Source organism: Lithobates pipiens, unplaced genomic scaffold (genome assembly GCF_037356315.1).
Source record: "Lithobates pipiens isolate NorthernLeopardFrog02 unplaced genomic scaffold, aLitPip1_a1.2 Scaffold_16, whole genome shotgun sequence".
In the NCBI taxonomy this organism is placed as follows: Eukaryota; Metazoa; Chordata; class Amphibia; order Anura; family Ranidae; genus Lithobates; species Lithobates pipiens.
Genome location: NW_027507748.1, coordinates 10,994,866 through 11,105,901, shown reverse-complemented (window position 1 = coordinate 11,105,901; position 111,036 = coordinate 10,994,866). Strand labels below are relative to the sequence as shown.

Here is a 111,036-nt window from a genome sequence, read left to right as displayed (position 1 = left end):
GGACTGTGGCTCCTCCATGCTTTTGTCCAGACCCCCGGCCGCCACCTGTCCTTCTCAAGACCCCGAATCTTATCAACCTCACCCAGAATGTCGTACACCACCACCTCGACAGGAAGGACATTTTTCTGAATGGAAACCTGACACCGTGCATTCCATGTGAAGAAACGGACCACTAAGCTAACTAGAAAAAGTGTCTCAAAATCTAAATCCAGATGTGTCTCAAAGGCCCCGTACGACCACTCCGCATAACTCAAGTGAGAAAGGAAAGGGATACCCAGAGCCCCACCCACCAGCTTGTAGACTTCTATATTGAAGGGACACTGAAGCAAGAAGTGGTCTATTGTCTCCTCCACCCCACCACATTCTACTCTTGGACAACCATGGTTCTCTGCAGAGCGATGCTTCAGGTTGTCCTTTACATAGAGTCTGCCATGGAACGAGCTCCAGGCCAAATCCAGAAACTTTAAAGGGATTCTCTCTAGATTTAGCAAACGCAGACCCTCCCTCATATCAAGGCCTGGGCAATCCCCCAAGGCCAGTGGCTCACTAAAGGCAGATTCAACAACCCTCCACTCCAGGTCCTTCCTAGAAAGAGACTTAATTTCCTCCGCCGTCACTCGCCACTGCCAAAGCCTTTTCAAGCATTGGGCAACATAAGCTGGGAGCTCACCATGTCGGTCCCTCAGGCTTTTCACTGGCCCTCCATTCTCCCAGCTTCACAGAAAAGGCCTAAACCAGGACTGAAAAATACCAACACACCCAGGCGGTTCCTCTGCCAGCATGTTAGCAAAATTATGTTTCAAAAATATCAGAGAAAAAAAACCCACCAGGTTGACCATACCTAGGCCACCCTTCCGCTTGGGAAAGTAGGTTACAGACCTCTTAACGAGATTCAGTTTGTTCCCCCATAACAGTTGGAAGAAACAGCTGTAGATTCTCGCAGTCTGTTTTCCAAATTCGCAAGGCCATAATCGTCGAGACCATATTTTGATGCCTAAAACTTTAAATTTTCTGTCGGGGCTCTGGGAAGACGTAGCCATCGCCTTCCTCTCCCATCCAAAAAACTTCACTTTTATCCTGATTGATCTTTGAGCCAGATGCCTCCTCTGTCCCAGAGATGTAAACAGACACGTCACCAGCATAGGCCACGACCCTCAGTGAAGGCTCACCAGGAATGCCCAAAGGCACTCCAAACAACGGTCTGCTCTCTAACCCCCAGATGAAGGGATCGTTTGTGAACACGTATAGCAGAGGACTCAAAGTACACCCCTGGCATACCCCTGAGCCAACCTCAAAGGGCTGTCCGATCCAACCATTCACAAGCATGAAGCTTTCAGCCCGTCTGTACAAGGACTTCAACCAATCAATAAAGTCCTCCTCCAGGCCATACTTGCCAAGAAGCAGCCATGGGTACTCATGATTGTCCCGATCAAAAGGTTAAGCCTGATCCATTGCCAGCAAGTACTTTCTCCAGCCTGCAGCCCTGCACCGCTCCAAGGCCTCCCGGACAGCTAACACCACTGAAAGTAGATTGCCTGCTACAGACGATAAACGCCAGAAAATTATTTTTGCCAGTATCTTCCTATCAACATTGAGAAGGCTAATGGGCCACCAATTCTCATTTCTCAAAGAATCGTTACAGTTTGACAGAAGAATCACTGCAGATTGTCGCATTGGAGGGAGAGAGCGAACCCTCTCTCAGACAGCCATTAAAAACCTCCACCAAATATGGGGCTAGAGTAGCCTTTAAGTGCTTATAAAACTGGGCAGTCAATCCATCTGGCCCAGGCGACTTCTTAATGGCAAGCATATCAATAGTCTTAACCACCTCATCTGCTGTGATTTCCTCTGTCAAACTCGCAAGAGAACTGCCATTTCCCAGTCCTGGAATAGAATCCAGAAAACTTGATATGCCTGCTGGATCAAAGTCCCTCCTGCCCAGGAGGTCAGCATAATATGACCTGGCGGTTTTCAGGATCCTCGACTTGGACTTCGTCAAGGAACCTGTACTGTCAACCAGGCCTACATCTGACTTAACTGCTCTACCTTGTTTGCAATTCTGGTAAGGGTCGGGTGAGTGATATTTCCCATAATCCCTTTCCAGAACTAAAGAGGCATGCCTCTCATATTGACACTCCCTGAGAAAGAGTTTAACCTTAGAGATAATCCCTGGATCTCCATTATTCGGCACAAGCCTATCAATTGGAAAAACCCAATGATCCTTCATTTTGTGAGCTTCCACCACTCTGACTTACTGCTGCAAAAGTCCATGATTAATACCTGTGCCTGAAAAAAAATCCTCAAAGGACTGACTCACTTTCACATCATCCAGAAGTGCCGAATCTAGCTTCAAGGTACCCTTCCCCCTAGGTCATGGGTGCTCAACCTGTGGCCCTCCAGCTGTTGCAAAACTACAAGTCCCACGAGGCACTGCAAGGCTGAACAGTTACAAGCATGGCTCCCAAAGGCAAAGGCATGATGGGACGTGTAGTTCTCCAACAGCTGGAGGGCCACAGGTTGAGCACCCATGCCCTAGGTGGTGAATCGAGGCTATTCAGAATCAGAGTCACAGACAGAATACAGTCATTGGAAAACTCCACCACCTGACACACTGGTGCTGAAAAGGCAGAGTTCCCCTTTCAAAAAATATATATATATTCTATTCTGACTATTACCCCACTGAAAAGTGAATCCCATGTTGTCTGGCAGCAATGAATGTGCACATCAACCAGACCTGCCTCTCTAGCTATTTTGTTCAAGAAAAAGCCGCCACAGTCCAGCCTGGCTCCGGTACCTTTCCTGTCGTTAGTCCTAGTGACGGTATTGAAATCACCACTGAAGACAACTTTCTGGGCTGTAACAAGAAAAGGCTTGATCTTCATGAACAGCCATTTCCTGTCCCACTTTGTGTGGGGCCCATAGATGTTGATCAGGTGCAGGTCCTGCCACCCCCATGGAGAAATCCAAGATCATGCATCTCCCTATTTCTATCTCAATAATCCGCTGACAGGTTTCCATGCAGGAAAAAAGTACTGCAACTCCAGTGTAAGGCTTGAGAGACCAGAAAGAGGGGCCGTGCCTCCAGTCCTTCTTCTCCAGATGAATATCAGCCAAGCTACCGGGTCTCTTGCAAAAAGAATATATCAGCATCAAACCTGCTAAGCAAAAATAAGGCCATATTACGAGCACTTACTGATTTTATGCTGGCGACATTAATGGTGGGAACTGCCATCAGGATGATTGAGGTATACGTTTCTAAGTCTGCTTACCCCCCTCCCTACCCGGAGACCCTACATGCTTCAATGTCCATTGTGATTCCTCCTCCATAGAAATCACTGACTCATCACCAGAAGAACTTCCACCCTTCACCTCAGAAAACACTTCAAAAGCATTTGCTACCTCCATCCTCCTAGGTCCAGGAGCTTTGACATCCTTCCTCCTTCTCCACCTCTTACCTTTTTCCTTTTAGCCTCCAACCATTCTCTATCCTCATTAACCATACCCTTGGCAGAACCCCCCAGCCCCCAGAACATCCTCAGCCAAAGCCCCCCCATTAACCCCTCCCCCCACCTCAATCACCCCAACTTCCACATCTTTCCCCCCCGATTTCCACATCAATCACCTTGCATTCTGCACCAGACACTCTCATTCACTTCCCCTTTCCACCTCCCCCCACCATCATCCAATCCATCACTCACTCCACCCCTTGGTGTCTGCTGACCTACAGCCACACTACTGGTACACTGAAGGGGAGGTATTGGTACAACCATACATTCTAGTCCAGCACCCTCCACTGCCTTCACTACACTAGGAGAAACAATAGGCTCAGACAAAGACTTGACAACCACACTTTCTGACACTGACTGGGGAACCACAGACTGGGGGGGGGAGGAGGGTTGTGACATCACAAACGGCCTTACAGACACAGATTCTGACGGGACAGAGACACTAGGATCCCCTGGTACAACTTCTGCCAACCCAGACTCTTCTCTATCCAAATGGAAGAATTCCTCCAGTAGCTCTGGCTTATTGTGCAAAGCCTCAGGACACCGGCTATAAGGGTGACCAACCTTATCACATAGGTTACATTTAATGATGTTACAGTCCCTTGCCAGATGCCCCAGTTCCGGACACAAAAAACACTTCTGTTCTGGACAGTCAGAGGAGAAATGTGCCTTGACTCCACATTTATGGCACACCTTAGGTTGACCAGGGTAAAAGACGGTAATCCTATCTCTACCAATAAAGGCAGAGGAGGGCGAATGCTTGCCCACATTTCCACATACTCTCAACCTCATTGACACTGACCACCCACCCGTCCAGATTCCTCTATCATCCACAATCTTTTTTAGGGGACACAACAAACCTCCTCAACCAGACCCATAAATCCTCAGGGGTATAGACTCATTCCTTGTCAGGATAGACACATTTTTAATCAATGGTTGTCGTGAGACAACTTTAGGGACAAGCCCCTTCCAGTGCGGCTGGCTCCTATATACATGCTCATACCGCTCCCAAAACAGATCCAATGATTCTGGACGCACAAATGACAAATCATATTCAAAGGAACCAGCTGGACTGATAAGAGCATAAATATCCTCCGCCTTAACTCCCATGGTTAGGAACTTATCCACAACCACCCACCTGATAGGTGGAATATCTCCTCCTTCCCACCTGAGCTGTACCACGTTCCTGCATTTAATGGAAGGTGCGTTAGGTGAAAGTCCCACAACTGGCTCCCTTCCACCAGCAGCATGACTTTGTCCGGACACAGCCTTAGCATACCTCCTCCCCGGGACAGATGACACAGAATTATGGGGTTTAGACACATTTAGTGGCTGCTTAGGAACCCCTGAAATCAGGTTTGGTAAATTACACACCGCCTGATCCTTCCTCCTCCCCTTCAGGATAGCAGTCCCACTCACCATAGTCCCAGAAGTACCACAATAACTAGCACTCCCGAAATCAGGTAAAGTCGTCCGTTCAGAAAAAACACCGGCTGCTTTATAATCCATACGGCCCTCCTTATCTGCAGTGTTAGTGTCCATATGGGATTCCTGTTCCTTGTCCTCAAAGCCAACAGGAACATTTTTGTCTGGATTCCCATCATCTCCTCCGGCATTCCCTGCCGATTGCATGGATCCATTGATAGATGCAGTGTCTTTCTCTGTAGCAGTAATCACAGGAATGGCATCCATACACTGTGAGATATTCTCAGCAAGCACTCCTTTACCATGATCCTCACCTGATGAGTCGGTGCCACTCAAGGGAAATCCGCCATTTTCCTCAACCTCCTCCTGGGATGACCCAGGCTGCTGGCAAGGGAGGGGGGCCGATACTGACTCAGACACAACAGATCCTGAGACAGGGGTAGTACTGGGGCCACCATTTGAAGCCAATTCCTTACCCCCCATCCACACTGTCGTCGTTGCTCTGGCATCCACGCTCTGGCTGAAACTCGCAGAGGCACTCACCTTCATCTGTTGGAATCTCTCCTCATTCTCATATTTTTCTCTAAACACACCACTGCTTTCCTTCAGAGAAGCAACTAGCTTCTCCTGCTTCTTCAATGCCTCCTCCAGAGACTTAAGCTTGGAGTCTTCCCTCCTACTGCTTCCAGACTTACTGTGCAGAAATGTATTTTTTCCTGAAATCCGCTTTCAGGACAGAAAGTTTCTGTACCTCCTTTAAAATACGGCAAAGTCTGTTCACCACTTTATCCTGGAATGCTGATAAGGAATCCCCTTGCATGGGGTCAGGCCCAGGATCCAATGCAGCATGAGCACATGGTGTAGGCCTCAGTGCCTCTGGGGAGCCTCCACCTTCGTCTTCCCCAACATGATTCATGCTTGCCTGGGAAAATCCTGCAGGACAGGCCCCAGGCTTACTGCTTCTTTCAGCTGAGATCCCAGCCAGCATCACCCTGCAAAACAGCACCACTTGGGGGAGAAGCTCCTCCGGTGCTGAGACTGATGTGACTGGCTCAGTGTTGTCTGTACAGCACTGCAATATATGTCAGAGCTATATAAATGTATAATAATAAAAGGGCAGAATCTCCTAAAAGAGCTCCCTGGAGGTGGGGACTGTATCTGAGCGTGGATTGGGCTTCAATGTGACTGGTTGGTTATTATTAGACAATGACGGAAATGATTGTTTCTTACCTGTGACTGACAGATATGTCCCATTCCCACGGTATGGATGCAGGTGGTTGTCCCGCACTGTGCAGGTGTAAAGTCCGGAGTCATTAGGGGTGACAGAGGAGATAGTGAGAGAGTTGGGGGTGACCGTCATTCGGGATGAGTTGTCCAGATATCCCCAGGATCCATGTAAATTCCAGGAATGGTTCAGAGTCACCCCCACTTTTACATTCTTCACAACACAGGACATCCGGGCCGTGTCACCGGCAGACAGGTTGAGAAATGGAGGATCCTGGATCACCGTCATAGTCCTGACACCTGGGGGAAACAAAGCACATTCACCACCCACTTATTATATATATATATACACAGTATAGTTATTAATTAACTAAACTCAGCATCTGAGATTTATATAAAAAAATATTAAAAAAAATATATATAAAGCAACGATCCCACCTATGCACCACAGAAGAATATATATATAATGTATAGTGCAAACAAGATTAAGTGATATGGGATTTTATTTTATTAGTAATTATTAGCCTTTATTTTGCCATATATTTATTATTATTTTATTTTTTAACTACTGAGGAGGTTGCTCATTACATGATCAATTGTATAGCCATTTTATTAAAGACCATTCGGGGGGGGGGGGGGGCTTTACATTTTACAAGATTTAAATACTATTGCTATTTATGTGAACATGTTTACTCTGAGACATAGTCATGGACTATGGGTTTTAGGATCATCCTTCTTCTGTCACTTCTGTGACTCGGGAGCACGGATGGTGAGCATAATACTTGGATTCCTGCCCCGGTGTCAAGGTCGTAACATATGCTTAAATGGTTAATCATTTGGATATGGGATTCTATAAAATAGAGGTTGCTGTGCCATACAGCCAATCCCGGTACGAAGTTGTGATGACGAAACGCATCAGGACGTGGCTGTACAGCAACCCGGAAGTAACATGTCACAGACATAGAGGTTTTTATTATCACGGGCAGACCAACTTGGTATTAGCACCACATCCCTTTAATTTGTTCGATGAAAAAAGGGGGGGTTGGGATTTTTAAGGTGCAGAATAAATTGAGGTTTTTATCAACTATAATGTATAAAAGATTTTTTATTTTAAAGAGCAAAATAAAAAATTGGTGAAACATAACAATTAGCAAGTACAGTTTGACAAGATTTTATGGAAACAGCACTAAAGTGTAAATTTCCCAACATGTTTCTGTCATGGGAGAGATGCCTAAGGCCGCGTACACACGGGCGGACTGTCTGATGGACTTGGTCCGCTGAAAAGTGTTTCAGCGGACAATCCGCTCATGTGTGGGCTTCAGCGGACTTTTTCAGCGGACAGTCTGGCGGACTAAGTCTTTCGGAATTTCCGTAATATTGTCCGTCCAACTTTGGTTTCAGCGGACAGTCCGCTCGTGTGTAGGCAAGTTGGACGGACTAAGTATGGCGCATGCTCAGAAAGGATTTACACGGCCGAAGGTTGCATTGCAGTGTATTGGACGTCGAATTTCTAGTCCCGTCGTACGTGCTGTACACGTCATCGCGCAAGCTTTCAGCGGACTGTCTGTTCATCGTGTGTGGTCAAGTCCTTTCATTCAAAAGTAGGACGGACTGTCTGTCGGATTGTCGGACGGACTTAGTTGGTCAGACAGTCCGCCCGTGTGTACGCGGCCTAACACAGGCATCCAGCACACATTAAACATTAAAGGAATCAGGCTCAAAGGTAAGTGAATATATATATATATATATATATATATATATATATATATATATATATATATAATATATATATATATATATATATATATATATATATATATATATTATATATATATATATTGATTAAAGATAAAAACACACGTGCAAACCAAACACAGCAAACATGAACAAGCAAGAATGTAAATAATACACAGCAACCCCAAAACCCTAATCTAACTAACTATATATATATATATATATATATATATATATATATATATTGTACAGGACGCCAAGGTTGGGTCCTGGACGGGTACTATATATCACCTATATTTGGGATGTGGTCCCTTTAAGGGAATCATGGTAGGCTCAGGGGGTCACCCAAAATGGGTGACAGATTCCGGGTGCAGTTTGCGGGAGTGGACTGATTCGCAGTCCTCTCTGTATTTTTAGAGAGGTAGTTGGGACCCGGAATTTGGGAGGCTCTAAAGTGTCATTTGGGTGGGAAAGAGCCTCCCTCCCTGACCACAGGGGGTTAACAGCCTCCAGGAAGACACACAGCCCATAAAGACAGGAAGTAGTCAGAGAGGTGTGGTGAGAAGGAGAAGGAGTTGAACACCTGTCTGAGGAGCTGTCTGGCTGTGCTGTTATATTGTTTGCTGTTTTGGAGGCTGCATAAAGGTCTCTACAAGGACTCTTTTTGGTGAAGACCTTTTCTACAGAACTGTAGGTGTTTTTCCTTTTTTGTATTATTTTTGTGCTGAAGACAAGCGGACTTTGATTTATAGTTTTACATGCTGAAGAAAAGCTTTATTTTTGATTTATTGATAAATAAATATATTTTTGGTTTCACCTGACAACGGTTTAAGCACTTAATCCCGCAGAGCTAGTATCCCCAAACTTCACAACTGGTGTTTTGGATGCTGGCAAAAGTGCATTTGCAGCCGCAAAAACCGTTTAAAAAACTGACATTTAAAAGAGACTGTGTACAAATTGCATGTCTTGGGTGAAGCCAGCCCAGACGCTGCAAGCAGCAGGCAAAGACATGGAGGAGGTCATCAGGGCTTTGGCACAAGCCACTGTGGCCCAGCAGCAAGCTACCGCGACACAGCAGCAAGCTACCGTGACACAGCAGCAAGCTTTAGCAGACGCAAACCGTCGCCATGAGGAAGCGATGGCTCAGCAACAGGAAAGCACACGGCTGCTAGCCGCCCAGTTTACCGCTCAGCAGGAGTCCACTCAAGCACAGGTGACTGCCTTGCAGGAGACAGTACAGCGGCTGGCTCAGGGACGTGAACAAGTGGCTGTTGCCACTGGCAACCAGGTGTCTGTGAGGGCCAGCCATTTTTTACAAAAATTAACGCCCAGCGATGACGTAGAGGCCTTTCTCACCACCTTTGAGAGGATAGCAGAGAGAGAGGGGTGGCCCCGTGACCAATGGGCCGGTATTATCTCCCCTTTCCTCACTGGTGACCCGCAAAAGGCCTATTTTGACCTCCCAGCAGAACATATCAGCGACTATGAACGTCTGAAGGCAGAGATCCTGGCCCGCCTAGGAGTGACCACAGCTGTCCGGGCTCAGAGGGTGCATCGCTGGCGGTACAAGCCTGACCGACCACCCAGGTCGCAAATGCATGAACTGGTTCAGCTAGTTAAAAAATGGCTGCAGCCAGAAAAACTGTCAGGCCCACAGATGGTGGAACGAATAGTAATGGACTGGTACCTGCGGTCCCTGCCAGATGACCTACAGCGCTGGGTAAGCCATGGAGACCCCGCAACCGCTGACCAGCTGGTGGAGTTGGTGGAAAGGTACACCGTGGTGGAGGACCTGCTTGGGCCTGCCAGGCGCAGGGAACCCACACCAAGGGCAACCAGACCAGCCATAGCGCCTAGGAGAGAAGCCCTGCCAGACGCTGGGATCCGCAGAACCGCATCATCTGCTACAGAACCTCGAAGGGTGGGTCCTGTCCCAAGAACAGGAGACCTACAGTGTTGGCGATGTCGGTCCTGGGGACATACCCGGGCGCAATGCCCACTTCAGGAGGAGCCTATGGACTGCGGAATTGGTCGGAGAAGCTCCTTCTACGTGCAAAGAGTCTGCACCACTCACCTGGATCCAATCACAGAACAGTTCGAGTGTGAAGTGTGGGTGAACCACCTTCCTGCCAGGGCGCTACTGGACTCTGGTAGCATGGTAACTTTGGTACATGCCAGGGTTATTGGGAGACTTGGCCCTGTAAGGAAAACCCTACGGGTAGTGTGCATCCATGGGGACACCAAGGAATACCCCATGGTTTCAGTGACTGTGTCATATGGCCATATCTCAGTCAGAGGTCGGGGTAGTGAGAAGTCTAATACATGACATTATAGTGGGGCGGGACTGTCCACTGTTTTTCGAACTGTGGAGCCAGGTACAGATGGGGCTGCCAGGACAGCCAGGAGAGTCTGAGGAACATGGGCCTGAGACCCCCACAACCCACCCCACTGATACAGAGATACCCATTGTTGATAAAAATACCGTAGAGAATGTTAAGTTAAAGGATGTGTCTGTTTCAGGTTGCAAAACCGAGTTAAACACTGAGGGGGGGGAAGTCTTCCCGTTACAGGTTATGCTGGGGGAGGATGACGAGGACCTCTCCCCATTACAGTCCCCGGCTGAGGAAAGTGAAGGGGAAACATCCTCAAGGCCAGTACACCCAGATCTAGATGTACCCAGGGGTGCGTTTGGCACCGCCCAGCTGCGGGATCCCACCTTGGTCAATGCCCGAGAACAGGTTTCGGTTGTGGATGGGGTCTCACAAATGCCAGGAGCAGACCAAAGGTTTCCTCATTTTGCCTTAAAGGGGGACTTGCTTTATCGAGTGGCTGAAAGCCGTGGGGAAACTATAGAGCAGTTGCTGGTTCCCCAACCGTATAGGCGGATGCTACTCGATCTAGCCCACAACGACGCACTGGGAGGACACTTGGGGGCAGAGAAAACAGAGGCCAGGATAACTGACCGGTTTTACTGGCCAGGGGTGAAAGTTGAGGTTAAAAGATATTGTGCATCTTGTCCCATTTGCCAGTTAACTGCCCCAGTGTCCCACTATAGAAGCCCTCTGGTACCCTTGCCAATTATTGAGGTTCCATTCGAGCGGATCGCTATGGATCTCGTGGGACCCCTGGTAAAATCGGCAAGAGGGCACCAGTATATATTAGTCATCCTAGACTATGCAACCAGGTACCCAGAAGCAGTTCCTTTGAGGAAAACTTCCTCTAAAGCCATTTCCCGAGAACTATTTCAGATGTTTTCGCGAACCGGTTTTCCTAAAGAGATATTAACGGACCAGGGCACCCCTTTTATGTCAAAGGTGATGGCGGACCTGTGCAAACTGTTCCAAATTAAGCAGTTGCGGACGTCCGTCTATCACCCGCAGACTGATGGCCTAGTGGAGAGGTTTAATAAAACTTTGAAGACCATGCTCAAAAGAGTCGTCCAGAAGGACGGGAAGGATTGGGATATGTTACTCCCTGCCCTTTTGTTTGCCATCCGGGAGGTTCCACAAGCATCTACGGGCTTCTCCCCATTTGAGCTAGTGTATGGGCGACGGCCTCGGGGGTTGCTGGATCTGGTAAAGGAAACGTGGGAAAGTGAGTCCTCACCACACAAAACCATAGTAGAGCATATCTCTCAAATGCGAGAGAGGGTGGCTAAGGTGATGCCACTGGTGAGGGAGCACATGCAGAGGGCTCAGGAAGCCCAAAGAAGGGTGTACAACCGGTCTGCAAAAGTCAGACAGTTTCAAGTAGGAGACCGGGTGGCTGTCCTTATACCCACAGTGGAGAGCAAGTTCTTGGCCAAGTGGCAAGGTCCATTTGAGATAGTGGAAAAAGTGGGGGAGGTAAACTATAAGGTACACCAGCCAGGGAAAAGGAAACCATACCAGATCTACCACGTGAATTTGTTGAAACCCTGGAGAGACAGAGACCAGGTATCCGCGGTGGTAGCGGTACAGTCAGGAGACCATGCAGGGATCGACCTGGTGCAGGTGGCTGCTACCTTAACTAGACCTCAAACCCAGCAAGCAAAGGAATTTCTTCAAAGAAATAGGGACATGTTTTCAGGGTTGCCAGGACTCACCAATATCATCGAGCACGACATTGTAACCGACCCCAAGGTAAAAGTGCGGTTAAAGCCTTACCGTATCCCAGAAGCTCATAGAGTGGCAGTGTCTGAAGAGGTGAAAAGAATGCTCGAGCTTAATGTCATTGAGGAATCGCAGAGCGAGTGGTCGAGTCCAATCGTGTTGGTACCCAAACCCAACGGCACTCTTCACTTCTGTAATGATTTTAGAAAACTGAATGAAATCTCCAAGTTTGACGCTTATCCCATGCCATGGGTAGATGAGCTTATTGAGAGGTTGGGGCCTGCCAGGTATATTACCACGCTGGACCTCACGAAAGGGTACTGGCAGATTCCCCTGACCAAGGAAGCTAGGGAGAAAACGGCCTTCTCTACCCCAGAAGGTCACTTCCAGTACAAACGAATGCCGTTTGGGTTACACTCTGCCCCCGCTACGTTCCAAAGGGCCATGGACAAAACTTTGCGTCCACATCATCGGTACGCTTCGGTGTATTTGGATGACATCGTCATCTTCAGCCCTGATTGGGAGTCACATCTTCCCCGAGTTCAGGCAGTCGTAGACTCCCTGAGAAGAGCAGGATTCACCATAAACCCAGAAAAATGTGCAGTTGGGGTGGAGGAAGCCAAGTACCTTGGGTACATTGTGGGTAGAGGGTTGGTAAAGCCCCAAATGAGCAAGGTGAAAGCCATACAGGACTGGCCCCGTCCCCTAACAAAGAAGCAGGTCAGAGCGTTTTTGGGCCTAGTTGGCTACTACCGGAGGTTTATACCCAACTTTGCCACCATTGCTGCTCCCTTGACTGACCTGACCAAAGGCGGAAAGTCAGTGATGATAAAATGGAATAATGATGCCGAAAAAGCTTTTCAGAAGCTTAAGACGGCATTGTGCCAGGATCCAGTGCTTGTTGCTCCAGACTTTAATAAGGATTTTGTAGTACAGACAGACGCTTCAAATGAGGGGTTAGGAGCAGTCCTGTCGCAGGTAATCAACGGGGAAGAGCACCCCGTTGTTTTCCTGAGTAGAAAGCTGACGGCAGCGGAGAAAAACTACGCGGTGGTAGAGCGGGAGTGTCTGGCCATTAAGTGGGCCTTGGACTCCTTGCGGTACTTCCTCCTGGGCAGAAGGTTTCGCTTGGTATCTGACCACGCTCCACTGACCTGGATGAGGCAAAATAAACACACAAATGCTAGAGTAACGAGGTGGTTTCTGTCTCTCCAGGAGTTCAATTTTGTGGTGGAGCACAGACCTGGGAAACTACACCAGAATGCTGATGCCCTCTCCCGGGTCCACTGTATGGTGTCAAATGGTGCCTCCAACACCTCCGCGTTGAGGCAGAGGGGGGGGATATGTACAGGACGCCAAGGTTGGGTCCTGGACGGGTACTATATATCACCTATATTTGGGATGTGGTCCCTTTAAGGGAATCATGGTAGGCTCAGGGGGTCACCCAAAATGGGTGACAGATTCCGGGTGCAGTTTGCGGGAGTGGACTGATTCGCAGTCCTCTCTGTATTTTTAGAGAGGTAGTTGGGACCCGGAATTTGGGAGGCTCTAAAGTGTCATTTGGGTGGGAAAGAGCCTCCCTCCCTGACCACAGGGGGTTAACAGCCTCCAGGAAGACACACAGCCCATAAAGACAGGAAGTGGTCAGAGAGGTGTGGTGAGAAGGAGAAGGAGTTGAACACCTGTCTGAGGAGCTGTCTGGCTGTGCTGTTATATTGGCTGTTTGCTGTTTTGGAGGCTGCATAAAGGTCTCTACAAGGACTCTTTTTGGTGAAGACCTTTTCTACAGAACTGTAGGTGTTTTTCCTTTTTTGTATTATTTTTGTGCTGAAGACAAGCGGACTTTGATTTATAGTTTTACATGCTGAAGAAAAGCTTTATTTTTGATTTATTGATAAATAAATATATTTTTGGTTTCACCTGACAACGGTTTAAGCACTTAATCCCACGGAGCTAGTATCCCCAAACTTCACAATATATATATATATATATATATATATATATATATATATATATATATATATATATATATATACACAAGGAAAGGGAACACATATATAACAACAAGGCAGGGATGAGAGACAACGGGAACAGGAGGCCAGATGGAGAAAGCAGAAGCATGGGGGAGCCAAGGCAGGAATCAGGGGACGAGTCTCAGGAACCAGGTACAGGAAACAGAGTCCAGGACAGGGCAGGAAGCGGATCAGGAACGGGCTTCAGGCAATGGATAAGATCAGGCAGGGACAAGTCTTTCAGTGAGGAATTCTAAAGGGCGGGCTTATATACTCCCAGCAGTTCCACATCAGGTGCAGCTTGATCACTAGAATGTGCCATGTCCCATCTGCTGGGAGACACCCGCTGGTGGCCACCAGAACTGCACCCTTTGATGCCAAAAGAAACAGTGACACCAGCAGGCGATCCAAGCAATAACAGTGTTCCTGACAGTTTTGCCCATATGTCGGGCTTCTTCAGGGGATGCTGTCCAATTAGAGGTACAAGCCTTCTATATCTCTTAAATTTTAATTAAAACACTGCCTGAATTCACAGGTGTCTATCTGCGTCATGGGAACCATGTGCTACAGGCAGCCATAGAGGGCATTCAAGGACCAGAAAAACAGGTCCTGTAGTGGACTCAGTACCGAGGGATGAATGCTGTCTAAAGCCACCAATGCTTATTTCTAAGGGTTCCAGCAGGATGTCACAGACAACCCGGAAGTGACTTATCACGGAAAAAAACAGATGCGATCGTTCAGGTGAGACCCGGCTTTACTGGGCTTTGTGTCCATTGGAATCGGTTGATGATGGAGATGCATTTTTTTGCAAAAAATACCTTTTTAACTTTGCAAAATGAGGAATGTTTGATGAGTTTAAATAAAGCATATGCTAGTTTTACTTTCCCCTTCTATTGCCATGTGTGAGCTCACAATCTGAGTTTTGCTACATATAAGTCGGAGGCCGCCGCTGATGTAATAATTAACCTTCTAGTTGTAAAGCACATTTGCCGAACATGAGAATGTGAGGCCAATCCATCTGGTGAGTGTAAACCTAATGGGGAGGTCGTGGCACACTGGCACATGGTGCGGTGTGAAGAACGTCTAATGCCGCGTACACCCGACCCGACCGGACTTTGCGGCAGAAAAGGTCAGACAGAATCATTTCATCGGATATTCCGATCGTGTGTGGGGGCTTCAGCTGACTTTTTTTTTTTTTCATAAATTCTGACGGGCCTAGAAATAGAACATGTTTTAAATCTTTCCAAAGGAATCAATTCCTATCGGGAAAACCGTTCGTCTGTATGCTATTCCGACAGACCAAAAACAACGCTATTGGCTACTGGCTATTGAACTTTGTTTTTCTACTCCCCTTGTACGTCATCGCGTTCTAAACGAACTGACTTTGGTGTGATCGTGTGTAGGCAAGTCAGTTTCAGCGCAACTCCATCTGAAAGACCGCGGGGGTTTATTCTGATGGAAAAACCGGTTGTGTACGCGGCATAAGACTGAAGCGATGGCTAGGGGTAAGAGTTAATGAACTAGGAGTTGAGCACTGCTAGTCTAATGCCGCATACACACGAGCGAATTGTCCGGCGTACTTAGTCCGGCAAACAATCCGGCGGATAGTCCAGCGGACTTTCTACCGAACGGACTTGGCCACACACGGACACACAGAAAGTCCGGCGATTGCTAGCGCGATGACGTACAGCACGTACGACGGGACTAGAAAAAGGAAGTTCAATAGCCTGTAGCCAATAGCTTCCTTTTTCGTACTTGCTTCTGAGCATGCGTCATTCTTAGTCCGCCGGACTAGCACACTGACGAACGTATTGTCCGCTGAAACCCAAGTCCCAAGATTGGACTGCAAAACTACTTTCTTAGTCCGCCGGGCTTTACGCTGGAAAAGTCAGCTGAAGCCCACACCCGATCGAATTGTCCGGTGAAATGCGTTTCATCGGACTAAGTACGCTGGACAATTCGCTCGCGTGTATGCGGCATTAGCCTTTGTACACGCGGTCGGACATTCCGACAACAAAATCCGTCTGATTTTTTTCTGACGGATTTTGTCCGAAACTGGTGTTTCATACACACGGTAGGACAAAGTTGTCGGAAAATCCGATCGTTCAGAACGTGATGACGTTTGTTCGTTGCAACGGGACTACGTTGCGGCTAGCAGCCAATAGCTTTGGTCTCGTAATTTGATCTGAGCACGCGTGGCATCAGAATTCTCTACAAACGATCGGACTTTGTCCAATCGGACCATGTTGTCTGAAAATTTTATATCCAGCTCTCAAACTTTGTTGGTCCGACATTCCGACGGAAACAGTCCGATGGAGCCCACACACGGTCGGATTATCCGACAACACAGTCCGATCAGACATTTTCCATTGGAATTTCCTACCGTGTGTACAAGGGCTAACACACATCCACCAAACTAATTCTTGGAATATTTATTCACACACACACACACTACTGTAGTATATTACACCTGAACTTGGGTTATGAAAATCTTTACCCTTGCAGTGGGTCAAGGTCACTTTTAGCCCTTGTACACACGGTCGGAGAATCCGTCGGAATGTGTCCTACCGGACCGTGTTGTCGGATAATCCGACTGTGTGTGGTATGCATCGGACTGATTCCGTCGGAATATCCGTCGGACCAAATTTTCCAACATGTTGAAAATATTTTCCCACCAACTGGTCCGATCGGACATACTCCGATCATGTGTAGAGAATTCCGATCGGACAAATTCTGCTCAGATCAAATTCCTACATCAAAGCTATTGGCTACTAGCCTGAATGTAGTCCCATCGTAACGAAATTACGTCATCACGCTCTGAAAGATCGGATTTTTCGACAACTTTGTCCGACCGTGTGTATGCAACAGTTTCGGACGAGATCCGACGGACAACATCCGACGGATTTGGTTGTCGGAATCTCCGACCGTGTGTACAGGGGCTTACAAGTTTTTATCCTGTTGCCTCCACAGGGCGCTCACATTACAAGCTTCAAACACACACGGCAATGTGTTTCCACACTAAAACTAAGGCCGCGTACACACGGGCGGACTGTATGGCCTACTTAGTCCGTCATACAATTCGACGGACAGTCCGTCATACTTTCGAATGAACGGACTTGACCACACACGGATGCACAAACAGTCCGTCGAAAGCTTGCGCGATGACGTGTACAGCACGTACGACGGGACTAGAAATAGGAAGTCCAATACACAGCAATGCAACCTTCCGCCGTGTAAATCCTTTCTGAGCATGCGCCATTCTTAGTCCGTCGAACTAGCCTACTGACGAGCGGACTGTCCGCTGAAACCAAAGTATGTCGGACAGAATTACGGAAATTCCGAAATACTTAGTACGCCAGACTGCACGCTGAAAAAGTCAGCTGAAACCCACACACGAGCGGACTGTCCGCTGAAATGTGTTTCGGCGGACTAAGTAGGCCATACAGTCCGCCCGTGTGTACGCGGCCCAAGCTGGACCAATTCCAGCCAACAAATTTCCATTTGCTAAAAGCTCTCATGTTACACAACAAAAAAACTAAAATATCGTATTTTCTCGTAGATTTGTTCCAAAACACATAAAGGCTAATTTAAGCTAAAAAAAAACAAAAAACAAAAAAAAAAAAACCCACACACCAAACCACGGACCATAGTTATATAAAGTATCAGCACTCATTATCAAAGACAAAAGAGGTCCTTAGATTATGGTGGATTATGGAGGGGACATTCAGGGGGTTCTCCAACCATACAGGGGTTCTCCAACCACAGCCAACGTACCTGTAATTAGACCCAAGAGCAGCACCATTGAGATCATTGTTAAAAGTGGAACCAGCGCCCTTCTCAGATGTCACCCAATAACTGGACTCCACCCTCCGAGCAGACCAAATGTTGCGTCATGGTATTTTGGTGAAGGGTTGACCTGTAGTGTGAAAATAAACAGCTTGAAGATGGAAAATATGAATTTTAGCTGCAGACCACATTAGTACTTCAATGAAAAAAGTTTTCTGGAAAAAAATGTTTCAGAGAAAGACAAAAGGCCTGACTGACTGTAAGCCCTTGTACACACGGTCGGAGATTCCGACAACCAAATCCGTCGGATCTTGTCCGAAACTGTTGCATACACACGGTTGGACAAAGTTGTCGGAAAATCCGATCTTTCAGAACGTGATGACGTAATTTCGTTACGACGGGACTACGTTCACGCTAGTAGCCAATAGCTTTGATGTAGGAATTTGATCTGAGCATGCGTGGCACTTTCTCTACACATGATCGGAGTATGTCCGATCGGAGCATTTCGTTGGAAAATATTTCCAGCAAGTTGAAAAATTTGGTCCGATTGATATTCCGACGGAAACAGTCTGATGCAGACCACACACAGTCGGAATATCCGACAAAACGGTCCGATCAGACACATTCTGTCGGAATCTTCGACTGTGTGTACAAGGGCTAAGCCCTTGTACACACGGTCGGAGAATCCGTCGGAATGTGTCCTATCGGACCGTGTCATCAGATAATCCGACTGTGTGTGGTATGCATCGGACTGATTCCGTCGAAATATCCGTCGGACCCAATTTTCCAACATGTTGGAAATATTTCCCGACCAACTGGGCCGGTCGGACATACTCCGATCATGTGTAGAGAATTTTGATCGGACCAAGTGCCACGCATGCTCAGATCAAATTCCTACATCAAAGCTATTGGCTACTAGCGTGAATGTAGTCCCATCGTAACGAAATTACGTCATCACGTTCTGAACGATCGGATTTTCCGACAACTTTGTCCGACCGTGTGTATGCAACAGTTTCGGACAAGATCCGACGGACAAAATCCGACGGGCAAAATCCGACGGATTTGGTTGTGGAAATGTCCGACCGTGTGTACAGGGGCTAAGAAGTACTGGACGTAAAAGTGAACGTGTTTGAAAGAGTTCCTGGTTTTAACTGTAATGGTCCGGACCTGTACAGAAAATGAACCATTTACTATTCATTACCCTCTACCTTCTGCCCATTGATCTACTGTATTAGCTGCCTCCAAAGGCCATAATGACTTTGCAGGATGGAAAGTCATCTATACGTCTAAATGTAGCCCCTCCCACTGCCAAAATAATTTTAATACCTCCAGATCTGGTCACCTCCAGGAAGGTCCTCATATTGAAACCAAACAGCACTGGCCTCAGGTCATATGGAATATCAAAAGCAAACCAGCCTCGCCTTCTTTTTGACCATTAGTGGTAAAGGTGGAAGGCATCCGCCAACCTGAAAGTAGCGCTGTGCCTCTTCTTCATGCTAATGTGGAAGAAAAGAAAGTAGAGGAGCACCTGGTATCCAATAAAGGTAAGTATGTTTGTATTTTATTTGAAGTTTCATCAGTAAAAAGAGGCCAACACTTTTCGGGGGACTAAGGACTACCCCTTCATCAGGGCTGTTAGTGGAAGTGGTTATGGAATAATCCTGTTGGGTGTCTTTGGCACATGAATCGGACTGTTAGATGTTCACAACTGAAGCTTCAAATAAAATACAAATATATTTACCTTTATTTGATACCCAGGCGTTCCTCTTTCTTTTCTTCCACATTATACATCGACTTTTAGGCCACACAGTGAGGTAGCAGCCCAAGCCCAAACTTTTCCTTAAACTGGACAATACTATTCCCTGATGAAGTCACATGACAGTGACGAACACGCGTCGGAAAAAGAGAGAGAGAGAGAGAGACACCGGAAGTGACGTCCGAGCCTGCCGTTCGTCGTTTGTTTACACTTGATGCCTGTTTTAATCATACTAAATGTGAGTAACCTGATAATTTTATTAAATAAAAATTGCAATACCGAACTTACTACACTATCCAGTACAATCTTTTATACTTTGTGAGGTACACCTGCCCTAAGACATTGGGTATAAAGGAGTGAGGAAACCCCTATTGTGGCCAATATATGTTGCTACATGCTGTAACCTTACAGCTGTAAGGTAAGGGGACATCTATCCATTTATCCCACGGAAGCAGGGGCGTAACTATAGGGGGTGCAGCAGTCGCGACCGCAACTGGGCCCTGTGCTGCAGGGGGCCCATGCAGCCCCCTCTACATATGGCCGGCAGCAGCATAGGCAGCTAGGGGTACCAGTGCACCATGCACACGGGTGGCTGGAGGTGGAGGGTGACTAGCAGAGCTCCATGCTCGACTATTGCACTGGCTGCTCTTTAGTTGTGCATTCCTCGCATGACCTGTGTCCTCAGCCGGCTCCTCAGAGTACCCCTCTCCTGCTCCATGCATTGCCGCTCAGTCCGATGTCTGTTCTCCCCAGCCAGAGTACCGCCCCCCCCCCCCCCCCCCACGAGTCTGGCCCACACTGCACTGCATACTTCTCCCGGGTAAACAAACTTTAAGAACACAGATGCAGTGCAGCCCTATGGGAGCTCCCTGGAGGACACTGCAGGCTTGTCTGCCAGCCCCCCTCCTCCCCCATCATACACAGATGATGAAAGGTCTTTCTGGAAGATATGCTGATCGCCCGTCCAACACACTGGATGGAGCCCAGGCCAACATGGATGAGTGCGCGGCCTGCAGCTTGGTCATGGTGAGTGAGAGGACCCCATCCCCCACACACCATTACATGCCCCCTCCATCTCCCCCTGGGGACAGGGACCCCTTCTCACCTGGGGGCAGTAACTTAATCTGCCCTGGAGAAAAGGACCTCATCTCTTCTGGGGCCGGGGACCCCATCCTGCCTAGGGACAGTCCCCCAATGGGGCACCTAAAAATAAATAATAATAAAAAAAAACGACTGATGCCAGTGGTGGAACTACAGGGCTCACAAAGGTCATACCTGTGACCACGCCCTGGAGTTCCACCGCCGGACTCGGAGGGAAGGGCCCTGGCCGGGGTTCAGGGGGGCCCTTCATGGTTTCTTGCATCGGGGCCCTGAAGGTTCTAGTTATGCCACTGCACGGAGGGAAAAGAAGGAGTGTGGTACTGAATTGCCTGCATGATTTGCGCAGCACACTACGTTGGAATGCCTTTTGCCTGAATGCTGCGTCAGCAACATTTGCACTCATTTCACTATTTAGACTGTTTTATTTTTTGATTCATTGTTCGGATTAATTGGCACTAAGCACTTTATTTTAACGGATCTGGTTTTGAGTTTCAATAATTTCTTTTGATTATTCATTTATTATATACATATATGGTGTGTGCACTAGTCACTTTACTGGTTCATGTTTTTTTTTTTTTTTTGCACCACTAAGATTTAGCACTTGGCACTTTATTTCATAGTGGTGCTATATTTCTAGCACAGTTGCGCTTTGATTTATATATGTTATGACATATTGTTATTATCTGACCACCTATCCTTTGCTACCATTGTAATTAAGATCAGCACGGTTCATATAGTGGACTATTATCAGATATAATTCATGTTCTAGCACTTTATTTTATATTTATTTGCTTTGCCTTCACCCCCCTCCCCTTCCCTTCTACTTCCTTTATCCCTATACGGCACTATCATACATATACATTTTTATCTACACTGGCTCTATGCCCTCACACCACCTACCAGAGTGTTTGAGGGGTAGAAGGAGCCTTTCTTGAGCTATCCCTCCTCATTTGGAGCCCTAACCCTGTACTAAGCACTGTCTCTCACAAGCGGGGTGCTCTCCCTACCATGAGAAGCGTGTGAAAATGATGTGGGGTTCCTTATTTAGAAGGTTCCCTCACCCAAGATGGCAGTCAAAGTCTCTTAAAGCGGAGGTCCACCCTAAAGTGGACCTTCCGCTCATCGGAACCCTCCCCCCCTCCGGCGCCACAATTGGCACCTTTCAGGGGGGAGGGGGGGTGCAGGTACCTGTACAGTACAGGTATCTGCACCCACTTCCGGGATAGCTCTCTGCGGAAAGGGGCGTAGATTACGCCCCTTTCCGCAAGTGCCCGCCCCTTTCCGCAAGTGCCCCGCTGCCTGCTGGGAAACACACAGATCCCAGAGGCAGCGGGGACCGTCCTTATTGCGCAGCGCAACTCGCGCATGCGCAGTAGGGAACCGGGAAATTAAGCCGAAAGGCTCCATTTCCTGATTCCCATACTCAAGATGGCGGCGGCAGCACCCGAGAGACGATCGAGAGATCGGCTTCGGGTGCCGACATCGCGGGCACGCTGGACAGGTAAGTGTCACTATTTTAAAAGTCAGCAGCTGCAGTATTTGTAGCTGCTGGCTTTAAAAAAAAAAAAAAACGCGGGGTCCTGGCGGACTCCCGCTTTAAGCCCTTGTACACACGGTCGGAGAATCCGGCGGAATGTGTCCTTTTGGACCGTGTTGTCAGATATTCCGACTGTGTGTGGTCTGCATCGGATTGATTCCGTCGGAATATCCGTCTGACCAAATTTTCCAACATGTTGTAAATATTTTCCGACCAACTGGTCCGGTCGGACATACTCCGATCATGTGTAGAGAATTCCGATCGGACAAAGTGCCACGCATGTTCAGATCAAATTCCTACATCAAAGCTATTGGCTACTAGCCTGAACGTAGTCCCGTCGTAACGAAATAACGTCATCACGTTCTGAAAGATCGGACTTTCCGACAACTTTGTCCGACCGTGTGTGTATGCAACAGTTTTGGGACAAGATCCGACGGATAAAATCCGATGGATTTGGTTGTCGAAATGTCCGACCCGTGTGTACAAGGGCTAAGAGTTTGGTGTCCAACCAGATTACTTTCCTCTGTTAGTGCACTACATAGTCATATTTACCAGCCCCTTCCTTATCTGAATGAACACAGTGAGTGATCAGTACTGGCTCTTAGCACATGCTACTACAGTGATTTACAATATGTCCAGCAGCCCCTCAGGCAGTATATAATGTTTGGGGGTTCTATGTAATTTTCTAGCCAAACAAATGATGATTTTTACATGTAGGCGAGTAATGTCAGAATTGGCATGGTAAAAGGGGTGATTATGGTATTCATCTATTGCGCTCCATGTTTGAAAAGGAATTTGTCTGGTTACTCGAAATGTTGGATTTATTTTATGGTGGTTTATGCACTTTAACTTATTTGTGCTTATCTGCTTTGCACTTTAAAGTGATACGTAACACATACTGTTTAATTTACATTGTTACTTCTATCTCTGTATGTAGATGATGGCGCTGTAATTATTTTAATTAAAAAATAAATCCCTTTTTCCTAATGGATATCCAGCTGTCACATGACCCGGCTCTCTCCCAGTCTGTCTGCAGGGAAACATAGGCAGGAGGAGCTTCTAGTCCTCTGCTGCTGGTAGCATGTTCAAACCCCCCTCCCCCCCCCCAAAAAAATGGCCTTTAGAATACAGAGTGTAGCACCCTCTACCAGAAGGTAGGTGCTAGTTAGGGTTGTTTTACTAGGTTTGTTAACCACTTCAGCTCCGGACCAATAAACACCTTAAGGACCAGAGGTCTTTTTGCAATTTCGCACTGCGCTGCTTTAACTGGTAATTGCGCGGTCATGCAATATTGCATCCAAACGAAATTTGCGTCCTTTTCTTCCCACAAATAGAGCTTTCTTTTGATGGTATTTGATTGCCTCTGCGATTTTTTTTTTTTTGCGATATAAATGGAAAAAGAGCGAAAATTTTGAAAAAAAAAGATATTTTCTTCTTTTTGTTATAAGAAAAATCGAATAAACTAAATTTTAGTCATACATTGAGGGCAAAATTTATTCAGCCACATGTCTTTAGTAAAAAAAATGTCAATAAGCGTATATTTTTTGGTTTGCGCAAAAGTTATAGCATCTACAAACTAGAGTACATTTTCTGGAATTTACACAGCTTTTAATTTATGACTGCCGATCTCATTTCTTGAGGTGCTAAAATGGCAGGGCAGTACAAATCCCCCCCAAATGACCTCATTTTGGAAAGTAGACACCCCAAGGAAATTGCTGATGGGTATGTTGAGCCCATTGAATATTTATTTTTTTTGTCCTAAGGGATTGAATAATGACAAAAAAAAAAAAAAGTTGTCACTAAATGATATATTGCTCACACATGCCATGGTTATATGTGGAATTGCACCCCAAAATATATTCCGCTACTTCTCCCGAGTATGGGGATACCACATGTGTGGGACTTTTTGGGAGTCTAGTCGCGCACGGCACCCCGAAAACCAATCACCACCTTCAGGATTTCTAAGGGTGCAAATTTTTGATTTAACTCCTCACTACCTATCACAGTTTCGAAGGCCATAAAATGCCAAAATAGCACAAAACCCCCCCAAATGACCCCATTTTGGAAAGTAGACACCCCAAGCTATTTACTGAGAGGCATGTTGAGTCCATGGAATATTTTATATTTTGCCAAAAGTTGCGGGAATATTACAAACTTTTTTTTTTTTTGCACAAAGTTGTCACTAAATGATATATTGCTCACACATGCTATGGGCAGAAGTCAAATTACACCCCAAAATAAATTCTGCTGCTTCTCCCGAGTACGGGGACTTTTTTGGAGCCTAGCCACGTACGGGACCCCGAAAACCAAGCACTGCCTTCCGGATTTGAATATAAAATGCTATAAAAAACAAACTAACCAGAGTCACCCGTAACACTTATACGGTGATCAGTGGTGAAAGGGTTAACTAGGGGCAATCAGGGGGTTCAAATTTTTATTAGGTAGTATATGGGGGTCCCTGGCGCTATATAAAAACCTGACGGGGAACCTAAATAACTAACTGGCTAACCAGCGTCACCAGTGACACTTATACTGTGATCGCTGGTGAAAGGGGGTGAAAGGGTTAACTAGCAGCAATCAGGGGGTTAAAACCATTATTGGGTAGTATATCGGGGTACCTAGCGCTATAAAAACCTGGCGGTGAACCTAAAAAAATAACTAGCTACCTAGCGACACTGATGCAGCGTTCAGAAAAATTATCGCTTAGTGACACTGGCAAAAGGGGGTGAAAGGGTTAACTAGCGGAAATCAGGGGGTTAAAACCATTATTGGGTAGTATATCGGGGTACCTAGCGCTATAAAAACCTGGCGGTGAACCTAAAAAAATAACTAGCTACCTAGCGACTGTAGCGACACTAATGCAGCGATCAGAAAAACGATCGCTTAGTGACACTGGCAAAAGGGGGTGAAAGGGTTAACTAGCGGCAATCAGGGGGTTAAAACCATTATTGAGTAGTATATCGGGGTACCTAGCGCTATAAAAACCTGGCGGTGAACCTAAAAAAATAACTAGCTACCTAGCGACTGTAGCGACACTAATGCAGCGATCAGAAAAACGATCGCTTAGTGACACTGGCAAAAGGGGGTGAAAGGGTTAACTAGCGGCAATCAGGGGGTTAAAACCATTATTGGGTAGTATATCGGGGTACCTAGCGATATAAAAACCTGGCGGTGAACCTAAAAAAATAACTAGCTACCTAGCGACACTAGCGACACATGCAGCGATCAGAAAAATGATCGCTTAGTGACACTGGCAAAAGGGGGTGAAAGGGTTAACTCTAGGGGCAATCAGGGGGTTAAATCTTTATTGGGGGGTGATAGGGGGCTACCCTGGACCTAACACTAACTGTCCTGACAGTTTTTACTGTCACAACTGACACTGAATGCATTGATCAGTAAAGAAATGATCAATGCAATCAGTGACACTGTGACTGGGGGGGGAGGGGGGGCGGGGGGGGGGATCGGGGGGGGGTTTGTGTGCCTGTGTGTACCTACATGTCAGTGTAGTGTTGGTGCACACTTACTATTAGTCTTCTCCTCGTAGTCCGGTCAAAAAGACCGCCCCGAGGAGAATGACATCACTTCCTCCTTCCTGTGTAAACAATACACAGGGGAGGAAGCTTCTCATTGGCCAGGAGCGATCCAGAGGGGGTGGCCGAAAACCAACGGCCATCCCCTCCTCACGGAGCGCTCCTGGACCGAATCGGACTGCCGTAAACAGCGGGAGGGGGTCCGATCGGACCCCCCACCCGCTGGAAGGCAATCACGTAGATGTACGTGATTGTGCCTGCCTGTGCCATTGTGCTGACGTACAATGGCAATACGGCGGTCCTGAAGTGGTTAAAGTGGTGTTGCCACCAAAAAAAAAAAAAATAGCTGAAAATTCATAAAAAAAATAAAAAAAAAACCTAATTGGAAAAAAAAAAATGTTTTACTCACCTAATACCTGTTGCTAGGGGGTTCCTCGTAGTCTTCCTTTTTCAATGCCCGGGCTGGTGACATCACTTCTCCTCGCGCCGCACAGTCATCTGGGACTTGTCACGTGTCCCAGATGACTGTGCGGCGTATCACGGCGCCGCTCGTGCATGCGCAGTGGGTGCCCAGCTGTGAAGGCACAGCCGGGTGCCCACAGTAAGTGCGTAGCGGGGAACGAGGGGAGGGGCTTCGTTCCCCCGCATCGCTGGACCCTGGGACAGGTAAGTGTCCGATTATTAAAAGTCAACAGCTGCAGTATTTGTAGCTGCTGACTTTTACATTTTTTTTTTTTAGGGGGCACCGCACTTTAACCTCCCTGGCGGTATGATTCAGTCTGGAATAAGGTGCTGAAAGCGGTACAATTATTTTGCATGGAAATTTGGCTTTTATTTTGTAGTCCTGTAATTAGGAATAACGCTCTGAAATCTCTTCAAACCAGAGTCTAGCGGACATCCCGGGTATGATAAAGTTTATAATATAATAAAGAATAATAAAAATTATTCAATAATGTAATCAAATCCAAAAAAAACTGAAAAGGAGACATGTTTTGGTTGCTATGGACAATCTCCAAATTCCAGGCAGTAAAAAAATAGGATTTTTATATACAGCTTACCTGTAAAATCCTTTTCTTGAGAGTACATCATGGGACACAGGAGCTTCATTACATAGTGGGTTATATAGGCACCTCTGGTGATTGGACACTGGTTGACCCAATTAAAGAGAATTCCTCCCCTATATAACCCCTCCCATTAGGGAGGCACCTCAGTTTTGTAGCAAAGCAATAAGAAACCACGTAAAACCCAAGAGGGGCGGGAGCCCTGTGTCCCGTGATGTACTCTCAAGAAAAGGATTTTACAGGTAAGCTGTATATAAAAATCCTATTTTCTTGATCATACATCACGGGACACAGGAGCTTCATTACATAGTGGGATGTCCCATAGCAATGCTCAGGTTGAGGGGAGGGAGACACAGATCATAATTGAAGACCGCCAGGGACCTGAGGACCTAAACTGCAGCCTGCAGAACACTACGCCCAAAGGCGATATCCTCTTGCCCTCTGACATCCACCTGATAGAATCTGGTGAATGTGTGGACTGATGACCAAGTCGCAGCCTTACAGATCTGAGCCAGGGAGGCCTGGTGATGCACTGCCCAAGAAGCACTTACAGCCCTAGTAGAGTGCGCCTTCACCTGAAAAGGAGGAATCTTCCCCTTTAAATCATAGGCCTGAGAAATAACCTGTCTGATCCACCTCGAGAGAGTGGACTTTGACGCTGCCTGACCCCTTTTAGGGCCCTCCGGCAGAATAAATAGACAGTCAGTTTTCCTTATCTGAGCAGTTGCCTGAAGATAAAGACTGATTGCTCTAACCACATCTAAAGTGTGTAAGGACTCTTCCTCTATGGACTGAGGGTTTGGAAAAAAGGATGGTAGGATTACATCCTGATTCAGGTGAAAACCTGAAACTACCTTAGGTAGGAAGGACCTGTTGGGACGCATGACCACTCGGTCCTTATGGATAATTAAATAGGGCTCTTTACAGGAAAGAGCTGCCAATTCTGATACCCTTCTAGCCGTGGATATGGCTACTAGGAACACCAGCTTCTTTGTCAGGAGAGTTAAGGAAGCCAGATGCAGAGGTTCAAATGGTTGGGCTTCTAAGGCCGAGAGAACCAAATTCAGATCCCATGGGCATACCGGAGGTTTGACTGGCGGTCTCATCCGCATAGCCCCCTGGATAAAAGCCCGTACTAGGGAATGTGATGCAAGCGATCTTTGAAAAAAGACCGATAGGGCCGAAATCTGCACCTTGATGGTGCTTATGGCCAAATTCATTTCAAGGCCTGATTGGAGAAAGGCCAAGATTCTGCTAATGACATACCTTCTGGGATGCCATCTCCTGGGTTCACACCAGGAAACATATGCCCTCCAGATCTTGTAATAGATACGCCTGGAGGCCGGTTTTCTGGCATTGACCAGAGTGGAGAGGACTGGCCCCGAAAGACCACGGCCTCTCAAAATGTGGGTCTCAGCAGCCAGACCGTCAAATTCAGACTGCGTAAAGCAGGGTGGTAGATTGGACCCTGTGAGAGCAGATCTGGCCGGAGAGGGAGGGTCCATGACCTGCCCACTGCCAACTTCATGATTTCTGCGAACCATGGTCGCCTGGGCCAAGCCGAGGCCACTAGAAGGACCGGCTTCGTCTCCCTCTTGACCCTTCCCAAGAACCTCGATAACAGCGGGTTCGGGGGGAAGGCATAGATCAGATTGTACTGATCCCAGGGAACTGTCAGAGCATCTGACCCCTGAGCAAGTGCATCTCTTGTCCTTGACACAAAGTTGTCCAGTTTCCTGTTGAATCTGGACGCAAACAAATCCACGTCTGGAGTGCCCCACCTGTGACATATGTCTTGAAACACCTCGGGGTGCAGAGCCCATTCTCCTGGGCACAACTGCTGGCAGCTGAGATAATCTGCCTGCCAATTCTCCACTCCTGGGATGAAGACTGCAGAGAGGCACGGAACATGCTCTTCTGCCCAGACAAGTATGCGATTCACCTCCTTTTGGGCCACCAGACTTCTGGTACCGCCCTGGTGATTGATGTAAGCCACCGCGGTGGCATTGTCGGACTGAATCCGAACTGGGAAACCTCGCAGTCTGTGAGACCACTCTCTGAGTGCCATGTAAATTGCCCGAATCTCCAAGATGTTTATGGGCAGCAGACTTTCTGTCGCAGACCATTTTCCCTGCGAGCATGTTTCCTGCAACACGGCTCCCCAGCCTGTCAGGCTGGCATCCGTGGTGACAATCTTCCATAAGAGGGGAAGAAAGGTTTTGCCTTTCAGCAAATTTTTGGTCTGTAACCACCAGACAAGACTTTTGCGTGCCCGAGGGGATAAACGCATAGGAAGATCCAGGGATTGGGGCTTCCTGTTCCAAATCGCAAGGATGCATCTTTGCAGGGGCCTTGAGTGGAACTGGGCAAATGGAACGGCCTCGAAAGAGGCGACCATCTTTCCCAACAGTCTCATGCACAACCGAATGGCGGAAGATCTTCTGCCCAGAATCAGGTGCACTAGATCTCCAATGGCCAAGGCCTTTGGTTTTGGAAGGAACACCCTGCCTTGAGTGGTGTCGATAATCAGACCCAGATAATCCAACCTGGTGGTCGGTTGTAAAGACGACTTTTCTAGGTTTATAATCCAACCTAGGCGGCCCAGATGTTCTAGCGTTTTGGTGACGCTGCGACTTAGGCACGCTGCAGTTCTCTCTACGAGAAGCAAGTCGTCTAGGTAAGCCATGACGGCTATGCCCTGAACTCTTAAGATTGCTAAGAGAGGGTCTAGAATCTTCGTGAAGACTCGAGGGGCCGTAGCTAGGCCGAACGGCAGGGCCACAAATTGAAAATGGCGCTGCTCTACCGCAAACCTCAGAAACTTCTGGTGTGCGGGAAATATTGGCACATGGAGATATGCGTCTTTGATATCTATTGATGCCATGAATTCTCCTCCCTGCAGGGAGGAGACCACAGTGCGTATTGACTGCATCCGGAAGGTCTGGATGTGTAGAAACTGGTTTAAGTCTCTCAGATCCAAGATAGGTCTGACACTTCCGTTTGGTTTTGGAACGGTGAAGAGATTCGAATAGAAACCTGAACCCTGATCTTTCGGGCTCACCTCTACTATCACACCTTGGGATAGTAATTGATCTAAGGCCAGAAATAGCGGTTTCTGCTTTATCGGATCCCTGGGGATCCTTGACCTTAGAAAACGAGAAGGTGGAATCTCCTGAAACTCTAGCTTGTAGCCCAGAGATACTGAAGAGATCACCCATTTGTCCTGAATCTCTTCCCGCCAGGCGCCTGCAAACTGCAGGAGCCTTCCCCCCACTCGGCCGAGCGGGGGCGCCCCTTCACAAGGATGTCTTGGAGGTCTGCTTGGCAGGCTTCCGCCCCCAAGTCCTTTTCTGTCCCTGGGCTCGGCCCTGAGGCTTTCCAGCCGAGGAGGGCTGCGAAGGCCGTCGCCACTGTTTAGAGCTTGACGCTTCAGGAGAGAGAGTACGCCTGAAAGAAGGACGTTTACTCTTCTTGACTGGAAGGAGTGTAGATTTACCTCCCGAAATATTTTGGACGAATTTATCTAATTCTTCTCCAAACAACCGTTCCCCTTTAAATGGGAACCCAGCCAAATGCTTCTTGCATGACATCTCAGCAGCCCAATTCTTTAGCCATAGAGCCCTACGCATGTGTACCAGCATGAGGGACAAACGTGATGCTTGTTGGACAGAATCCAAAATCGCATCAATTATGAAACATAAGATGTGAGGCATCTCTGCATATTTCTCTACTTCCTCATTAGGAAGGAGTTCAAACATCTGTTTAACCTGTTCCTTAAGGAACTGACACAACCCCACGGCTGCGACTGTAGGTTGCACCACAGCGCCGGCCATGGAAAAGGAGGCTTTTAACAAGGTTTCCAGCTTTTTGTCAGCTGGATCCTTAAATACCTGCGCATTATTCAAAGGACAAGTTAGGTTTTTATTCACACAAGAGATAGCCGCATCCACAGATGGGGCCCCCCACTTCTTGGTGAAACTTTCCTCCACGGGATAATACATAGAAAACCTCTTGGGAGGAGTAAACAGTTTATCGGGATGTCCCCAGTCCTTATACATCAAGTCAGCCATTAAAGGATGAATTGGGAAGGAACAAGCAGTCTGTGGGGCTTTCCTGACTCCCAGGGAAGAGACAGAGGATGTAGCGACTTCAGCAGCTGGCATTCTGAACGTGGTACGCACCAATTCAGTGTAATACTGCACCTGCTTTCTGAGTGCCTGGGAGGAGGGGACTGACTCCTCATCCTCTGACTGATCCGACTGCTCATGATCCCTTTCCAAAGATAGGGATCTCTCCTCATTTTCAGAGCAACTGTCTGAGAGAGGAATCTCAGCAGAGGGAGGGGATCTACCCCTTTTCTTGCTATCTTTTAGGGAAGCAGAAATAAAATTCATTATCCTCCCTTCAAAACTCTCCAATGAAGCCCTAAGGGAGTCCTCCGTAACATAGACCGGGGCTGCGACATTAGGAGAGGCTGCAAAGCCTGAAAGGGGCACTGACTCGTCTTGAGATGCAGGCTCCACTCTTGCAGAGGGGGATGGTAATCTGCATGCACCTTTAGAACCCCTAGACCTAGGCGGTGACCTGCCAGTGCTTTTGTTACCTGCCCCTGAAACCCTCTTACGAGGAGACATAGTACTGAGCTACAAAGCAGAGTTACTAGTGTAAAATGCAATCACTTTGTTGTGCTTAAAGTCTCACAATAAATCAATATAAGCTTAACTGCACAATATGATGCTGAGTAGGTGTCTTAAGGTTCGCCTGGATCCAATCCCACGGATGCTTACAGCCCACAGCTCCTGTGTCTCACCTTACAGTCCCCTGACGCTCTGGGCTTTTAAAAACGGCCGTTTTGGCGCCTGCATAGCAGCCTGGAGCACTTGATTGTGCACAGCTGGCAACCACACCCCCCCCTCTCCCTATTAGGCCGGGAGCGCGCCCGGCGCGCGTGCACGCGCCCGCGCGCGTGCACGAGGACCGCGGGATCCGGAGGGGGGAAGGGGAACCCAAAAGGAGTGACCTGGGACCCCCTGATCTGCGTGGGACCCCTTTTTTATTTGTATTGTGGCAGGGACTGCAAGGAAACGTGATAGCTGGGAGGACCAGGCATTTCACTGAGCGTGTTTGTTTTAAAGGCATGTAAGTATGCATCAGGCTTGCTCTTACTCCCTCAAGTGGTGGAAACCAGGTAAGACATACAACTACTCAAAATGAAGAAATCCATTCATATATTAAATATATAGGATGACTTCCCATACCTGTTCCCCGCCGCAGGAATTGCTGATTTCAGACCAATTCCAGCCTTCACCCATCACGGCGGGTATTGTTAGCCAACCTTCAGGCGTATCTGGGAATCTTACGAAAAGATTCTCCTACCTGGGCCTTGTAGAAAACTCTGCCAGAACTTACGGGCGCCCTGAGTAAACAGTACCCCAAGTCTGGTTGTCCCAGAGTCCAGTCTTCCAATGGAGAGGACTTACAGGCAAAACCTCGTGTCTTCGGCAGACGAGGCCCGGGTACCATACCATCTTGGGAGTCAATTATCGGCCCGAGGTATGGATCCGGTTTGTTGTAGCCCTTCGGCCCTCGCCGGGACCCGCATAGAGCTAAGTTTTACGTGACCATCGACCAGACACTGGCGAAAAAACTGAGGTGCCTCCCTAATGGGAGGGGTTATATAGGGGAGGAATTCTCTTTAATTGGGTCAACCAGTGTCCAATCACCAGAGGTGCCTATATAACCCACTATGTAATGAAGCTCCTGTGTCCCGTGATGTATGATCAAGAAACAGTATTTATAATATAAAAGTGCATGCAGGGCATTGCACAGACCACTAGGGACAAAGGGGTGTGTATTTTTTAATACAGCACTGTAATCTGTAAGATTACAGTGCTGTGTGTGTTTTGTGTGTTTTTACTTTTTTGAATTTGCCGCCGTTCTCCGCTCCCGTGCGCCGTAACGTCGCAGGGAGCGGAGCTCGGCGGCATTCGGCACTGTGAATCGAGCGGAGGACAGCTCGATCACACAGCGCGGAGGACATCGCTGGATCCAGGGGACAAGGTGAGTAACTCTCCCTGTGTCCTCCCCTGCATCGAGCGGTGCGATCCCGAGTCTGGCTCGGGGTTACCGCTCCTGTAATGAAAATCCCAACCCGAGCCAGACTCGGGATTACCGCTAGGAAGGTTAAGCACAGGCAAATTTAGGCAGGCTTATGCTGCATGCTAGGCCTGTCTGTTTTGATTCTGGGGCTGGGAGTGTTTAGAGTAGCAGTGGACGTTACCACCTGGGTTCCAGTCTGAGGCGCCTCCCCCCTGTTTCCAGGGAGAACGTTCTGGAAGAGGAGGTTGGGCCTAGAGCTGGAGTGGCAGGCAGCACATGTGGGAGCGCTGACCAATCCCTCACTGGCATTGGCAGGGGGCGGGCCTCCTATATGTGCTGAGGTCACATGCTGCTGGGGCATATTAGTCGACTGGGTGAAGTGAGGAATGGAGTACTAGACCGATGCAGGAGGCCATACCCATCTGGGGGGGGAGGGTTGGGATCGCAGGAGGGGGCCCAGGGAGAACTGTGAGGGAACATTGCCTTCACACGATCGCTGGCAATGTCTCTGTCACCACACGGTCGGTGGTAGGGAGCTCCTGGAGTAGAAGGGGCAGGAGAAGCTGTCGGAATGCATGGTTTGGGAAAGTTCCTCCTCAAGGACTCAGGGCTGGAAGGTTGGAAGGACGGTGAGTGTTACCACAGTGGATGGCTGGAGGTGCCGGGGAGTCTGTGAAGAGAACTCTGCTAGTACACGGTCACTAGTGGAGTCTTCATCAATACACACGGTGGCTGGTGAAGAACCTTGGATCAGAGAAGAGACTGTGGGGTCAAATCAGTGTGGCTGGGGAACACATGATTTGCAAGATGGACTGGCTGGGAGCAGTAGTCCATGTCCTAGATGTAGCGTATTACATTTTGGACAAAGTGTCATTCATGTGTAAATTTAGTTTTTGCCTCAGAACAGTAAAGGGGTTCTGAGGGTCAATTACGTAGGTTGAACTTTGACATCAGTTTGGCTGGGCTGTGTTGGAAGTTCTGCCTAGTCACGTGTACAGTGAGGTGCACAGGACAAGCCAGAACCAGGCCTGGTTGGACGTTTTGGGTATCAGCCTTCTCAGAACCAATCAGTGGGAGTGCCGGGGCCCGCTGAGGAGTCTGGGAAGGGGTACTTAAGATGTTGAGGTCACGTGTTTGGGAGAGGAGTTTGTGAGGCCCGTGTGGTCTGGTCTTGGTTTCCAGGACCGGGGTAGCCCCGTGAGGGGTCCCAGTCACAAGGTGTCCGACGCTCCGCAACATGCTTCTGTCAGTTACCCCCAATAAACCCATCTGGTCTGAGGTAGGGATCCGTCTGTTCCCGAGTCTCGGAACCGGCTGGTCTGAGGTGCAGTAACTGAGGGAGGATTCAAGGCGTCCGGGTGTGCTCTCGGCTTGGAGGGGCACCACAGCTCGTCGAAGTGACCAGGGGAGGACTCTTCGGAGGAGGGCCGGCAAGCTGGCATCCTGAGAAGTGCCTGGTTACTGAGTTGGGAAGGACACTGGCAAATCCACACTTTTTCCAGTACTATCAAGGAGACAGAGAACGTTCCAGGTACTGAGGAAAAAGGTTCCTGTTCACTTTCAGTTATAATTTGTACACGTTCAGAGGATTTTACAAGTTCTGAATCAACGTGCTGACTGCCATGATTTCTGGCTAGAGATCTGTTCAGCCTTGAAGTGCCCAGCTGCGAGTGGCTACTCTCTGGGTGGTATAAGAGACTTTGTCATGTCTGCAGTTCAAGGTGCCTGAGTTCTTCACCCCTGCCTTCTGCTCGTATCCAAGACTGTGTTATTGGATGTTACCCTTGCAAAATAAAACCTTTCAAAAAGGACTTTATTGGTGCCAGCGTCCAAGTTGTTGGGTATCAACCCCTGGGAACCCCTAGACATGGAAGAACAAGCCAAGCGGAGGTAACCGGTAAGCCCAATAAGTCAAGGCCGCCCCACAAAGGGTTATGGCCGCTACATAGAAAATAGACTTTAACCTACTAGGCCTCCGCAAAGAGGTCCTGCAGGCCTCAGGCCTAGTAGCAGCGAGCCACCAGAGCCAGTAGAGGGGCTTATTCAGAGTGAGTTCTTCATTCCCATTAGAAGAGGATGTGTTATACCCTAATGTAACTACAAGTTGTGTAGGAGGAAACCAAGTGTGCAAGGAGAAGCAAGTTTGGGCAGGTGGTGAAGAGACCATTACTTTTACACGATCAAAAGTGATGTTTCTGTCCCTCACACGGTGACGGATGGAGAACTCTTATGCCGCGTACACACGACCGGACTTTCCTTCAGAATAAACTCCGAGGGTCTTTTTCAGATGGAGTTCCAACCAAACGGACTTGCCTACACACGATCAGGCATGTACTGGCCATCGGGACTACCGGGAGTTTCCCGGTGGGCCGATGGCTCAGTGGGCCACTCTGATGTAAGGGGGCTGGTGATGGGACACTCTGATGTAAGGGGGCTGGTGATGGGACACTCTGATGTAAGGGGGCTGGTGATGGGACACTCTGATGTAAGGGGCTGGTGATGGGACACTCTGATGTAAGGGGTGCTGATGGGACACTCTGATGTAAGGGAGCTGGTGATGGGACACTCTGATGTAAGGGGGCGCTGATGAGACACTCTGATGTAAGGGGTGCTGATGGGACACTCTGATGTAAGGGAGCTGGTAATGGGACACTCTGATGTAAGGGGTGCTGATGGGACACTCTGATGTAAGGGGGCTGGTGATGGGACACTCTGATGTAAGGGGCTGGTGATGGGACACTCTGATGTAAGGGGGCTGGTGATGGGACACTCTGATGTAAGGGGGCTGGTGATGGGACACTCTGATGTAAGGGGGCTGGTGATGGGACACTCTGATGTAAGGGGCTGGTGATGGGACACTCTGATGTAAGGGGTGCTGATGGGACACTCTGATGTAAGGGGGCTGGTGATGGGACACTCTGATGTAAGGGGCTGGTGATGGGACACTCTGATGTAAGGGGCTGGTGATGGGACACTCTGATGTAAGGGGCTGGTGATGGGACACTCTGATGTAAGGGGGCTGCTGATGGGACACTCTGATGTAAGGGGGTGCTGATGGGACACTCAAAATGTAAGTGGGCCGGTCTGGATGAAGTCCAGGGCCAAATTTCTGTCCCAGTCCAGCCCTGCACACGATCACACCAAAGTCCGTTCATTTCGAACGTGATGACGTACGATGGGACTAGAAAAGGAAGTTCAATAGCCAGTAGCCAATAGCTGCCCTTGCGTCGTTTTCAGTCCGTCGGACCAACACACAGACGAACGGTTTTCCCGATAGGAATTGATTCCATCAGAAAGATTTAAAACATGTTCTATTTCTAGGTCCGTCTGAATTTTTTAAGAAAAAAGTCAGCCAAAGCCCACACACGATCGGAATATCCGATAAAATGATTCCGTCTGACCTTTTCTGCCGGAAAGTCCGGTCAGGTGTACACGGCATTAGTAACAGCAGTCTGCATGGAGTTGCAGGGAGCAATAGTCTGCATAGGAGATGCAGAGGGAGTAACAGTCTGCAGGGAGCCGCATGAGAAGATTTCTACTTAGTCAAGTGTTCGCATTCAATCTTCAGGCTCTAAACAATTCAGAGTATATTGAATATTGTAAATATGATGCCAATGATTTATCCTATGGGAATCCCACATCCCGATCCCTATCCAAGTTGTACCCCCCCCAATATAACAACAAAAACAAAGCTCGCATACAACTGTTGATTGTCTCTGGAAAGGATGCATGACGTCTGGCAGTGGGGTGATTTGGCAGATTTTTTGTCAGTAGTGCTAACACCATGCCTACAAGAGTAAAAATAAATAATAATTATTATCAATAAACTGTTTTAACTTGTCATGCAAATATACAGCATATTTGAAATAAAATCTTTATTATTTTTTGGCAATAGCATGGTGTGGATGGATTTCTGTTAGTCGCAAGTTGTGTCACACCCCTCCAGCCTGTGTCTTAGAATAAAAGGGAAGTGAAGCCTCCATTAATCTACATGTAATGCTCCACCCACCTTTTGTGTTTAGCTGGTTAGTGGGCATGGAGGGGGAGGGAGGGAATGGGCTGTCATTTACCCCACATGTGTGTCTCTATAGTCACATGAGGTACAAAGCAAGAGAGAGCGCACACCAGCCCTAGTGCATTAACGTTTATTAAATCTAATAAGCCCTAGTGGATTCAATACTTTTTAGATGCACCTCAGTGGAACTGGATAGGTGGGGACAGCGCCGTTCTTGATTTGGATATATAATTCTATAGTCACATGAGCTGCTTAGATGTGATAGGGAGGAAATTCTCAGCATAGAAACTCACTGAAAACTGAGCATGTGCAGAGCTGCCAACACGGCTCTGCAAAATCCCTAGCTGAATTGGGGACATGGACAGGAGGGGGAGATAGAGAGCAGCAGGATCAACCAGGTTTTTGGCAGAATACAGAAAAGGAATCTCAAAGTGACTGATTGAGTATGAACAGCATGGAATACACCAATTATTGATCGGTTTTTTTTTTATGATGTGGGTTTAAACCACTTTCAGACCGGACCAATTTGCTGGTCAAAGACCAGACCACTTTTTGCGATTCGGGCACTGCATCGCCTTTAACTGACAATTGCGCGGTCGTGCGACGTGGCTCCCAAACAAAATTGACGTCCTTTTTTTCCCACAAATAGAGCTTTCTTTTGGTGGTATTTGATCACCTCTGCGGTTTTTATTTTTTGCGCTATAAACAAAAATAGAGCGACAATTTTGAAAAAAACGCATTATTTTTTACTTTTTGTTATAATAGATTTCCCCCAAAAATATATAAAAAAACATTTTTTTCCCTCAGTTTAGGCCGATACGTATTCTTCTACATATTTTTGGTAAAAAAAAAAATCGCAATAAGCGATTATTGATTGGTTTGCGCAAAAGTTATAGCGTTTACAAAATAGGGATAGTTTTATAGCATTTTATTAATAATTTTTTATTATTATTTTTTTTTACTAGTAATGGTGGCGATCAGCGATTTTTATTGTGACTGCGACATTGTGGCGGACACATCGGACATTTTTGACACATTTTTGGGACCATTGTCATTTATACAGCAATCAGTGCTATATAAATGCAGTGATTCCTGTGTAAATGACACTGGCAGTGAAGGGGTTAACCAGTGGGTGGCAGTGTAGGGGTTAAGTGTTCCTAGGGGTGTGTTACTAACTGTGGGGGGGTTGGGCTTTCATTTAGTGAACACTGATCTCTGCTCCAATCACATGGAGCAGAGATCAGCGTCACTGGTTGCTAGGCTGAATGGAGAAATGCTGTTTACAACGGCATTTCTTCATTTGGGACGATCGTGGGTATGCCCGCGGCGATCGAGTCCACGGCACCCCGCGACCAGACTCACGGGGGTCCCGACCAGCACGGGAGCGCACCGCCGGCGGCGCGCTCCCGATGGCAGGGCGGCAAATTTAAAGGGACGTACATGTACGCCCATTTGCCTGCCCGTGCCATTCTGTCGACGTACATCGTCGTGCGCTGGTCGGCAAGTGGTTAATAAATCGTAAGTACAGAGTACCTCTGTGAGGATAACTTTTGCTTAATTGAGACATAGGTAGCTAGGTATTGGTTGGCCATTTGTCTCTTTGGAAAACAAAGTTTTGCAGGATGTACACTTCGATCGTCTCTGAAACCACCAGAAGATAGCTTTGTCCATGTCGGAGGAGCGCAATTGCCAATGAGAAAGAAAGGGAAGAGTGGTCTAGTAGAATTTCGGCATATCTGCAGTTCCACTTTAGTTCGTTAAGCGGCTTGAGAAACTTTAGAAAACGTAAAAAAGTCCCTCTTCTGCTGGACATTCGTCATTTACGGCTCAGTCAATGACGGAATGAGGAAATTCTGTGGCTTGCACAGGATGTTCTATAAATAATGCCACAACTCTGCTTAACATCTTCACTGAGAACTTAAATATAACCGATGTGGGTTTCCTAAAAATGACTGATTTATGGAGTGACCAGACCATTCAAATGTGGTCCTTTTGTGCTTGTACGCCTAAACGCTAAGCTTCTAGCTGGAAATCCATCATAACCAGAGAGGAAGACTTAGGTGGCCTTTGCCCAAGGGCACATCATTGGCTTCACTGAAGCAATTCCCAGTTATTGATTGGCTGGTAGGGACAGTGAATAGATAGTGAAGTGGGGAGCTCAGGGTAGAAGCGATATTAAAGTAGACCTGTTCATCTTCCCAATGGATTGGATTGAGAATACTCCATGGAAGAAGACGCAAACACAAGTGTTTTTTGGAGGCGTAGGAGTCATTTATTGATACTTTGCCAACTTTAACCAAGCAAAAGATCATATAAAAGCTTTGCTTTGACTTCCTGGTAAATTCCTGGAGATTTCTATGATCCTCGGTCCACCTTGAACATCTTTTTTTTGAACTGATTTATGGTGTGACATGGCCAATAAAATCAGTTCTATGTGCTTGTACACATAAACAACAAGCTTATAACTGGAAATCCATCAAAACCAGCCAGGTCTTGGCTGGCAATTGCCCAGGGGCACATCACTGGCTTCACCAACGCTCTTCCCAGTCACTGATTGGCTGGTAGGTGTCAAGGCTGGCTTTGCTCTTCCTCCTCTGGGCTGGCTGCTCAGCTGTCAGCTAATTGCCAGCTCTCTTCTCTTTCCACAGTTACCAGCTGTTCCCGATGATGCTCGTCTGCCCTGCCTATTTAAAGCCTTCCTGCTCCCTTTTTCATTTGCCTTCGCGTTGGTCACATCACAGGGAACCATCTCCTGCTGTTTGTTTCAAGACTGGCTTGTTGACATCCCACCTGGCTTCTTATCCTGCTTGCGGTTGCTCTCCTTTGATCCCTGACTTCCGGCCTTGGCAGACTACCCGATCTGGCTACAGGACTCTGGCTATGCTTGACTACACTTTTTTCTATTTACCTTTTTATTTTTATTAATAAACAAGTGTGATTTGATTATACTTCTGTCTCAGTCTGTTTCATGGACAGACATGGAAAGACATGCAGGTAGGTTAATTGGCCTCTGTCCAAAATTGGCCCTAGTATATGCATGGGGACCTTGGATTGAGGGCTCCTTGAGGGTAGGGACCGATGTGAGTGTGCAATGTACAGTGATAGGGACAATTGTAGACACTCACTCAGGTTGAACTGGATGGACTGGTGTCTTTTTTCAACCTAACTAACTATGAAACTATGGTTTCTGACAGTAGGAACAGTGACTGGATAGTGAAGTGGGGAAACCAGGGTAGAAGCAAAGTTGTGTAAAGTAGACCTGTTCGTCTTCCAAATTGATTGGGCTAATACGGCGTATACACGATCGGAATTTTGGTTGGAAAAAGCACTGATGGTTTTCCCGACGGATTTGGGGATTTCGCTCAAGCTGTCTTACATACACGCGGTCACACCAAATTCCGACCACCAAGAACGCAGTGACTTACAACACGTACGACGGGACTAGAAAGAGGAAGTTCAATAGCCAGTAGCCAATATCTTGCGCCTCGTAGTTGAATCTGAGCATGCGCGAGTTTTTGCACATCGTAATTGCATGCACACGATCGGAATATCTGAATCTTGCTCTCAATCTTTTCCTGGTGGAAATTCGGCCAGAAAAATTCCGATGGACCCTACACACGGTTGCATTTTCCGACGAAAAAGCTCTCATCGGTCTTTTGCTGGCCGAAATTCTGATCGTGTGTACGCGGCATCAGACTACTCCGTGAAAGAGGACACAAACACAGGTGTTTTTTGCGGTGTAGGAGTCATTTATTAATACTTTGCCAACTTTAATCAAGCAAAGGCTCAAACAAAGCTTTGCTTTGACTTCCTGGTAAATTCTTGGGGATTCTAATGATCTACCTTGGACATCTTTTCTGACTGACTCATGTTGTGATCAGGCCAATAAATTGTCAATTTGTGCTTGTACACATAAACACTGAACTTCTATCTCGAAATCCATCAAAACCATTGAGGAAGACTTGGCTGGCTTTTGCCAAGAGGCACATCATTGGCTTCACCAACACTCTTGCCAGTCACTGATTGGCTGGTAGGGACAATGAGTGGATAGTGTTGTGGGGAGTATAGGGTGGGGGCGATGTTACCTAAAGTAGACCCGTTTGTCTTCCCAATAGATTGGGCTAATGCCGCGTACACACGACCGGACTTTCCGGCAGACTAGGTCCGACGGTCTTCCCGACAGACTTTTGGCGGATTTCCGATTGACTTTCCGAACGAACGGACTTGGCCACACACGAACGGACTTAGCCCTTGTACACATGGTCGGAGATTCCGACAACCAAATCCGTCTGATTTTGTCCGTCGGATTTTGTCCGACGTATTTTGTCCGAAACTGTTGTATACACACGGTCGAACGAAGTTGTCGGAAAATCCGATCGTTCAGAACGTGATGACGTTATTTCGTTACGACGGGACTACGTTCAGGCTAGTACCCAATAGCTTTGATGTAGGAATTTGATCTGAGCATGCGTGGCACTTTGTCCGATCGGAATTCTCTACACATGATCGGAGTATGTCCGATCTGAGCTTTTTGTCGGAAAATATTTCCGGCAAGTTGGAAAATTTGGTCTGACGGATATTCCGACGGAAACAGTCCGATGCAGACCACACACAGTCGGAATATCCGACAAAACGCTCCGATCGGACACATTCTGTTGGAATCTCTGATCGTGTGTACAAGGGCTTAGTCCGTTCAAAAGTCCGTTCGTTTTGAACGTGATGACGTAAACGGGACTAAACAAGGAAGTTCAATAGCCAGTAGCCAATAGCTTCCCTTGCGTCGTATTTTGTTAGTCGAACCAGCACACAGACGAACGTTTTTCCCGATTTTAGTCTGTTAGAATTGAGTGCGTCGGATAGATTTGAAACATGTTCTATTTCTAGGTCCGTCAGATTTTTTTTTCTGAAAAACGATCGGATTAGCCCACACATGATAGGATTGTCCGACGGACTAATCCCTTTTCGGACCTAGTCTGACAGAAAGTCTGGTCGTGTGAACGCGGCATAAGAGTACTCAAACACAAGCATTTTTTGAGGCGTAGGAGACCATTTTTGATAATTTACCAACTTTAGCCAAGCAATACATCATACAAAGCTTGGATCTGACTTCCTGGTACACCATTTCCAACTATCCCCGATCCACTTTGGACATATTTAGTCTTTTGTTTTTTTGTTTTTTCTTGTTTTCTCCAAAAGTTATTGACCGTCTGCCGATGGGCGATCTTCTCAATGTCTTTTCATAATCACATCTTCCCTTTTTGCTTTGTTTTTGGTAATGTAGAGTTAAACCCAAACACTAAACTCTCACAATTGGCTTTTTTTTTTTCATAATTACACAGAGTTTGCAGGAAGTCCAAATGACTAAAAATGGAAGGCAAGTCGATCGCTATTTTAAGTAATGCGTTTGCCTCTTATCTTTGTCTGTGGGTCCAGTCAGGATTGGAATAAAGGTGGGTTTAGAGTCATTCCACACAGAAATGTCAGACTGTAGGGGGTATAATGGGGTCAATGTGTCACCCTATCTTTATATGACTCTGGCATATACTGTATGTGTCACCTCTACAATACGACACAATGCAGAGGGGGCTGGGACTGAGTCACCATGTCCATGTGTCACTTTTCTCCACCAAGATGGCGAAACCACCCTTACGGAGACGATGAGGGGAATACACCGTATTACAGTACCACGAAAGGTGTTCTCGTTTTGTGTAAACTTTTTTTGTTTTGATCTCCGTAAATAATATATAGAAATTGGTATGAGTTGGTCAACTTTTTGGTTTAATGCGTATCACGTCACTTTCTTGTTTTTACTAAAACATATTGAAGGTTATCATCTTGGTTAAGAAAGTCAGGATTCACTCTTCGGAGACTACAGGGGATGTAATACAGAAAACAATTTAACTATATTTTCTTTTTTCATCAACAATGTAGAAATTGATAGAGTTGGCCAACTTTTTGAATTAATATGTAATTTTCCTGTTTTTAAAACAGTTTAAAAAATAAGGTTATCATCTGGTTAAATACATCACAAAATCACCCTACAGGAACTATGTGGGTGGTGGGGGCTAAACAGTCATCAACCAGTCATCCGTGGCTGCCCAAGGACAGACCTTTCTCTTCAGTTATGATTACATAGAAGTATCTAGTAAAGGTTGATTTATCTCTCTGAGTTTGCAATCTAATCGGATATCCCGCTACATCAGAAAAGATCTTTTCCCCTGAGAGGAATCTGAGGAGGATCTGATCCCTGCCGGCAGACTTATGCCCCAGCGTGTTTGATCTCTATAACCTGAGATCCACAGAATCTGGTAAGAGGCGCTGATTTATCACTTCTCTAATACAGGAGCATTGGATGACTACTTTGTTTCAATTTGTCACGCTTGGATGTTTATTAACTTTGTTTCCTACACTTACAGTGCCTTGCGAAAGTATTCGGCCCCCTTGAACTTTTCAACCTTTTGCCACATTTCAGGCTTCAAACATAAAGATATAAAATTTTTATTTTTTGTGAAGAATCACCAACAAGTGGGACACAATTGTGAAGTGGAACGAAATCTATTGGATTTTTGAAACTTTTTTAACTAATAAAAAAAAGTGGGGCGTGCAAAATGATTCGGCCCCCTTGCGTTAATACTTTGTAGAGCCACCTTTTGCTGCGATTACAGCTGCAAGTCTCTTGGGGTGTCTCTATCAGTTTTGCACATCGAGAGACTGAAATTCTTGCCCATTCTTCCTTGCAAAACAGCTGGAGCTCAGTGAGGTTGGATGGAGAGTGTTTGTGAACAGCAGTTTTCAGCTCTTTCCACAGATTCTCGATTGGATTCAGGTCTGGACTTTGACTTGGCCATTCTAACACCTGGATACGTTTATTTGTGAACCATTCCTTTGTAGATTTTGCTGTATGTTTGGGATCATTGTCTTGTTGGAAGATAAATCTCCGTCCCAGTTTCAGGTCTTTTGCAGACTCCAACAGGTTTTCATCCAGAATGGTCCTGTATTTGGCTGCATCCATCTTCCCCTCAATTTTAACCATCTTCCCTGTCCCTGCTGAAGAAAAGCCCAAACCATGATGCTGCCACCACCATGTGTGACAGTGGGGATGGTGTGTTGAGGGTGATGAGCTGTGTTGCTTTTACGCCAAACATATCGTTTTGCATTGTTCGCAAAAAGTTGGATTTTGGTTTCATCTGACCAGAGCACCTTCTTCCACATGTTTGGTGTGTCTCCCAGGAGGCTTGTGGCAAACTTTAGACGAGACTTTTTATGGATATCTTTGAGAAATGGCTTTCTTCTTGCCACTCTTCCATAAAGGCCAGATTTGTGCAGTGTACGACTGATTGTTGTCCTATGGACAGACTCTCCCACCTCAGCTGTAGTTCTCTGCAGTTCATCCAGAGTGATCATGGGCCTCTTGGCTGCATCTCTGATCAGTCTTCTCCTTGTCTGAGCTGAAAGTTTAGAGGGACGGCCAGGTCTTGGTAGATTTGCAGTGGTCTGATACTCCTTCCATTTCAAAATGATCGTTTGCACAGTGCTCCTTGGGATGTTTAAAGCTTGGGAAATCTTTTTGTATCCAAATCCAGCTTTAAACTTCTCCACAACAGTATTACGGACCTGCCTGGTGTGTTCCTTGGTCTTCATGATGCTCTCTGCGCTTTCAACAGAACCCTGAGACTATCACAGAGCAGGTGCATTTATACAGAGACTTGATTACACACAGGTGGATTCTATTTATCACCATCAGTCATTTAGGACAACATTGGATCATTCAGAGATCCTCGCTGAACTTCTGGAGTGAGTTTGCTGCACTGAAAGTAAAGGGGCCGAATAATTTTGCACGCACCGCTTTTCAGTTTTTTATTTGCTAAAAAAGTTTAAAATATCCAATAGATTTCATTCCACTTCACAATTGTGTCCCACTTGTTGGTGATTCTTCACAAAAAATTAAAATTTTATATCTTTATGTTTGAAGCCTGAAATGTGGCAAAAGGTTGAAAAGTTCAAGGGGGCCGAATACTTTCGCAAAGGCACTGTATATGAATTGCTAATTTATTTTTTATATATTTTTTTGTTTATAATTTTTTGATTAAGTGATTTGTTTTGCACATCCCTTGTGTGATTATTCACAGGCACCTTGTTGCCCTTTCAGGGCTATCATTTATTCATATATATTTTTAAATATTTATTCTCTATTGGATGCACGATATATTTATATATTATTCCTGCAATCATGAGACACTGTGTGGCTTTGCTGTGGGGGGAGCTGTTTCCCTCTAGTGCTGAGTTTGACGCTGACCTGTTACCTCTTTGATACAGAGACAAGGCAGAGCAAAGCATCTTGGGACATGTAGTCCAAATGGACAGGATTTGTCCTCTTGTCGAATCATCGGGATCTACCAGATGGCTGATGGGGAAGAACAGACTGCTGGGAGAGGCTATAAGAGGAACTGATTGTGGACCGGGCGTGCTCTCTTGGGCCCCCGGCTTGGATCTGAGTGCAGGGATTCTGTGACTGTGTGTACTACAGTTGAGTTGTGACCTGCACCAGCAGAACCATCCAGCGGGTATACTGAGGGGCAGCACTCCTTGGTTGTTCGGCAGCAGCCTGGAGGCCACTCCTATTCCATCTATCCTGGGGTGACATCAGATTTGGGTGAGTCGTAGCGCAGTGCGTTGGAGGCCGGACACCATCCCCTGAGCCACGTTCCTGAGTGAAGGACATTAAGTACTCTACAAACTACTATTAACTTGTCTCTCCCCATAGTTATCTAGTTTATAAAACCCTGCTAGAACACTGATATAAAGTAACTTATGAAAACACGCACACTGCTGCTAGTAAAACACTATCTTATTTATTTCCCAAGAAATTAGGAAAGCTAAGATAAAGTATTAAAAAGACATTACAATATCACAAAGCTTACAATCAAAACATATAATACAAGAATATGAAAGATACTTATCACAAGGCCCTCCGTGAGGCTTTGCTGCATTGGCTAGGCTCAGACCAGGAGAGGGCCTTCATCATGAGGTTTAGGCCGGAGCCATCACCCTGAGTAGGCCTCAAGATGGCCGAATCATCAGGTTAGCAGAGACACAGCCTCATGACAGGCTCTTTACAGCAAACAGAGAGAGAGCATTGCCTGTGTGTGTGATCCTTTCATTCAAACATACACACCCACCCATAGCCACCCCCATTTGCCTTCCATCCAATAGATATCGCCAAGAGGTAATCCTTCACCTGTATGCCCATTCTTCAGGAAGCATGCTGTATTGTCCACTATGGGCAGCATCTCTATTAACCCTGAGCCATCTAGCTAGCTCTTATTCCCTTTGAAGCCTGTAATCACACACATCACAGCAGCTGGGCCTGAGCCAAGCCATTGTTCTTCTGATTACAAAGCTTTCATGTGTTTCATTTCAACTGAAGCTAAGTGGCTGTCTCAATCAGGAAGTGAAATACCAGAAGTATTATATGAATTCAATCCAACACTGAGAGACAGCCATTACCATCACCATCTTGTTCCAGTGTGGTGCGTGGGCAATAGCCCAATCTTATAGACACTGTATATAGACATCATTGCCTCCTGCACCATCTATCATCCTTAGTGCCAAGAACCTAGGCCAAATGTTATAGACACTATATACCGACACCTCTCCCTTTTATCCCCATTCTTACTTGTAGTTCTACAGAGGGCAACATTTTGAAGTCGGTGACTACATCTCACCTCCTTCTCCACTTCAAGGATTTGTTACTACTGAGCTCATAGAGCTACAATTCACCAAGAACTCTCTGAAAGAGCAGGATGAAATTCAATACAATTTCTTATTGCTAAAAGGTTCTAACATTGTATTTACTATTCTGCATCTATGTGCTGAGGAGAAGAAGAGAGAGGTCTGGCACCAATAAGAGCCATTTCTTTGCCCACCTGTTCACTATATGCGCCTAGCTGTGTACAGAGATTATAGTCCTCACTGCTGAATATTTAATATGCAGTCATTGATAACATTTCTATAAGGCTGGCCATACATGTTCAATTGTCTTGTACAATTTTCCTTTAGATTTACCAAAAACTATATAATATGAGGTTAAACTAAGCAACGTTTAATTGTATCCAATTAGGCTCGACCTTGCACTACATAGTTTAACCGCTTACGGACTGCCTGCCGTCATTATACTTAAGTACTTTGAAGAGGAATATCGATGTTATGGCAGCAGCTGGCGGTCCAGTTTCAGATAAAAGTGGTCTCTGCAGCGGATTCGCTGGAAGATCACTTTTATCGGCGGGGGGAGAGGGCCCCCCCCTCCCGACGTGCTCCGATGCCCTCCGCACTCTTACCAGAGTCGGTAGCTGTGGAGGCGATCGGGTCCTCTCATTGGCTTGGTATAGAGATGAGTTAGGGGAAGATTCCTACAGGCAGGTATGAATAAGTCTTTGAGCCCCAAATCAATTCAGGAAACCAGGTGGCTTGTAGGTAAGTGGCAGTGCTGGTTGTACCGGGAGACACATGAAGTAAAGTGTATACATTCTATAAAGCTTCAGGGGCTTCCTGGGTCAAACTGAACATTTAAAAAGACCCTGTCACCAACTTACTAAATTTCAGGTATATAACCGCACAGGGAAAAAAAAATCACTTACTTAAAATGCAGTGTTTTTTCCTTTCCATAAATGATATTTTTTATTCATTTATAATGCGATCTTTGTAGAAAATCTGACTCCTTCACGAAGAGTCAATTCCTTAGCACATAGAAATACAGAAATTGGTAAAGTTGGCTAACTTTCTAATGTAAAACCTAATGCATAATTTTTATTTCTTTTTTTTTTTTTTTTCTTAAACATTTTTTTGATGGTTACCATCTGGTGAAACACATCACAAAATCACCCCGACAGAAACTTTCATTGAAAGGATTTTTTGTCTTTTTTCGTAATTTTCTCCATATAAATATATTAAATTGGTTGATTTGACTAACTTTGTGATTTAACGTGTCCTTTTTTTCTGTTTCTAAGTGTCAGGGCTGGGCTTAGCCCTTCCTCCTCTGGGCTGGCCACTCAGCTGTCGGCTAATTGCCAGCTCTCTTCTCTCTCCACAGTTACCAGCTGTTCCCGATGATGCTCGTCTGACCTGCCTATTTAAAGCCTTCCAGCTCATTTCTCCATTGCCTTCACGTTGGTCACATCACAAGGAACCATCTCCTGCTGTTTCTTTCAAGACTGGCTTGCTGACATCCCTCCTGGCTTCTTATCCTGCTTGCAGTTGCTCTCCTTGGATCCCTGACTTCTGGACTGGCTGATTACCTGATCTGGTTTAGGAACTTTGGACTGGCTGACTACCCGATCTGGCTACTGCACTCTGGCTATGCTTGACTACGCTTTTTTCTATTTACCTCTTTATTTTTATTATTAAGTGTGATTTGATTGTACTTCTGTCTCTGTCTGTTTCATGGTTCCTGACACTAAGAGAGCCTAATAATGATCTAGTTAAATACATCACAAGGACTAGATTTACCTTTACCCACCCAAATGTCCATTGAGCGTTTGATAAAGTCTCTGACAACTTTTATTGACAATAATTTGTGCCGATAAATACTTTTCATTCTTGGTAATTGGCTGTATAGACCCCATGATTCTTGCGTGAGTCCATTTTCATAATAACAAGTTCCTAAATACAAATGATCTCTTCTGCTTTATACACATTGGTAACATGAAGATTTAATGTCCAGGTGTACATAGCTTCTTTGTTCTACCTTTATTTTTTTTGTTCCCTATTCTTTGGGGGGGTGGGGCCCTTCCTGTTCCAACATGACTGCGCACCAGTGCACAAAGCAAGGTCCATAAAGACATGGATGAGCGAGTTTGGGGTGGAGGAACTTGACTGGCTTGCACCTCAACCCGATAGAACACCTTTGGGCAGGCATGTACTGGCCATTGGGACTACAGGGAGTTTCCTGGTGGGCCGATGGCCCAGTGGGCCAGTCAGGGGCAGTCCTGGAGCCACTCCTCTCTGACAGTGAGTGATCGCAATTTCACTCCTGTTAGGAGGAGCAGCTGCCATCACTTGCTGGAGATAGCATTAGGCTTTCTGCTCCCTCCAGCCTGCAGGGGGAGATAGACAACTGACAGACGTTCCATCCTCTCTCCTCTTATCACTTGTCACTTATCAATGACTGGAGAGAGGAACGAGAAGCTGCCTTCAAAACTGTGAGTACACGTGGGGGGGGGGAGAGGGAGGACACTCTGATGTAAGGGGAAGTGCTGATGGAGACGCTCAAAATTAAAGTGGGCCAGTCATGATGAAGTCCAGGGCCACATTTTTGTCCCAGTCCAGCCCTGCCTTTGGGATGAATTAGAGTGGAGACTGCGAGTCAGGCCTTAACATCGGTGCCTGACCTCATAAACGCTCTTCTGGAAGAACGGTCAAACATTCCCATAGGCACACTCCTTGTGAACGGCCTTCCCAGAAGAAGTGAAGCTCTTATGTATTGGGACAACCCAATATTGAACCCTGTGGACTAAGACCGGGATGCCATCAAAGTTCATGTGTGTAAAGGCAGGTGTCCCAATACTTTTGGTAATATCAGTTTTTTGTTTTATGTCAGAAACAACATGGATATTTTGTATGTTTCAGATTTTAATGATTTGGTCACAGTAGACATCTGTCCTTTGTAGCACTCCATGGAAGTTGCATTTTGGTGTTCTTAGTTAAGAGTTTGGCAGAGTTGTGGGCTGTGGAAGTATTTATAGAACATCCTGTGGAAGCCGCAGAACTTCCTCCATGACTGTGCTGTGACACTGCAGAGGACAATGTCATATCGAGAAGATATTTTCCTGCAATTTTTATATTTTGCAATGGTTCTAAAGCTAAAATACAAATATGATGGTTCCTCCTATCTTGCTCTTCATTGCCCTCCTCATTGTGAATTGGATAGAGGCAAGCAGTGCCGGGACAAGGTCTTTCGGTGCCCAGGGCGAAGATAGCAAACTGCTGAAAGAGCTGGTGTCATTTCAAAACAAGAGAACATTTAAAACAATATAAATTAAATTAGGTTTCATTTTATCTATAAACAGATCTCATAGGGGAGTTGGTGGGTGGGAGCATGCACCTGAAACCCTGAAACAGGAAGTGACATACACATTTTGGAGGATGTAAGGGAGCACTCTGCAAGATGTAAGGGGGCACTCTGGAGGTGCCAAAGCAGTACCTCCAAAATGTCCCCTTAATTCCTCCAGAGGTCCCCCTTACACCCTTTAGAGGGCCATCATGCTCTCAAAACAGTTGTAGTCATATTAGTGTAGCGCCCACCACCTTTAGGTGGGTGCTAGATAGTTTAGATAAGGTAAGTGTTAGGTAAATTTAACCAGAAACTTGCACTTTAAGGCCTTTTGGGAGAGGAGGAGTCACATAGTAGAGAGGGGAGGGTGTAGCCACCTGCATTCTGCCCTGAAAGATCTCCCTTACCTTCCATTGAAATGTTCTGGAAGGAAGGCGGGCTGGGGACTGGGGTGCAGGCAGTTTGTATGGAGAGCCCTGGACCAATCATTCAATTGTATTGGCAGGGGCGGGCCTCGCATATAAACTGAGGGGGTCACATGCTACAGAGGGAGGAATGGGAAGAGTGTGGAGGAGAGAAGCAGAAGATATGTAACCCACCGGGATGCAGGCTTGAAGGCCTGGGGGTTCAGAGACCCCAGCCCTGGATAGCAGGAACAAACTTGAAGGCCCGGGGATTCAGAGACCCCAGCGCTGGATAGCAGGAACAAACTTAAAGGCCTGGGGGTTCAGAGACCCCAGCACTGGATAGCAGGAACAAACTTGAAGGCCCTGGGGTTCAGAGACCCCAGCGCTGGATAGCAGGAACAAACTTGAAGGCCTGGGGGTTCAGAGACCCCAGCGCTGGATAGCAGGAACAAACTTGAAGGCTTGGGGGTTCAGAGACCCCAGCGCTGAAAAGCAGGAACAAACTTGAAGGCCTGGGGGTTCAGAGACCCCAGCGCTGGATAGCAGGAACAAACTTGAAGGCTTGGGGGTTCAGAGACCCCATCGCTGGATAGCAGGAACAAACTTGAAGGCCTGGGGGTCCAGAGACCCCAGCGCTGGATAGCAGGAACAAACTTGAAGGCCTGGGGGTCCAGAGACCCCAGCGCTGGATAGCAGGAACAAACTTGAAGGCCCGGGGGTTCAGAGACCCCAGCGCTGGATAGCAGGAACAAACTTAAAGGCCTGGGGGTTCAGAGACCCCAGCACTGGATAGCAGGAACAAACTTGAAGGCCCTGGGGTTCAGAGACCCCAGCGCTGGATAGCAGGAACAAACTTGAAGGCCTGGGGGTTCAGAGACCCCAGCGCTGGATAGCAGGAACAAACTTGAAGGCTTGGGGGTTCAGAGACTCCAGCGCTGGATAGCAGGAACAAACTTGAAGGCCTGGGGGTTCAGAGACCCCAGCGCTGGATAGCAGGAACAAACTTGAAGGCCTGGGGGTTCAGAGACCCCAGCGCTGGATAGCAGGAACAAACTTGAAGGCCTGGGGGTTCAGAGACCCCAGCGCTGGATAGCAGGAACAAACTTGAAGGCCTGGGGGTTTAGAGACCCCAGCCCTGGATAGCAGGAACAAACTTGAAGGCTTGGGGGTTCAGAGACCCCATCGCTGGATAGCAGGAACAAACTTGAAGGCCTGGAGGTTCAGAGACCCCAGCCCTGGATAGCAGGAACAAACTTGAAGGCCTGGGGGTTCAGAGACCCCAGCGCTGGATAGCAGGAACAAACTTGAAGGCCTGGGGCTTCAGAGACCCCAGCGCTGGATAGCAGGAACAAACTTGAAGGCCTGGGGGTTAAGAGACCCCAGCGCTGGATAGCAGGAACAAACTTGAAGGCCTGGGGGTTCAGAGACCCCAGCGCTGAAAAGCAGGAACAAACTTGAAGGCCTGGGGGTTCAGAGACCCAAGCGCTGGATAGCAGGAACAAACTTGAAGGCTTGGGGGTTCAGAGACCCCATCGCTGGATAGCAGGAACAAACTTGAAGGCCTGGGGGTCCAGAGACCCCAGCGCTGGATAGCAGGAACAAACTTGAAGGCCTGGGGGTCCAGAGACCCCAGCGCTGGATAGCAGGAACAAACTTGAAGGCCTGGGGGTCCAGAGACCCCAGCGCTGGATAGCAGGAACAAACTTGAAGGCCTGGGGGTTCAGAGACCCCAGCGCTGGATAGCAGGAACAAACTTGAAGGCCTGGGGGTTCAGAGACCCCAGCTCTGGATAGCAGGAACAAACTTGAAGGCCTGGGGGTTCAGAGACCCCAGCGCTGGATAGCAGGAACAAACTTGAAGGCCTGGGGGTTCAGAGACCCCAGCGCTGGATAGCAGGAACAAACTTGAAGGCCTGAGGGTTCAGAGATCTCAGTGTTGGATAGTTCAACAAAAATCAAGCCACCATGTAACTCCGGGAGAAGTGGACCGGGCATCTCAGGCTGGGATGTTTCCGACTATGCGGAGCGGGAAATAGCTTCAAAAAGGACACATTAGACTGGGATCGACCTTCTCTGGCAATCATGGACCGTCGATGGGAGAGAGCAAAGGCAGTGAAACCCAGTGGTGTTTATTCGTCCAGGACTTTCCTGAACTGGCGCGGGAGGACTGCAGGAGTCAAGATTGGCAGGGGAGGCCTGGGGCTTCCAGCATCTATTTACCATGATGCTTTTCAGAGGGGCATTGGTCAGTTCACTATAGGAAAGGACATTCATTACCATCAGGAACCAGAAACGTATGCTGCGTACACACGACCGGACTTTTTGACAGGTCCGACGGAACGAGTCAGTCGGACAATTCGATCGTGTGTGGGGCTCCATCGGACCTTTGCTTGCCAAAAATCCAGCGGATTTTAGAAATAGAACATGTTTTACATTTTTCCACCGGAACTCTGCCGGACTGTGATACGCGAGGGGAAATGATGTCACCAGCCCGGGCAAGGAAGAAGGCAGACTACGAGGAACCCCCTAGCAACAGGTATTTAGAGGTGAGTAAAAAAAAAATTTTTTACAATTATTTTTATTTTTTTAAAGAATTTTAAACAATTTTTTTTATTTTTTGGTGGCAACACCACTTTAAGAGATCACGATATACAGATATCTAGATGGCGATTGTAGCACAGGGAGGAAACTATTCAGTCTCATATCGCTTAACAAGAGATGTTGTCACTCAATCAAGTTGGAGGAGAAGCGGTTTAACCTTAAAACTGCGTAAGGAGTTCTTTACTGTCAAAGTGGTAAGGACGTGGAATTCCTTCCGCAGTTAGTGGTGTCAACGCAATGGGAAGTGTCAAAAAAAAACAAAAACAACCTCTTAGCCCTTGTACACACGGTCGGAGATTCCGACAACCAAATCCGTCAGAGTAATTCCGACGGATTAATTTCCGGAAGAGGTCCGGAAGTGATGTTGCATACACACGGTCGGACAAAGTTGTCGGGAAAATCCGATTGTACATAACGTGATGACGTTATTTCGTTACAACGGGACTACGTTCAGGCTAGTAGCCAATAGCTTTGGTCTAGGAATTTGATCTGAGCATGCGTGGCACCTTGTCCGTCTGAGTAGGTTAGGCATCATCGGAGTATGTCCGATCGGAGCATTTTGTCGGAAAATGTTACCGGCAAGTTGGAAAAGTTGGTCCGTCGGATATTCCGACGGAAACAGTCCGATGCAGACCACACACAGTCGGAATATCCGACAAAATGGTCCGATAGGACACATTCCGTCGGAATCTCTGACCCTTGTGTACAAGGGCTTAGATGGGCATCTTAGCGAAAATATACAGGAATATAGAAAATTGTATTAACACAAACACATACACACCCACACAGGTTGATCTGGTTGTCTTTATTCAACCAACGATGTAACTATATAACAAACCATTAGTGTGGCTTTCATTTATGTTGCTCTTTACGTCTTTTTTTAAAAAATATTTTTTTTTTTTTATATCAACACAGATTGTCTTATTTTTTTAACTACACAGTTAACCCCTTGCTTACTGGACACTTAAACCCCCCTCCTGCCCAGACCAATTTTCAGCTTTCAGCGCTGATGCACTTTGAATGACAATTGCGCGGGCATACAACACTGTACCCAAATGAAATTTTTATCATTTTTTTCCCACAAATAGAGCTTTCTTTTGGTGGTATTTAATTACAGCTCAGAGTTTTATTTTTTGCTAAACAAACAAAAAAAGATGCAAAATAAAAAAATAAAAAAAATCATGTTTAATAGTTTGTTATAAAATTTTGCAAACAGGTCATTTTTCTCCTTCATTGAAATGCGCTGATGAGGCGGCACTGGTGGGCACTGATAGGCGGCACTGGTGGGCACTGATAGGCACAGTTAAGGCGACACTAATAGGCTCAGATAAGGTGGCACCGATAGGCACAGATAAGGCAGTACTGATGGGCACAGATAAGGCGGCACTGATGGGCAAAGATGGGCACTGATAGGTGGCACTGATAGGTGGCACTGATGGGTGGCACTAAGGGGCACTGATAGGTACCACTGATCGATGGGACTGATGGGCACTGGTAGGTGGCACTGATAGGTGGCACTGCTGGGCACTGATGGGCGGCACTGATGGGCACTGGTAGATGACACTGATGGGCACGGATATGTGGCACTGAGGTGCAGCAATGTTGTTGAGGCAGATTGTGGGCACTGATAGGTGGCACTGTGGGTACTGATGTATGGCACTGATGTATGGCACTGTGGGCCCTGATGTATGGCACTGCTGGGTGGCACTATGGGCACTGATGGGTGGCACTGCTGGGTGGTACTTTTTTAATTATCTGGGGGTTACTGGCAGGGGGCAGGTGGGCACTGATACGCTGGCCGTGATCGGCACTGATGTCCCGATCACGGCCGCCGGTGATCGGCTTTTTTTTTCTCTCCTCGCGCTGACAGCTGATCACGTGGTAAGGGGTCGGGATCGACCCCTTGCTCGGATCCGTGATCAGGCGAGTCTCATAGACTCGCCGATCACAGAGCGCAGGCCGCTCGTGCACGGGACGACGTCAATAGACGTAGTCCTGGCAAAGCAGGTCCGCGCTGTAGCCATCATTCGGCTATAGCGCGGATCTCTAGAGGTTAAAGGTGATTCAAAATAGAAACCATTTAGGGTCATAAGTACTTCCCTATCGGCAGTCTGGAAAACAATGCATCCGTAAAGTATTCACAGCGCTTCACTTTTTTTTTTGTTATGTTACGGCCTTATTCCAAAATGGATCACATTTATTATTTACCCCATAATGACGATGTGAAAGAAGTTTGTTTGAAATCTTTACAAATGTATTCAAAATGAAAAAAAATCCCATGTACATAAGTATCACAGTCTTTGCCATGATACTCAGAATTGAGCTCAGGTGCCTCCCGTTTCCACTGATCATCCTTGAGATGTTTCTACAACTTGATTGGAGGTCACCTGTGGTAAATCCAGTTGATTGGACATGATTTGGAAAGGCACACACCTGTCTATAGAAGGTCCCACAGATAACAGTGCATGTCAGAGCACAAACCAAGCCATGGAGTCCAAGGAATTATCTGTAGACCTCGGAGACAGGATTGTACGGAGACACAGATCGGGGGAAGGGTACAGAAACATTTCTGCAGCATTGAAGGTCCCAATGACCACAGTGACCTCCATCATCTGTAAATGGAAGAAGTTTGGAACCTCCAGGACTCTTCCTAGAGCGGGCCACCCGGCCAAACTGAGCGATCGGGGGAGAAGGGTCTTAGACAGGGAGGTGACCAAGAACCCCGATGGTCAGTCAGACAGAGCTCCGGTGTTTCTCTGTGGAGAGAGGAGAACCTTCCAGAAGAACAACCATCTCTGCAGCTCTCCACCAATCAGGCCTGTATGGTAAGGTGGCCAGATGGAAGCCACTCCTCAGTAAAAGGCACATGACAGCCCCCCCTGGAGTTTGTCAAAGGGTACCTGAAGGACTCTCAGACCACGAGAAACAAAATTCTCTGGTCTGATGAAACAAAGATTGAACTCTTTGGCCTGAATGGCGTCATGTCTGGAGGAAACCAGGCACCGCTCCTCACCTGACCAGTACCATCCCTACTGTGAAGCATGGTGGTGGCAGCATCATGCTGTGGGGATGTTTTTCAGAGGCAGGAACTGGGAGACTAGTCAGGATCGAGGGAAAGATGAATGCAGCAATGTACAGAGACATCCTTGATAAAAACCTGCTCCAGAGTGCTCTGGACCCCAGACTGGGGTGAAGGTTCATCTTCCAACAGGACAACGACCCTAAGCACACAGCCAAGATAACAAAGGATTGGCTATGGGACAACTCTGTGAATGACTTGAGTGGCCCAGCCAGACAGCCCCCGGACTTGAACCCGAACTGAACATCTCTGGAGAGATCTAAAAATGGCTGTGCACGACCCTCCCCATCCAACCTGATGGAGCTTGAGAGGTCCTACAAAGAAGAATAAGAATGGGAGAAACTGCCCAAAAATAGGAGTGCCGAGCTTGTATCATCATACTCAACAAGACTCGAGGCTGTTATTGGTGCCAAAGGAGCTTCACCAAAGTATTGAGCAAAGGCTGTGATACTTATGTACATGGGAGGAGCCTGTGATACTTATGTACATGGGAGGAGCCTGTGATACTTATGTACATGGGAGGAGCCTGTAATACTTATGTACGTGGGAGGAGCCTGGGATACTTATGTACATGGGAGGAGCCTGTGATACTTATGTACATGGGAGGAGTCTGTGATACTTATGTACATGGGAGGAGTCTCTGATACTTCTGTACATGGGAGGAGCCTGTGATACTTCTGTACATGGGAGGAGTCTCTGATACTTATGTACATGGGAGGAGTCTGTGATACTTATGTACATGGGAGGAGTCTGTGATACTTCTGTACATGGGAGGAGCCTGTGATACTTATATACATGGGAGGAGTCTGCGATACTTATGTACATGGGAGGAGTCTGCGATACTTATGTACATGGGAGGAGTCTGTGATACTTATGTACATGGGAGGAGTCTGTGATACTTCTGTACATGGGAGGAGTCTGTGATACTTCTGTACATGGGAGGAGCCTGTGAGACTTCTGTACATAGGAGGAGTCTGTGATACTTTTGTACATGGGAGGAGCCTGTGAGACTTCTGTACATAGGAGGAGCCTGTGATGCTTCTGTACATGGGAGGAGTCTGTGATACTTCTGTACATGGGAGGAGCCTGTGAGACTTCTGTACATAGGAGGAGTCTGCGAGACTTCTGTAAATGGGAGGAGTCTGTGATACTTCTGTACATGGGAGGAGTCTGTGATACTTCTGTACATGGGAGGAGTCTGTGATACTTCTGTACATGGGAGGAGTCTGTGATACTTCTGTACATGGGAGGAGCGTGCGATACTTATATACATGGGAGGAGTCTGCGATACTTATGTACATGGGAGGAGTCTGCGATACTTATGTACATGGGAGGAGTCTGTGATACTTATGTACATGGGAGGAGTCTCTGATACTTATATACATGGGAGGAGCCTGTGATACTTATGTACATGGGAGGAGTCTGCGATACTTATGTACATGGGAGGAGTCTGCGATACTTATGTACATGGGAGGAGTCTGTGATACTTCTGTACATGGGAGGAGCCTGTGATACTTCTGTACATGGGAGGAGCCTGTGATACTTCTGTACATGGGAGGAGTCTGTGATACTTATATACATGGGAGGAGCCTGTGATACTTCTGTACATGGAAGGAGTTTGTGATACTTCTGTACATGGAAGGAGTTTGTGATACTTCTGTACATGGGAGGAGCCTGCGATACTTAGGATATACATAGGATCTTTTATTTTTAATACATTTGGAAAGACTTCAAACTAACTTCTTTCACGTTGTAATTATGGGGTATTGTTTGTAGAATTTTGAGGACATTTTTTTTTCTTTAATCTATTTGGGAATAAGGCTGTAACATAGCAAAATGTGGAAAAAGTGAAGCGCTGTGAATACTTCCCAGATGCACTGTATGCTTGTCTCTTGGGTTTGTCTATGGGCCCTGTCTTCCTGGATTGGAATATAGGTGGGTTTATTATGACGTGGAAGTTGTATAGAAATGTCAGACAGTGCGGGGGGTATAACATGGGATCAGTGTGTCAGCCTATCTCTATATGACTCGGGTATGTACGTCCTACTACAATACGCATACGCAATGCAGAGGGGGCTGGGACTGAGTCACCATGTCCATGTGTCACCCTTCTCTACCGAGATGGTGAAATCACCCTACAGAGGGGAGGAATACACCTTACTACAGAACCATGACTGGTGTTCTCGTTTTATTTAAAGTATTTCGCTTGTTTTGTCTTTTTTTTCCATAAATAAATAGAAAGCAGTAGAGTTGAACAGCTTTTTGGTTTCATAACACATCACTTTTACGAAAACATTTTAAAGGTCATCATCTGGTTAATATAAAACATATTTAAAAAATTCCACGCTAGAGCCACAGAGCTACACTATATTTGCAAAAGTATTTTGGCACATGAACGTTGATGGCCTCCCAGTCTTAGTCCGTAGGGTTCAATATTGAGTTGGCTCCGCTCTTTGCAGCTATAACAGCTTCAACTCTTCTGGGAAGGCCGTCCACAAGGTTTAGGAGATGTGTCTATGGGAATGTCTGACCGTTCTTCCAGAATGTGAGGTCAGGCACTGCGAGGATAGGAGGGCCTGGCTCGCAGTCTCCGCTCTAATTCATCCCAAAGGTGTTCTATCGGGGAGAGGACGCAAATGCCTAGCACATTATCTTTAACACTTTATTAAAGTGGTTGTAAACCATTACAAACCACTTTGACCTACAGGTAAGCCTAGATTAAGGCTTACCTGTAGGTCCAAGAAATATCTCCTAAACCTACACGGTTTAGGAGATATTTACCTGAAGACAGCCACCGCTGCCTACGGCGCATGCGCCGCAGACAGCGGCGCGCAGGCGCACTGGTTAAGCCGCAGATCGCGGCGATATGCCACGATTGCCGACTCCCATGCGCATGCGTGGAAGTGACGTCATTGCTGCTCTGGCGAATCACAGCGCCGGAGCAGCGAGACCCACCAAGAAGATGGATGCTCGGAACTACAGGGGACAGCGGTGACTTCGCTGGCTCCTGTGTCGGGTAAGTGACACATAATGGACTACTATGCGATGCGATGCGATGCAATGCAATGCATAGTAGTCCATTATGCTTTACCTTTGCAGGGAATCAAAGAGGAAGTAAACCCATCAGGGTTTACTTCCTCTTTAAGGATATAAGAAAACATAATATTCTCACAAGTCAAGTGAGCTGGAGGCATATACGGTTATGTCCACATATATTTGGACATTTTTTTCAGGTATTTACCAAAACATATTCAAGCTATAGTTATATAATGGATATGGGCTGGAAGTGCACACTCTCAGGTTTAATTTGAGGGTATGTACATCCAAATCGGAGGAAGGGTTTAGGAATAGCCATCCCCCACCCCCCTTTTTCAAGGGACCAAAAGTAATTGGACAAATTGATCAAAAGCCGTTTCATGGCCTCCCTGCCACAGTGATTGCATTTGGCCTTCTGACCGACACCAATTCTTGTAAAATGCTGCCAAATGCTGGAACGGCAGCCACCACCTCGGACACTGCCTGATGGAATCCCTTCCACTGCAGTGGTCACACTCTCTTTCTGAGGTTCGGCAGGAGCGGGAGGAAGAGACCTGAACATCCCAGGTATTTTGGGTTCTGTGATGGATTGAGGTCTAATGGTTGCATTGGCCCATTCTGATGCTGGAGGCTTAGAAAGCACTTGGGCAGGGGTCTTTTCAGGAGAAAAAAGTAGTGGGGACTGAGGGGAAGATACTTTCTGGGCTGTCGGTGGTGCCAACATGGGTAGAGGGCTGGAAATTACATTTGTCTACAACAATGTCAGGAAAGCCTGCTTCCACCTCTTTCACGTTGCCAAGGGAACAGTGATCATTAGAAGCAATAAACTCTGTCTCCTTGCTGACCACTGCCAAGCTCCCTGTAGTGCTGATGGTGATGGCACTGGCAGCAATGGTGGTGGTGACATCATCATGAGCCTCGGCCTCCTGACATAGTTTCATAGTTAGTTAGGCTGAATAAAGACACCAGTCCATCCAGTTCAACCTGAGTGAGGTGTCTATAATGGTCCCTCTCCCTGTACATTGCTACACCCACATCGGTCCCTATCCTCAAGGAGCCACAATCCAAGGTCCCCATTCATATACTAGGGTCAATTTTGGGCAGAAGCCAATTAACCTACCTGCATGTCTTTGGATTGTGGGAGGAAACCGGAGTACCCGGAGGAAACCCACGCAGGCACAGGGAGAACATGCAAACTCCAGGCAGGTAGTGTCATGGTTGGGATTTGAACCAGTGACCTTCTTACTGCTAGGTGAGAGTGCTAACCACTACACCACTGTGCCACCCCATGTTTCCTGCTGCATGGCCAGGATCTCCAGCTTTGGCTGTACAAATGTATACCAATGGTACCAATGGGCAGCATGCTACCAGCAGCAGTGGCAGAGGTGGTAGCGCCACTTTTGCTATTGAATTGTGCTGCTGGTTCTAGGAGGTAAATCCTGGAACAGCTGGCGACATGCAAATGTCTGCTGTTTGCCAGGCTCTTTACCACCAGCATTCTTCACTCCCATTCGCCTCAGCTTTATGGGAGGTGAGCTGAGCTCAGAGGGCGCAGAGACAGAACGTCCCACCTGCTGCTGTCAGATTTTCCGAGCGCGTATACACAAGTCCGTCGGACAAAAGTCCAAAGTACAAACACGCATTGCTCGGGAAGCAAGGACGAGCCGGAAGCGGTCGTTCTTGTAAACTAGCGCTCGTAATGGAGAATTAACATTCGTGACGCGGCAAATTATGAAATGTGGAAATGCAGCGCACAATTCTCTTTGTTCTATAATGGGATAATAATGACGCTGCTTTGCTGGTGATACTGATGGAGTTATTGCAAACAAATTTTCAAAGGCTCTTTTTTCTAGTGATATCAAGAATAATAATATTATGCTTTTTTATTTTTATTTTTTTTGGGGCAAGTTACCACAACACCATTATCCTGTAGTTTTTAAGATCAAAGATACAACTATGTCGGTGTATCTTGTTAATTTTACATTGTATTTTTTTAAATGTAACTGCCGACTCCCAAACTGTCATTTGAAGTAAAACACATAGCCAAGTATTATTCTACACCATTTTTTTTATTGTGCATTAAAAAAAGAAAACAAATAAACTTAGACATGCTATCCGCCAATAGAACGTAACCAAAAAGTGCAATTCTATGCATCCAAAAATATAGAAAATATACCAAATCAAATCATTATTCAAGCAAAAAAATAACATCAAAGCAATAACCCCAAGGCCAATAATGAATAACGCGTTATCTCCTCCGGTTCCGCAACATGGCCAGGTTGACGAACGGCCGCTCAGAAACGAACTGAATAGCGCGAAATCAAAAGTGCGAAATTAAAAGTGCGAACCAACACTCTCCAAACTTCTACTAACACGAAATTAGCAGAAGGAGCCCAAAGGGTGGCGTTAAAGAGCTGAAAAACAACGTAGTACATCACTACGTTCATAATTGTTGGCCATCAATTGTGTGGCCGTGTGTATGCAAAACAAGTTTGGGCCAACTCCCCTTTGGACAAAATTCCACGGTTTTGTTGCCCAACAATCCGATCGTGTGTACAAGGCTTTAGTGTGGTATTTACATTTGGAATCTATTGCTGTGAACCTACATCATGCGTTTTAAACAAGCTGTCCATACAAGTGAGACGGGCCATGGTAAGGCTTTAAAAACAAAAACGAATCACAGAGATAGCAGCAACATTAGGAGTGGCCGAATCAACAGTTTAGTACTTTCAAAGCCCTTGTACACACGGTCGGAGAATCCATCGGAACGTGTTCTATCGGACCGTGTTGTCGGATAATCCGACTGTGTGTGGTATGCATCGGACTGTTTCCGTCGGAATATCCGTCGGCAGGGGCGGACTGACAACTCATGGGGCCCCCGGGCAATAGGAGATTATGGAGTCCCCAGGCAATCAGAGATTATGGGGTCACACAGTATACACACACACACAGTATACAATCACACAGTGTACACAGACATGTTTCTATTGGCTGAGAAGGTACTGGAGAGGTGGGGTAGCTATAATTTCTGGCTTTTTAGACCAAAAGGATGTCGGTAAGAGACATTTCAGAAACAGATGTAAAAAAAAAAAACACACATTTTTATATAATGTCCCTGGTTTTACTGAGGCTGGCAACCCTGATGGGGCCCCCTAGTGGCATGGGGCCCTCAGGCAGTGCCCGAGTGGCCCAATGGTCAGTCCGCCCCTGTCCGTCGGACCAAATTTTCCAACTTGCTGGAAATATTTTCCAACAAACTGGTCCGATCAGACATACTCCGATCATGTGTAGAGAATTTCGATCGGAAAAAGTGCCACGCATGCTCAGATCAAATTCCTACACCAAAGCTATTGGCTACTAGCCTGAACGTAGTCCCATCGTAACGAAATTACGTCATCACGTTCTGAAAGATCGGATTTTTCGACAACTTTGTCCGACCGTGTGCATGCAACAGTTTCGGACAAGATCCGACGGACAAAATCCAACGGATTTGGTTGTCGGAATCTCCGACCGTGTGTACAAGGGCTTAGTGTGGTATTTACATTTGGAATCTATTGCTGTGAACCTACATCATGCGTTTTAAATGAGCTGTCCATGCAAGTGAGATGGGTCATGGTAAGGCTTAAAAAACAAAACAACGAATCACAGAGATAGCAGCAACATTAGGAGTGGCCAAATCAACAGTTTGGTACTTTCTAAGGAAAGAAGAACACACTAGGGGAGCTCAGCAACATAAAAAGGCCCGGAACGTCCATGGAAGACAGCAGTGGTGGATGATCACAGGATCCTCTCTATGGTAAAGAAAAACCCCTTCACAACATCCAGACAAGTGAAGGACACCCCAGGAGGTGGGGGCGTATCATTGCCAAAGTCTACAATCAAGAGAAGACTTCAGGAGAGCAAATACAGAGGGTTCACCACAAGGTGCAAACCATTCATAAGCCTGAAGAATAGAAAAGCCAGATTAGACTTTGCCAAAACCTTATAAAAAAAAAAAAAAAGCCGGACCAGTCCTGAAAAAGCCTTCTTTGGACAGATGAAACTAAGATTAATCTGTACCAGAATGATGGGAAGAAAAAAAAGACAGCCTTGGGCAGTAACTTTTTTGGGCTGCATTATTTAAAAAAAAAAAATAGTATTCCACATAGAAAATTTACAGATCTATGAATTTTTTATTTTAATTTTTTTCAATTTTTTTGGTGTAAATACAGAATTAGCCCAACTATTGTCCATCAGTTCTATCTCAGAGGGACCTCCGCAGCAAAGATACGATGGAAGTGACATCATACGAGACCGACGTGTTTTACGGCTGACTTTTGTTTTCTATAAGCTGCTGATTTTGTTTTCTTTTGTGGAAATACAAGTCCTATGATGACTCACCGATACGCTTTGAAGTATTGATTCCCCCAGAGCCCTGCGGTTTCCTCCTCTGCTTCTTTACACAATATAATCTTCTCACTTAAAGGGCAACTCTGAACAAAATTGTTGAATTTTTTTGTAATTTTTTTAAATTTTTTTTTTTTACACATGATAAAATCTGTAATTTTTTTTTCTGGAAATGACCTTAAACCCCCAAATAATGATATATTTTCCGAAATCAGAGGCCCTGTAGAATGAAATAGCAGTTAGCAGTTGCATTTATTTATGTTGCACCAAGCCTGTCAACCCTCCAAGTTGCATACCCCCTGTGACCTCGTAAAAAAAAAACGACGGTACCCGAAATTCTTGTTAGGCAACCCTATGAAGGTCATACATTTTTACTGTTAACATAACAGTGAGTTGTGGCCCTAGAATTATTGGTTTTGCTTTGACATCCAAGGTGCTACCCCCCCCCCCCCCCATGCATGGTGCAATTTATGTTTAGATACACATGCATGCTTTATGCTGAACATTTGCATTTTTTTTTTCATATTTCTTTTGCAATTTTTTTAACACTTTTTTCATTTTACTTTATTGCTCTCACAACCGCAGTCAACAAACTGCGGCCCGGGGGCCAGATGTGGCCCTATGCTTGCCTTTACTTGGACCCTCGGGGCAGTGTTCCTCCCGCTGATACAAGACACCATTCCAACCGCTAAGACTGACTGACTGAATTATATACAACATTTTGAAAACTTTAAGACGGGAGTCTCCAATCTTCTCAGTACGAGGAACACGTTGTATATATATTTTACATAATCAGTTTTATAAATGAAAAATTAAAGTTCCAATTAATGAATAACCACACGGCCAGAAATATTTTCACATCAGGCTTGTTCTGTTCACCATCGACTCATTTCTCATCAGAAGCCCCCCCCCCCCATCACATCAGAGTCCCCCTTTCCAATTAGAAGCCCCCTCTTTCACATCAGAAGCCCCCCACCACTTCAGAGTCCACCTTTCCCAGCAGAAGACCCCTCGTTTCCTTTAGAAACACCCATCACATCAGAGTCCTCCATTACATCAGAGTCCCCCCATTGACATACGAGTCTCCAGTTCACATCTGAAGCACCCCCATCACATTAGAGCCTTTCTTTCTTATCAGAAATCCCCTCCTTTCACATCAGAAGCCCCTCATCACATCAGAAGCACCCCCATCACATCAGAAGCACCCCATCACATCAGAAGCCCTCCCCCCCATCACATCAGAAGTCCTCCATCACATCAGAAGCCCCCCATCACATCAGTACCACCCCCATCACATCAGAAGTCCTCCATCACATCAGAAGCCCCCCCCCCCCATCACATCAGTACCACCCCCAACACATCAGAAGTCCTCCATCACATCAGAAGTCCTCCATCACATCAGAAGCCCCCCATCACATGAGGAGCCCTCTATCAAATCAAGTGCACCTCCATCATATCAGAAGCACCTCCATCACATCAGAAGCACCTCCATCACATCAGAAGCACCTCCATCATATCAAAAGCACCTCCATCATATCAGAAGCACCCCATCACATCAGAAGTCCTCCATCACATCAGAAGCACCTCCATCACATCAGAAGTCTTCCACCACATCAGAAGTCCTCCATCATATCAGAAGCACCCCATCACATCAGAAGTCCTCCATCACATAAGAAGCCCTCCATCACATCAGAAGTCCTCCATCACATCAGAAGTCCTCCATCACATCAGAAGCACCTCCATCACATCAGAAGTCTTCCACCACATCAGAAGTCCTCCATCACATAAGAAGCCCTCCATCACATCAGAAGTCCTCCATCACATCAGAAGTCCTCCATCACATCAGAAGTCCTCCATCACATCAGAAGTCCTCCATCACACCAGAAGTCCTCCATCACACCAGAAGTCCTCCATCACATCAGAAGCCCCCCCCCCCATCACATCAGTACCACCCCCATCACATCAGAAGTCCTTCATCACATCAGAAGCCCCCCCCCATCACATCAGAAGCCCCCCCCCCATCACATCAGTACCACCCCCATCACATCAGAAGTCCTCCATCACATCAGAAGTCCTCCATCACATCAGAAGCCCTCCATCACATGAGGAGCCCTCTATCAAATCAAGTGCACCACCTTCACATCAGAAGCACCTCCATCATATCAGAAGCACCTCCATCATATCAGAAGCACCTCCATCATATCAGAAGCCCCCCATCACATCAGAAGCACCTCCATCATATCAAAAGCACCCCATCACATTAGAAGCACCTCCATCATATCAGAAGCACCTCCATCACATCAGAAGCACCTCCATCATATCAGAAGCACCCCATCACATTAGAAGCACCTCCATCATATCAGAAGCACCTCCATCACATCAGAAGCACCTCCATCATATCAGAAGCACCTCCATCACATCAGAAGCACCTCCATCATATCAGAAGCACCTCCATCACATCAGAAGCACCTCCATCACATCAGAAGCACCTCCATCATATCAGAAGCACCCCATCACATCAGAAGCACCTCCATCACATCAGAAGCACCTCCATCACATCAGAAGCACCTCCATCATATCAGAAGCACCTCCATCATATCAGAAGCACCTCCATCACATCAGAAGCAGCTCCATCATATCAGAAGCACCTCCATCACATCAGAAGCCCCCCATCACATCAGAAGCCCCCCATCACATCAGAAGCCCCCCATCATATTAGAAGCACCCCATCACATCAGAAGTCCTCCATCACATCAGAAGCAGCTCCATCATATCAGAAGCACCTCCATCACATCAGAAGCACCTCCATCACATCAGAAGCAGCTCCATCATATCAGAAGCACCTCCATCACATCAGAAGCCCCCCATCACATCAGAAGCCCCCCATCACATCAGAAGCCCCCCATCATATTAGAAGCACCCCATCACATCAGAAGTCCTCCATCACATCAGAAGCACCTCCATCACATCAGAAGCACCTCCATCACATCAGAAGCACCTCCATCACATCAGAAGTCTTCCACCACATCAGAAGTCCTCCATCACATAAGAAGCCCCCCATCACATCAGAAGTCCTCCATCACATAAGAAGCCCCCCATCACATCAGAAGTCCTCCATCACATCAGAAGTCCTCCATCACATCAGAAGCCCCCCATCACATCAGAAATCCTCCATCACATCAGAAGTCCTCCATCACACCAGAAGTCCTCCATCACACCAGAAGTCCTCCATCACATCAGAAGCCCCCCATCACATCAGAAGACCCCCATCACATCAGAAGCACCCCCAACACATCAGAAGCACCCCCAACACATCAGAAGCCCCCCATCACATCAGAAGTCCTCCATCACATCATAAGCCCCCCCATCACATCAGTAGCACCCCCATCACATCAGAAGTCCTTCATCACATCAGAAGTCCTCCATCACATTAGAAGCACCTCCATCATATCAGAAGCACCTCCATCCCATCAGAAGCCCCCCATCACATCAGAAGTCCACCATCACATCAGAAGCACCCCATCACATCAGAAGTCCTCCATCACATCAGAAGCCCCCCATCACACCAGAAGTCTTCCACCACATCAGAAGTACTCCATCACATAAGAAGCCCTCCATCACATCAGAAGCCCTCCATCACATCAGAAGCCCTCCATCACACCAGAAGTCCTCCATCACACCAGAAGTCCTCCATCACATCAGAAGCACCCCCATCACATCAGAAGTCCTCCATCACATCAGAAGCACCCCATCACACCAGAAGTCCTCCATCACACCAGAAGTCCTCCATCACATCAGAAGCACCCCCATCACATCAGAAGTCCTCCATCACATCAGAAGCCCCCCATCACATCAGAAGCCCTCCATCACAACAGAAGTCCTCCATCACATCAGAAGTCCTCCATCACATCAGAAGCACCTCCATCACATCAGAAGCCCTCCATCACAACAGAAGTCCTCCATCACATCAGAAGTCCTCCATCACATCAGAAGCACCTCCATCACATCAGAAGTCCTCCATCACATCAGAAGCACCTCCATCACATCAGAAGTCCTCCATCACATCAGAAGCCCCCCATCACATCAGAAGTCCTCCATCACATCAGAAGCACCCCATCACATCAGAAGTCCTCCATCACATCAGAAGTCCTCCATCACATCAGAAGTCCTCCATCACATCAGAAGTCCTCCATCACATCAGAAGCACCCCATCACATCAGAAGTCCTCCATCACATCAGAAGCACCTCCATCACATCAGAAGTCCTCCATCACATCAGAAGTCCTCCATCACATCAGAAGTCCTCCATCACATCAGAAGTCCTCCATCACATCAGAAGTCCTCCATCACATCAGAAGTCCTCCATCACATCAGAAGTCCTCCATCACATCAGAAGTCCTCCATCACATCAGAAGTCCTCCATCACATCAGAAGCCCTCCATCACAACAGAAGTCCTCCATCACATCAGAAGTCCTCCATCACATCAGAAGCACCTCCATCACATCAGAAGTCCTCCATCACATCAGAAGCACCTCCATCACATCAGAAGTCCTCCATCACATCAGAAGCACCTCCATCACATCAGAAGTCTTCCACCACATCAGAAGCCCCCCATCACATCAGAAGTCCTCCATCACATCAGAAGCACCCCATCACATCAGAAGTCCTCCATCACATCAGAAGTCCTCCATCACATCAGAAGTCCTCCATCACATCAGAAGTCCTCCATCACATCAGAAGCACCCCATCACATCAGAAGTCCTCCATCACATCAGAAGCACCTCCATCACATCAGAAGTCCTCCATCACATCAGAAGTCCTCCATCACATCAGAAGTCCTCCATCACATCAGAAGTCCTCCATCACATCAGAAGTCCTCCATCACATCAGAAGTCCTCCATCACATCAGAAGCACCTCCATCACATCAGAAGTCCTCCATCACATCAGAAGTCCTCCATCACATCAGAAGTCCTCCATCACATCAGAAGTCCTCCATCACATCAGAAGCACCTCCATCACATCAGAAGTCCTCCATCACATCAGAAGCACCTCCATCACATCAGAAGTCCTCCATCACATCAGAAGCACCTCCATCACATCAGAAGTCCTCCATCACATCAGTAGCCCCCCATCACATCAGAAGTCCTCCATCACATCAGAAGCCCCCCATCACATCAGAAGTCCTCCATCACATCAGAAGCCCCCCATCACATCAGAGTTGCTGTGGGCCAGATAAAATCTTGTATCTGTAACCTGCTTTAGCTGAATGTATTGGAGTTGATTTACTAAAGGATCAGAAGCTGCTCACCCAGCACTGTGAATGTTCACCCAAATAAAGCAACGCTGCATTCACATTAAATACCCAATAATGTGAATGGAAAACAAAAAGGATATATTTTTTTCTAGCCTGTGATTGGATAGTTAAACTAACATACTGGAGCTTCAGAAAGGTGAACATTCACTTCCACCCCAATCAATTCATCTGTAACCGTATTTATAAATGAAGAATTAAAGGCTGGCAAGTCACAGCTTAGACCTCTTGGGTCCTCTCTGAAGCTGTCCATACACGAGTGCTTTGCTTTCAGATGTTCCTATGAAAATTCTGAAGTATTGTACGTCGGGGCATTCCATCCTGCCATCATTGAGTCAACTAATTTAGTTCCAAAGCCATTCGAAAATTGCAAAAATCCCAAACATTTGAACACCTTCCCGCCTGACCTATAGCAGATTGATGGCCGGGCGGGTGGGATGAGTGGACATCCTGTGACATCCTCCCAGAATGCACCATTGGCGTATTAACCACTTACAGACTGGACCATTTTGCTGGTCAAAGACCAGACCACTTTTTGCGATTTGTGGCACTGCGTCGCTTTAACATACAATTGCGCGGTCGTGCGAGGGGGCTCCCAAACAAAATTGACGTCCTTTTTTTCCCACAAATAGAGCTTTCTTTTGGTGGTATTTGATCACCTCTGCGGTTTTTATTTTTTGCGCTATAAACAAAAATAGAGCGACAATTTTGAAAAAAACGCATTATTTTTTACTTTTTGTTATAATAAATGTCCCCCAAAAATATATAAAAAAAAAATGTTTTCCCTCAGTTTAGGCCGATACGTATTCTTCTATATATTTTTGGTAAAAAAAATCGCAATAAGCGATTATTGATTGGTTTGTGCAAAAGTTATAGCGTTTACAAAATAGGGATAGTTTTATGGCATTTTTATTAATAATTTTTTATTATTTTTTTTAATAGTAATCGCGGCGATCAGCGATTTTTATTGTGACTGTGACATTATGGCGGACACATCGGACATTTTTGACACATTTTTGGGACCATTGTCATTTATACAGCAATCACTGCTATATAAATGCAGCAATTCCTGTGTAAATGACGCTGGCAGTGAAGGGGTTAACCAGTGGGTGGCAGTGTAGGGGTTAAGTGTTCCTAGGGGTGTGTTACTAACTGTTGGGGGCTGGGCTTTCATTTAGTGAACACTGATCTCTGCTCCAATCACATGGAGCAGAGATCAGCGTCACTAGTTGCTAGGCAGAATGGAGAAATGCTGTTTACACGGGATTTCCTCCATTCAGCCGTCCCGTGAGACGATCGCGGGTATGCCCGCGGCGATTGAGTCCGCGGGTCCCGCGACCGGACTCACGGGGGTCCCGACCAGCGCGGGAGCGCGCCGCCGCTGGCGCGCTCCCGATGGCAGGGCGGCATTGAAGATTGGACGTACATGTACGCCAATATGCCTGCCCGTGCCATTCTGTCGACGTACATCGGCGTGCGCTGGTCGGGAACCGGTTAAAATTGTATTTTTAATTTTTTCATACTGTCACCAGTCAGTGTTTCCCGATCGCCTCCGCACCAGTAATATGATAACGATGTACTGCACTGGGGACAGGATGTAAAAAAAAAAATTTAGAATTTTTTTAAATTTTTTTTGTCATTTCTTAATTTTCCCCAAAAACCCCGCCATGCCTCTTATTAAATTCCTTGGACTGTCTACTTTCCAAAAAAATAGGTCATTTGGGGGGAGGGGTGTATCTGTACTGTCCGGGCATTTTTCGGGTCTCAAGAAATGAGATCGGCCGCGTCAATACGTCAGGATTGGTTGATTTTCAGATATATATCCCATAGTTTGTAGACTTGATAACTTTCCTAAAGACTAAATAATATACACTGATTTGGGTTATTTTCGCCAAAAAGAAATGTATCAGAATAAATTTTGTCCTAAATTTATGAAGAAAGATTATTTATTCGCCAAAATTTTATTAAAAAAACAAAGAAGAAAAAGGTGTTTCTTTTTCAAAATTTGAGGTCTTTTTTTTTTTTTTTATTTAGCAAAAAATAAAAATCCCACAGGTGATAAAATACCACGAAAAGAAAGCTCTATTTGTGTGAAAAAAAAATGATAAAAATTGAATTTGGGTACAGTGTTGCACGACCGCGCAATTGTCATTCAAAGTGTAACAGCGCTGAAAGCTGAAAATTGGCCTGGGCAGGAAGGGGGGTAAAAGTGCCCTGGTGTTGATGGGGATTAAACTGGTCTCATTTGTGCCTAGAACATGCACATTACAACACGTAGGAGTTTTCCCGAGTGAAAAATCACATTCGTCGTTAGAATCTCGTTCATTCAAGAAAAATATTCAATTTTTTATTTTCCTTTAAATTATTTTTTGTGTTCAAAAATGATTGTAAATTATCCATTTATATAAAAAAAAAAAAAACAAATGTGTGGAAAATTTCCAGCAAGTTTCTACAAAGCACACTCCTAGTACACATGTATTTTGTGTGTGTGACCAAAGTTCACAACCGGTTAAAGCGACAAAGTAGCAATGTTAGAGTCCCGCTTATCCCTGTTCTGGTAACAACATTTAAATAAAAAAATTGTGAATCTCCCATCACTTTCTATCCCAATGAAAATGAACACCGGGACAGTTAGTGAGGAGAAATCTCTCCAACGGGGACACAGAAAAAAATTAAAAATAAAACTGACACAGTGAAAAAAAAACAAAAAAAAAAACTAAAAGGGATTATAAAAGAGGTAATATCAAATATTATAAAAAAAATACTTTATTTCATCTACATTCAAATTCATACATCAAAGAACAGAGACGATGACAATACAAAAAGGAAGTCTAAAAGCTTTTATTTAACACCGACGCAACCAACGCATATTATCGTATATCAATAGATCTCTTGCCATTTCTTCCATTCTTATTTCCAAGGTTGGAAAGAATTTTTTTTATTTTTTTTAATCAAATTAAAAATCTGGAACCCAAAAAGAGACTCTTCATATCCACCGACATTACCTTCATTCTCAGTTATATATTAACCATAAAAAATCCTTTAACCACCGAACCTTGCTTACCCTAATTTCCACAAGTCCCAGAGTGTTTTTTGAAATGTCTCATTTATATACTTTATACATTTTTACCTTTGCAGCCCACCCTAACATTGTAGCTTTTATTTTTTTCTGGAAAGGTGGGGTTTTCATTTCGTAGCAAATTTGGATGCATTTTTACTTTATTTTAATGTTCTTTTAATTTATTTTATTAATTGTACTTTTTTTTCATTTTGGTAGCTCATGTTGATGCCTTTTTACTTTATTTTAATTTTCATTTCATTATTTTTTTTTCATTTTGGTAACTAATTTTGATTCATTTTTACTTTATTTTAATTTACTTTTGTTCAATTTAGTAATATTATATATTTTTCATTATGGTAGGTAATTTTAATGCAATTGTACTGTATTGTAATTTTTCTTTTCCTTTATTTTATCAATTCATTTTTTTTATTATTCATTTTGGTAGCTTATTTTTATGCCTTTTTGCTTTATTTTAATTTTCTTTTAGATTATTTTTTTCTTTTTTCATTTTGGTAACTCATTTTGATTCATTTTTACTTTATTTTAATTTACTTTTGTTTACTTTATTTTATTAATATTATATATTTTTCATTATGGTAGCTAATTTTGATGCAATTGTACTGTATTGTAATTTTCCTTTTCCTTTATTTTATCAATTACTTTTTTTATTAATATTGCTGCGTTTTTACTTTATTTTAATTTTCTTTTAGATTATTTTTTTCTTTTTTCATTTTGATAACTCATTTTGATTCATTTTTGCTTTATTTTAATTTACTTTTGTTTACATTATTTTATTAATGTTATATATTTTTCATTATGGTAGCTAATTTTGATGCAATTGTAATTTTTCTTTTCCTTTATTTTATCAATTACTTTTTTTATTAAATTTTCTGCGTTTTTACTTTATTTTAATTTTCTTTTAGTTTATTTTTTCTTTATTCATTTTGGTAACTCATTTTGATAAATTTGTACTTCAATTTAATTTACTTTTGTTTACTTTATTTTATTAATATTATATCTTTTTCATTATGGTAGCTAATTTTGATGCAATTGTACTGTATTGTAATTTTTCTTTTCCTTTATTTTATCAATTACTTTTTTTTATTAATTTTGCTGCGTTTTTACTTTATTTTAATTTTCTTTTAGTTACATTTTTTTCTTTTTTCATTTTGGTAACTAATTTTGATACATTTTTACTTTATTTTAATTTACTTTTGTTTATTTTATTTTATTAATATTATATTTTTTTTCATTATGGTAGCTAATTTTGATGCAATTGTACTGCATTGTAATTTTTCTTTTCCTTTATTTTATCAATTAATTTCCGTTCATTTATCTGCAGGTGAGTCAGAGTGATATATTTCCACAATGAAAGATATTTCTAAGGATGAAAGTAAAGAACAGAACTTGATCTATAATAGTACTTCGTCACCGGCAATGCTGTTAAAATTTGGTAAAAATTGGTAAAATTTAGGTAAGAATTGTAGCTCCAAGTAGTCTTAATAATTTGAGTAATTTCCGTGGCGGGTCATCCTCCGTTCCTCCTTTTCTCTTTCTAGCTTTTTCCTCTTACCCGCCGTACCTGTTATTCCTCTACCCACCTCTTTCGGCAACAGCTGTTGAATGGCAGTTCGGGAAATTGAATACACGCCTGTGTTCTTTGTGTTGACCTTCAGTACCCGGGCTCACGGAAAGACCTTCCCTCCTACATCCCCACCTACTCTCTCTGCCTATGGTTTTCTTCCTTAGGTGGGTACTTGAGGCCTTGTGTCACAACAAGCACTTACCGAGGCCGAGATGCCGAGAGCGGCTAACCCTTGCGACTACCCGGAGGTGGCGCAGGGAGCGGGCGGGAAAGATGCCGAGAGCGGCTAACCCTTGCGACTACCTGAGGTGGCGCAGGGAGCGGGCGGGCAACAAGCACTTACCGAGGCCGAGATGCCGAGAGCGGCTAACCCTTGCGAATACCCGTAGGTGGCGCAGGGAGCGAGCGGGCGAGATGCCGAGAGCGGCTAACCCTTGCGACTATCCGTAGGCGACACAGGGAGCTGGCGGGCAGAAAGAGAAAAGGAGAAGCACTGGCCACCAGCAGGTGTAAGTTCCTGAAGAGGGTTGAGGAGCTGAGCAGAGGGTTACTGGAGTTCAAGAACTGGCTGAGGGTCCCGTGCAGAGTTAGCAGGCAATCCGGAAAGTAGCAAGGGATCGGGCACAGGATAAGTAGCAAGTCCGTCAAGCAGGCCAGGGGGTCAAATCCGTGTAAGCAGGCAAGGAAGTCCGTAAGGCGGGCCGAGGGTCAAACACGTAAAAAGGCAGATCAGGAAAAGTGCGTTTAAACAAGCCAAGGGTCGGATCGAGGAGAAGAGCAAGGTAGTCAGGGACAGTCCGGGTCAAAATCAGGTATAGTAGCAGGAAACGGGCACAAACGGGAAGCCGACAACAAACCAGCAACCCGTCTGGACGCCGGGGCTGTTTAAAATAACCTCGCCATAGCGTGCACGCCATTGCGCATACCCGCGCGCTATCGCACACACTTGCGGGCCACTGCGCCGCGCACGCACCATCGGGCCGCGCACGTGCGTGCGCCAGAGCGCTAGAACGCCGCGCATGCGCGCAGGGACACGCCGAGTATGGATGGAAAGAGGCCTTCTCTGACACTTTGGCTTCATCCCACGCATCTATTTTTTTTCTTCCTTTTTTTTTTCCCCCTCCTCTTTTCTTATTTTGTTATTTCTTATTTTTGGAACATTATTCCATCCGTTTTTACAACGTCTGTCAAACCTTTTGTAATATTTGCTTTGCCCTTCCATTCTGTAAGTCACGGTTACATAGTAGGCGAGGTCCAAAAAAGACCCATCACGTCCATCAAGGCCGACCCATGTGTGTGATTAACAAAAAGTCGCAGAAAATATCTTAGCCGCTTGCCGACCAGCCGCCGTCATTATCGGCACGTGCCCGCGAGCCGTCGTAGCTATACGTCGGCTCCTTTAAGTGGGATAGCAGGTGTGCGCACGCGCCTGAGGCACTGCGGGGGGGGGGGTTCCGGTGCTCTCGTGGCCGGCCATGAGCGATCGCAGGCATGAGAGGCAGAACAGGGACACTAATCCCCTGTTCTGTTCTGTGAAGAGAAACAGATCGTGAGTTCCTAATAGCACGGAACGCCGCTCCGTCACTTCCTCTAGGTCAGTCCCCTCCCCCTACAGTTAGAACACACAGTCAGGGGAACACATTTAACCCGCTTGATCACCCCCCTAGTGTTATCCCCCTTCCCTGCCAGTGACATTCATACAGTAATCAGTGCATTTTTATAGCACCGATCGCTGTATAATTGTCAATCATCCCAAAAAATGTGTCAAAAGTGTCCGAAGTGTCCGCCGCAATGTCGCAGTCATGATAAAAAATCGCAGATCGCCACCATTACTAGTAAATAAAATATAATAATAAAAATGCCATAAATCTATCCCCTATTTTGTAGACGCTATAACTTTTGCGCAAACCAATCAATACACGCTTATTGCGATTTTTATCACCAAAAATATGTAGAAGAATACGTATTGGCCTAAAATGAGGGAAAAAATAGCTTTTAAAAAAAAAAAAAAATTGGGGATATTTATTATAGCGAAAATAATTGTGGTTTTTTTTTCAAAAAAGAAAGCTCTAGTTGCAGGAAAAAAAAAAAAAAAGACGTCAATTTTGTTTGGCTGTAGCGTTGGACCGTAGATGTGGTGTATCTGGATAAAGGAAGGCCCGTAGACGTGGTGTATCTGGATAAAGGAAGGCCCGTAAACGTGGTGTATCTAGATAAAGGAAGGCCCGTAGACGTGGTGTATCTAGATAAAGGAAGGCCCGTAGACGTGGTGTATCTAGATAAAGGAAGGCCCGTAGACGTGGTGTATCTAGATAAAGGAAGGCCCGTAGACGTGGTGTATCTAGATAAAGGAAGGCCCGTATACGTGGTGTATCTAGATAAAGGAAGGCCCGTAGACGTTGTGTATCTAGATAAAGGAAGGCCCGTAGACGTGGTGTATCTGGATAAAGGAAGGCCCGTAGACGTGGTGTATCTGGATAAAGGAAGGCCCGTAGAATTGGTGTATCTATATAAAGGAAGGCCCGTAGACGTGGTGTATCTGGATAAAGGAAGGCCCGTAGACGTGGTGTATCTGGATAAAGGAAGGCCCGTAGACGTGGTGTATATGGATAAAGGAAGGCCCGTAGACGTGGTGTATATGGATAAAGGAAGGCCCGTAAACGTGGTGTATCTAGATAAAGGAAGGCCCGTAAACGTGGTGTATCTAGATAAAGGAAGGCCCGTAGACGTGGTGTATCTAGATAAAGGAAGGCCCGTAGACGTTGTGTATCTAGATAAAGGAAGGCCCGTAGACGTGGTGTATCTGGATAAAGGAAGGCCCGTAGACGTGGTGTATCTATATAAAGGAAGGCCCGTAGACGTGGTGTATCTGGATAAAGGAAGGCCCGTAGACGCAGTGTATCTGGATAAAGGAAGGCCCATAGACGTGGCGTATCTGGATAAAGGAAGGCCCGTAGACGTGGTGTATCTGGATAAAGGAAGGCCCGTAGACGTGGTGTATCTAGATAAAGGAAGACCCGTAGACCCAGTGTATCTGGATAAAGGAAGGCCCGTAAACGTGGTGTATCTAGATAAAGGAAGGCCCGTAGACGTGGTGTATCTGGATAAAGGAAGGCCCGTAGACGTGGTGTATCTGGATAAAGGAAGGCCCGTAGACGTAGTGTATCTGGATAAAGGAAGGCCCGTAGACGTGGTGTATCTGGATAAAGGAAGGCCCGTAGATGTGGTGTATCTGGATAAAGGAAGGCCCGTAGACGTGGTGTATCTAGATAAAGGAAGGCCCGTAGACGTGGTGTATCTAGATAAAGGAGGGCCCGTAGATGTGGTGTATCTAGATAAAGGAAGGCCCGTAGACGTGGTGTATCTGGATATAGGAAGGCCCGTAGACGTGGTGTATCTAGATAAAGGAAGGTCCGTAGACGTGGTGTATCTGGATTTTGCAAAAGCATTTGACACAGTTCCCCATAAACGTTTGCTGTACAAAGTAAGGTCTGTTGGCATGGACCATAGGGTGAGTACATTGATTGAAAACTGGCTACAAGGGTGAGTTCAGAGGGTGGTGATTAATGGGGAGTTCTTGGACTGGTCAGGGGTGGGTAGTGGGGTCCCCCAGGGTTTTGTGCTGGGACCAATCCTATCTAATTTGTTCATAGACGACCTGGAGGATGGGGATGGGGGAAACAGCTCAATCTCTGTATTTGCGGACATTACTAAGCTAAGCAGGGCAATAACTTCTCCGCAGGATGTGGAAACCTTCCAAGAAGATCTAAACAAATGAATGGGGTGGGCAAGTCATGTCAAATGAGGTTCAATGTAGAAAAATGTAAAATAATGCATTTGGGTGGCAAAAATCTGAATGCAATCTGTAGACTTATTCTGTCTGGAGAAGACGATTATGAGAGGGGATATGATTTCAATATACAAATACCGGACTGGTGACCCCACAATAGGGAGAATACTTTTTTGCGGAAAGGAGTTTAACAAGACTCGTGGCCACTCATTAAAATTAGAAGAAAAGAGGTTTAACCCTAAACTATGTAGAGGGTTCTTTACTGTAAGGCTGCTTTCACACTGGGGCGAGAGCAGCGTCGGCGGTAAAGCGCCGCTATTTTTAGCGGCGCTTTACCGTCGTTTTAGCGGCGGTGCGCGGGCGCTAGCGGGGTGGTTTTAACCCCCGCTAGCGGCCGAAAAGGGGTTAAACCCGCCCGCAAAGCGCCGCTGCAGTGGCGCTTTGCCGGCGGTATTGCCGCGGTGTCCCATTGATTTCAATGGGTAGCAGCGGTATAGGAGCGGTGAATACACCGCTCCTTCACCGCTGCAAAGATGCGGCTGGCAGGACTTTTTTCACCGTCCTGCCAGCGCATCGCTCCAGTGTGAAAGCCCTCTGGCTTTCACACTGGAGTTAAAGGGGCCGGTTTTTTTCAGGCGTTACACAGGCGCTATTTTTAGCGCTGTAACGCCTGAATACCGCCCCAGTGTGAAAGCAGCCTAAGAGCGGCAAGGATGTGGAATTCCCTTCCACAGGCGGTGATCTCAGCGGAGGGCATCGATAGTTTCAAAAAACTATTAGATAATCACCTGAACAACCGCAACATACAGGGATATACAATGTAATACTGACATATAATCACACACATCGGTCGGACTTGATGTCTTTTTCTGACCTCACCTACTATGTAACCATGTAAGCTCTAATGAGCTGGCCCTCTGGTTCCTCCTGTATTAAATTGTATTTTAATTGTACTGTTTGCTCATTTGTTGTAAAGAGCTGCGTAAACTGTTGGCGCTATTTAAATCCTGTATAATAATACTATATAAAATCTGTATAATAATACTATATAAATTCTGTATATAATAATAATATATAAATCCTGTATAATAATAATATTATATAAATCCTGTATAATAATAAAAATAATAATATATAAATCCTGTATAATAATATTATATAAATCCCTGTATAATAATAATAATAATAATATATAAATTCTGTATAATAAAAATAATAATATATAAATACTGTATAATAATATTATATAAATCCTGTATAATAATATTATATAAATCCTGTATAATAATAATAATAATAATAATATATAAATCCTGTATAATAATGCTATATAAATCCTGTATAATAATAATAATAATAATATAAATCCTGTATAATAATGCTATATAAATCCTGTATAATAATAATAATAATAATAATAATAATATATAAATCCTGTTTAATAATAATATATAAATCCTGTATAATAATAATAATAATAATAATATATAAATCCTGTTTAATAATAATATATAAATCCTGTATAATAATAATAATAATATATAAATCCTGTTTAATAATAATATATAAATCCTGTATAATAATAATAATATATACATCCTGTATAATAATAAAAATAATAATATATAAATCCTGTATAATAATACTATATAAATCCTGTATAATAATAAAAATAATAATATATAAATCCTGTATAATAATATTATATAAATCCTGTATAATAATACTATATAAATCCTGTATAATAATAAAAATATTAATATATAAATCCTGTATAATAATAATAATAATAATAGTATATAAATCCTGTATAATAATAATATTAATATATAAATCCTGTATAATAATACTATATAAATCCTGTATAATAATAATAATATATAAATCCTGTATAATAATAATAATAATATATAAATCCTGTATAATAATACTATATAAATCCTGTATAATAATAATAATATATAAATCCTGTATAATAATACTATATAAATCCTGTATAATAATAATAATATATTAATCCTGGATAATAATAATAATAATAATCTAAATAGAAATTGTAACATTTTTCAGGCACTGTACACAATTTCCTGAATTGCGACTGAACAACTGTTGCAGAAAGAGCAAGGGGTGGGTAGAGGCATAAAAGGTACGGAGGGTAAGAGGAAAAAATGAAAAGCTAGAAAGAGAAAAGGAGGAAGGGAGGATGACCAGCCATGGAAAATACGCAAATTAGTAAGTCTTCTCGGTGTTACAATTGTTATCAATTTTTTACCGATTGTAACTACGTTCTTAGTCGCTAAATATTATTATAGGTCAAGTCCTGTTCTTTACTTTCATCTCTAGAAATATCTCTCATTATTGTAGAAATATATAACTCTGAATCCCCTGCGGATATATGAAGAAACGGATCTTTGGAAGTTTTTACAAGATGAGGAATGTCCTGAAGTCGCGGTTTGTTGAAGCTTTTCGTTGGTTTTTACGCATGGAGACCCGTTTTTAATGTGCATCTGAGCTGAATTTTGATGCCTGATTTTTTATTTTTTTTTCTACCGAAAAATTTTAAGAATAAAAATATCTTTTTAAGCTGTGTTACTTGTGTATTACTAGGGCAGTGATTCTCAACCAGGATTCCTCCAAAGGTTGCTAGGGGTTCCTTCAGCATTGGGCAATTTCTGCCTCTCGGCTAAGTTCCCAGTGACAACATTGATCTTTTTAGTTATCTATAAGAGGGTAATTCTTCCCAATGACCACAAGTATAAGGACCATTCTTCCCACTGACCACAAGTGTAAGGACCATTCTTCCCACTGACCACAAGTGTAAGGACCATTCTTCCCAATGACCACAAGTGTAAGGACCATTCTTCCCAATGACCACAAGTGTGAGGACCATTCTTCCCAATGACCACAAGTGTAAGGACCATTCTTCCCAATGACCACAAGTGTAAGGACCATTCTTCCCAATGACCACAAGTGTGAGGACCATTCTTCCCAATGACCACAAGTGTAAGGACCATTCTTCCCACTGACCACAAGTGTAAGGACCATTCTTCCCAATGACCACAAGTGTAAGGACCATTCTTCCCAATGACCACAAGTGTGAGGACCATTCTTCCCAATGACCACAAGTGTAAGGACCATTCTTCCCAATGACCACAAGTGTAAGGATCATTCTTCCCAATGACCACAAGTGTAAGGATCATTCTTCCCAATGACCACAAGTGTAAGGATCATTCTTCCCAATGACCACAAGTGTAAGGACCATTCTTCCCAATGACCACAAGTGTGAGGACCATTCTTCCCAATGACCACAAGTGTAAGGATCATTCTTCCCAATGACCACAAGTGTAAGGACCATTCTTCCCAATGACCACAAGTGTGAGGACCATTCTTCCCAATGACCACAAGTGTGAGGACCATTCTTCCCACTGACCACAAGTGTAAGGACCATTCTTCCCAATTACCACAAGTGTGAGGACCATTTTTCCCAATGACCACAAGTGTAAGGACCATTCTTCCCAATGACCACAAGTGTAAGGACCATTCTTCCCAATGACCACAAGTGTAAGGACCATTCTTCCCAATGACCACAAGTGTAAGGACCATTCTTCCCAATGACCACAAGTGTAAGGACCATTCTTCCCAATGACCACAAGTGTAAGGACCATTCTTCCCAATGACCACAAGTGTGAGGACCATTCTTCCCAATGACCACAAGTGTAAGGACCATTCTTCCCAATGACCACAAGTGTAAGGATCATTCTTCCCAATGACCACAAGTGTAAGGATCATTCTTCCCAATGACCACAAGTGTAAGGATCATTCTTCCCAATGACCACAAGTGTAAGGACCATTCTTCCCAATGACCACAAGTGTGAGGACCATTCTTCCCAATGACCACAAGTGTAAGGATCATTCTTCCCAATGACCACAAGTGTAAGGACCATTCTTCCCAATGACCACAAGTGTGAGGACCATTCTTCCCAATGACCACAAGTGTGAGGACCATTCTTCCCACTGACCACAAGTGTAAGGACCATTCTTCCCAATTACCACAAGTGTGAGGACCATTTTTCCCAATGACCACAAGTGTAAGGACCATTCTTCCCAATGACCACAAGTGTAAGGACCATTCTTCCCAATGACCACAAGTGTAAGGACCATTCTTCCCAATGACCACAAGTGTAAGGACCATTCTTCCCAATGACCACAAGTGTAAGGACCATTCTTCCCAATGACCACAAGTGTAAGGACCATTCTTCCCACTGACCATCACACTAATGTATCATTAATTGTAGATTTCTAATTTTTAGCAGGGGGTTCCCTGAGACCAGAGAACTAATTCAAGGGTTCCTCTGTGTTGAAAAGGTTGAGAAAGGCTGTACTAGGGTATTATTCATTTCCATAGGGCCCCTAAAGCAGTACAATACAAAGATCTTGTTTTCGGTGATGTGTAGGGTTGCAGGTTAACAGGGTTGATCCTGAAATTCGGATGGTGGTAAATTTGGAGCGAGTTTAATGAATTTGGCTGTCCTGAGCCAAATCCAAATTTCTTAGTCATTATTTAGTGGTCCAGATTTCCAAAAAGCTTTTGGGAGGAAGGGGGCCAAGGGTTGCTCCAAAGGCTGTTTCTACCTTAAATCTGTTTCGGCTGTTCTCGGGGGGGGGGGGGGACCCTTAGCTTGACTGCCGATCCCGCTTGATCCCCTTCTTCTACATTGGTACCCCCTTGAAGAATTTTTAAAGGACACATCTCAGGCTGTTTTTGTTTTTTTTGTTTTTTTCCTTGGCCCCATCGTTTTTGCCAGACAGTGCTGCAATGACTTACCAGATCATTATATAAAAAAGATTAAGGATACCGGATACCCAGCCTGGGACGTGTGCCTTTTCATGCCTAAAGCCCCATACACACTATCAGATTGTCTGCTGATTTTTTCCTTCAGGTTTACCAAAACCATGTAGTAGAAGGGCCTGCCTGATTGCATACACATTGAAACCCCTAAGGTTTGACCTCATATTACATGGTTTTGGTAAATCTGATGGAAAAAATCAGCAGACAATCTGATAGTGTGTATGGGGCTTAAGCCTATTTATGACATATGTTGCTTACAAGATAAAATCTGTATTTTTTTTTGCTAGAAAATTACTTAGAACCCCCAAACATTATTAATATTTTTTTTTTTAGCAGAGACCCTAGATAATAAAATGGTGATCGTTGCAATATTTTATGTCACACGGTATTTGCGCAGCGGTCTTTCAAACTCACTTTTTTGGGGGAAAAAAAGACACATTCATGAATAAAAAAACAAAAAAAACGAAACAATAAAGTTAGCCCAATTTTTTTGTATAATGTGAAAGAGGATGTTACGCCGAATAAATAGCAACCCAACATGTCACGATTTGAAATTGCGCACATTCGTGGAATGGCGACAAACCACCATACCTAAAAAATCTCCATAGGCGAGGCTTTTAAAAAAATGTAACGGTAACCAGGTTAGAGTTTATGCCTTGTACACGCGATCGGAATTTCGGGCAGCAAAAGACCGATGAGAGCTTTTCGGCGGAAAATGCGACCGTGTGTGTGCGCTCCATTGGACTTTTGCTGAGCGAATTTCCGCCAGCAAAAGATTGAAAGCAGGTTTTAAATTTTTCGGTCGGAAAAAGTTTCGATTGGAAATTCCGATCGTCGACACCAATTCCGACGCGCAAAATTCCTACGCGTGCTCGCAAACAATTTGACGCATGCTCGGAAGCATTGAACTTAATTTTCTCGGCTCGTCGTAGTGTTGTACGTCACCGCGTTCTTTGGCAGTCGAAAGTTCAGCCAACCTTTGTGTGACCGCTGCAGTCAGCGGCGCATTGCGAGGGGAATATCTCCTAAACCATACAGGTTTAGGAGATATTTTTTTTACCTACAGGTAAGCCTTATTATAGGCTTACCTGTAGGTTAAACTTATAAAAATGACTATACAACCACTTTAAAGCCGAGGCCGCATATGTGCATACAGTCGGCGCTAAGGGGTTAAAAACTACTCGTAATAATATTCGGTATTGGCGCAACCCTAAGCCCTTGTACACACGATCGGACATTCCGACGGAAAATGTCCGATCGGACCGTGTTGTCGGATAATCCGACCGCGTGTGGGCTCCATCGGACTGTTTCCGTCGGAATATCCGACGGACAAAGTTTTAGAGCTGGGCTATAAAACTTTCCGACAACATGATCCGATCGGACTCTGTCTAATCATGTGTAGAGAATTCCGATCGGACAAAGTGCCACGCATGCTCAGATCAAATTCCTAGACCAAAGCTATTGGCTACTAGCCTGAACGTAGTCCCGTCGTAACGAAATAACGTCGTCATGTTACATACGATCGGATTTTCCGACAACTTTGTCCAACCGTGTGTATGCAACACCAGTTTCGGACAAAATCCGTTGGACAAAATCCGACGGATTTTGTTGTCGGAATGTCCGACCCGTGTGTACAAGGGCTAAAAAAAGACACAAGTCCATTCAGTCCGACCTACAATTTTAATTTATAGGCTGCTGTGAAAAAAAAAAAAAATTTTTTTTTTGGATCCTAGTTTAGGTTTCCATTGAAACCAATTTCCAGTTCCGAAATTCCAGTTTTTCGGAAAGGTCACTCATTTTTTTTTTAAAAGTTCAGCCAAACCCCATCTGATGGAATTTTTTCTCGAAGTTCTATCATCCCTACAGGTTGATAGATTTGCATTGTGAGCCCATGTCTGGTCTGCCGCTGTGCCTGCAGTCCTACCGATGGAAGTAGCTAAGATGTGAGCGGAGCCTCCATAATGCGTTGTACACATCGCCGTCCACCTCTGATGAGGATAGCCGAGATACAAAACTTAGCTTTCTACAATTCGAAACGTGTTTATATTATTGGCAGAAATAAAAAATATTAATAAAGCAGTGTCCTTAAATTTGCCCTCCAGCGTACGTGTTATTATTTTTTTGGCTCACCCTATTTGTGTTCCACCAAGAAAGTAAAAAAAATGTAATTAATAAAAATAAATATTACCTGCGCAGGATGTTGTCTTCTTATATATAATCCATGGTGTTGGAAGACCATCCATTCAGGAATGTGGGTGGTCAGTTCATTGGCCAGTAGGGGAGGAGACCTGTGCTCCTCGGAGAAGAAGGTCCATGTGCAAAATCTGATGGCCTCAGACAGCCATGAGGTTCAGTGACTACTAGGAGCTCATTCTAGGTGCTGACAGAATAGCAGACTGGAAGCAATTATGTGGTTTCTGGTAACGTTTTAGCTCTTTAGGTGACTGAACGCCGGGTTTCTCTTTCAGTTTCTGCGAGAGATTTTTTTTACAAACCTTTAAAGCGCCAGTGCATGCCTTACCTACAACACATCCAACAACTAAAGGCCCCGTACACACGATCGGACTTTTTGACAACAAACATGCAAATTAGCTGTTCTGGAGCAACATCCGACCGCGTGTGTACGCTCCATCGGACAAACTTTTTCCGTTTTCATCGGACTTTTGTTGGCTGTGCGAATGAACAAACGTTTTGACAACATAAGTCCGATGGAGCAAAGTCAGATCGCGTGTACGCAAAAAACCATCGGACTTTTGTACAAGGTACAAACACGCATGCTCAGAGCCAATGCAAAAGATCAGATAACAATACAGAAGTTGACCAAAGGGTGGCGCTGGAGTAATTGAACGTCCTCTTTTGAAGTGTCGTCAGTACGTTGAAACGTCACTACGTTCGTGTTTGTTGCCTAAAAAAGTCAGATTGTGTGTATGCAATACAAACTTGTGGACTACGCCCTTTGTACAAAAGTCCACGGGAAAGTTTGTACAAAGTCCGATCGTGTGTATGAGGCTTTATGATGTGAAGGTGCCCTCTTGCACCTAATGTCTCACCCCCCAAAAAAAATATGTCCTGACTATTTATTCCTGATATTATCATTTGACATTTATGAGAATCTGTGCCGGTAATCCTCTTCTCCAGATCCCGTTAGCGTTTTTGGGCTTTGTGTGTTGGACATCACTTCTTATGCCCCTGTACACACGATCGGACTTTCCGCCAACAAATGTTGGCTAGCAGGTTCTCAAATTTTTCAAGCCGGAAGCGTTGTAAAACTAGCGTTTCGTAATGGAGATATCATATGACTATTGAACTTCCTTTTTATCGGCTCGCCATACATCTTGTAAGCCTTGTAACGTCACCACCTTCTTAATTGTTGGACAACATTTGTGTGACCGTGGTGTATGCAAGACAAGCTGGAGCCGACACCCTTTGAACAAAATTCCCACGGTTTTGTTGTCGGAAAGTCCGATCGTGTGTACGGGGGCGTTAGTCATCATTACATTCTACGGTGAGAGAAAAAGGTATTTGATCGGCTGCTGATTTTGTCTGTTTTGCCCACTGACAAAGAAAGGATCAGTCCAGGGCTGGACTGGGACAAAAATGTGGCCCTGGACTTCATCATGACCGGCCCACTTTAATTTTGAGCGTCTCCATCAGCAATTCCCCTTACATCAGAGTGTCCTCCCCCCCCCCGCCCACGTGTACTCACAGTTTTGAAGGTAGCTTCTGGTTCCTCTCTCCAGTCATTGATAAGTGACAAGTGATAAGGGGAGAGAGGATGGAACGTCTGTCAGCTGTCTATCTCCCCCTGCAGGCTGGAGGGAGCAGAAAGCCCAATGCTATCTCCAGCAAGTGACGGCAGCTGCTCCTCCTAACAGGAGTGAAATTGCGATCACACACTGTCAGAGAGGAGAGGCTCCAGGACTGCACCTGACTGGCCCACTGGGCCATCGACCCACGGGAAACTCCCTGTAGTCCCGATGGCCAGTACATGCCTGGATCAGTCTATAATTTTATATCATTTTATTGGTCGGTTTATTTTAACAGTGAGACACAGAATAACAACAAAAATATCCAGAAAAACACATTTCAAATAAAGTTATAAATCGATTTACCGTATTTATCGGCATATAACACGCACGTTTTTCCCCTTAAAACCAGGGGAAAATCGCGGGTGCGTGTTATACGCCGATCCTCTGCGATTTTTGCACAATTTTTGAGCCTCTGGGCGGCTTCCAGCTGCCTTCGGCCCTTCTCGCGGCTTTCGGCCCTTCTCGGCAGCCGAAAACCACTGAGAAAGGCCGAGAGTGGCCGAAAGCTGATGAGAACGGGCAAAGGCGGCCGAAAGCCACAGAGAATGGCCAAAGGCAGGCAAAAGCCGCCGAGAACAGCCGAAGCCGGGCGAAAACCGCGAGAAGGGCCTAAGGCGGCCGAGAACTACCGGGTGCCACCGAGATACACAGGACATCTCGACGGCGCCATTTTTAAAAATAAAATCTGAAATTAACACTGACAAGGGGACAACGATGCATAAGGCTGCATGACAAGGCTGCAATGATGGACAGGCTGCATGACAAGGCTGCAATGATGGACAGGCTGCATGACAAGGCTGAAATGATGGACAGGCTGCATGACAAGGCTGAAATGATGGACAGGCTGCATGGCAAGGCTGAAATGACGGACAGGCTGCATGACAAGGCTGAAATGACGGACAGGCTGCATGACAAGGCTGAAATGACGGACAGGCTGCATGACAAGGCTGAAATGACGGACAGGCTGCATGACAAGGCTGAAATGACGGACAGGCTGCATGACAAGGCTGAAATGACGGACAGGCTGCATGACAAGGCTGCAATGACGGACAGGCTGCATGACAAGGCTGAAATGATTGACAGGCTGCATGACAAGGCTGCAATGACGGACAGGCTGCATGACAAGGCTGAAATGACAGACAGGCTGCATGACAAGGCTGAAATGACGGACAGGCTGCATGACAAGGCTGAAATGACGGACAGGCTGCATGACAAGGCTGCAATGACGGACAGGCTGCATGACAAGGCTGCAATGATGGACAGGCTGCATGACAAGGCTGAAATGATTGACAGGCTGCATGACAAGGCTGCAATGACGGACAGGCTGCATGACAAGGCTGAAATGACAGACAGGCTGCATGACAAGGCTGAAATGACGGACAGGCTGCATGACAAGGCTGAAATGACGGACAGGCTGCATGACAAGGCTGAAATGACGGACAGGCTGCATGACAAGGCTGCAAATGACACTGATAAGGCTGCTTTGATGGGCATTTAAATGTACGTTTTTTTTCCTTAAATTTCCCTCCTAAAAGTTTTATTCCTTAAAATTCCCTCCTAAACTTGGGGTGCGTGTTATACGCCGATAAATACGGTACATTTTAATGAGTGAAATAAATATTTGACCCCTTCACAAAGCATGACTTAGTACTTGGTGGCAAAACCCTTGTTAGCAATCACAGAAGTCAGACGTTTCTTGTAGTTGGCCCCCAGGTTTGCACACATCTCAGGAGGGATTTTGTCCCCACTTCTCTTTGCACATCCTCTCCAAGTCAGTAAGGTTTCCAGGCTGGTAACTCGATCATTCAGCTCCCTACACATATTTTCTATGAGATTAAGATCTGGAGACTGACTAGGCCATTCCAGGACCTTAATGTGCTTCTTCTTAAGCTACTCCTTTGTTGCCTTGGTTGTGTGTTTCGGGTCATTGTCATGCTAGAAGACCCATCCACGACCCATTTCCAATGCCCTGGGTGAGGGAAGGAGTTTCGCACCCAAGATTTGATGGTACATGGCCCCGTCCATCGTCCCTTTGATGTGGTGAAGTTGTCCCGTTCCCCTTAGCAGAAATACACCCCCAAAGCATAATGTTTCCACCTCCATGTATGATGGTGGGGGATGGTGTTCTTGGGGTCATAGTCAGCACTCCTTCTCCTCCTCCAAACACGGCGAGTTGAGTTGATGTCAAAGGGCTCAATTTTGGTCTCATCTGACCACAACACTTTCCCCCAGTTCTCTTCTGAATAATTCAGATGTTCATTTGCAAACTTCAGACGGACCTGTACATGTGATTTCATGAGTAGAGGGATCTTGCGGGCACTGCAGGATTTCAGTCCTTCACGGTGTAGTGTGTTACCAATTGTTTTCTTGGTGACTATGGTCCCAACTGAGATCATTGACAAGATTCTCCCGTGTAGTTCTGGGCTGATTCCTCTCCGTTCTCATGATCATTGAAACCCCACAAGGTGAGATCTTCCATGGAGCCCAGAACAAGGGAAATTGACAGTTATTTTGTGCTTGCCGATGGTCGTGTAGCCAATTCCAGACTTGTGTAGGTCTTCAATCTTGTCCCTGACATCCTTTGACAGCTATTTGGTCTTGGCCACGGTGGAGATATTGGAATCTGATTAAATATATTGCTTCTATGGACAGGTGTTTTTTTTTTTTTTTACAGGTAACAAGCTGAGATTAGGAGCACTCTCTTAAAGGGAGTTCTCCTGTATAGAAGACACCTTGGAGATAGAAATCTTGCTGATTGATAGGGGATCAAATACTTATTTCACGCATTAAAATGCAAATCAATTTATAACTTTGGAAAAGTGTTTTTCTGGATATTTTTGTTGTTACTCTGTCTCTCGCTGTTATAATAAACCGACCATTAAAATTATAGACTGATCGTTTCTTTGTCAGTGGGGCAAACGTACAAAATCAGCAGGGGGTCAAATACTTTTTTCTGTCGCTGTACATCTGCCGGTGCTGCCATTAGATACATTTTTTATAATAATGCATCACATGTAAAAATGTTGCACATCACCATGGCCAGATTTGTAAAAGGACAAATGCCCCAGGCCCCCCTGACATAAGGGGCCCTTCTCTATACAAAGATTATATAAAACAATAAAAAAATTTTTTTTATATACAGTAAATATATATAAAAATAATAATAAAATAAAAAAAAAGTATAATAAAAAAAGTATTTTCTTTTATTAAATGTATCTTGGGAAGTAATATTTTGCCGGTCATCTGTAAAGCTTTGGACTAGTATATTGTATCATTTTTCAAATTCGAATTTTGGCGGCTCAAGCATACCATGCATAGAGCACTATGACTGCTTGTGTGGGCACGTGTGACCTTAGAATGACGTTGTGTCATGCATTTTAAAAATGTGTGACTGTCATTGAGAATGCAAACCAACTCTGTGTATGAGGGGTCCCCAGCCAGTCCCGGGGGGAGAATGCTCAGATGGTAGCTGGGAGAGTGCATAAATAGTCTCAAGCCTGAGACAGCAGGGTTCTTATCTTGGAGGAGGGGCTGAGAGCCCGTAAGCCTACTGCCCTTCTCGGCAGCTCATTGAGGTCACAGCTGGGGAGCCTATTCTGCTGCAAATCCTTTGAAGTTAAAAAGAAGGGCTCCACCGGTGATCCAGTCTTGAAGATTCACCGAGGAAATTTTTTGCCTGAGTCTGGAGGGAGGCATCCATGTACCCGGGGACACTGTGAGTACAGACCCGAGTGAAGGATCCTAGTGCCCGTTGCTGCTGCTAAAGTGGTTGTAAACCCTTACAATCCACTTTTAACTACAGGTAAACCTATAATAAGGCTTACCTGTAGCTACCCCGGATATCTCCTAAACATGCTCGGTTTAGGAGATATCCCCTGTATCTGCATGTGCCGACGTCATCGGTACATCCGCACTACTCCACTTGCCTTATAACGATATCCTTCCTGGATTCCAATTTTCTTATGCCACTTTTTATATCTTCTGGGTGAAAGGCCTTTTTTACTTTCAAATCTTGTAGATCCTTCAAAACCATTCTTTTAAATACCTTGATATGTCCATTGTTCCCAGTGGATGGATTGAAGAGAAATTTGTTCCCGTAAATTTCTGAAAAGCATGCCGTTAGTTTCTGGTAATTTCATTCCTCTACCCAGGGCCGTCTTTAAGGCAGGGCAAAAGGGGCAGCTGCCCTGGGCCCTGTCATTGTTGTGGGGCCCAAAGCAGCTGCCTCATACTTGCCAACTATCCCAGTTTAAATTCCCTTGTCCCTTGAAGTTTTTGTCCCATGCTGTGTTCCGATATCTCAGTGTGATGTGCTGGTAACTAATGCTGCCCTGCTCTGCCCTATTGTTGTGTACAGATGACTCACCTGCAGACCCTGTGTTTACTTATGAATGCCGCCGCTATTTACATATAAATGCTGGTTATTTACGTGTAAACGGCTGTGGCTGATGGCATTGATATGTAAATAAAGGCTGCATTTATATGTATATCATGCCCTCTCAGTGAGGAGATGATGTGCTATAATCTCTAGCAAACAGTCAGTGAGCATTATTAGTGTACAGTAATCTCTATCAACCAATTAACATGCAGAAATCATTTGCTGTATCTTCTAGCAACTAATCAGTGAGCCGTAATGTGTCCTGTAACCTCTAGCAACTAATTAGTGAGCCATAATGTGTCCTGTAACCTCTAGCAACTAATCAGTGAGCCATAATGTGTTCTGTAACCTCTAGCAACCAGTCAGTAAGCAGTAATGATATGCTGTAACAGCTGGCAACCAATCGCAACTGCTGCCTGATCTGATACAGTAAATTGATTTTAAGTCTATCTGCTATTTATTTTAGCAGGCAGAGGGTGGAATCGCATTGGGGGGTGGGTGGGGGGGGCCCAAGACATTTTTTTTTGCCCAGGGTCCAATCAATATTAAAGACGGCCCTGCCTCTACCTATTCCTGCCATTGCTTCAGTTAGTGTGCGGTTACCGGTGGCTCCCGCACTGCGGGGGCTTCGATCTAAGGTGCATACTAGCTCATTATGCCTTTGTCTTGCAGGTTTTTGTTTTGTGGGTTTTCGACTACTTTAACACCTGCTGCACTAAGGCTTGCCTAGAACAATAGTTATGGTGTTCAAGTGCTGTCCATTCTCTGTCCTATTGCTGAAGGAATGGCACAGAGAAGTGTGCCCTCCCATTACTGTTCAGTACTATTCTGGTCTGGTCTGGTTCATGGACTGCCAACAAGATAACATAGTCAATGGATCTTCCATAATATAATACAGACAATGGACTGCCAACAAGATATTACAGTCAATGGATCTTCCATAACCTAATACAGTCCATGGGTGGCCAACAAGATAATACAGTCAATGGATCTTCCATAACATAATACAGTCCATGGATGGCAACCAAGATAACACAGTCAATGGACTTCCATAACATAATACAGGCAATGGATGGTCAAAAAGATAATACAGTCAATGGACTTCCATAACATAATACAGTTCATGGATGGCTAACAAGATAATACAGTCAATGGATCTTCCATAACATAATACAGTCCATGGATGGCCAAGAAGATATTACAGTCAATGGATCTTCCATAACATAATACAGTCCATGGATGGCCAACAAGATATTACAGTCAATGGATCTTCCATAACATAATACAGTCCATGGATGGCCAACAAGATATTACAGTCAATGGATCTTCCATAATATAATACAGACAATGGATGGCCAACAAGATAATACAGTCAATGGATCTTCCATAATATAATACAGACAATGGATGGCCAACAAGATAATACAGTCAATGGATCTTCCATAATACAATACAGACAATGGATGGCCAACAAGATAATACAGTCAATGGATCTTCAATATGATAATACAGTCCATGGATGGACTAAGAGATAGAATAGACCATGTATGGATCACAAGATAATACAGTCCATGGATGTTCCATATCATAATACAGTCCCTGGTTAGACAAGAAAATACATTTAATGGATGGACCACAAGAGAACACTGACCATAGGTGGACCACCATGAACTGAATCATGGATAGACCACAAGATAATTTACAAGTTCCTGATATTAGTCACATTCAAGCTTCTGGGGAAATGAAAATAGTTTGTTCTTCGTAAACAAGCAGTCACATTGTTAGAATCGCACTGTGGTTGATGTGTGATTTGCCACTTCCTGACATACCATATGTCGTTTATTAAGGTGTTTACGTAACTGCTGGAAAATGTCAATGTCAGCGAGCCAGAAATGCACAGTAAATTGCACAGTGACGGGCATTAGACCCTCAACCACATCAACTGAAATATAGCTGATGATGAAAGTCCTTACAACACAAGGTCCTTCACACCTCTCCTTCACACAACGGAGGAGGAACAAGGTGGAGGTAAACCACGTCCACCAGCTCAGCTATAAGGCCGCGTACACACGGGCGGACTGTTCGCCCAACTTTGTTCGTCAAACAATCCGACAAACAGTCCGCTCAAAATTTGCATGAGCGGACTTGACCACACACGATGAGCAGACAGTCCGCTGAAAGCGTGCGCGATGACGTCTACAGCACGTACGACGGGACTAGAAAAACGACGTCCTATACACTGCAATGCAACCTTCGGCCGTGTAAATCCTTTCTGAGCATGCACGATACTTAGTCCGTCCAACTTGCCTACACACGAGCGGACTGTCCGCTGAAACCAAGTTTGGACGGACAAAACCAAGTTTCAGCGGACTGTCTTACGGAAATTCCGAAAAACTTTGTTCGTCAGACTGTCCGCTGAAACAGTCCGCTGAAGCCCACACACGAGCGGACTGTCCGCTGAAACACTGTTCAGCGGACAAAGTTGGGCGAACAGTCCGCCCGTGTGTACGCGGCCTAATGCTCCCCATGATGGTGATGACGAATGAGGTTAATCAAATCAAATAATTCAGCTTTGATACGGAGATGAAAATCCCTGATTTGTGGCGAATCACACAATTTAGAAATCGAAGTAACACTGTCCGAAAATTTGTAGGATTCTCTGCAGACCAGATGAATTTGGCTTGCTGAAAGGCAGGAACTCAACGTCTGAAATTCTCCTGGTTTTCGATCTAATTTGCTCATCATTTATGATAATACGGATGCATCCTGACCAGCACAGGCTGGGGCTGAATTTATAGAGTACAATACGAATTTCTTCTGTAAGTTGTCCCCCCCCCCGCCCCCCATCAACCGCATATCTGCAACGGCTGGGGAGTCCACAGAGACAAGGGTGTTCAAAGCACATGGTCACGTGACCAGTCCCTGCCCTTGCTGGACCTTCTTGAAGGAGTCAAGTGTATGTATTCCCTAACAATGAATGTCTCTTATTTATTCCCTTTTGGTCTATTTCATTTATTATTTATTATTATTATTTATTTCATTAACCCCTTCAATACCGGACATCACCCCCCCCCCCCCCCCCCCCCCTTCCTGCCTAGGCCAATTTCAGCTTTCAGAGCTGTTGCAATTTGAAAGGTAATTGAGCAGTCATGCAACACTGTAACTAAACTAATCCCCACTGGGGTTTTTATTTTTTTGCTAAATAAACGAAAAAAAGCCTGAAAATTGTTAAGGAAAAAAAAAGTGTTTTTCTTCATTTATGTGCACAAAATGACATTTAAAACGGAAAAAAAGTAATTTAAAACTGCTTGCGGTTTTAATGTTATATCTGGTTCCGGCAATATGGATGAAAATCATTGAGAAAAATGGCATGGGTAGTCCCCCCTGCCCATTACCAGCCCCTTTGGGTCTTGTACGGATATTAAGGGGAACCCCGTACCCATATAAAAAAAAAAGGAAAGATGTGAGGCCCCCAGGCCCTGTATACTCAGAACAGCAGTATACAGGCAGTGCAAACAAGACAGGGACTGTGTAGGTTTGTTGTGTTAAGTTGAATCTGTTTGTAATTTTGAACTGGTACATTTTTAAAGTGTAACTCAAGTCAAAAAATCTATTTTTAAGCTTTTTGGAAAACATAGGGAAGGGTTATCACCCCTGTATAATCTTTTTTGCCGTACGTCTTTTTTCATCTCACTTGCTGTTGTCTCCTTCAGTTTGCAAGTAGGAGCCGTTTGTAAGTTGGATGTTTGAAAGTAGGGGCTTGCCCTATATGCTCTGCAGAAATGGCGGAACAAGATGTTGGTGTTGCCACAACATTTTAAGCCCTCTCAGTATTTCTTGGTAGGCGATGGAGCGCCCTGCTGTAAACGATTATATCAAGAATTGTAATTACATGCCATTGTTAAACAGTGGTAGAAAAATTGGGCCTTTGGTGGTTGTGGTGGTGGTGCTGGTGCCACAACACTATAAGTCCTCACAGTTACTCTCGGTAGGCACAGGAACGGGCCCTGCTGTGAAATATTATATCAAGAATTGTAATTACATGCCCCTGTTAAACAGGGGCTGAAAAAACGGGCCTTAGCCACTGCTTGCTGGTGCCACGGCACTGCAACCTCTCCCAGATACTATAGTTGGAGTTCAGCAATGAGCCCTGCTGCAAAGCCCCTTGAACGCCTACGGAGCACCACTGGTTCCGAGGACAGAGCACTGGAAGAGGCCATGGAGGAAGAAGAAGAGGAGGGGGTGGAGGAGAGAGGTGTGTCACAACCAATAGTAGCATTTTGGAGGCGTGTGGCGGAACAACCTCCAACACTACTGCACATTGTCCTGCATCCTTCCCAGCTGCCAGAAGAGTGACCCAATGGGCCGTGAAAGACAGGTAACGTCCCTGTCCATGCCTGCTGCACCATGAGTCAGCGGTAATATGCACCTTACCGCTGACCGCCCTGTCCAGCGAGGCAAGGACATTGCCTTCTACATGCCGGTAGAGAGCCGGAATCGCCTTCCGTGAGAAAAAGTGGCGTTTGGGGACCTGCCACTGAGGAACCGCACATTGCACAAACTCACGGAAGGGGGCCGAGTCTACCAACTGAAAAGGTAGCAGTTGAAGTGCTAGCAATTTAGCCAAGCTAGCATTCAACCGCTGGGCATGTGGATGGCTGGAAGTGAACTTCTTTCTATGGTCCAGCAGCTGGGGCAGGGAAATTTGCCTGCTACAATCGGACATGGCTGTACTGCTAGCAGAGTGCCCGCAAGTACTTGGCTGTGACACACCTAATTCTACACCTTCATTCCTCTCAGCGCAGGTTTCAGAGAGGACTGAAGGTATAGTGGGGTTGGAGGTCCCAGCTGATGAGGAGCAAGGAGAGGTCCGCTTTGTTCTTTAGTGTGGATCTTTGAGGTAAGCTTGCCAACGAGCTGCATGGCAGGTCAACATATGTCTGGTCAAGCATGTGGTATCCAAGCGGCTGATGTTTTTGCCACGCGAGATATGCTTGAGACATATGTTGCAAATAGCAGCGGTGCGATCTGATGCACTCGTCTCAAAAAAGGCCCACACCAAAGAACTTTTAGAATAATGCGCAGAGGCAGCGCCCTGCACAGGCGGAGCTCTGCGGTTTGATTCAGTCGGTGTGCTGCCCCTAAGCTGGCCCCTGGAGGCCATCCTGTCTCATTGGAGATGTGCCTCCTCCTCCTCTCTCCTACCAGGCACCCACGGAGAGTCACTGCCCTCTTCATCCCCTACCTCTTCATCGCTGGAGCAAACCTGGCAGTATGCTGCAGCTTGTGAAACATGACTGCCAGATTGCTGTCCTTCTTGAGCATCCCCTCTCTCTGCGCACACGCTACTGCCTTCCTCTAGCTGGGTGTCATCATCAGAGCCTACAAAACACTGGGCATCCTCCTGGAGCATGTACCCAACACTGTGCTCAAAGAGTTCAGGAGACTCCTCAAGAGGACGTGGTGGGTCTAGGGAAGGAGTCACTGATGATGACATTGAGACGAGGGAAGAGGATGCGTTGGCAGCTGCTTTGCTAGTACCCTGAGCCTGGGTGAGAGAGGATGAGGAGGATACAAAGTTGTGAGTGAAAATGGAATCTACCTTGGGCGTTAACCATACCCCTAAATATTTAATGGCATGCGGTACCCACTTAAAAGAGCTATTTTCCATTGTACGTTGCAATGTCGGAGCTGGCAAGGTAATGTTCATTGCCTCCGACTTGGAGTAATTAATCTTAAGGTTAGAAATATAACCGTAGATTGTAAACTCCCTAACGAGGGATGGTATGGATATGTGCGGTTCAGTCACAAAAAACAGGAGGTCATCGGCAAAAGCCGCCACCTTGAACTCCTTTCCCTCCACCCCGAAACCCCTCACCGAATTTGGCCAAAACTCTCCTAATGAAGGGTTCAAGTGAAATAACAAATAGCAGAGGGGACAGGGGACAACCCTGTCTCGTGCCATTTCTTATGTCCACCCTGCCGGACAAAGCTCCATTTATTTTGAGTCTGGCTGAGGGGTTCTGATACAAAGCAGCTATCCAGTTCATCAATCCGGGTCCTAGTCCTATATGTCTACATGACTCAAACATGTAGTCCCAGGCTACTCTATCGAAGGCCTTCTCTGCATCAGTGGACAGGAGAAGGCCCTCGATGTTTCACACATGGGCAGCGTGTATCAAGTCCAGGGCTTTAGTGACATTTTCCCTGGCCTCTCTACCTGGCATAAAACCAGTCTGGCTCGGTCCAATCAATTTGCAGAGGAGGGGAGACAATCTCGTTGCAATTATTTTCGCCAGTATCTTAACATCTAAGTTCAACAACGAGATTGGCCTATAACTGGTGCAGTGTGTAGGATCCTTGTCCGGTTTTGGAATGACTGCTATGTGTGCAGATAGAAAATCAGGAGGGACCCTCCCACCCCCCGTTAAGGAATTCAGAGCTTCTTGCAAGTGTGGGGTCAGGGTGTCTATAAATGTCTTGTAATATATGGCTGTGTACCCATCTGGTCCTGGGCTTTTACCTGTTTTGAGTTCCTTAATCGCTACTTTGATTTCTGCCTGGTCTATCGGGGCGTCAAGAACAACCAAGTCTTCCCTTGTAAGTGAGGGTAGATCTGAACCCCTCAAGTATTCCCGTATAGCTTGGAGTCTCTTGCTCCCTATGTCGGGGGGTTTGTGCTGTGGTGGGAGGTTATAGAGTTTAGTGTAGAACTCTTGGAAGTGTTGGGCTATTTTATCGGTCGTTCTGTCTATGTGGCCGTCCTTATTCTGGATTCCCGGAATGTTGGTCTTGGTCGTGAGATCTCTCAGTGCTCTGGCAAGTAGGTAACCCGCTTTGTCCCCCTGCTCATAGTATACCTTCTTCCGCAAAAATAGAAGTCTCTTGGTTTGCGATTCCAGTATCTGTCTGAGAGTCAACCAAGCCTCAAGAAGCGCAGTGGCTGACTGCTCAGACAGAGACTGCTTGACTAACCCACACAATCCGCTAAACGGCGGATTGTGTGGGTTAGCTGTCGTATGTCCTTTTCCCTTTCCCTCTTCCTTTGCGCCCCCAGTGACATCAACAACCCCCTGACAGTGCATTTGTGAGCCTCCCAGATCGAGAAAGGATCCATACCAGGAGTCACATTGTGTTCAAAGAATTCTTTCAGGGCTGCTTCAATTTTGGGAAACAAAGAAGGGTCAGTTAATAGGGAGGAGTTCAGCCTCCACATGGGAACCGATTTAGTGTTAGTTGCCGGACTAAGGCTAATTGAGATTGGGGCGTGATCGGAGATGGATTGGATTCCTATATGGGAATGCTGCACAGTGTGCAGATCCCTTTGGGTAATAAATAAGTAGTCAATCCTCGAGTGACGGTCGTGAGGGATCGAGTAAAAGGAAAAATCTTTGTCGGCTGGGTGTAAGTAGCGCCAAGTGTCCACTAAGTCCAGGGAGTGGAGAAGAATTTTTATAGTCTTTAAAGTCTGGAAGGAGATCGCCGTCTTCCCTGAGGATGTGTCTAATAAAGGGTCAAGCGGGATATTGAAGTCACCCCCTAAAATCAGACAACCGGCCCCAAAGTTCTCAAGCTGCCGCACCAGCATTCTGCAGAACGATAGATGGGAGGCATTGGGGAAATATACATTTGCAAGTGTGGTGGGTACACCTGCGAGGGTACCCTTTAGGAAGATAAACCTCCCTTCCGGGTCCACTCTTTTATCTGTGAGTTCGAAAGAGGTCCCCCTACTTAATAAGATGGAGACCCCCCTCGATTTAGAAGTGTCACTAGTTGAGTGGTGAGCGTCTGTGAAGTAGGAGTCGGTGAGCCTAGGGACCTGGCCCGTCTTGAAATGAGTCTCCTGCAGGAAGACAATCTGTGGCTTACCTTTTTTAAGTTCCCGGAGGAGGGTCGAGCGCTTCTCCGGGATGTTCAAGCCTTTTACATTGTGCGACACTAGCGTAGGCGACGTGCCTAGGGCTGAGTAAGCCATCGGTCAGGAATAGAGAGAGATGGTAGATTTTGTCTGAGATCCCAACCTGCAAAACGTAATAACTGGTATGTTAAAACACTCTCACCAATATCACTATATAGTAGCCAAGAGAGGCAAGAAAAGACTACGAGAAAGAAAATGAAAGAGAAAAGTCAAGGTTAGAAGGAGAGTTAGGGGTAACGACCCCCGCAGACCGGCAAGTCGGCCAGGTAGGTCAAATCTCCAGTACTCAGGAGGGGACAAAAATCCCCACCCAGTTACCGGACCACGTGTGAGGACAAGGGAGACACGCAGTCCAAGTGACAGCCGTTGTCAAATACAGATAAACAACAGTAATGTGATATGCTAATAACACATATAAGGAAGCCAAGCCCTGGCCCCTTGTAGCAAGTATAGCATACATAAAGTCATCTCTGCCGTGAGAAGAAACTTGTAAGCTTATTGGTTAGAACAAATGAACAAACAAAATTCAAAACTGAACTAGATAACTAAAAGCTATGTCCTGATAATATGGACATAGGGCGCTAAGAGGTGCATCCGGTCGGGGGTGAGAGGGATGGACAGCCCCAGCCATCCCCCCCTCCATAACCGCCCCCCCCCCCCCGGATAACACCTCCAGACAGGTACCCCAAGAGCCACCCCCCGTCCGCACACAGTGAACTTAAGGCCTCATTCACATGTGAACAATAAGTATGCCTCTAGGGCCAAGTAGCACTGGTGCGCTAACCAGCCTGAGTCCCACATCGTTCCAGAGCAGACCTTACCAGCTACCCAACCCCAGCTCCACAGGCTTACATGGGGTTCCCGACCCCCCTTTCCGTAACAGAGCTGCTAAGTAAGAGAGTCATGTCTCTGGTGTCTAGAAGTATATCATGTCTCTGGTGTCTGAGCGTGTGAGGAGGTGACAGTGTCCAGCCTGAGTATCGCTCTGTCTCTGATCTTCCCCGCAGTGTCTGCCGCGGCCATCTTTTCTGTAAGAACCAGCAAGTTGGTTTTCAGGTCCGTGATGGCCGCCGAAAAAGATGCCTTAATGTCGGCAGCGAATCCCAACATGTCCGTATAGGTGAGGGGGTGATCGGGACGAGCAGGTCTCCTACCGTGATCCTCTGTAGCCGACTGAGAGTCCTCACTAAGATCACCATCCTCGTGCGTCGGCGCCATCTTGCCTCTCTCTGAGGCCCGCTGTGCCACCGCTTGTTTCTGGAAAATCTCCGAGATATTCCCCCCCGCAGACACCACGGTGGATCTGCGGGATCGCGTGTGTTGAGAACCGCGGAATTGTTCGTTCCTCCTCGGCAAGTGTTCGGCAGAGAGGTGCTTAGGGCCTCGGGCTTAACGGAGCTCCTCGCTTAGGCTGCCATCTCTGCTGCGCGTCAAGCCACGCCCCCCCCAGGCTTTTTTTTCTGTGGGGCTGCATATTTGCGTATCTCCCTTTGTTCCAGTGACCGCTGTCTCACCAAAAAGCCCCCGACCCCGTTCTAACTATCGGGACCTGGAAAGTCCAATTTCCGGGTCACCTGATCTCGGTGATAGCCTCTGATTGGCTATCACAGTGATCAGTCACTGTGAAGCCCGCCCCCCCCCCCCCCCCCCCCCCGTGTTTTCTGTCTCTGTGAATGGACGAGAAAGATACATTGCATCTTTCTCTGTCCTTTCAGAGATAGAAAAAAAAAAAGTGTACAGTTTTACTGACACGTGTGAAAGTTGCAAAATTGTGCTTAGGCATTTAGATTTGTTTTTCCCTTAGGCGCGAAGGGGTTAATACAACTTTTGTCTTTATTTACCCACTTGCCAACCGCTGCACGCCGATATACGTCAGCACAATGGCAGTGGTGGGCAAAATGGGCATACCTGTACGTCCCCTTTAAGAGCCGGGGCTAGCAGGCACACGCCCGCCGCGTACAGCGTGACCGCGCCCGTGGGACTGGCGATCATGTGACGGAATCGCAGAACGGGGAAGTACCTATCTAAACAAGGCATTTCCCCATTCTGCCTTGTGTCATGACAGATCTACTGCTCCCTGTCATCCGGAGCAGTGATCACTGTCATGTTAGTTGAAGCCCCCCCCCCCCCCCCACAGTTAGAATCACTCCCTAGGAAACACTTAACCCCTTCATCGCCCCCTAGTGTTTAACCCCTTCCCTGCCAGTGTCATTTACACAGTAATCAGTGCATTTTTATAGCACTGATTGCTATATAAATGACAATGGTCCCAAAATAGTGTCAAAAGTATCCGATGTGTCCGCCATAATGTCGCAGTCCCGAAAAAAATCACAGATCACCGTCATTACTAAAAAAATAAATAAAAGAAAAAAAAAATGTTATCCCCTATTTTGCAGACGCTATAAGTTTGGGGAAATAAATATATGCTTATTGCGATTTGTTTTTTTTACCAAAAATATGTAGAAGAATACGTATCGGCCTAAACTGAGGGGGAAAAAAATTGTTTTTTTTATATTTTTTTGGGAATATTTATTATAGCAAAAAGTAAAAAAATATTGCTTTTTTTTTTCAAAACTGTCGCTCTGTTTTTGTTTATAGCGCAAAAAATAAAAACCGCAGAGGCGATCGAATACCACCAAAAGAAAGCTCTGTTTGTGGGGAAAAAAAAAAGACGTCAATTTTGTTTGGGAGCCACGTCGCACGACTGCGCAAATGTCAGTTAAAGCGACGCAGTGCCGAATCGCAAAAAGTGCTCTGGTCGGGAAGGGGGTAAAATCTTTCCGGGGGCTGAAGTAGTTAAAGAGATGGAAATTATATAGACACAGCGGAAGGCGACCACAGAGTGCAAAGCACATGGGCATCATAACACATGACTTTATTTATGTTGTTGCACAGGCGACCAGTAATTATAATTAGGAAGCATCAGGTCACCATCGTAGGTGTCAGGCGTACATCTCTGGTTAGGAGCTTTCGGTCGCAGCGACTTGTATGCATTTATTGTTGTGTAGAACACAGCTCTGTGATTGCATCAACCAAGTCATAGACGGATACAGAATATCTTTTTGTTGATTGCTGCTTCTTTGTGTGAACGCGGCACAAATATACATTACAGATGTCGAAAGCTGAATGGCGGCTTTTATGTCTGTGGGCAGTCCCAAACCACTAGTTATTAAATCTTGGACTTCGCAACACAACATAATCTGGGATTGTTCATTAAACTCAACTCTGTGCTAATTTTTTTTCCTTCAATTGCTCCCCAGGCAGCGACAAAAATAATAGCTTTGGTTGGAATATGCACCTTCAATCCAGAGCTGCCCCCTGTAGTACCTATCTTCCCCACAAGATGTACTCAGTCATCTGGGTTTAATATACCTAGCATCAATAAACCTGGGTATAAAGATTGTAAGTGTAGGGTGTCATAGCCCCTCCCCTTGAGCATGGTGCCCTGAACTCACCAAACCTGGAAGACTGAGTGAAGATTGTAAGTGTAGGGTGTCATAGGCTCATCTAGTTCAGTCAATTATTATAGCTCTGAGTCTCCTTCTACTTAATCACTTGTAGCCGAGTGTAGGAAACCTAAACCCGACATGTGAAGCCTTCACCTTCACTTTTAGCCTTTTGCAAGCAATACTGTAGTCAATACTGAAAATGTAACAATCAGTGGCAGTGAATTGATTATATTCAAACTCAGTCGTATTTAAAGTGCGCTATTTGTCACACATGTCAGACTTTCCTATAATACTGTGACTGTTTGAAAGTTCCATATATTCAGCGGTTCCATAAAAGATGCTTTGCACCAAAAATGAATGATTCTCAGACACACTGGCTTACCATTGGTGATGGACGAACTTCCGACGGGACGTTTCGCGAACGCGGACCGCGAACGCGGCCGATAGTTCGCAAACCGGAACGTTCGCGGCGGGCCCCATTGACTTCAATGGGAGGCGAACTTCGCAAACCTATAGGTCAAATTTGCAGCCACAAAATAATTATTAGCTGTGCAAACATAGTCCCACCACATGGCCAATGACATAATACATGTATGAGGTGAATTTGGGATCGACAACTACAAGCATTCTTTTTTTATATGGGACATTGTTGTGACAATTCAGGACTGTGGAGCGCATGAAGGCAATGGAGGAGAGGGAAGGTCAGGGACCAGGGTAGGCAAAGAAGAGGGTGCAGGAGATGATCACCAGCAGCGTGACATACAGCAATGACACCTGCACCGTGATAGAGTCATCTGACAACAGCACCGTGATAGAGAGCACTGACATCAGCAGCGTGACATACAGCAATGACACCAGCACCGTGATATACAGCACTGACAGCAGCACCGTGATAGAGAGCACTGACATCAGCAGCGTGACATAAAGCACTCACACCAGCACTGTGATATACAGCACTGACAGCATCACCGTGACAGAGAGCACTGACATCAGCACCGTGATATACAGCACTGACAACTGCACCGTAAGCAGCCCCAGGAGTAAGTCAGCATAGCACAGGGATGGTGGGAGCCCCTCATAATGAGCATAGCACAGGGATGGTGGGAGCCCCTCATAATAAGCAGCCCCAGGAGGATGTCAGCATAGCACAGGGATGGTGGGAGCCCCTCATAATAAGCAGCCCCAGGAGTAAGTCAGCACAGCACAGGGATGGTGGGAGCCCCTCATAATGAGCATAGCACAGGGATGGTGGGAGCACCTCAAAATATGCACAGCAGAGGTACAGCCCCAGGAGGAAGTCAGCACAGCACAGGGATGGTGGGAGCCCCTCATAATGAGCATAGCACAGGGATGGTGGGAGCCCCTCATAATGAGCATAGCACAGGGATGGTGGGAGCCCCTCATAATGAGCATAGCACAGGGATGGTAGGAGCACCTTAAAATATGCACAGCAGAGGTACAGCCCCAGGAGGAAGTCAGCACAGCACAGGGATGGTGGGAGCCCCTCATAATGAGCATAGCACAGGGATGGTGGGAGCACCTCAAAATATGCACAGCAGAGGTACAGCCCCAGGAGGAAGTCAGCACAGCACAGGGATGGTGGGAGCCCCTCAAAATATGCACAGCAGAGGTACAGCCCCAGGAAGAAGTCAGCACAGCACGGGGATGGTGGGAGCCCCTCATAATATGCACAGCAGAGGTACAGCCCCAGGAGGATGTCAGCACAGCACAGGGATGGTGGGAGCCCCTCATAATAAGCAGCCCCAGTAGAAATATGACACCGCTCAACCTCTTCAAAGAGGAGGGTACGGGCATATAGTACGGTGTGCTTTTTTTGGACAAGGAAGTGAGCCAAATGAAGAAAGAAGGTCTGTGTGCTTGATTAAAAAAATTGTTTATAGACATATACATGGTTTACTGGTCACATGTGTTGAATTCCTCCGAGATCCATGCCTCATTCATTTTTAGAAATGTGAGGTAGTTAACACTGTTGTGAGCTAGGCGAGTACGCTTATCGGTCACGATCCCCCCTGCTGCGCTGAACGTCCTTTCGGACAGGACACTGGATGAGGGGCAAGCCAACAGTTCAATTGCAAATTGGGCAAGCTCTGGCCAGAGGTCAAGCCTGCCCACCCAGTAGTCCAGGGGTTCATCACTCCTCAGAGCATCCACATCGGCCGTTAACCCGATGTAGTCGGACACCTGACGGTCTAGGCGTTCCCTGATGCTGGATCCGGATGACACCTGTCGATGGGTCGGCTGAAAGAATGACCTCATATCCGAAGTCACCAACACATCTTCAAACCGGCTTCTTCTTGCAGGCGCTGTTGGATTGGTACCCGCAACTCCTTCTCTGGGAGTGGGAATTGCTCCTCTGCCAGCGCACGCAAAAGCAGAATGCAGCATTTCTCGAAGCAAGGCCTGGAAGTGCTGAATTCTGACAGCCCTCTGGGACGGCGGTAACATTTCCGCCATTTTGTGTTTGTACCGGGGGTCTAAGTACGTTGCCACCCAGTACTGGTCCTTGACCCTTATGCTTTTTATACAGGGGTCCCTATTAAAACACTGGAGCATGAAGGCCCCCATTTGCACTAAAGTGGAAGCGGTGTGGTGGCCTGGCTCCTGCTCATCATCCAGGATAATGTCGTCCTCTTCATTCTCCTCTCCCCATCCACGCACAACAGGGATCCCAGAAAGGTTTAAAGCATGCTCTTCTTGCTCCTCCTCATCCGCCCCCGCACCATCCTCCTCTGACTCCTCTTCAGACTCCTGTTGTTGACTTGTCTCAGATAGAGTAGCCCCCCCTGAGAATTCATCCAGCATTGCGACTTCCTCATCTTCCCGCTCCTGCTCCTCCACAGCTTGATCAATGACAGGACGCAATGCACGCTCCATAAAGAAGGCATAAGGTACCATGTCACTGATGGCGCCATGGCTGCGACTGACCAGTTTGGGGATCTCCTCAAATGGCCACAGAAGTCTGCATGCGTCGCGCATGAGCAGCCACTGGCGCGGTGAGAAAAACCCCAGCTCCCCAGAACCGGTTCTGCCGCAGAGTTCATACAGGTAGACGTTAACTGCATGTTTCTGCTGGAGCAGCCTATCAAGCATATAGAAGGTTGAGTTCCATCGCGTTGGGCAATCGCAAATAAGACGTCTGACCGGCAGATGGTGTCGCCGCTGAATGTCAGCAAGGCGAGCCATGGCGGTGTAAGATCTTCTGAAATGTGCCAAGATTTTCCTTGCCTGCCGCAAGATGTCCTGGACCCCAGGGTATATGACAATGAATCGCTGCACGACCAAGTTTAAGACGTGTGTCATGCATGGCACGTGCGTGATTTTGCCCTGTTTCAATGCGCTAAGCAGATTGGCACCGCTCTCACACACCACTTTACCAACTGTCAAATTGAGCGGTGTCAGCCACTGATCTGCCTGTGAACGCAAAGCTGAAAGGAGTGCCGGGCCAGTGTGGCTCTTGGCTTCCAGGCACAACAGACGCAGCACGGCATGGCAACGTCTCACCTGGCATGTGGAATAGGTTCTGGGGAGCTTGGGCGGTGCAGCGGAAGAGACGCTAGCAGCGGAAAAGGAGGAGTCAGCTGAGGAGGAGAGGGAGGAGGATGGAGTAGGAGGAGGAGGAGAAGAAGAGTCAGGCCTGCATGCAATCCGTGGCGGTAAAACCAAATCTACACGGGTGCCATGGGTTACATGCTTGACGGCTGTCGGAAGGTTCACCCAGTGGGCAGTAAAAGTGATATACCTTCCCTGCCCGTGTTTGCTAGACCACGTGTCTGTGGTCAGATGTATCTTGGCACCGACACTGTGTGCCAGAGATACATTCACTTGCCGCTGAACATGGCCATATAGCTCTGGGATGCCCTTCTCTGAGAAATACTTCCTTCCTGGGACCTTCCATTGTGGTGTTCCAATGGCCACAAATTTGCGAAAGGCCTCCGAGTCCACCAGTTTATATGGCAGTAGTTGGCGGGCTATGAGTTTTGACAAGCCAGCCACCAACCGTTGGGCAAGAGGGTTATCCGGCGTCATCATTTTTTTACGCTCGAACATTAGGCCCACGGAAGCCTGCCTTTTTGCAGAAAAACGTGAGCTTGGTGTGATGGAAGGTGGAGTGGAGGACAATTGTGAGGAGAGAGGAGAAGGAGAAGTAGAAGACGAGGCTGGACGGTGAGAGCCTGGAGTGTGGCTTTGTGTGTTCCGTGGCTCCCACTCGGCTCGGTGATGGCTGCCCATGTGCCTTCTTAAGGCGGTTGTCCCTAGGTGAGTGTTGGGCTTACCGCGACTAATGCCTTGATTGAAAAGATTGCAGATGGCAACGCTATTGTCAGCAGCGGACACGTTAAAAAAAGCCCACACTGCGGAGCCATGTGCCGGTGTCCTGGGAGCGCCAGATGTGACCGTACATGGTCGATGACTCGCTCCTGATACATTTGCAGTCTGCTTTGTCCCTCCTGTGCAATATAAGTTATTCCTGCTTCTCCTCCGTATCTGCTGGTCCATATCTCCCTCTGAACTCCCCTCCTCTTCCTCTCTTGTGGGCACCCACGTGACATCACTAGACATGTCATCATCAACGTCACCTTCCCCACCGCTATAAGTAGAGATCTCGGAGTAGGCAGCAACACCGGGGACCAACCTCCTCCTCGGGCTGATCTGGGTACTGTTGTCAGACTGCTGAGTAGCGGTTGTTGCTACCTCCTCTTCCTGATCCAATACCAAGAGTTGCTGCGCATCAGAAATGTCCTCTTGATATGGATCGGAAAATAATTCCTGTGACTCAAGCGGAAGGTATGTGGTGGTGGTGGTGGTGGTGTTGTTGGTGGTAGTGTCTTTGGGGGTGCACATAGCAGAGAGTGAAGAAGAGGATGAGGATCGAGAGGATGAGGAGGGTGCAGAAGAGTAAAGCTGAGCGAGCCATTCAACCAAGTCTGGTGCGTCCTTTAAAGTAATTGAACGCACCTTCTGCAACTTCCCACTTTGGCTCAAGCCTGTTGCTCCTGCCCTACCCCTACCACCCCTGCGGAAGGGCCTGCCTCTTCCTCTGCCTGTCATTTTTTAAATGACCCTGTGACAAAACTCTCAGTCCCTATACCGATGAAGGACTGCTGCAGTATAGGGCAGCGGTCAGCAGTAGTGCACCTCAACCCTATGTATTGTGGACCGATACCAGTCCTTATAGAATAGCAGACTGTACCTCACTCAACCCTATGTACTGTAGCACCCTAGACAGACCAAGTTACCAGTCCTGATAAAGAGCTTTGTGGAACAAGTGAGTTGTGAATGATTAGCAGACTGCAGCAGAAGGGCAGCAGTCAAGTATAATATTCTTTCTATACTTGGAAGAAAGAATATTATACGTGTACAAGCAGGGCTGGACTGGGACAAAAATTTGGCCCTGGACTTCATCCAGACCAGTCCACTTTAATTTTGCAAACACACACAAAAACAGTATATAAACTATATGCAATTGCACAAAAAAATAAATTATTAATCAATTACCGTGGACAGTGACAATAAATTATTAATCAATTACCGTGACCAGTGACATTAATTTATCAATCAATTATCATGACCAGTGACATTAATTTAGCAATCAATTACCGTGGACAGTGACAATAAATTATTCATCAATTATCGCGACCAGTGGCAGTAAATTATTAATCAACTATCATGGACAGTGACATTAAATTATCAATTACCGTGACCAGTGACAATAAATTATCAATTACCATGACCAGTGACAATAAATTATCAATTACCGTGGACAGTGACAATAAATCATCAATTACCGTGGACCGTGACAATAAATTATTAACCAGTTGCCGATCAGCGCACGCCGATGTACGTCGGCAGAATGGCACGGGCAGGCAAATGGGCGTACCTGTACGTCCCTTTAAATTTGCCGCCCTGCCATCCGGAGCGCGCCGGCGGCGGCACGCTCCCACGCTGGTCGGGACCCCCGTGAGTCCGGTCGCGGGACCCGCGGACTCGATCGCCGCGGGCATACCCGCGATCGTCTCACGGAGTGGCCGAGAAGAAATTCCGTTGTAAACAGCATTTCTCCATTCTGCCTAGCAACTAGTGACGCTGATCTCTGCTCCATGTGATTGGAGCAGAGATCAGTGTTCACTAAATTAAAACCCAAACCCCCAACAGTTAGTAACACACCCCTAGGAACACTTAACCCCTACACTGCCACCCACTGGTTAACCCCTTCACTGCCAGTGCCATTTACACAGGAATCACTGCATTTTTTATAGCAGTGATTGCGGTATAAATGACAATGGTCCCAAAAATGTGTCAAAAATGTCCGATGTGTCCGCCGCAATGTCGCAATCACAATAAAAACCGCTGATCGCCGCCATTACTAGTAAAAAAAAAAATATTAAATAAAAATGCCATAAAACTATCCCTTATTTTGTACACGCTATAACTTTTGCGCAAACCAATCAATAATCGCTTATTGCGTTTTTTTTTACCAAAAATATGTAGAAGAATACGTATCGGCCTAAACTGAGGGAAAAAATGTTTTTTTTATATATTTTTGGGGGGTATTTATTATAACATAAAGTAAATTGCTCTATTTTTGTTTATAGCGCAAAAAATAAAAACCGCAGAGCGCGCAATTGTCAGTTAAAGCGACGCAGTGCCGAATCGCAAAAAGTGGTCTGGTTTTTGACCAGCAAAATGGTCCGGTCTGTAAGTGGTTAATCAATTACCGTGGACAGTGGCGGTACATTTACCCCTCCCCCCTCCCCCCACCATGCTGCATATTACAGATATCACAGACATGCCATGCAGCCTGCATCCAGTATAGTATTTGATTATCTTACTTACTTGAATGATACTGGTGAGGTGATGGACTTTTGTCCCTGGACCCTGACCCTGTCTGTGCTGCTGTCTGGAGTGGAGTCCTGGAGCAATGTTCTGGTTCCTCCTCGGCGGCGCTTTCTCTCCAGTCCCAGGCTAGGCAGCTAAGCTTGGGCAGTAGCTGCTACACTCTGACTCCTCCCATATCACCGGGCGGCCTCCGCTCTCCGGCCGCGTGTGACGTCACGACGCTGGGACAAGGAGGCTGCCAGTAAGGTTAGTGAGTGGCAGCGTCATGAGGGGTGGAACTTGTGTGGTGGGCCGGCCCAGGTGCTGCAGCGGAGCCACGGCCGCGACTGTGGCCGCCGGTGTTAAAAAAGAAAAAAAACACACACACACTATGGATCAACCTGACAACCGGCCCAGCGGCCCACTGAGCCAATCGGCCCACCGGGAATCTCCCGGTAGTCCCGATGGCCAGTACAGGCCTGGCCAATCCCTACACTGGCTTCCACTCACCCAACAAATAAAATTCAAAGTACCAACGATAATTGACAAAGCCATTCATAACTCTGCCCCCCAGTTACATCACTAACCTAGTCCCAAAATACCAACCAAGCCGCTCTCTACGGTCCTCCCAAGACCTTTTTTTTTGACAATTTTTTTTTTTTTTTTACATACTGTCACCAGTGCAGTACAGGGTCACCATATGGCTGGTGGTAGTGATCAGGAAAACAAACTGGTGACAGCATGGTAAAAAAATAAATAATAATAATATTTTTTTTCATTCAATTTATTATTTTTTTTCCTTTTTTTTAATTGTTTATTTTTTATTTTTATTTAGTTAATTAGAGCTGATTAGGATATAATAATGGTTAAAAAGGCGTTAATTAGGCATGTTTTATTAAAAAAAAAAACATAAAAATGCAAATCTTGTTTTACTTGTCAGGTTGCTTTAACTGACAGGATCTGCAGATGTCCTGCCTGATCAATGTTTCTAAACAATGTTACTTTGTATTTATCCATCTCCTGTGCGATCAATGTTTATAAACAATGTTACTTTGTATCTCTTGTCTGATCAATGTTTCTAAACAGAGTGATGCAAAGTAAAATTGTTTATAAACATTGATCAGACAGGAGACAGAGAGATAGAAAGTAACATTATCTCTTGTTTGATCAATGTTTCTAAACAATGTTACTTTGTATCTCTCTATCTCCTGTCTGATCAATGTTCATAAACAATGTTACTAATGTTTCTAAACAGAGAGATACAAAGTAACATTGTTTATAAACATTGATCAAACAGGAGACAGAGAGATACAAAGTAACATTATCTGTTTGATCAATGTTTATAAACAATGTTACTTTGTATCTCTCTCTCTCTCTTGTCTGATCAATGTTTATAAACAATGTTACTTTGTATCTCTCTATCTCCTGTCTGATCAATATTCATAGATAGTTATTTTATTTTTATTTTTTATTTTTTTGACAGCTCTATTTGCAAAGCAACTCTCAGGCCTGAGGCTTCATTTTCAGAGCTGAAAATTGATCATCATTTGAAGGGAGGGGGGGGGGGGGGGTAGTGGGCGGTAGAGAAATTCTTACTTTGAGGGTATTTTTGTGGTTATTTAGCACGTCCTAAACTTCCACTGGTTGAATATATATATATGTATATATTTATATCATTTTAATTTTTTTGGAGCGAAACAGATTGTCAACTTGTTCTCATTAATTATTAGGGAATGGAATGAATGTTTTGAAAGCTAACTTTTTCGAATGAAATTCTAGCCATGCATGGCCGGCTTACCTCCTGTGTGTATGTGGTGGTGGGGAGGGTGGGGGAGGGGGTGTTATGACATCTGTGGACACCCATTAGCCTCAGAGGAGATAGTAAGGACAGAAGCAATGAGTGAAAGCATGAAGCTGTTGGTGTTGGAGGTTAGAAGACCAGGAAGTAAATCTCTCACGATAAGTAAATATTCTCTTCTACTCGCACGTTATGGCCCATGCTCCAGGAACCACCGAAGATTTACTTCCACTTCCAGTTCTAGTCCCAGAATCATCCGACCCCGGAGAACTCTAATAAAACTTTCCATACAATGTAATGTTCTCCAGTGACGGGGCTGACCTGTGTGCACCCCTCTCCGCCTGGTGTAAAAAATTTCATCTTTTATTTTTATTTTATATATATATATATCAGGGGAGGACTGACAACTCATGGGGCCCCCAGGCAATAGGAGATTATGGGGCCCCCGGGCAATAGATTACGGGGCCACACAGTATACACCCACACACATACAGTATACACACACAGACACAAAATATACACACACAATATACACACACCATATACACACACCATATACACACACCATATACACACACAGAATACACACCCTGAAAGGTACTGGAGAGGCGGGGCAACTATAATCTTGGGATTTTTTTTTTTTAAAACACAGATTTTTACATACTGTCCCTGGTTTTATTGAGGCTGGCAACCCTGATGGGGCCCCCTGGTGGCATGGGGCCCTCGGGCAGGGCCTGAGTGCCCGAATGGTCAGTCCGCCCCTGATATATATATATATATATATACTGTATGAAGACAAAATGACTATACTGATTTT

The 111,036-nt window shown here is 45.8% G+C and overlaps 1 long non-coding RNA gene across 1 annotated transcript; it reads right to left on the bottom strand.

Moving 5' to 3' along the window:
* Nucleotides 1-6,167: 6,167 nt before the first annotated feature.
* On the bottom strand, nucleotides 6,168-84,419 carry LOC143984207 (uncharacterized). Its single transcript, XR_013274721.1, has 3 exons — nucleotides 84,219-84,419; nucleotides 17,767-17,908; nucleotides 6,168-6,455 (listed from the first exon to the last, which is right to left on the bottom strand). It is a non-coding gene; the product is annotated as an uncharacterized LOC143984207 (long non-coding RNA).
* Nucleotides 84,420-111,036: the final 26,617 nt, after the last annotated feature.